The sequence below is a fragment of the Abramis brama genome, assembly GCF_963993115.1.
Source record: "Abramis brama genome assembly, chromosome: 6".
Classification (NCBI taxonomy): Eukaryota; Metazoa; Chordata; class Actinopteri; order Cypriniformes; family Leuciscidae; genus Abramis; species Abramis brama.
This window is the reverse complement of record NC_139968.1, coordinates 41,302,703-41,446,881: the sequence shown is the minus strand read 5'-3', so window position 1 is coordinate 41,446,881 and position 144,179 is coordinate 41,302,703. Positions and strand designations below refer to the sequence as shown.

Genomic DNA, 144,179 nt, shown 5'->3' with positions numbered 1-144,179 from the left:
TTATACGCCAACTGCTGATCACACACTGAACATGTAACAACAACGTTTATCTGAGTGAGGATCTATGCAATTACATCTAGGCAAGGCAAGTTTATTTATATCACATTTCATACACAGAAATTCACAGAAATCAGAAATCTTAAGAGAAAAAGCCCTTAAAATCACAAATCATAAAAATGAAATGAAATTTAAAAATGTTTAAAATGTGTTTAAAAACATTCACACAGAAACTGCCTTAAGTTAAAATTGTTAAAATTGCAGTCAGTGTGAAGCAGTACAGTGCTCATTCAGTAAATGCAGAGTTAAACAGATGTGTGCAGATGTTAGCACATGTGACGTAAAAGCAATCCATTGTACTGTAGTGCTCCATATCATTCACTACATATGTAAAAATATTTGAATGCAGAAATGTCAAAGAACTAACCTTGTTCGGGGAAATAAGTTTAAAGTGTTCCCAAACTTGGGAACGACTTCTCTTTCTCAAACTGCTAATTTCTCTAAATGAACAATAACATTTACAGGTTACAGTGCTTTTTCTCATTAACATTCACTCATGAGTTTGGTTGTAACAATGCAGGCAAACATTATAAATGTTATTCACTGGTTTTAGAGTGTAGATCCTTCAATTTTTTTGATGTTTGTTTTATCGGTACAAAACTTGGGTTTGATCTGTGGAGTGAGTAAACCGCTTCTGCTGGATGTTTGTGGTTGCTGTGTGTGTTAATAGTTTGTGGCTGAATTTTTTTTTTCCTCCATAATAAACATTGAGAGTACACACTTTCACTGCATGATATACTGTAGCCTATTATAATATAGTTAGAATGACCACTAAAGTCAAGATATGAGGATAAAATATTTTTGACACTTATGTCACAAGCCCAAGTTAAGCAATATCACATGAGCGAGAGTGTTGTTTTCCTGAACATTAGCACGATTGCAAATGTGATATTGAATTTATCAATAAAGTTTTCTCACTCTGAGGTTCAAGAGTCTCTCCATGTTTTATTACATTTATGTCCAGCGCTCCCTGAAGGAAAACAGATTTGATGTATATTTGATCAATTTCAGCAGAGCGCCACCTAGTGGCTCACCCTGAACTGACATGTTATCAGGAGTTGTTTGCTCAGTATCTTCTTTCACTGACTCGACTAGTTCTGTCTGATTGGTTTTGCTGTTCAGCTGGAGGGTCGTTTGCTTTCTCACTAAATAATTTCTTCACAAACATGGTATTACTTTTATGTTGTGAACATAATTTCTTTTTGGACACAATAGTTTGTGGATCTTGGTCTTTTCTTGTCCTATCAGATCTTGGTCCTCCACCTCAAGCTGTGAATCTCTAGCCCTGTGATGGTGAAGCCAACTTCTGTGTTTCTCTGGCCTCAACCACAGCATGAACCCTTTCAGCGGTCGGTCAATCCCCTTTTCAGAAACCAGCATTCCCATTAACACTAGCTTGTTCACATTGTATTATGTTGAGTGTCAATCCACAGTCTACGAGCCTCCGCTAGACTGCATGTCGTCTCTGATCATGTGTCTGTTGGTTTGGAGCAAGTATAATAATATCATCAGAGATATTCTCCACTCCCTCAATGCCTGCGAGTGCTGATGTGACTTCATGTTGATTTTGCTCACCGGCCGACGACACGCTCTCTTGTATCGATATGTCCCGTTATGAACAGCAGATGTTGTGATTCCTCTGGACTGTGCTGTAAGATCCAGTTGATCGAAACCCCATTTAGGATAACGCTTTCTGAACACAGTGGAGCCGTTCATACCTTGAAGAAGCTCGTCTAGAGGTGAATTGGGCACCGGCCCCGAATTATTGCTTTATTTGCTCACCTCAGATCCAAACATTTGCTCAAAACAGCATCTCGTAACTGATTATCTTTGTCAGCTCTGACGTCACAGTCTTTAGCAGCTTGTCTGAGCCGTGTGAGAAATTGTTGAAACAGTATCAGTGTTTTTGTGTGAGCGTCTCACTAATGCGTGTTCACTCTGAACAAAGTGAGCATTTAGAGCGTCTCAGCGGCATCATAGCTGTTGAATATTAATCATATGAAGATATCAGAGAACACTTTCATACACTCAGTTATAGCAGGCGATCTGTTCCTGCTCCATAAAACCATTAGAGAAACTCTGAAATCAGTCTGAGAGGAGAAACAATCGAGACATTTGATCAGAAATGAACAACAAACGTCCTGAAGAGAGTTACAGGAGAGAGCAGAGCCAAACACTCACAGGATCTCATGACAAGATCAAACTGTTGCTTTAAGATGTTTTTAACATGTTATTGGTCAGTTTATTTCCGCTGAAAGTCACACCATTGACTTCCAGGAATTTGAGGCGTACTGGAGCTCAAAGTGACATTTCAGAGTGTGAAATAATCAGCTAGAGTTAGACAGTCACACCCATTAACACTTAAAGATGTGCAGTTATTTTAGCTGACGTTGGAGTTTCACTTCACTTTACTACAGAGCAGCTTCACATCAGTGTGTCTGTTTATTACTGAACCAGTTTTGAAGAGTCTTTTCATATTTGTGGACTGAATCCGTTGAAGATGTTTCTCCCTGTTTTGCTCTGCTTGTGTTTCTGGCGTCTGGATGGTGAGTTTAAATGTGTTTTTATGGCTTCAGTTGTTTCTGTTCTGATATCATGTGGTTAAAAAATATTCACTGTTATTCTCATATAGAAGTAATTAATCTGTTGACTTTTTTGTTTTATTATTAAAAGTTTAAATTCAGGTTTATACTCAGTTATTAGGGATTGATTTAATGAAATAAAATATTTCTGTCAGGAGGGACCACTATCGTCAAATACAATAGCATATAGCATATAGTTAGGATTGGCATTAAAATGAAGCGCATGGATTCGACAGGCATGTATTCATGATACTAAGCAGGGCAAGCCGGACTCAGATCCTCCTCAGCTCAACAGCGCCACACAGTCTTCCAATGTAAATCTGTGGTGGAAAATGAAACGCTCTAATTGAAAGCCATTTGTGCAGATTTCAGACTGACCCGCTTATTTACCTTACGTAAATCTTGCTCTAGAACAAGACGATATCAGTCCGCTTCAGCTATGTGTATATTAATCTCTATTAGGTCAGTAACTATTTGTCGTGTCTGTTCTTCCTATATGGAGTAGCGTATGAAATTAAAGAAAGCATAAACCCTTTTTATTTTAAACAAGCTTATGTGAATAGCCTTTATTTACAGCAGTTCTTTTGTGTTTGTTCTGAGAATAAACATGACTTTATTTTCCTCACTGGAATTAGGCTACAAAACTTGCAATTTTCTAAAACAACATTCGGACGCAATAAATACTACATAATGGCATTTATATGCGTTTGTCATGTGTGAAGTCTGTCAATCATCATTAGAGCGCCACCCTCAGGCTGAATAACACAAGGACATTAGAATTCTGCCAAAAGTGTTTCTCATGTGTTCAGCGATTAGGATATAAAGCTTACAAAGTGTTTATCATAAACTAAGACCCGGAATCTGCCCTACCTAAATTTACAGCCAGGAGCCGCTACTGGTTTGTGCTGTTGCAAATTATTATTAATTTCACAGTTAAATTATTAAATGTATTTTTGTGAAGCTTCATTAAAACAACATCAAGTGATTTTTAAGGTTTAATCTGTGAAAAACTCTGTTCTTCAGGAGTGTTTGGGGTTAATGGTGTTTGGCTAGTGTCAGTGAAAGAGGGAGATTCAATCACTCTAAACTCTGACACTGAAATGATGGATGATGATCTGATCCAGTGGAAGTTTGGATATAGCATCACTGTAATAGCTGAAATCAATAAACGGGTCGACAGAATCACTGTATATAATAATGTTCTTGATGGGAGATTCAGAGACAGACTGAAGCTGGACAAACAAACTGGATCTCTGACCATCACAAACACCACAATGAAACATGCTGGATATTATAAAATACTGACCAACAGTGAGAGAAAGAGTTTCGATCTCACAGTCTCTGGTGAGTTAAACATTTATTTCACCGGTTTTATGTTTTAATCAGCACAGAAATACAATTATTAATCCAAACTCCATTTTACTTTTGTTGTTTGATGATATTAATTTCCAATTTAAACTTAAAACTATTTATTTTAGTAAAAATGACTTAAAAAAATGTTTCTGTTTGTTTTGTGTGTGTTTTGAGACAGTAGTGAAGGAAATATCAGTAAATAAGGGAGATTTTGTCACTCTACACAATGATCTTACTGAAATGAAGGATGACGATCGGATTCAGTGGAGTTTTGAATATGGACCTGTAATAGCAGAAATCAATAAACGGGCCGACAGAATCACTGTATATGATGATGTTCTTGATGGGAGATTCAGAGACAGACTGAAACTGGACAAAGAAACTGGATCTCTGACCATCACAAACACCACAACCACAGACTCTGGAGTTTATGAACTTGACATCACCTATATGAAGATGATTTTCATTCTCACTTTCTACGGTGAGTTAAATTTCATTTCTCTTTCAATTCGGTTCACCTCGGCATTGTGTTTGCTAGCGCTTATGGAAAACCCCTTCCTAAAGTACTGAAGTACTAAAACCCGATAGTTCAGAATACTCAAATTTTGAATGTGGGGACGGCTTTAGCATATCAATACTATGCTTTGAAGCAGGGGAGTCTCAAGACGTTAACATTATTGCCCTGCTTTGACGTTAAAATTACACTCTAAGCAGTGACTCTAAAATAGTATTCAAAATGTGCAATCAAAAGCACTGGGGAAGCACAGCTTTACTGTTCTGCGTAACAACAGCGTTTGCCAATGATTGAAACATGTCTTCTTCATGATATTCAAACAATCAAAAAGCATATAAGAAATGCTCAAACATGTTTGATTTACTTACAAGTTGTTCCATTAAGTTTGCTCCGGTCGCTTGCGAGTGTCCGCCAATGTTGAATGGATTCTTCTGATAACGTTGGTTAGAGCAACTGTGACGTAGTGCTGTTCGGGTTTACAGTGTATTTAATCACGGCGGTAACACCCGAAATATGGGCGGGCTTCCCACACTATATAAGGTGGAGCTTGAACGTCATTCAACCTTCTGCAAGAAGCCTATCATCAAGCAAGACTTATAATGATCCACACGCTGCAGTGGACAATGTCTTCTTGTCCCTTGCTGTGTTCTGGGGAGCCTTAAGGATGAGGATAAGGATGGCCTTTCGCAATTGCTGGGCATGAGACGTGACAAGTCAAGTCACCTTTATTTATAAAGCACTTTTTACAATACAGATTGTTTCAAAGCAGCTTTACAGCGATAACAGGAAAATAATGCAACAAAGTTTGTTTCTAAAAGAAAATATCATCACAGTCCAGCTTAAAGGGATACTTCACGAATTTGGAAAGACGAATTTGTATTTAAAATAGGTCATTTATGTAGAAGAAATGTGAAGACATTTTTTAATTTAGAGCTTTCTAGACTGAGAAAAGCCAGAAAATGTATTTTTGGCTTATGTGAATGAAAGACAACAACTCCCAGAATGCACTTGCTTCGCTGCCCTAGGAGGCCACGCCTACCGGTAAGAGTGCGCAGTTGAAAACCAGTGAGTGCAAGGCTACCAGTGAGTCTCCGTGACGAGTCTGCCTGGGATTTCGGGATCGCCTAAAATGTCCGGGATTCGGCTTTTGTGTTCTACAGTCGCCATTCATTGTTTACTGTGGCGAGCAGGACGAGGCTGAGCCGAGGCTGAACAAGAGCCTGCTAGCTTGGCTTCCAAAGAAAGACGGCTGACTGTGTGTACATTCTGTGAGTGAGATCCCACCCTCTATGGGTGGGTTAAAACATGCGGAACAACGCCATCTACTGGCTGTAGTCTTTAGCCTCTGGCCAGAAAATCCTCCGATGACGCAAAATGGCGATTTTTTCCAGACAAAAAATACATAAATCTCTTGTCTCAGCCAGGGTATATGAGGGTGGAAAGCACGGTAATTCGAAAATACTACAGGTTTTCTACTAATACAAAGCTTAATGCTAAATCCTGAAGTATTCCTTTAAGTAAGTTTAGTGATGGCTTATTTTTGTTGTAAAAAAGTTATTAATTTAGTTAATTTATATATATATATAGCCGCTCTGGAGAAAACCGTGATGTCATCGTCCAGCTCAGTTCAGTTCTCATTTAATGGTCTCAATGCAGGCAGATCAATAATATTGTTGAATATTAAATTAAATGTACCCAACTAAGCAAGCCAAAAGCGAAAAAAGGCAACAAAGCTGAAATAGGCGACAGTGGCAAGGAACCAAAACTCCATCAGGTGACGGAATGGAGAAAAAAAACTTGGGAGAAACCAGGCTCAGTCGGGGGTCCACAGAAAGTACTGCCACTGCCAGAAAGTAGAGGACACCGCACCATAATGAGCACGAGCGTCTCAAACTTGTGCAGAGCTGTCTGCGATCGACAATACTTTACATGCAAACAAATAATCCATTAGTAAACGGATTGACGGCTCGATCGGACAGAAAAGCCTTCATCTAAACACCTTAATCGATCGGGGTGGTTTATTCCTTTTCTAATCCGATCAAGAGCACATGTAAACACTTGATCGTATTGAAAACCGAAACTGAAAGCACTGTGCATGTGCAATGGCATATGGCATGTAGAACGAGATGTTCTTCCTGTTAATAAAGTGTCATATGGGTTTCTCGTCGTTCTAAAATTCTCCTTTCACTCAGCGTCTGTGAGGCGGAGCTGGACAACGTCCCACCAGTCCTTGTTCTTTTAGATTCTCATCCACAGATGACTGGTTTTGGGCCCGGGGAGGGATATTTTACTGCGTGATAATAAAATATAAAGTAGCACAACGGTTCAAATTATGACCAGAGATGGATATTAAGTCTGCTGTTTAGTCATCCCGTGGGTATGGAGACGGGTTTGTTGAGGATCAGTGTCGATGGTTGTCGTGTCGATGAGGCCTTTACAGGGGAGAGTCTAGTTGACACAATTTCTGCTTACACTACAGGGATGATTTGTGGTCGTGTCTAGGCACAGCTCCACCATCTGATCTGGATACAGTCCGGATCCAGCTGACTACATCATGTGTCTTCTGTCTGGGGGATTGGATTGCCCCCACTGAGGAGATATGAGTCGCTGGACTCTCGGGCCTCTTGTGGGCATCATACAAGGCGATGAACTCGCTCTTTCGAGCTGAGGAGGAAGGAATCGAGAGCCCCTGATGTTGACCTGCAGGGTTAGGTGATAAGCTCACGCCAGCTCACTGCCCAGGCGCAATGGCCGCTGAACTCGGCCCATACCCCGAAGGACACTACATCTTGTTCCTCGGGGGACGGGCGGAGATCGGCGGCCATGAAGCTCATGGCAAGGGAATCAGTTAGTGGCACTGAAATGGCCCAAGCAGTCGTGGTTCCCAGAACTGGTGGAGATGCTGGCTCCACCAGAATGTTTCAAGTCAATAGAAAACTGTACGCATGCTGATTGCGATATGTTAAGATATGCGCTGTAAGTAATAAATGGATTAGTGATTAGTGATTAGTGAAAGATGGCGCCGGTGTATGTGGCATGCCGTCTACCTATGGTGTTGTCTGTCTATGTTTTAGCGTTTATGTTATTGCAAATAACGGGTATTTTTCAACATACCTCCGCTTTGCTGGTCTACGACCGTTCTCAGCTGTTATCCATCCAAGCTTCGGTTGAGACCTTCTTTAAAAATGACTGTGGTGAAGTGAGTGACTCGTTGCCACGTCACCCTTATTACATATATGGCCAATAGGGTTCTGCCCCTTGGTGTATATAGACTCTTTGGATGCTCCCTGGGATACGTCATTGAAAGCCCGCCCCTTTGTCATTCATTCCAAGAGACCGCGGAGGTATGTGTGTCAGCCGTGCAGCCGGTTGTTTTGATGTTAGTATTAAGTGATGTTTCATTGTGCCTTCATCTGTATTTGTTTAGTGTGACACTCGGCCATCGAGGCTGTGCGCGTTCTCGTGGCGACACCTACATCGTGGTAAGTTCTAATATTAGTTTTTAACTTTTTGTGTAGTTCGTTTGTTTGAGCGACCTGCAATGCGTTTTAGTGTGGCGTGCCTTCGGTCTCCCATTGGTGTGGCGTCTCCTCATAGCTGCGTCGGGAGTATCAGCTGTTTATTGACTCGCTAACATCAGATGACTGTCATATGATTTCCGTGTGCCTGTGATTGTGTGTGTGCGCGCGCCGAAATTGAATCAGGGTGAGTACATTTACGATCGTTTCTTTTAATCTGCAACTGTTTTTAATTAGATAGTTAATGAATATTTGTGTTTAGGAGTTCTCTTTTGCCCGTGTTAAAGCCAGGCTGAGCAGCTACTTTAACAACTTGCTGTCAGCAATCCATGCTTCATTGAGCCACGTTTGCTGCTTTGTGGAAGCCGAATATTACTGCTGGACTCCACTTTATCTATTGCTCAGGCAATTTATTTGTTCTTTCGGGCTCAAGTGGGCCAGAAGGATTACTTTATTCGGTCTCATAATTTTGTGTTTTTTTTGTTTGTTGTATGAATGTGGCTGGTTTTGTTACCAGTCCTTAGCCGCATGATCCTCACTGTTATAACTGTGATTTATTACATGGAGTGATAATTAGCCTACCAAACTGGTCCCATCATCTGTGTAGGTTGGACTGATTGTGTGATTTTTGTGTTGTGACCGTTTGAATGGTTTATATTTATTTTCTTTGTCTTTATTATAGATGACCATTTATCTCATAACTTGATTTTTGTTTTCATTATTTGTCTCATTGTGATTTGGCTTATCTCTAATCATTTCTATATTTATTTCTTTTCTGTATTCTGCAGGAGCTGGGTTTTCCTGGAGGCAGGCTGGTGGTTTTAGCTGCAGGCCTTCACCCTAAGTAGGGGTTATAAGTGTGGTGTGATTTTTAATCACTATTTTGTAGTGGAGTGATTCTTCAAAGTGTGTTTGATTGCCATATGCAGCTATAGTTAGCCTGCTTCTCTGTGGTCTCAGCCCCTGCAGTGATCATATTCTTTTTTTTGTTTTGGTTGTCTTTTTGATTACGAAATGACACAATTGATTGTGTTATTTGTTTAATTGCTTTCTTTAATAAAAATTGCCTGTTTCAATGTGAACTCACATCTCTTGCCTCTCCTGAGTAAACGGACTTGTGTCCTATTTATTAGATTATTTCCCCGGTAATTCGGGGTGGCGTAGTCACTACTAGACGGCCACGTATTGCTACATGACTATAAAGATTCGCGTCTTCCTCCACCACCACTGCTGGAGGATATTCCGTGCTGCCTGCGGCGACTTCCCTTCGTTGTTAAACGATGCAGACGCGGCAGAAAGCGTGGGAAGCGTGGCGAAATTATTATCAGATTAAAGCGGATTTTTGGAGCTCGGAACTGTATTGGGTCCTCCAGACAAACTACGGTTGAAACAAAGGGGCAGAAAATCACTTGGCGGTCGTGGGAAGCTGTGGGTAGTTGGCTTGTGCCGGCTATCCCCGAAAAAGTGGCTGCTCCTGGCCGCACCGCGGTGGTTCGGGTCTACGAGAGAAGGGTTAACCAGCAAAATCTTCGGCCCCTATGCCGTGAGCAGCAGACGACCAGCAGCGAAGCGCGATTGAACATGGCGTTACTGAATGTACAGGCGGTTGGAAACAAAACCTTTATCCTGAACGACTTTATGGCGGAAAACAAGCTGGACTTCTTGTTTTTGGCTGAGACGTGGATGAAGGTAGGAGATGTTTCACCGATGTCAGAACTTTTGCCGCAAGACTGCTTATACTTTAACACACCGCGAGAAACCGGGCGTGGAGGTGGCATTATGACTATTTTTAAGGATGATTTTAAATGTCAACAAATAGTGCTGGCCCGTTACAATAGCTTTGAACTCCAAGTGTTTCAGATTATGTCAACAAATCCTATTACTATTGCACTGGTGTATCGCCCTCCCAAGGCAAACAAATATTTTATTTCAGAAATTTCAGATCTTTTAGGCAGACTGACAACGCAGTTTGATCGTTTTTTAATCCTTGGGGACTTGAATGTACATCTCTGCTGTGCTAAGGATGCAGTCTCAAAGGAGTTTGTGAATGTGATGGACTCGTATGACTTAATACAATGGGTAAATGGGCCTACTCATAGATTGGGTCATATGTTGGATCTGGTTTTATCTCATAACCTGGCCATTCAGGACTTAAATGTTGAGGAAGTGCCTTTTTCAGATCATAAATCAGTGTTTTTTAATCTGTCTATTGCAAAGACTTTAATGAGGCCTCGGACAAAAAAGTGGGTTAGAAAAATAACTTCAGCGACGAGTGGTGAGTTTACAGAACTCTATGACAGAAAGTATGCAACCACATGCTCTGAAACTGCACTCTGCTCTTTAAGTGTTGATGAACATCTCTTGCAATTCAAATCTGTCTGCTCTGAAATTCTTGATGTTATTGCCCCGCTCACAGTTAAACAGACTAATCATACTTCCCCGCCATGGGTAAATGATGACATTCGCACCCTGAGACGACTGTCTAGGCAGGCGGAGAGGAGATGGAGAAAATCTAAAATGCATGTGCATTACGACTTGTTCAGAGAATCTTTGGTTGCATTTCAGAAGGGGTCAAGGATGCTAAGCACAAATTTTTTTCTGAGACTATTTTAAAGAATGCTAATAATCCCAAAGTGTTATTTGACACAATCAATGCGGCTATAAATCCTTTACAAAATTTGCATCCGGACTCCTTAACTATTACCTGTGAAGAGTTTCAAAAAATTTTCAATGGGAAGGTTGAGAACATCCGGGCTCATATACCACAGGTAGGGACTGATGCTCCCTCTCCGTCACCTTTGACTTCTCCTAGGGAGTGGAGCGATTTTTATCCTCTGACTCGATCCGCTTTATGCAGATATTATTGCACACTTAAAACCATCCTCTTCAAAAGAAGACATTATACCACCTTGGCTTTTTAAGCAGATCGTAGATACCGTAAATCTTAATATATTGCACTTAATCAAGAAATGCCTAAGTCAGGGCATCTGTCCAACTGATTTTAAACATGCTGTTGTGTCTCCTTTGTTAAAACGGCCAAAACCTCCCTATGGACGACCCAAATAATTTTAGGCCGATTTCAAATCTGCCATTTTTAGCTAAGGTGCTAGAAAAAGTTGTTTTTAAGCAACTTCAAGACCACCTGTGGTTGAACTCCATAACTGAGGTGTTTCAATCTGGATTTAAGTCAAGGCACAGCACTGAGACAGCACTGGTGAAGGTGCTTAATGATATTTTCTTGACTTTGGACAAAGGGGAAAACTCTGTATTGATGATTCTTGATCTCAGTGCTGCGTTTGATATGGTGGACCACAATATTTTACTGCAGCGTCTAGAGGCTTGGGTTGGCCTAAAGGGGAATGTCCTTAAGTGGTTTAATTCATATCTTGCTGATAGATCTGTCTCTGTGTGTGTAAAAGATTGCATGTCCCGGAGGTCTCTGTTATCGTGTGGGGTTCCCCAGGGTTCGATTTTGGCGCCTATTCTGTTCTCTTTATATATGCTACCCCTTGGGTCTATTTTTCGGAAACACAATATGTCTTTTCACTGCTACGCGGATGACGTTCAGATTTATTTTTCGGTAAAACAGTCAAACAGTTATACTTTCGGTAACCTGTTAGCCTGTATTGAGGAGGTAAAAGACTGGCTGGCAGCTAATTTTTTTTAAACTGAATGAAGAGAAAACTGAGGTTATAGTTTTCGGCCCAAAGTCCCACTTAGTGTCTGAGCGACTAAAAGATACCCCCCTGGCAGTTGAAATCTCTAAAAAAGGTTAAAAGCTTTGGTTTTATCTTGGACTCTGAGCTAAAGATGGATAAACAAATAAATTCGGTGGTTAAATCTAGTTTTTTTCACTTAAATATTTTAGCAAAAACCGAACCATTTTTATCTCCAACAGATTTTGAGAGAGCTATTTCTGCGGTCGTTTTCTCGAGAATGGATTATTGTAATTCACTGTATGCTGGGATTGACAAAAAAATATCTGGCACGCTTGCAAAACATACAAAATGCTGCAGCCAGATTGATTAAGTCAGCGAAGAAAACGGATCATGTTACACCTCTATTGAGATCCTTAAATTGGCTGCCAGTCGAGTATAGAGTGCATTACAAGATCATTGTCTTGGTTTTTAAAGCACTACATAATTTGGCACCACCATACCTTTCTGAGTTGTTGTCTGTATACATTCCGTCTAGGTCATTGAGATCGGAAAATTTAAATCTCCTTGTGACTGTTAGAACAAATTCTAAACGTAAAGGTGACAGAGCGTTTTCTCGAGTCGGTCCTACACTGTGGAATAACCTCCCGCTCTCTGTCAGATCAGCAAAGTCGTTGGCTGTCTTTAAGTCATTGTTGAAAACCCATTTATTAGATGTTGCATGGGGTGCAGTCTGAAGTGGCTTGGCCCTTTGTGTGTAAGTGATATAGTATAGCTGTATCTTGTCTTATGTTTACTTTCTATTGCTTGTTTCTATGCATAGTTTTAATTAAGTGTTTTATTATATTGTCTGTAAAGCACCTTGGGCAACTTATGTTGTATTATGTGTGCTATATAAAAAAAAAGAAAAAAAAAAAAAAAGAAAAAAAGATTATCATCCTTCTATCTCCTCTCTCTCTCATAGACAGACATTAAGAGAGAGAAAAGCTGCATATAATTCAAAAAGATCGTAGGGCATAGTGCTATATTTTATTTGTTAATGTTTTAACAGGCAGCTGCATCACAGGGATGCGATGTCTCATAAAATCGTTCCGGTGTCTTTAATTGTTTTCTCACATTCTTTGCATCTAGCCGATTTGACATGTCAATAAACCCAAATGAAAGAACATATGGCACGGTTTCTCCCGTCATGTTTCATAGGACTTTCATTATGATATTTCAGAGTTTACGCACAATACACGGACATCCATAATCAAATTCTGTGATAAGTGTCCGAAGTCCGAACTACCTAGACGTAGGGGAATATATATAAATAGATATTATATTATAAAGCAGATATTATAAAACAATTCAAATAAAAAAATCATTTTTTTATTATACTAGTAATTAATGATTAAAGACTTGAGTCATTTTTAAAATATTCACAAGTCTTTTGGTCGAGTCTGAGTCAAGTCTGAAGTCTATTAAGATGCGACTTGACTGCGACTCAAGTCCGAGTCTTTAACTCGAGTATCTCTGCGTTGAACACTATCTCCGATGCCAGGGCTTCTCCCACAAGGTGTCTTTAGGCGATGACCCATTTAACTGCCCAATACCAATAATTCTTTCCGTTTTGAAAGCGGCCGTATGCCATTCACATTGAAAGTGTACGTGGCCGTTTCTACGCTCACGTCGATAATCGGCGAGTCAGTAGAAATGACCTAGTGGTGCGATTCTTAAAGAGAGCCAGAAGGCTGAACACCTCTCGCCCACTTGGGACTTTGCATTTGTGCTAGACGATCTCACAGGACCCTCCATTAAAGCCCTTGCCATCGACGAGCTTGCACATCAGGTTGTGTACATCTCTGTACTGACGTACCACCAACTCAATGCTGGCCCTATCAGCTCATCAAATTATTATGATATAGGTCATCAAGTTTATCATGATTGCGATCATATGTCATACACTAAGCCATTGCCTCATTATTCATAATTTTGCTTGAAATTAGCAAAATTTCAAACTGATATGTGATGTTGCCAGGGCTGCCAGCACTTCATGTCCTCTAATGTTACACCGGTTTCAAATCCGCTCCGCTCCCGGTGTGATGCGCCATTTTTTTAGTTACCGCTCCCTGATCTCCTACATGGTTTCGTCCAGGACCTGTAGACTGGGCTTTATGCTTACCAAGAGCGCCAATATCATTGCCACCCTCATTAAGACTCTATGAAACTTGACATACTTTAAGCCAGGACCCCTCTCTCTGTAACACGGTCGTGCTTTTATACGCTCCCCATGAGCATTAGCAAACGCAATGTCAAAAGTGAACTGAATCAAAATGGAACGTTTCCAGTTACTCGCATAACTTCCCTAAGACTAAGGAACGATACATTGCATATACTGCTGTGTCACCTAGCTTGGGATCTTGCAATATCAAGATGCTTCAGTCAAAATTTTGAATGAATGACGTTCAAGTGCCACCTTGTATATTGGTGGAAGCCCCCTCCTATTTTGCGCTCTTGAACACCATTGGCCAGTGTTACTGCCGTGATTAATTAAGGCTTCTGTAGTATTTGGAGGAAGGGGTTTCCCCATTAGCATTAGCAAACGCAATATCTCGTTCCCTCGTCTCAGGTACCATAGATGTTTCACTTCTTTTAGTTAATTATGCAAGCTTTAAAGTTGATCTAAAGAAGTATCTTATCATGATTAATTAGTTAAAATTACTAATTAGCATTTTATTTTACATCAAGAGCATCTAGGTTTATGTTTAACTTTCTATATCAGGTTGTTTAAATGCTTTACTTTTGATATTAAAGTCTATTGACTGATCTGAACTCAGTTTGATGTTTTCATTTCTCAGACTCTGAGAACAACTGTTGTGGTCCTACTGAAGCTGTGATCCGATTGGTCCTCTCTGCTCTGGTGGGCGTGGCTACTGTCATTATTGTGGTTTATGAGATCAGATCCAGAAGAGCTGAAAAAAATCAAGTACAAATTCAAACATCAGGTACTGTACCTAATTAATGTAATTTCACAAACCGATTTTTCGTGTATATTTGTGAGTTTTAATGCTGTTATATGTTTATCTTTTTCAGAAAGTATTGAAATCTAAAGCAGAACACTGAACTTCAAGTGTGTTCTTGTTCCTCTAGTGTTTTTGTCATAAATACGGATGATTATTTGTGCTTGTGATCTCTCTTTCAGTGTCAGATTTAAAAAAAAATCCAATTTGAAAGGCATTTTTTGTTTATATTTCTCTACAAGACACAGATATCAATTTACTATGACTGCTGTATATTTACTCTGTGTTTGCTTGCCTTTAGCAATAAAGCTTTCTCACTCTAAGGTTTAAGAGTCTCTCCATGTTTTCTTACATTTATTATGTCAAGCGCCCCCTGGAGGAATAGTAATTTTATGTAAGCAATTAGTGTGCTGTATTGTGAATAAGTCCCTCACGAATGAAGAATGTGGTTAGACACGACTATAGCCTTTGACTATATTCACAATACAGCACACCTCAAGTACCTTATTGCTTTTATAAAACGGTTACCAGAAAACGGTAGTAAACGGCCTCATCTGATGGAGCTCAAATGAAAACATCAAGACTACAGCAAGTTTAATTTTTTTGAGTTTTCATTTGATCCAATAGCGTTTCCACGACTTTCCAAAATGGGAAATATAGAGAGATTAATTACAGCAGTCAGAAGAGAAAAAGATGTCAAATTAACTGTCTCTCCCTCAGAAACAACCTCGCAGCAGTTTTCACTACTTTTTCTTTTGTAATGTAATGCCAAGGTAATATAACATAACTGTTTTGATTGTTTCTCCTCTCAACAGTCTCTCACGTGACACCTCTTAACAATGATCTTAATCTTTCACATCACCTGTTGTTTACTGGAAAATCCCTGACTAAGCAAAAACTGCTCAGTGGCTGCACACTTCAATTGTTGACCTTTGTAGTCAGTCACATAGACCTTAACACACATATGGCTTGTATAGTATTTAAACTTCTTCTACAATTGTTTTCTATAGAATAGATAAAATATTTTAACACTACCCCTCTATATAATGCGAGCATTCTGTCATAGGAACTCAGGTCAATTCGACTGAAGTGTGCAGCATGATAGAAAGGCAAGTTATGCAGTACTCGTTCCTCATTATCTTGGAACTGAAGTTACATTAGTAGCTGACTGAACGTACTATCTATACGGTTCACTCGTAATGGGTCACTAGACCTAGTCCAATCGGTCAAAGCCCAGCTACACAGATAGGACCCTTGCTTGTAGAGCAGACACTCCGCTGGACCATGCCCAGGATGAGCCTCTGGTGGAGTGTGCTTTTATTCTGATGGGGCACTATAGGCCCATCAAAGCATAAGCTAGTGCAATTGCATCCACTGTCGAGGGGGTAAGTCTTTGCTTTGTGACCAGATGTCATTTGGTGTGTCCTCGGAAGCACACGAAGAGATGCTCCGACTGCCTGAACTGGCCCGAACAGGGCAGAGTAAATGCTTGCCCTCAGAGGGGGAAAGAGCAGAGAGAGTAATGACCTGTGCTCTGAATGGAGTAGAGAGCACCTTAGGTACTTAGCCATGTCTTGGTTTGAGGATGACTTTGCCATCGTTAGGCCCAAACTCAAGGCAAGAAGCACTCACAGAGAGTGCTTGCAAGTCGCCCACTCACATTTGAGCAATGATAGGGCTGGCAGGAGGGTGTTTTTTAGAGAAAGGGGGAACAGTTTGGCTGAGTGGAGTGGAAGGGGTGCGACTCTTGTCAAGGAGCCGGAGAAAACAGACCACAAAAGGGTGTAGAGGCATCTATTGGACAGGGCTCTAGTCACAGAAATAGTGTTTAGGACCCTCGCGGAGATGACCATAAGCTCCCATCCAGAGGCCAGAGGTGAAGGGCCCACAACTCTGGTTGGGGATGCCAGATCATTCCTTTTGCTCCAGTCTGCCCGGCACGTGAGCCACACGGGAACTGTGCCGACGTGAGCTCACTCATGCCTGATCTCTTAGTCCTCTGGCTTTGCTGTTTCTTCTTCTGAGGTTCCTGGGTGGAAGAGAACAGGAGGGCGTGAGGGGCGGGACCATTGTCTAAAAATTAAGTGGTCCGCGAGCGGAGAGAGTTGAGACTCATACTCTTGCAGTGAGAACAGCTCGTCTCAGTGAGCGCAGCTTCTGTGTGGGATTTCCTCAGACAGGTGACGCACTCACTGTGCTCATCAAATGGGTGCAGGGGTGCCCTGAACGTGCCACATTCATGGTGCAGCATTTGTAACAACGCCCCATGAAATTTGCTCTTTTAGAAACGCCAAATGGCCACAGGGGAGATGAATCAGCTCAAGTGCAGAGTGCTGTCAATCCGCTTGCTTGCAGAGCGCCGATCAGTCAGCTTGATAGCAGGATAGGAATCTGAGTTCCTATGGCAGAATGTATGACGCAGTACGAGTGAACTGTATCAATAGGCAACATGTGTTTCAACTTAAGTTTCAAAAGAGTTATTTTACTCAGATTTGCTAAAATACCAAAGTGTGGTAAAGTTTGCAATAAAAAAAAGAGATCTTGTTATAAACTCAAGTATTTCTAGATAACATTTTCCAAACACCAAATCTCTCTGGTAACCAAATGCAAATTTTTCTAAATGAAAAATTATATAGGTTATTGTGTTTTCTCATTATTATTTGCTGATTAATTTTGTTGTAACAATACAGGCAAACATTATAAATGTTATTCACTGGTTTCAGGATCAAAATGGTATTTTTTTTCAAAATTTTGTCTTAGTTTTATCTGTACAGAAATGTGGTTAGATCTGTTGGGTGGATAAACAGCTTGCTGGATGTTTGTGGAACGTTTTTTTCGTAAGTACGATAAACTCCTGCTTGTGCACTTTAAGAGTGCACGCTTTCACTGTATGATGTAGCCTCTTATAATTCCCCCAAACATCAAGATATGAGGATAAAAGACCATGTTAAGCAATACCACACGAGAAAGAGTGCTGTTTTTCCTGAACATCAGCATGATTGTAAATGTGATACTGATTTAATGTAAAAGTTCAACAAACAAAAAGTTAACAGTCTTAGACACAATATTACATCTTAGAGACAATATTGTCTGTTTTTGCTCTGTTTCACAAAGAATATAGTTATATCATATAGGCTACAAACAAATCCACAGAAGAGCAGTCACACGTCTCTGAGAAATTCACACACAGCAGTGTTTTGTTTGAATCTGTATTTTTGGAGTCAAAGATGATTCAAAGACCCATTATTAAATGCAGTCACTTGCTTTGTTCCTGAATCATTCGGTTGTTTTGAACGAATCGGCTGAATTAATTATTCAGTGACTAATTCATTAAGACAGTGACTTGCCACCACATACTGGTAGTTTTAGTGTCATATTTAAAGTATCATTTCATTGTTTTAATATTTTTCAATTTGTATTCAAAACAATATCAACATTATTGTCACAGTATGTTCAGTGTGTTTAGTTCTCTTACGAGAGGTTCTCTCGTATTGCGTAAGTTAGCTTACGATACGGGTAAAGTAATCTTTTCTCGAGATATGAAGCCAAAAAATTATCCTTAATTTTTTATTCATTGTCAACGCAGTGCAGCAGCTAGCAGACCTAGAGCAGGCTATCTAGCGCGCTCATTGGCTGCTCCGCGGCAACTGCAGCAGCCTACCAGTGAGCCTGGCATGACGTCACGCCACGCGTCACAGCCCGCCAGAATGGGAGTGGCTTAGCGCATTAAAGGAAGGCTCACAGGCTGCTACCCTGATTTTCGTCTCTTCAGCGAAGCTCTCCGCATCGCTGGACTCTGAGAGAAGCCTCCGTCGAAACAAGCGACCAGCCAGCTGAGGATAGAGCCTGAGAAAGCCGGTCGTCTTCGCCGCCTTCAGCCATTCGTGCCTGCTACGCTATCCGGCGTCATATCCTTTTTACATGCAACACACATTCTGTCTAAAAGAGAAATTTCCTACGAGGCGTTGTTTCCAATCAACCTCCAATTCTCACACATTTCTCAGTCCCTTCTAAGTTCAGGCGGCTGGAAATACTAATATTGCAGTAAACAAGCCTGTTATAATACATCCACGCCTGCAAACAAACGCCATCTCAAGACATGATGACTCTCTCGTCTATTCGCCTATTACAGCCCATCTTCCGCAAACTGCACCGTTCTCAAGGGATGTCAGAGCGGACAGTCGCGAGCAATGTTCAGCACCCCGCGTGCCTCACTCACCAGCGAAAGGAGGAAGAGAGAGTGTTTTAGTCCTGCCGAGGCTGGACCAACCTCTAATTCAGGCGGCTGGAAGTACTAATATTGCAGTAAACGAGCCTGTTATAATACACGCACGCCTGCAAACAAACATGTACATCAACGTCTCTCATCATTGGGGTGGGGGAACGGATTTCGACAGCTGAACTATTTGCCATCGGATTCTGTTCCTCCTATGTTTCCTACACAATGAGGTTATAATATTTATCACATTGCTTCAATTTGCTAAACCCAATAGCCTAGTGGTCAGTACATTCATCACTGGCGTTCATTGTTTTTCAGTTCAAGACCCGGTTCGTCAAACTTTCTTGATACTATACTGTCCTATCATAATAAAAGGCAAAAAATATATTCTTTAAACTGATGCAAGTTAAGCTCCATCCACACACAAAAATAAAATCAGCATTTTTAAAGCCATTACATCAACACCTCTCATAATGGGAGTGGGGGAACGGATTCCGAAAGCTGTTTTTTTTGCTGTCTGATTTCCCCCCCCCCATATTTCGGACATACTGAGGTTGTAATATTTATCAAATTGATGCTGAATAAGCTCCATCCACACACAGAATAGAATAAGCATATTTGAAGCCGATACATCAACATCTCTCATCATTGGGGTGGGGGAACGGATTTCGACAGCTGAAATATTTGCCGTCGGATTCTGTTCCCCCTATGTTTCTTACACAATGAGGTTATAATATTTATCACATTGTTTCAATTTGATAACCCAAGAGCCTAGTGGGCAGTACACTCATCTCTGGCATTCATTGTTTTTCAGCTGACCACAGCTGTCGAAATCCGTTCCCCCACCCCAATGATGAAAGACGTTGATGTAGCGGCTTAAAATATGCTTATTCTATTCTGTGTTTGGATGGAGCTTATTTAGCATCAATTTGATAAATATTACAACCTCAGTGTGTCAGAAATATGGGGGGAACAGAATCCGACGGGAAAAAAAACAGCTGTCGGAATCCGTTCCCCCACTCCCATTATGAGAGGTGTTGATGTAATGGCTTAAAAAATGCTGATTTTATTTTTGTGTGTGGATGGAGCTTAACTTGAATCAGTTTAAAGAATATATTTTTTTGCCTTTTATTATGATAGGACAGTATAGTATCAAGAAAGTTTGATGAACCGGGACTTGAACTAGGGTCGCCCAAAGCTAAAAAAATTGTCATGGCACTGACCACTAGGCTATTGAGGACAGTAATTTGTTGCAATTTGATACAGTACATCTTAGAACCATATTGTGTAATAAACATAGGGGGAACAGAATCCGACGGCAAATAGTTCAGCTGTCGAAATCCGTTCCCCCACCCCAATGATGAGTGACGTTGATGTAGCGGCTTAAATATGCTTATTCTATTCTGTGTGTGGATGGAGCTTATTTAGCATCACTTTGATGAATATTACAACCTCAGTGTGTCAGAAATATGGGGGGAACAGAATCCGACGGCAAAAATAAAACAGCTGTCGGAATCCGTTCCCCCACTCCCATTATGAGAGGTGTTGATGTAATGCAGGGGTGTCAAACTCAGTTCCTGGAGGGCCACAGCCCTGCAGAGTTTAGCTTCAACCCTAATTAAACACACCTGATCAGCTAATCAAGTCCTTCAGGCTTATTTGAAAACTGCAGGTGTGTGTGTGTTGAAGCAGGGTTGGAACAAAACTCTGTAGGGCTGTGGCCCTCCAGGAACTGAGTTTGACACCTGTGATGTAATGGCTTAAAAAATGCTGTGAGAGAGGAGTCCAGGAGACGATCCACAAGTTTTACGCCGGACCAACACATCATTTCCTCAGATCTGGGAGATGAAGACCTTCCCTGCAGTCATGATCTAGATGACTATTTAAAACCGCAGCTCAACCCGTGACAGTGGTGTCTGTCGAGGTAGTCTTGCGACGGCAACACAAGTGTGGGACTCGAACAGCAGAAGAAATAAATTCATACAGGTTTGAAACAACATGGGGGTGAGTAAATGATGACAGAATTTTAATTTTAAAGTGGAGTATCCCTTTAACTCCAGCTCACCATCGGTGTCGCCAAACTGCTCCATCTCCAAAACATTCATACGCATAGGTCAGAGTTTGCGTGCAGGTGCGCAAATTTTCCCGTCAAGTTTGTTTTTATAAATCACATTTATGAGTCGGAAGTGCCTCTTTCAGGGCCTGTTTTGTGCATACGCAAAGGTTATAAATGAGGCCCCAGACATGCTGAAACTGCATTGAGAAATATTTTATTCAAATCACTGACCAAAACATTATACCAGGAGTGAACTCAAACTAAAAACAGCTCACTGGATATTTTTTTCTTTTTCTGACCATTCTCTGTGAACCCTAGAGATGATTGTGTGTGAAAATCCCAGTAAATCAGCAGTTATTTAAATACTCAGACCAGTCCGTCTGGCACCAACAATCATGACACGTACAAAGTCTCTTAAAGGGCACCTATTATGCCCCTTTTTACAAGATGTAATATTGATCTTGGGTTTCCCCAGAATGCATTTGTGAAGTTTCAGCACAAAATACCCCACAGTTAATTTATTATAACCATTTGAAAATGTCATTTTTGGGCCTGTTTTAAAAAGAGCTGTTTTGGTCTATACCACCTTAAATGTAAATGAGCTGCATATCCCCGCCCTGCTGCTGGACCCAGATGATGAAGAGAGTCCGGCACAGAATAAACACGAATGAGAATGGACTAAACGTCTCGGAATGGTTATTTGATACATTTACGTTCTTACAAAGTTTTAATCGCGTCTCCTTTGCAATTATGGATGTGCAACACACACACACACACACACACACACACACACACACACACACGAACTGTGATAACGTTCGCGCAATTTTTTGAAACCACACACACACACAAATACTGTGATAACGTTTGCTAAGTACAAACGATTTATTTATTTTTTTCTTAAGGGGAGGGAGATAGACGTTTATATACTGTCTGGAGATAGAGCAGACCTTAAAGTCCCTGTAAAGTCAAAATTAAGTATGTGTTCTGAGTTTGTCACACCACAGAAAAATGTGTTATTAGCCACCCAGCCAAATTTGAATGATAAAAAAAGCCGGCAAGTACATAAAATAAGCTATCAAAATCTTGAAAAAATGAGCAGTAGTCTCTGCTCTCAAACGCTGGGGGCGTGTCCGCTGGCTGCGCTGAAACCACGCCCACTCGCGGGAAAGCTACCGTCGCCACACTCAACTGTCTGTCACCGCTACAGCCGGAATGGATGCTCCTAGCAGCTTAATTTGTTTTACAAAGCCATACATGTTCGAGCCTGGACTACCTACTATAATTATAACATAAGCACACAAGGCAACTTACACTCATTGGTGGGCACGCACTGCCGACGATGGCACCAGCTGTCGGCGCGACGGGAGGATGATCGCCGAGGCAGGAGATAGTCAGTTCGGCCCCATTCACCAGTAACAGTGGATTATCAGTGAATCCCAGTTGTCTCTGACGAAAGTTTATAAAACTATCCCGTGTAAAATGATCACTACAGAGGCGGGTTTTGGCGGTGATCCTCGACTCTCCATCAAGGTGGCTCTTCACAAAATTAATCCACCTCTTGTTGATATGATAGTTTTTCGGAAATTTAAATAAGGACACCGATCTGTTTTGTACGTGATCGCATCCAGGTAATACGCATTTCCGTGACGAAGGCATAGCTAGCTAGCAAACTGTAGGATGTAGTAACTAATAGTACTGACAGTAACTCGCGATCGGCAAACTGATGTGAATGTGCTATATTGTTAGGGGAGGGGCAGCGTCAGGGGCTCCAGTGCGTCATCAAGTAGGGGCGTGTCCAGGAGCTCAGGGGCTTCAGTGCGTCATCGAGCCCCCGTTTTAGCCCCGCCCAAAAAATCCGGAACACAGCAATGGTGAAAAACTGTTTAACGGTCTAACTCCACAATTCAGTACTTCACAGTTCAGTCTTTGTAATATGATTTAGCAATACATTTCTAACATTTATAATGTGTTTAGAATTTTTTTTTTGAATTGCCTTTATAGGGACTTTATTTACATTTGTAACGTTAATTGCTGCAAAAAATTATAGCCTGACGTTGTTTGTTGAGACATCCTATGACGACGACAATAAATAGCTTTAGATGCATTTGTTGTTGAACTGGCTGACATCGATTGAAATGACTATTTGCTCAAAAATCATAAAATACACTTACTACTTCTGGAGGTGACGTTGGATCGCGAACTGTATGCAACGATCCACACTTGAGGATTAACTTTGACCCTCGTTCACTAAACAGTCAGTCAGAACATGATTCTCGTATTTAGGAAGTTTAAGTGGTGCCTTTTCTTCATAAATAAAATCCATCCGCTGCGTTTTCAGTGGCTCTGATGTCAGTGAAGACTAGTATGTCCATTCTTACATCCCACAACAGAACACCTACACTTCTTATGAGACATTACACACCGACTGTCGTTGAAACAATGGAGGATGGTGAACACAGATCACCGAGGGCGGGGTCTATGCCAAAACCAGATGTCAATCAAATCACGTCGGTGGGGCTTAGCGCATTTCTACGTCACAGTGAGGGAAATCTAGAACAGGGTGTTCTGAGACAGTGCTTATGATTTATTGAGATAGTAAAAAAACTACTGGGTGGATTTTTATCATTCTAGGGTGGTTTTGCTCACACACTGCCAACACACATTTATGTTCAAACACCATGTAAAAGTGAATTTTGCATAATAGGTGCCCTTTAAATCACCATTCTTCCCCGTTCTGACACTCAGTTTGAACTTCAGCAGATCGTCTTGATCATGTGTCCAAAACCCGAAACCCTTTTCCCTTAAATATGGCACTATTTGACAGTACATTTTAGGACATCCTCAGATCTCAGTCATATGACAAAAAGGCATTGGGTGAAATGGCCTCTGATGAAAGCGTAGAAGTTTTGAAGTTAGCTAATTAACACATTGCAACTATAGCTAGCTTGTATGTTAGTAAACTACAGTGAAGTTAAAGAAATCTTCTGAGCTGGACTGTGTTTTTATAAGCACGCTTTGTTTTATAAGCTTTATTTCTGCTGTTTCATAAGCGCCATCTACTGTCAATGTGACCAATGTGAAAAATGTCATGTTCTCTTCTGTATAGAACTGAACCAGTGTAACATTTAGTTAAAAATTAACCTTGAGGCACTCCAGTGACTAGATGATACCCCTCCTCTCCATGAAACCTGGAAAGATCTTTCTGTGAAGTAAGACTGAAGTCACTGAAATACCGTACCAGTGATGCCCGAGTCAGAAAGGGCGTACAGGAAGATCTAGTGCTTTACAGTGTCAAAGGCAGCTGACAGGTCTAGTAGAATAAGGACAGATGATCTGGCGTTCGCTCTTCCCAGCCGTAGAGTTTCAGCAACGGTCAGCAGGGCGGCTGTGTCCACTTTTGAAGCCAGACTGGATGTCATCAAATAGGTTGTTCTGTGACAAAAATGCAGAGGGTTGATTGAACACAACTCTTCCGAGAGTCTTTGACACAAAGGGAAGAAAAGAGACTGGTCTGTAGATGAGGGTCGGCTTAGGGAAGAGACACACTAAACCCTTGCCAAATAACTAGTGCTGATAAAGGCCGACTGTGTTGTTACAATATCTTATTCTTACAGTGCTCGCTCCTCTTCTTTTCTCCATTTACACAGCTTCACTGGGAATGATCATAAATGCACATGGCTTCTCCTACCACTGCTATGCAGAAGACATGAAGCTCTATCTGTAATTTCCACCTGATGATCCCGTCAGCTTGTATTCAGACATTTCTGCCTGGATGAAGGAGCATCATCTACAGGTCAGCCGTGCAAAGATGGAGATCCTTGTATCTCCTACAGACCCATCAGTTGACCACAACCTCACTGTGTAACTGAGGTCCACAACACTAACACCAACCAGGACAGCAAGGATCCTGGGGCTTGTGTTTGACGAACAACTCTGTTTCCCTTTCAAGGGAACTCGAGCTGCGTCGAGACGCGGTGGGAACGACCTGCGTGATTGCGTCGTGAAGCACATGTATAATCAGTCCAATGGAAAGACGAGACGTCATAGGCGGGTGACGTCATCGACCAGGAAGCTATAAAGCACCCCTGAAAACAGACCGCGACAGCTTCTGTGCCTTCAGTAAGCGATCTGTGTATTCTGTCCTTGTCATATTTATTGTTGTCTGTCAAGTTGCAATATATATATATATATATTATGGCAAAAGAGAGCAAGCAAGCGTTGTGTTGTTCCCTGCCCACGTTATTTTACGGGTGGGGACACACACTTCAGCTTTGTGTTGCTTGTTTGGGAGTGGAGCATGCCAACAGTCAGTTCTCGAGGGGGCTGACTGTGAGCATTGCGAGAAGCTGTCCGTGAGGACGCTCCGCTCTCGCCGTCCGTTCTTCGAGGAGGACGGTTCGGTGCGCGCGCTCCGAGGCGCGGGTCCCGCTGCTGCCGAGGCACGGCGTCGACGCGCATCTTGGGGATCGCAAATGGTTCTAACAAACACCTGTTAGATTCAGTGCTTTATCTCGGGGAGAAGCACGCTCTGCGGTTTCTCCTCCCCCGGATGAGGCATTCATGCTGCGATTTCCAGTTCCGAGGAATTGGTATCGTTAGTGTTTTTGTATAAAAAAAAATAATAAAAAAAACGAAATAAGGCAGATGTTTATGAGTTTTCAATAAATAAATAAATAAATAAATAAATAAGTGAGCTCATAACTCATAAGAGGAGCTTATAAAAGGAGGTTTTATCTAGTGCTGTTGCTAAGTTAAATATTACTGGCCAGCCGAACATATATGAGAGTGAAAATATAAGGAAAACTCTATATCTCAGCCTCCTCGTCGGGGAGTGTAGTTTTTTCCCTATCTCCACACTGAGGTATCGAGATCGTGGAATAAACTGGTTTCTATTTATGTGTTTTATCCCTAAACTTCTACTATAGTAATGTTATGGGTATTAAGAATCATGGTATGACTGTGCCTCGGGTTAAAGAGACGCTTGCGAGCTATCTCTCTCCCGTGTTGGTGTCATCATAACCCCGACGTTACCCACCAGCCATCATAAATAATAGATAAATATTATTAGGCAGCACTCACTGGTAGGTAAAGTATATAAGGACATAGATGAATGTGAGGATGTAACAGCACTGACGCTATTCGAGAATTGTGTCGCGCAACAGATAAACTATACCAGGGAGGGACGGTTTCGAGAAATCGTTTCTCCTCGGCGTCCTCTGCGTGGCGACTCTCTGAGGAGGGTCGCAGCGCTGCCAGTTCGGTTGTTTCCTGCTGGTGGCCACGGAGTGATATATTTATTTATATATATACAGACATATTTTATCTTAATTTTTCTTTACATCAGAAAAACTATATATATATATATATATATATATATATATATATATATATATATATATATATATATATATAGTTTTTCTGATGTAAAGAAAAATTAAGATAAAATATGTCTGTTCTTCTGGACGCTTTCAAAAAACGAAGAAATAATCTCTTCAGCGGTGTTCCAGAGGTTTCTTCCTCACCGATCTAATGTTCCTGAGACTGCTGGGCGGGAGCAGTCTCAGCATACTTAAGCTCCTCGCAGCATAGAGTGCGGCAAAACAAAAAGAGATTCGCCATTCAGGCTCATCCACAATCGAGGGGGACCTGGGTGGCGGTCGCAGTCTAGCCAGTTAGAGATATGCAAGATCTGAGGACTGTTTTATCTCTCAAATAGCTTGGAAGAAGAAGCCCTGACGCAGAGGCTGCAGGCTTCTGAGGGTGGTCCCCTCCGGGGTAGGGACGGTTTTTGAGAAATCGTTTCTCCTCGGTGCCCTCTGGGGTGCGACTCTCTGAGGAGGGTCGCAACGCTGCCAGTTCGGTTTTCCTGCCGGTTCGCCGTTTCAGGACACCGAGGTGTCAGAGTCCCCAAACGATCCTCTGAGGAGGGACGTAGAGCAGTCAGTTCGGTTTCCCTGCCGGTTCGCCGTTTCAGGGCGCTGAGGTGCCTGCTTTTTCCAACGATCCTCCTCCGAGGGTCGTAGGAACAAAGCTAGTTAGAGGTAGGCAGGATCTGAGGACTGTCGTTATCTCTAATAAAACTTAGACAAGAAGTCCTGACGCTGAGGCTATCAGGCTTCTGAAGGTTCCTCCGGGGTAGGGACGGTTTTGAGAAATCGTTTCTCCTCGGCACCCTCTGGGGTGCGACTCTCTGAGGAGGGTCGCAGCGCTGCCAGTTCGGTTGTTCCCTGCCGGTTCTCCGTTCAGGGCACCGAGGTGTCAGCGTCCCCATATGATCCTCCGAGGAGGGGCGTAGAATGGTCAGTTCGGTTGTTCCCTGCCGGTTCGCCGTTTCAGGGCACCAAAGTGACTGTTCAACCAAATCCAGAGGCCATTCTCGAGAGACTGGTTCCCCTAGTAGAATTTCTGGCAGCGTGGAAACTACTGCCACATATTTCTCAGTGGGTCCTGCACACTATAGAAAAGGGTTTCAGAATTCAGTTCGGTTCTCATCCGCCCAGATTTCTAGGGGTCCTCCCCACAGTGGTGGACCCCGAGCAGGCTCTGGTTATGGAGCAAGAAGTACTGACACTTCTGCAAAAGGAGCTATAGAAGGGGTTCCTCCTCCCAGCAGACATTCAGGGTTTTACAGCCATTACTTCATTGTTCCGAAAGAGGATGAGGGGTTGCGTCCTATTCTAGACCTGCGTCAATTAATCAGCAGGTTTCAGAATCTCAAGTTCAAAGTATGCTTACGCTAAACATGATTGTGTCACAGACTCAGTCCGAGGACTGGTTTGTCACAATAGACTTGAAGGACGTGTACTTCCATGTATCTATCCATCCTCCTCACAGGAGGTTCCTGAGGTTTGCTTTCGGGGGCGAAGCATACCAGTATCAGGTTCTTCCCTTCGGCCTAGGTTTATCACCCCGCACCTTTACAAATGCGTGGATGCAGCTCTGGCTCCTCTGAGACTCCAGGGCATTCGCGTATTGAATTCTCTCGACGATTGGTTGATTTAGCTCAGTCCGAGCAGATGGCAGTTCGGCATCGAGGTGTCGTTCTGTTTCACATAAGGAGGTTGGGGTTGCGGCTCAACGCCAAAAAGAGTGTGCTCCTCCCGGCTCAGAGGACCACTTTTCTGTGTGTTTTATGGGATTCGACAATATGCAAGCACGTCTGTCTCCTGCACGTATTTCTGCGATTCTCACAGCCGTAAATGGGGTTAAGCTAGGCCAGTCACTCACTGTGAAACAGTTTCAGAGACTGTTGGGGCTCATGGCAGCTGCGTCCAACGTAATCACTTTTGGCCTTCTGTACATGAGACCTCTGCAGTGGTGGCTCAGGACCAAGGGGTTTTCTCCGAGGGGAAATCCGTTTCGCATGATCAAGGTCACGCGGCGATGCCTTCGTGCCTTGGACATGTGGAAGAAACCTTGGTTCCTCACCCAGGGCCCAGTGCTGGGGGCTTCTTGTCGACGCATAATGCTTTCGACGGATACTTCCCTCACGGGTTGGGGGGCGGTCATGAGTGGCCGCTCGGCGAAAGGTCTTTGGGACCATCAATGTTCTTGGCACATAAATCGGCTAGAAATGATGGCGGTATTTCAAGCTCTCAAGTACTTCCTACCAGACCTGAGAGGTCACCATGTGCTTGTCCTTCTGGACAACACACTGATGGTCTCGTATATCAGAGCAGATATCCTGTTGAGGCAGGGGCTGAGGCCCGGGGAATGGAGACTTCACCCCGAGGTGGTGGTGCTCCTTTGGGAGAACTTCGGTCAAAACTCAAGTCTACCTTTCGCATCGTTTTATACATCGCACTGCTCTATGTGGTTCTCCCTGACGCATCCAGCTCTGCTTGAACTGGATGCAACGTATTAGGTGTGGTTTAGGCTACACCTGTACGCATTTCCCGATATCTTTGCTCCCGGGAGTTACTCTCATCCGGAGTTATGGATACTGTGGGCTCGGCCTCTGAGGGGGCCCAGCTCATAGATTCAGGTCTCTCGACTGAGGTCGTGGAGACCATACTCCAGTCTAGAGCTCCCTCCACGAGAAGACTGAATATGCATTGAAGTGGAAACTGTTCTCTGCTTGGTGCGGAGAACTCCTTTTGAATCTTGCTATCTGCCCTATGGTACAGTACTTGATTTCTGCAATGAATGTTTCTTTGCTGGGTTATCTCTGAGGAGAGATCCTTATTTCATCTTCTCCGTGGTACATGAGGCTGAGGCCTGCACGTACTTGGATTTGCACCTGGTATGGTGATAGTCTTTCTTCACCCCTTGCCGGGTTGTATTCCTAGGTCCCTGCTAAATTTGCGGGTCATTTGTGCTGCAGGCCTTCGGTCCTCCACCTTAATACCCCAGATCAGGAAAAACTTAATCTGTTATGCCCTGTCCGGGCTTTGGATGCTTATGTCCACAGAGCTCCCTGTGGCGTATATATAAGAGCAATTATTTGTCTGCTTCGGGTTACCTAAGTTAGGTTGCCCTGCATCTAAACAGATGAGCAAGTGAGTAGTTGAGGCTATCTCACTTGCTTATGAAGCGGCCGGACAGCCTTCACCTTTGGCTGTCCTGGCCCATTCTACCAGGAGTATGGCTGCCTCTAAGGCTTTATTATCAGGAGTTTCACTCTATGACATCTGTAATGCGGCAGGCTGGTCCTCACCGCATACATTTGTTAGATTTATAACTTGGACATAGGCTCCACTACAGGGTCTAGGGTGCTTGTTTCCTAGTGTGCGCATGGTCTTCATACAGAACAGGCATTTGTCATATGGCATCGTGGGTATAGGGTTCCCACCGCGTCTCGACGCAGCTCGAGTTCCCTTGAAAGGGAACGTCTCAGGTTACGTATGTAACCCTGGTTCCCTGAGAGGGAACGAGACGCTGCGTCGCCTTGCCATACTCCCTGCATGCCTGTGATCGACTTGCTTCGGCTTTCAGAAGCTGTCGCGGTCTGTTTTCAGGGGTGCTTTATAGCTTCCTGGTCGATGACGTCACCCGCCTATGACGTCTCGTCTTTCCATTGGACTGATTATACATGTGCTTCACGACGCAATCACGCAGGGCGTTCCCACCGCGTCTCGACGCAGCGTCTCGTTCCCTCTCAGGGAACCAGGGTTACATACGTAACCTGAGACGGTTTCCACTCATATATCGACAGAAGCTCGATCGTGCAGATTTGCTCTCCGAAAATTGAATATCAGAAAAGTCTGAAGCAGTGTCTACTGGCAGATGATCCAGTAATTTTGGTGAAAGACATTTATAGTAACCTTTTTTAACCCTCTTACACATGTGAAGTCTCCTGCTTATGTATCTGAGCTTATTGCTCTTCATCAAGCACCTAGGTCTTTATGATCAAATAAGTCATTGCTTTCTGTCCCTCTAGCGAGCTGATTGAGACGCACGCAGGGAGATTAGTGAAAGACAAATCGTTTACATAAAAGGTTTATTAAAAAGGCAGATTTGTTCACTAACGTAACATCACTATCTAACATTAAATAAAAATGAATCTTTTTTTCAAATGTGCACTCTCTCACAATCGTAGCATGTCAATCACTTTTAATGTACGATCTAACGGAGTCACTTCTCTGGATAGCACCAGCCAGCGAGAGGCTGAGCTGTTTCAGTTAAGCAAAAGCACACCGACTCAGGTAACGTTAAGCTGATAAAATAGCATTGGCAAAAAAGTTGTGATTACCTTTGCGTGAATTTCAGGATGATTCCCTTGCAGATGTCGCTTTAGATTTGTTTTTTGTTTTTTCTGATCAAATTTTTTTTTTTTTTTTTTTTTTTTTTTAGAAGGAACAGTACATACAGGTATATACAAGCCACAAAAATAGAGTATAAATATATATATTCACATACATACCTATACATAAGCATATATAATGAAGCATATGATTAACGTAATATATATAAAAAAAAAAAAAAATAAAAAAAATGAAGAAAAATTTAAATTAAAATAAAACCCCAGGTATAACCCACCCACCCCCTGGATCCAGATCTCCAAATCTCAGTTACAACTTAAATCTGAAGCCTACGAAGAGTGGTTAGCAGTGAATGCCAAGCCTCTATTGCTGACTCTTTTGCACCGTGGACTCTAGCTGTCGACAACTCCAAGTAAACAATATCCATATTATGTTAAAACCCAAGCTCGAAAAGAGAGTGAATGTGGAGGTTTCCAACGTGTGGCAATTAGTTTTTTTGCAGCCGTAAGTCCAGCCAGCAATGCTCTTCTCTTATCCAATGTCAAACCCAACCTTGAAAGATCATTCAAAATGAGTGTAGCAGGTGTACAGGGCAATCTAATCTTAAACAACCTAGAGAGGTTAAAGGCAATCATCTTCCAAAAGTTGGCCACTGGGGTACATTCCCAGAACATGTGAAAGTAACTGCCAATCACTTTGGAAGAACATAAAGCACACGTAGGATCGTCGATAACCTTCATCATATGAAGCTTCCTAGGAGTTAAATAAACCCTATGTACATAATTATAATGTATTTGCTGATGATCGGGGTTCCTGGACTCTAAACCCATATTGATCCAGACTTTATCCCAATCAAATGTGGGTGCCAAATCTGAAACTTCTCTCCTCCACACCGTGTCCAACGCCAGAGGTCTATAAGCATACCACAGCACGAACCAGTAGAGTCTCAACACAAAACCCCTTGTACTCCCAACAGAGTGAAACAACTTTCGAAGTGGGTGGGGTGTGAGAGGGGCCTGTAAAGGGGCACCATTGCTTTTTAAAGTCGATCTCAACTGCAAATAAAAGAAAAAGGAGGTACGTGGTATACCATGCTTAATACAAATGTTCTGAAAAGTGAGTAACCCCCCCTCCCCATAAATATCACCAAGTGTACAAACTTTTTTTTTTTTTTTTTTAATCAGGAAATCGAATAGGACAACCGCCAATCAACAACCTCTCATTGTTAAATATAGGAAAGTGTGGGTCCCAAACAGAAGAGCAACCAGACAATTTCTCCACCCTCCTCCATACCAATAACAAGTATGAAATCATCGGACCAAATCTCAAACGGCACTGATGGGGTGAGATTTTAGCATGCAGAATGTTAGTAAAAGAGTATGGAGCTATCATCCGTTCCTCCAAAGTTCGCCAAGACACTTAAGCATCAAATTGAAACCAGGATAGGAGAGGTCTAAGTCTAAGTGTCTAAGTGCCACCGGCCTGCCTTTCTCGCTGCATAGTGGTGAGCTTAATGTGAGGTCGTTTGCCACGCCACAGAAATTTAGTTATTGCTGACTGTAATTTGCTCCAATAATTAGGGGGCGGGGGAGCATCGAGCTGACGAAATAGACTCTGGGCAGAATATTCATTTTAATTATGGCTACCCTGCCACAAAGCGAATTTGGCAGGATTGACCACCTCTCCAGATCCACCACAACTTTGTTAAGTGTTATACAAAAATAGTTTTTAATAATTGTCTGTATGGAGGAAGAGATATCTATCCCCAGATAAGTGAAGTTTTTAGTGACTGGAATAGATGCAGGAATGGGAACATTACACATTGCCTGATTTAAAGGTAGCAGAGCTGATTTCTGCCAGTTTATTTTGAAACCAGAAAGCTTGCCATAAAGATCAAAGGTAGACAAAACATACATTGCACTGGGTTGTTCATATACAATAAAACATTGTCAGCATACAGTGAAACATGATGATGTGTTCCTCTAATGTAAAATTGGAGAGATTGTGGGTGAGCCGCGAACAGCTTGTGCCAGTGGTTCAAGAGAAAGGGCGAATAACAGAGGGCTAAGAGGGCAGACTTGTCTTGATCATCTCGAGACAGCAAAGGGAGAAATAAAAGCGGACCGATCAGGGGCCAAAAGGTAAGATAAAATTCGGGTGGATCCCATCTGGCCCTGGTGGTCTACCTTTACGCATGTCCCTAGCAGCTGCCTCACACTCCTGCAATGTAATAGGGCGATCTAGCTTTATGGAGTCATCAGTACTAAGGCGGGATAGTTTAACGTCATTCAGGAAATTAATCGCAGACATGTTTATCAAAATTACTTTCCGAATTATATAACTCCTGATAAAAGGAGGTAAAAGAAGCATTTACTTTCTTTGGGTCACATTGTATAGTGCCGTCTTTGTCTTTAATGCAAAAAATATCAGCAAAGTGCTCATCCGTCCGGAGTTTCATTGCTAGTAAACGACTGGGTTTTGAGGAGTTAAACTAGTAAGTTTATGGGTTTGTGATCAGACCAGGTAACCGGAATGTAATGCGCATTTTGAATATTTTGAAATAAATCTTTTGAGGCAAAGATAAAATCTAGCCTCGAGAAGGATTTATGTTTCGCTGAGTAAAATGTCTTTAAAATGAGAAGTCTTTTAAAGAAGGGTTTAACAAACGCCAAATGTCGACCATGCCTGTATCGGATGCCCAGTGGCGCAACGCCTCAGATGCAAGATGTTGGTCCCTAGTCTCGCTGCCACCTGATCTGTCCATGCCGCTGTCCCACACCGCATTGAAATCCGCCCCAAGAACTAAATGAAATTTAGTGATCATTAACTAAATGATTTAGTTAATAGTTGAAAAAAAGTGCAATCAAACGCATTAGGGGCATAAGCAGAAATAAGTGCAATGTTTTTCCCATCCATGCAAATCTTTGCAATGGCTATCCGACCTGCATCATCCGCCCAAGAATCAATCACATCAAATTTTTGTTTGCGTTTACACAAAACCATTACCCCTTTACATTTTGTAGCTGCAGATGAAGTTGCAATAGGGTGATACAACTTATTGGCTAATCGACCCACATCTTTGCACAATAAATGTGACTCCTGAATCATAGCAAAATCTATATTTTTCTTCCGGAGAAATTCTAGTACAGTGGTCCTTTTGTGTGGAACATTAAGCCCCCTGGCATTGACTGAAATCAGATTAAGAGTTGTCATATGCTAGAAAAATTTGTGAAAAAGGAAGAAAGAAAAATGGAGTTGTCCCCACAATAGTAGAAGAGAAGTCTGGATCCATAAAAGAAAAACACCCCAAAAACAGGAAAAAACAAAAAACATCAAAAACACCCAAAAAGAAAAAAGGAAGGTGAGGAAGCAAGGTACTGTCGAACCTTCCTGATAATTCCACAGCTGGATAACTAACTCAAGGAACTAAGAGTTTCTGGCCACTCAAGTTTGGCAGCGGCAAACCAAATATCAAAAAACGAAACAGCAGCAGTGTGAACATTTTCTTCAACATTAAAATATCTGCCATATAACAATGTGGTATTAACAGACCATGGCACCCACGGGTACGCCCCCACCCAACATACATACATGACCTACAGCCCAGGCCGAAATGAAAAGGCCTACCTGTTAATAATATACCCACAGTCTACAAAATGTAAAAAATAAATAAAATAAAAATAAAATAAAAATAGACCCCTATATAGACACCTATAGAAACAACACTAAAGCAGGGCCGTTTGAAGGAATTTGGGGGCCCCAAGCAAAATGGACATGGAGGCCCCCCCCAAAAAAAACACATCATAATATGTAACCATATTCCGTCCGTTCGAAAAAAAAGTTGCACTAACTGTTTGTTACAAGCAGCATTTGCCGTCAGGCAGGTAGCTAACATAAACATATTTTTTCTAGCCTACTTGCTGCAAAATTACACTATTTGTACAAGACAAGTGGAGCTAATTTGTCCAGTGTAATTTATCACTTACCACTATCTTTAGGGGTGGAACAAAATTCACAGTTCGGTTCAATACGATACTCATGTGTTACGTTTTGGTATGTTTTCGATACAGCAAAAAAAAAAAGAAATGCCAATTTCCTTGATTTATTTATTTTTCTTCTTTTTTTTAATTAAAACTAGCATCATAAAATATGATTTCTTTTTACTTTGAGCAATTCTGGAGCTATAATTGACTCTTCTTAGGAGCATATAAAACAAAACAGCTCCTTGGAAAAAATTTAATGTAATTGTATTTATGTATTGTAGTAGTTATAAACAAATGTTTATTTTAGTTAAGATTAACATTTGCATTGTATTCATAATGTCAAAATAAAACCGACGTAATGTTACTTGAAGGCATTATAGTCTACTATTCCTGCCAAACTATGTGAATGTTTCTCACTAGATCTCGCAGCGATGTTATTACTTATGTGGCGAATTCAAATGCTTTCTTTACTGGATCTCTTAGCGCTGTGTAGTAACAGTGTCGCATGATCATGATTGGCTCGCGCTGCACTGGTCCAAACTGATAAACAACGGTCCTTCAACCACACAATAACGAGCAGTTTCGTTCCGCTTACATTACGTTTGCCATTTGATGTTGGGCAATGTTGTGGTCGCGCCGGCGTCTCTACATTATGAGCGCGCTTGCCACGCGCCTACATTTGAAATAACGAAATTTTGGTCGGCAGGAAAAATGATCCAAGTCCAACGAACCGTTCGGTTTGAAAACGCGTACCGAACACCGAACCGAAAGCCTCGTACCGAACGGTTCAATACGAATACGTGTATCGTTACACCCCTACTTACCACTATCTTGTTTTTTCTTATCCTCCTATTCCTTTCTCTTCATTATTTTCTGGCTTCCTGAAGCATAATTCTGCTTCATGATGACTGACGAGGAGTTTTTGTATTTTGCCGGCAGCAGAGATCGCGTGATTGGCTGGCTGCTGTCAGCGACTACTGAGGGGGGCCCCCTTGAGGGGGATCCCGATAACAGTGTCATTGCACTTTACTGCATTGACTATCAAAGGGGCGCTCACACAGTTTGTCGTTGCATTTTATTCTTAACCAGTCGTTGTCTTGGGGCCCCAGGCCAGCTCGGGGCCCCAAGCAATTGCTTGGTTTGCCTGTCTTGTCGCGACGGGCCTGCACTAAAGACAATAAAATGAACATAGAGTGGTAGACCTATGCTATGAAGTAGATTACAGGTAGCGATGCAAGACAATGGAAAAAAATAATAATAATAATAATAATAAAAAACTTAAAAAAAGTAAAAAATAAACATCTCCAACCTCCAGTAATATAAGTCCGAAACGTTAACTTAAATGTATATCAGAGGGAGAGATGGAGAACGGAACATAGATTAGATTATCTTACTCAAGAAAAAAAAACATAGGGGAGAGGTACACCACCGTGGTTGGACGGAGACAATCAAAGGTTTTTAATGCATATCAGGGCCTTCTTAGGATCTTCAAAGCAATGCTTTATCCCCCCTGGCGTTGTGAATGAAAGCACTGCAGGATAGCCGATGCCAAGCGGAATCTTGGCTGAGTGAAGCAGACATTTACACTCCAGAAAAGTGTGTCGACGCTGTTACGGCTGGCTCATATACCACAACATAAAAGAGGCAAACAACCAAATGTTAAAAAAAAAATAAAAAAATAATTAAAAAACCAAACAAAACATGTATTAAACAATCAAAAGAAACCGACGTCTAGGGGGAAAAAAAACACACGCGTGTGGTTATTAAATAAACAATGTCTGGCACTAAAAATAAATATGGGAAAACAAAAATACAAAAGAAATAATATGAGAGAGAAGTGAGAAAAATGAGAGACCTCTCACTCCAAGTCACAGGTCTTTATTCCCATGATGAGTTAATTAGGGATTGAATACACCTGTTTCCCAACTAACGTCTGCACTGTATAGCAGAGCCAGTAGGTGTAAACAGGCAGGCGTAACACCTCCCCCACAAAATGTATTCCTCTAAGGAATGCAAAAAACACAAAGAGAAAAAAAAACAACAACAAATTCTCCACGATTGATCCCACTCCACTTGGTTCCTAGTTCCTGCTTCCTGGGCCCTAGGAAACAGGATAGAAAGAGAAGAGAGAAAGGGAAAAAAAGGAGAAACAACAAAATATATCCTCATGCCCGAGATAGGGCATCAGCGATGACATTTTCACTGCCCCGGATGTGTTTAATGTCAAGGGAAAATGGTTGTAAGAAGAGACTCCAACGCATTAACCTCTGATTACGATCCTTCATTCGGTGTAAAAACACCAGAGGATTATGGTCGGTATAAACCACGATTGGACTTGCAGATGATCCTAGATAGATTTCAAAATGTTGGATGGCCAAAACAAGAGCAAGTGTCTCCTTCTCCACGACAGAGTAAACTCGCTGATGGACATTGAATTTTTTTGAAAAATAACAGACTGGATGTTCTACTCCATCCTGACTTCTCTGTAGGAGAACAGCTCCGGTTCCAGTATCGCTGGCATCGACAGCTAAACAAAAAGGCTGAGAAAAATCTGGTGCAACAAGCACAGGAGCACTAGCCAACAGTGCTTTGGCTCCATCAAATGCCTGTTGGGTAACAGTGGTCCAATTAAAGGATACTTTTGTACTTATAAGATCGGTCAAGGGTGCTACAATAGAGGCAAAGTTTGGGCAAAACCCACGATAATATCCGGCCATTCCTAGAAACCTACGCAATTCTTTGCGATTTGTAGGCACTGGAAAAGCACAGATGGACTCAATCTTAGCTTCAATGGGGCGAACATATCCATTTCCTACTATTTTACCTAAATAGGTAACAGTAGCTTTTCCAAATTCGCATTTTGCCAAATTTAAAGTTAAAGAAGCCTCAGTCAAACGAACAAATAACTCCCTTATTTGGACTAGGTGATCTGACCAAGATGAACTATACAAAACCACGTCGTCCAAATAAGCATCACAGTCAGATAAACCAGACAACACCTTATTTATAAGGCGCTGGAAGGTGGCTGGAGCATTTCGAACCCCAAATGGCATAACACGGAACTGGAGAAAGTCGTCAGGTGTAACAAATGCAGACAGTTCCTTTGCTCTAACAGTCAGTGGAACCTGCCAGTACCCTTTTAAAAGGTCAAATTTGCTCACAAACGTCGCAGACCCCACTCTATCCACACAATCATCTATGCGGGGTAAAGGATAGCAGTCAGGCTTAGTAATGGAATTAAGCTTGCGATAGTCTGTACAAAATCTGTAGGATCCATCGGGCTTATTTACAAGGAGACAAGGTGAACTCCAAGCACTAAAGCTGGACTCAGCCAAATTGTGATCCAATAAGTAAGTCACCTCCTTTTTCAACAGGTCCCGTTTCACAGGATTGACCCTATACGCATGCTGCTTAATTGGTGAAGCAGAACCCACATCAATGTCATGTTCAATCACGGTAGTGCAAGTAGGCACATCAGAAAATAAGTGAGGAAAAGACTCCACTAACTGAAGAATGTCACCTTTCTCTGAGGGAAATAGATGGGGTAAATGGTGGGCCAACTTTGGATACATCTCAGAGTTATTCAATCGTCCTTCGACAACTCCTCGAGAAGGAAAGTGAACGCAATCATCCCCCATATAATTCAAGGAGGAATTCTCTGAAAAGGAAGTCCCCTCCCCACTCAAATGTGAAGAATCTTCTGACACAGTGGTTACTAAACCCACATAAGATGCAGGGGGAAAATATGGCTTCAAAAGATTTATGTGGCAAACCTGTACTCCCTTGCGTCGTTCTGGGGTTTTCAAAAGATAATTCTGTCCAGAAAGGCATTTGAGGACCGGATAAGGACCTGACAGGATATGCTGGATACCGGGTAGATAAACACATAACTGTGAGTAGATACAAATGACCAGTCTTTGATCTAGGTAAAGGACCTACGCAATCAACCAGCAAATACTCAAATGGTCTCGATATAGCTGGAATAGGTTGGAGAGGAGCCACAAGGATTTTCTGGTTTGGCTTACCAGTGAGTTGGCACACTTGACAAGTTCTAATAAACTTTGCCACGTCTCTTTTTAAACCAGGCCAGAAGAACTTGCGTTGCAATCGATCATATGTTTTCCTCACTCCCATATGTCCAGCCACTCCATCATGTGCGAACCCGAACACAGACTGCCTAAATTTAAGAGGAGCTACCACTTGAACATAAACCTTAGTAATGAGTTCAGGTTCACTGACCCACCGTCTAAGCAACATTCCATCTTTCAGGAAGTAGCAAGAGGGTAGCTGAGTCTCAATATCCCCCTCGATACAAACCATTGAGAACAAAGGTTTAAGAGTTACATCAGCTAACTGTTCTTGAATCAAGTCCTCTCTAGAGACATGAAAAATGGAGGATAAAAGATCCTCTGATACTGCTTTCTCCCAAGAGACAGACTCCTCAGAAAAGAAATCAGATGAATCTGAAATGTTATCTACCAAGGTCATACTAAGTGGTTCCCCTTCATCTATCTCACCAACAACCTGTTTTGAGGGAACAAAACTAAACCCAACCACATCATCCCCCAAATGAACGGGTAGCCCTTTCTCCATAGTTACCTCAGGATGTAAAGAAACTTCACCTTCACACAGTCGGTCAGCTTTAAGTTTTTTTTTTTTTTAAGTTGTCTCTGGCTCGGGTGACAGCACAGGAAGGAAACACGTGCGGAAATTTCTGACCACATTCATCAGGAACATCTGCAGACATAGGTGAGGAGACTACAACAGTAGATGGTACAGGTTTCGATGTTCCCCAGACATTTCCCTGAGCAAGATCGTTCCCCAGGATAAAATAAACCCCTGGCACAGGAAGGGAAGACCGTACTCCCACAATCACATCACCAGTTACAAGATCGGAGATAAGATGTACCTTATGTAAGGGAACTTTTAAGAAGGTCATTTCTATCCCCCTAATCAATACATCCTTCCCAGTCGCAGTCTGACCTGAGAGTGGAAGAACTCCCTCTAGCAAAAACGATTGAGAAGCTCCAGTTTCTCTCAGGATCCTCAAAGAAACTTTTCCTTCTTGTCCTGGCAAGGACACAAAGCCGTTGGTAATAAACGGAGCATACTCAGTATAATTATCCCTGACATCTACCTGTTTTGAGATCCCCTTCCTAATCTCAGAATCCTGTTGGTGAGCATGAATCTCCAGCGGTTCAAGTCCAACCAATCCAACTGGCTTAGCAGACTTCTTTAAAGCGTTACATTCAGATATTTTATGCCCTACTTTGTGACAGTAAAAGCAAATCACCTTACCCTTCTTATCTGATGAAAAACTCTGACCCACAGGGGGCACACTTGACACTGTATTCGATGTATTCACTGGAGGCGTCCAACGATTCCGAAATAACTTTCTATTCTGATCACTTGAACCTCTATCAGGAAAATAAACTCTGTGAGTCAGAACAAATTCATCAGCCAACACAGCTGCATTAGCTAATGTAAGAGCCTTCTGCTCATTCAAATAAGTAGACACAGACCCTGATACACAGTTTTTAAATTCTTCCACAAAAATTAACTCCCTTAACTGGTTCAAGGTTTCTACTTTTTGAGACTGACACCACCTTGTAAATGCAATCTCTTTTTCCCGAGCGAATTCAACATATGTTTGTCTTTCAGGTTTTTTATAACCACGAAATCGTTGGCGATAAGCCTCTGGTACTAACTCATATGCTCTCAAAATGGCTGTTTTGACTTGTTTGAAATCTACACTCTCCTCTTCAGAAAGAGAAGATAACACTTCCTGAGCCTTCCCCGTCAGAACACACTGCAGAAGTAGAGTCCAGACCTCTTCTGGCCATTTTAGAGAAGAAGCAACTCTTTCAAAATGGGCAAAGTACTTGTCTACATCACTTTCACAAAATGGAGGCACCATCTTAATGTTTCGACCAACATCAAAAGAAGAATGCACAACCTGAACGGATTTTGAAACTTCAGCTTTTTTTACTTCCAGTTCAAGTTCTAACTTCCTCATCTCATACTGCCTATGTTCACGTTCACTCTCACGTGCATACTCTAACTTCCTCAGCTCAAATTGTGTACGCTCACGTTCCTGTTCAAGTTCTAATTTTTTAAACTGAAAACGTTTTTCCCATTCCCTATCTTCTAATGCTTGAGTACCTTCAAACGATAGTCTCTCAGTTTCAAACTGTGTTTGTTTCTCTATGGACATTAAATCTCTCTCAACCAGTGGATATGCTGCCTTACCAAGACCAGCTTCATCTCCTACAACCAGAATTCCCTTGGCTATCAACTGGCTTTTAACAGCTCTTAACAAATCCTCCTTGCGCTTCTTATCAGTTCCAGTCAAAATGATTGCATGACTCTCTGCAAATTCTAAAAGTTGTTCTTTGGTGCACCTATTTAGAAACTTCTCAGAAAGTTCTACATTCAATCCCTGAATGGAAGTCATTTTGGACTAACATAAGATTCACACAATGAAGATTAGTTAATTGACCACAATAAATCCAAAATAATTCTAATAAAACCTCCCAAAAACAAAAGTGCCAGAAAACAGCCTAAGCCCAAATGATTATTCAATAATACTCATTGACATACCATTCCGCACAGCCTAGCTCAATCCACTATAACACTAGAAATTCATAAAGATCAAGTGACTTAACAATGTCCAAGACAAAAATCCTGCTTTTATTATTCAAATTAATCAAACAGACCTTAGTCACATTAACAATTTCAGTGTTATAGCGAGGACGATAAATCAGTGCTCAATTACAATAGGAAAAACCCTGTATAACCACTCAATGCAGTGTTAATTTACTCACAGTAAATAACAATCGGTCATACTCAATAGGCTACAACAGCTGTGACAAATTTATTTACTATTCATCTATCAGCTCTATTGTCCCCAACACAAGAGCTTTGTGTAAACAAATCAAATTTGATATTTTAGCCAGTCTACACAAACATCCACTTCCTATATAAATTGGCAAAACCTAGCACATAACCACACGCGAAAAACATACTCTTTATAATCAGATTAAACAAAACCCAGGGAGAAATATAAAGTACTCACCAGGATTTCCATTGGCTTTTCATCTCCGATATGCCTGCCTGTTGAAACTAAGTATCCTAACTAGTCTTCAAAGGACTGCCGGGCTCGAGGCGACTTGAAACGCTGAACCTCGTAACAACCGTTCTCCAAATGAGTTCAGCTGCGCGAGAAGCGTACCCCCACCCAGGATTTCCTTCCAAAACTCCAAATAAAATACAAAACAAAATCAACAAAACAACAAACATCGTTCCGATGGAAGGACTGCTCACGAGCAGCCCAGCTGAAACACTCTAACTAACCGGAGTGAAAGCCGATCCTTACAAGAAATCCTGAAGAGACAATAAAATACTCCCTCAAAAACAAACGCTCAGAAATCTCGGACGAGGCCCCATTTTTTATGTTACGGCTGGCTCATATACCGCAACATAAAAGAGGCATACAACCAAATGTTTTAACAAAAAAACAATTTATTAAAAAACCAAACAAAACAAGTATTAAACAATCAAAAGAAACCGACGTCTAGGGGGGAAAAAACACATGCGTGTGGTTATTAAATAAACAATGTCTGGCACTAAAAATAAATATGGGAAAACAAAAATACAAAAGAAATAATATGAGAGAGAAGTGAGAAAAATGAGAGACCTCTCACTCCAAGTCACAGGTCTTTATTCCCATGATGAGTTAATTAGGGATTGAATACACCTGTTTCCCAACTAACGTCTGCACTGTATAGCAGAGTCAGTAGGTGTAAACAGGCAGGCGTAACAACGCTCCTGTGTGGCCTTAGAGAAGTCTTGATAGAAGCTTATCTTATGGTTCTGCCAACGGACGTCCCCGATTTATCTAGCAAGTTGTCTCACCCGCTCCTTCTGTTGAAACCTCAGGAACCGCACGATAAATGACCTTGGGGGGGCTCCAGGCTTATCCGTGTCTTCATGTGCTGGCGATACAGGAGAGGCGTGGGCAGCTTTTGAGCTAGCGGTAACCCTAACACTTTGCTGCTGTCGAGACACATTTTCGTTTTTCCGGAGGTTTGGCATATCCTGTGGTTGAGGCTTATTATAGGCAACTTGTGAAAAAAAAAACAATGCAATAAACTGCGAATGCCTATATATTCACACAAAATGTAAACTCGTAGCACCGCCACCCTCAACCTAAGCAGCCATCTTGCTCGGCGTCATCACGTGACCCCCCATCGCTTTAGATTTGTTGTGTTTTTAGCAGCGATTTCCACTCCACACGGTTTACACAAGGTGTTGTTTGCATCAAACGTGAAGTTGACCCATATATCTTCTCTTCTTTTTCTCCCAGCTGTTGCCATTTCATTACAGGTTAAGTCAGACAGACAACCAATGTATGCAAGATGATGTCATGTACTCGATTCCAAATGGATCAGTTACTTTTCAAATGTGCGTCTTACCGCACCACGCACACACCAAGATTAATTCTGATTGGACCTGGTCCAAATGTCCCTCACACACATTTGTCTCATTTTTTACTAGTTAACGAAAATGTCAATAATTTAATTATAGTTTTCGTCATCATCACTTAATTTTTATTTAGTTATCGTCGAGTTTTCATTAGTGAAATTAAAACTGATTCGGTGGCTCTGAATTGTCAAACCACCTCTCAAAATACTTGCTATGGATGCCAAAAACGCAGAATTTTTTTGTGACGGACGAAAATTTCAGAGTTAGTGTGTAAACATTATTGACACAACGTGAGGTCGAATTTATATTTCGGACAAGAATTTCGGACTCAGTGTGCTAGGACCTTAATTGTCCAATCACACTTAACTCATTGGCAAAGTGAGCGTATGATTTACATTCATCAAAACTACCAGTCTGTCTCATTTCCCTTCATTCACTCTCTGATGCTTCCTCTACAGCCCTTGCAGTAACTTTATACACCGAACAAAATTATAAATGCAACACTTTTTTGTTTTTGCCCTCATTTTTTTATGAGCTGAACTCAAAGATCTAAGACTTTTTCCATGTACACAAAAGGCCTATTTCTCAATTTCTCTAAATCTGTCTTAGTGTGCACTTCTCTTTTACCGAGATAATCCATCCACCTCACAGGTGCGGCATATGAAGATGCTGATTAGATAGCATGATTATTGCACAGGTGTGCCTTAGGCTGGCCACAATAAAAGGCCACTCTAAAATGTGCAATTTTACTGTATTGGGGGGCTCCGGGGGTCCGAAAACCAGACAGTATCTGGTGCGACCACCATTTGCCTCACGCAGTGCAGCACATCTCCTTCACATAGAGTAGGGCTGGTCCGAATACCATTTTTTGAGCTTCGAAGCTTCGGTAGTAATGAACATCAAATATTCGAAGCTTCGGAGAGAGGGGGCTGAATATATTCTTCTCTAATAAAGGCAGGAATCCATGTGTCTGTATGTCCGTTTGGATTTAGATTATTTCGAGAACCGTTCATCCAATCGACTTCACAAGGGAGTGCAGTGTTGCATTTGGTGCAATATAGATGGACACGCGAGACGCACACATTCAGAATTAATAAACTTTTAGTAAATTACAGAACAGCGCGAGCGGGAAGCGGCGCACCTCACGCGAGCAGGGCTTATATGCTCCGATAACGGACACTGCACTAGTGATATAAAACGCGCGCACACACAGGTCTGTTAAATTAAGCAATACTTTTAAGGTAGTCTAATATTTTTCTGACTAACAAATTACTGACACAGTAAAGGGTAGATTTAAATAAGGAAAAACGAAATTTAAATAAAGAAAAACGAAATTTAAATAAAGAAAAACGAAATTTAAATAAAGAAAAAACAAAATTTAAAAAAAGAAAAACTAAATTTAAATAAAGAAAAACTAAATTTAAATAAAGAAAAAAAGAAATTTAAATAAAGAAAAACGAAATTAAGTTAAATTAAAAACGAGATTAATTTAGATTGATAATAACAGGTAAAAAGGCTAATATATTTTGTTTCTATTATTCTATTTTCCACAATGTCAAAGCAACGCAACTTAATTCAATTCAATTCAATTCAAATATATTTGTATAGCGCTTTTCACAATACATATTGTTTCAAAGCAGCTTTACAGAAAGTGCATTTCAGAAATGTACATAGAAAAATACAGTTAGTTAATCATGTATTGATTTAGGGCATAAACATATCGCCAGCGTCGCGTTGTTTCTTCACAGGCGCCGAGTCGTCTCTGCACGGGTGTTGGGGAATCTGTAGTTTCCATGGGAGGCTGGATACAAACTGGAGCTGACGATCTGTATTTACCTCGGGACTAGCGTCCCGAGATAACAACAGAAAAGCATATGGGAAATAATTAGCGTAGCTGCTGTTCGTAATATTAATGCATTCAATCTGATTCAACTGTAGTATAAAAGGTAAGTATTATGTGAATGCTTGGCTAAAGAGATGCGTCTTTAATCTAGTTTTAAACTGGTACAGCGAGTCTGAGCCTCGAACAATATCAGGAAGACTATTCCAGAGTTTAGGAGCTAAATGCGAAAACTCCCTCCCTCCTTTAGTGGACTTAGATATCCTAGGAATGACCAGAAGCCTAGAATTTAGTGATCTTAAAGAGCGTGATGGATTGTAGGGCGATAGAAGATCCGTTACATATACAGGAGCTAAACCATTTAGGGCTTTATAGGTCATTAGTAATACTTTGTAATTGATACGGAACTTTATAGGTAACCAATGTAGAGACGATAGAATCGGTGTTATATGATCATATTTTCTTGATCTAGTAAGAACTCTAGCGGCTGCATTTTGGACTAACTGTAGCTTGTTTATTGAGGATTGCAGGAAAACCTGCTAATAAAGCATTACGGTAATCTAGTCTCGAGGTCATGAATGCATGAACTAACTTTTCTGCATCAGAAAGAGATAGCATGTTACGTAGCTTAGCAATGTTTCTAAGCTGGAAAAAGGCTGTTCTTGTAACATATGAAATATGATTTTCAAAAGACAAGTTGCGGTCTAATATAACACCCATGTCTTTTACTGTAGAGGATAAAGTAATAGGACACCCTTCTAAATTAAAGTTATATTGTAAGAGGTTTTGTGGGCAGTTTTTTGGACTAATAAGTAATACCTCCGTTTTATCTTAATTTAATAGCAGAAAATTACACGTCATCCAGTATTTTATATCTTTAACACACTCTGTTAATTTAGATAATTTATTGTTTTCATCTGGTCGTGATGAAATATATAATTGAGTGTCATCAGCATAACAGTGGAAATTAATTCCATGTTTTCTTATAATATTACCAAGTGGCAGCATATATATTGAGAATAACAGAGGGCCTAACACAGATCCTTGCGGTACACCATAGTTTACTGACGTTATCTTAGATTTTTCCCCATTTAAACAGACAAAATGGTAACGGTCTGATAAGTAAGATCTAAACCAGTTTAATGCCTGTCCCTGAACACCAGTGTAGTTTTTTAGTCGATCTAAGAGTATTTTATGATCTATAGTGTCGAATGCAGCACTAAGATCAAGTAAAACTAGTATTGAGATACAGCCTTGGTCAGAGGCTAAAAGTAAATCATTTGTAATTTTAACGAGCGCAGTTTCTGTGCTATGATGCGGTCTGAATCCTGACTGAAATTTTTCATAGATATAATTTTCTTGCAAGAAAGAGCACAGTTGAGCGGACACAACTTTTTCTAGAATTTTAGACATAAATGGAAGATTTGAAATGGGTCTATAATTTGCTAGGTTATTATGATCTAATTGTGGTTTCTTAATGAGAGGTTTTATAACTGCCAACTTGAATATTCTTGGAACATGACCTAAAGATAAAGACGAGTTAATAATATTGAGGAGAGGCTCTTCCACTACAGGTAACACTTCTTTCAGTAGTTTAGTTGGTATTGGATCTAATAAACACGTTGTTGTTTTAGATGCAATTATTAGTTTATTTAGCTCTTCCTGTCCTATAGTTGTAGTTTTTCTTGAGGGGCGATAATTGAGGCTGAATCATAAGACACCATTAAAGATTGTACATTTACAATTGTGTTTCTGATGCTTTCTATTTTCTCAGTGAAGAAGTTCATGAAATCATTACTACTAAACTGTAACGGAATATTATGCTCAGGTGACGTCTGTTTATTTGTTAGTCTAGCCACGGTGTTAAATAAAAACCTAGGATTATTTTGGTTATTTTCTATTAGATTGCGGAGGTGCTCGGCCCTGGCTGCTTTTAGGGCCTTTTTATAACGTGACATGCTGTCTTTCCACGCGATTCTAAAGACCTCTAAATTAGTTTGTTTCCATTTACGCTCTAAATTACGGGTTTCTCTCTTTAGAACATGTGTAGCACTGTTGTACCATGGTGCTTTAGTTTTCTCTCTAACCTTTTTTTAATCTAATTGGTGCAACAATGTCTAATGTACTAGAGAAAATGGTGCTCATTGTGCTAGTCATTTCCTCTAGTTCATCTGTTTGTTTGGGTTCACTGAGCAGCTGAGATAGATCAGGTAAGCTATTTGAGAATCTATCTATAGTGGTTGGGAGGATTGTTCTGCCTGCTCGATAACGTGGCGCAACATGACAAATTTCAGCAGTACGTAATATGCAAGTTACCATGTAATGGTCAGTGACATCATCACTTTGCGGCATAATATCTATATCGGTTGGATTGGTTCCATGTGATATAATTAAATCTAGCGTATGATTAAGACGATGAGTGGGACCAGTTAGGTTTTGCTTGACCCCAAAGGAGTTTAATAAATCTGTAAACGCAGCCCCTAATGCATCATTTGGATTATCTACGTGTATGTTAAAATCTCCAACAATTAATGCTTTATCGACATTGACCAAAAGATCTGAGAGAAAGTCTCCAAACTCTTTTAGGAAATCAGCAGGAAACCTGGCGGTCTATATACAGTAGCCAAGGCTAAAGATAATAGGGATTTCTTTCTTACATCTAAGAGAGTAACATTTAACACAAGTACTTCAAACGAATTAAACATGTGACCTGTTTTCTGAGTAACATTAAGAATATTTTTAAAGATCGTAGCAACACCACCGCCACGACCAATCAGACGGGGCTCATGCTTATAACAGTATCCAGGAGGAGTAGACTCATTAAGACCGAAATAATCATTTGGTTTAAGCCAGGTTTCAGTAAGGCAAAGTACATCGAAGCTATTATCTGTGACCATTTCATTTACAATAACCGCCTTAGGTGTGAGCGATCTAATGTTTAGAAGACCTAGCTTTATAAATTGTTTTTGTTCACAATTAGATTTAATCACAATTAGATTTTTCCTAGATCCTACAGTAGATTTAATGTTTGACCTCACTAAACGAGGAATAGACGCAGTTTCAATATAATGTTCTACATTGGTACTTATATCAATTAAGTTTGGACAGCAAAGAGTGTGATTTGGACTTTGACTTACTAGTCATATGGTGTGTAGCGTCTTGGAGATGTTGTCCGACAGAAGAGCCGCTCCGATTCTGCTGGGGTGAAGGCCATCAGCACGAAAGAGCCTAGGACGCTCCCAGAACAGATTCCAATTATTTACAAAGAGCAGTCTCTGTTCATTACACCATGACATTAACCATTCATTTAGAGCAAATAATCTACTGAACCTTTCATGTCCTAGTCGGTACGTGGGAAGCGGTCCAGACACGATGATCGTTGTTTCAGGCGATGTGCTGCGTACCGTCTCGATCAGGCTCCTGTAGTCCTTCTTCAGAACCTCCGACTGCCGCAGCCTGATGTCGTTCGTTCCTGCGTGCAGCACGACAGCTCCGACGGGCTCGTCACCATTCAGGATCCCGGGAACCTGCGCAGCGACATCAAGAACACGAGCACCAGGAAAGCAGTGAGTGCGCACCTTACCTTTACCTATGGTAGCGTGGACATGCCGGACGATGGAATCGCGTTCCGTCTCGCGTAGAGGGGAGAAACGGTTCCGCGTGGAGATCTCGAAGGCCGGGAGGGGCGGAGAGGTCCTTGCTCTGGTCCTGGCCCGCGTCTTCCGCTGTGGGATCACCCAGGGTCCGTGGTGTTGAGTCGGTGCCGGAGTGAATGAGACCAGGGATGATCGCGTCCTGGGCAGAGAAACACACGGAGTAGACGAGGTCGGAGTCAAAAGGTTACTAATCACTGACTTGTGAGCATCGGCGCGTGATGTTTCAAGCGCTGATCGCCGATCTCGCAGCACGGCCTGTCTCTCTAGTAGGTCACGGATCTGCTTCTCCACGGATTCCAGCTCTAACTGCACAGAATGTAGCTCGAAGGTGTCCTCACCTGCACTCAAAGGTAACGTTAGACACACATCCGTTATATTCGCCATTATAGCAGATGTGCTATAATGGCGAATTATAGCTTTCAGTGATACGGGTGTAAAGATCGATAGGTGCGACCACGCGTGCAATGCTAGCGGGCTAAGGCTAGTAGCGGAAGTTCGAAAGGTTGGATATAAGTAGCGATATCAAAGCAATCCGATTGTTTTTTAAAGAGAATAGTATTCCAGATATGTTCACACGCTATAAAAAAGAAAAAGTTTGTTTGTACAAGAGTGTAAAGAAGAAAATCAAGGTTTCTGAATGAATTTCGACGGAGTCCAAACACAACAACGCACTCAGTCGCGACGCATGCGCATTAGTTTTTAACCCAAACACAAGCTCAGGCATGCACTTCGGTCCATACAAACTCCGCTGTTCTCGCTCTAGCCAGCCGTTGCTGGAACACTTCGTTGCTGGAAGGCATCGGTTCTATTTCTAGCTTGCACGCGTTTTCCGCGTGGCTCGAGCCGTGCCTAAGATGCGTGTCTCATGCAGGCAGTGTGCAAACTCCAATCTGTTAACATGGGAGCCGAAATAAAAATGGACACGCCATGCAGCCAGTGTGTCGCTGGCCTTATTAAAGCGTGAATAAGAACTGTTTCGCAGGGGATCCCAAGTGTGCAAAAAACAAACAAAAAAAAAAAAAAAAACGAATATTCGAATGTCAAATTTTCAAATCGAATACCAACCCACCGAACGAATATTCGACTATTCGGGTCCAGCCCTAACATAGAGTTGATCAGGTTGTTGATTGTGGTCTGTGGATTGTTGGTCCACTCCTTTTCAATGGCTGTGCGAAGTTGCTTGATATTGGCAGGACCTGGAACATGCTGTCGTATACGCCAGTCCAGAGCATCCCAAACATGCTCAATGGGGGACATGTCCGGTGAGTATACTGGCCATGCAAGAACTGTGATGTTTTCAGCTTCCAGGAATTGTGTACAGATCCTTGAAACATGGGGCCGTGCATTATCATGCTGCAACATGAGGTGATAGTCGTGGATGAATGGCACAACAATGGGCCTCAGGATCTCGTCATGGTATCTCTGTGCATTCAAAATGCCATCAACAAAATGCTCCTGTGTTCGATGTCCATAACATACGCCTGCCCATACCATAACTCCACCGCCACCATGGGCCACTCAATCCACAACATTGACATCATCAAACCGCTCACCCACACAACACCATACACAATGTCTGTCATCTGCCCTGTACAGTGAAAACCGGGGTTCATCCGTGAAGAGAACACCTCTCCAAAGAGCCAAACGCCATTGAATGTGAGCATTTGCCCACTCAAGTCGGTTACAACGATGAACTGCAGTCAGGTCGAGACCCCGATGAGGACGATGAGCTTCCCTGAGACAATTCACGGGCAACAGCTCTGGTGGACATTCTTGCCGTCAGCATGTCAATTGTAAGCTCCCTCAAAACTTGCGACATCTGTGGCATTGTGCTGTGTGATAAAACTGCACATTTTAGAATGGCCTTTTATTGTGGCCAGCCTAAGGCACACCTGTGCAATAATCATGCTGTCTAATCAGCATCCTGATATGCCACACCTAGGATAAGAAAAGTGCTCACTAACAGATTTGTGAACAATATTTGAGAGAAATAGGCCTTTTGTGTACATAGAAAAAGTCTTAGATCTTTGAGTTTAGCTAATGAAAAATGGAGGCAAAAACAAAAGTGTTGCGTTTATAATTTTGTTCAGTGTATATGGGAACGATTTATCCATTATGTTCTTGAATCACAACAGCCTATATGCCTACCAGGCTCGCATGTGCAGTCACTTTAGTCGATGCTTTGTTGTTAAAGTGATCTTCTGTTTTCCTCTGGTTCTCTTGCCTCAACCACAGCCTGAACCCTTTCAGCAGTTGAGCCAAAACGGCATCTTGCAACTGCAATCTACAATCAAAAGCCAGAGATTGAGTTATAAACTCAAGCATTTCTTATCATATTTTTTCAAGACCAAATCTTACATGCAAATCTTAAGTCTTATTTGGTTTCAACTGAATAAATCAGATTTGCAGGCTTCTGTTCTTATTAACTTGCACTGTTTGACTATTTTAGCAACATGGCAAAAATGATGAAAGTCATTCTCTAAATGTATAGCATAAGCAGCTCGTTTTGTGAGTAAAAGTGAAACCTGCTGTGGTCTGATTTACCTACATCTAAGTTGGTTTGACCTGTTAGTAGACAAACAGCTTCAACATCAGTGTCTATTATCAAATGAATGAGGTCAGTGAGTCTGTCAGTTTGTGGGTGAAGTGTTTCTTCTTTAACTCTCCTGCTTAAGTTAACCAAATAATCTGACTTTCACTCCATTCAAAATATTGTTACAGTTAAATAAAATGAATCCAATTACGAAATCAAACATTATCATTATCATTGACGAATTTTGAAGATTGATATATGATCATCAACACCATTAGATACAAACATCTAAACTCTTAATATTTCACTCTTTCATGACTTCCTGTTTTGCAGGAAATGGTTTCGAGAATAAACTGTGACGAAGGTTCAGACTTTATAGGGAGGATCACAAACACACACAGCATCAGTTCAGTCGTGTTTCAGATCAATCTGAGTGTTTCAGACATTAAGAGTTACTTTTCAGAGAACCGATGATGAAGAAAATGTTTCTCAAATTAATTTTGCTCGGTTTGTGGCATCTGGATGGTGAGTTTTAAATGTGTTTTTATGACTTCAGTTGTTTCTGTTCTGGTACCATGTTTATAAATTACTGGTTAAATTAGTTTGAGAGGATCAACATTCACTGTTATTCTCGTATAAATAATTGAACTGATTTTACTGTCAGATCAAGTTTGACTTCAGCTCTAAACTCAGTTATTATGGACTGATTAAATAAAAGAATATACATATGAAGCTCAGATAATCAACAGCATTTTTGGTAACACTTTATATTTCGACCCGCAAATAACTGCGTAAGTAAACCGAAATTACGGTGTACGTTTCTGTAATTATAGTGTACCTCCGTGTAGGTATAAGGGAACAATATGTTAAGTTTCGGGTAATAAAGGGGTACAACCAGATTTACAAGAAAATTATTTATAATGTAATTATTTTAAAAATAACAGGTACCTATTATGTTAATATATTCCAGGCAAAATTGTACGTCTGTTGTATATAAAAGTTTTTTATCACATTTCTGGCAAAATATGTTCTTGTGCAATGTAGTTACAGGGTAATTCTGACATCTGTGGGTTGTAAATTAAACTTTGTTGTTTGAGTATACTGTAGAAAAGACAATGCTTTATTAAGATGAAAAAGTGTTTTGAAATTTTTTTGTAAAATAAAAGTCAGAAATTAAATGGGATCCTTTATTGTATATTTACTGCACTTACCCTGTAACTACACAGAACAAGGGGGTGACAAGCTCCACTTTAATTTACAGCCCGCAGGAGTTACATGTACCCTGTAAATACACAGTTGAAACGGGTAACAAACACTACTTACTATGTAACAATACGAAACAACACTATTTGCACAGTAATTACAGAGAAATGTACTCTTATTAAAAAAACAAAACAAAAAATAACTTTTAATTACACAGTATATTTGCCCTGACATTTAAGTGTCATTGCAATACAATGTGATAAGGTCAGTACTACATGGTACGTTCTAAATTAAAATCATAGCAGAAACTAATTTTTTTTGGCTTAACGTTAAGTAGTTTAGTAAGAAAAGCCAATAAATAGCATTGCCAATGTTTTTCGAAATCAGCTGTTTATAAAATTGTTTCATATTAAATTTTTATCATACTGTGCTTACATATACTTATATATATATATATAATTTCGTAATTTCGGTTTACTTACGCAGTTGTTTGCGGGTCGTAATATAATTAGGCCGCTGTCGGTAGCCTAAAAGAGGCCTAGAAATAGGGTTTCGTTCCGACAAACGGGGCACTACTTTTTCTTTTGCTCAATATGTTCAACGTTAATAAAAGGTATCCAAGCAAAAAGTTCTCCACGCATTATCCTGCAGTTAATGAGAAAAGTGTATTTATTGGCGCACTATATTGACTGCGTATTGAGACATATAAAACTGTTGAGCTAGATTTTCAATCAATCAGCATCGAAAATGTAAGTAGGTCAGAGCCGAAATCAAGCCAATATCACTACGCACATGTAAACAGAGGAGGACGTAAGCAGCGCATCTTCATCTGATAGCGGCGATCAAGCTCGATTAACACCCGTAAAGTGTATTCTTCATGTCGGAAAAGATGGTGGGAAAGGTCCGCAGCCCTTTACTGAAGTACGATGGGAAAAAATCAAGCAATGTGCGTAGGAATGGCACAAAACGTCGGACACTACGGAGCTAACGTTAGCTATTGCTAATAAACATGTTGCCCTCCTGGACAAACTGGTCTCTGATGTCCCAACAACTACGGGTTTCACCCGGCCTATCAGCGTTTTATAGACGCTTGACTTGTGTGTATGTGAGTGATGGGTAGGTTTAGGGGTCGGGTTAGTGTGTGTGTGTGTGTGTGTGTGTGTGTGAGAGAGAGAGAGAGAGAGAGAGAGAGAGAGAGGGGGTAGGTTTAGGGGTTGGGTTAGTGTGTGTGTGTGTGTGAGAGAGAGAGATGGGTAGGTTTAGGGGTCGGGTTAGTGTGTGTGTGTGTGTGTGTAAGAGAGAGATGGGTAGGTAAATAAATAAATCAAAATTAAATCTTGTTTACAATAATCATTCATGTGAATATGTACATGTAGTGCAGTTACTGCTCGTGTATGCAAATTAACAATTCACCATTAAATTCACCATTTATTTTTAAAAGTGTTTTTTTTTTTTTTTTTTTTCGTATACTTTTGAGTGTAACTTGGAGTGAGATTTGGGGAAATTAGGGGGGGTTTGTAAAAAAAAAAAACTTGCATCACAATAAGTGTATTGTGATTGTCAAAACATTTTAGTAACTAAACTGAATTTTATTAGGTTTAGTGACAACATGTTACAATGTTTACATGGTTCAATTTCTGGTAAGCTAGGTTTTTCTTTTTTTTTACAAATTTCTTGAAACAAATTTCACGATTTCAATTCTTGTGATTTGATTTAATATTGACTCATTTGAATAGATATTACACAAGATAGGCGTTAATTTTTCTCAAGAAAAAAATAAATAAAATACAGAGGCTACATACAGAGAGCCCTATCAGCTGGTAGTATTATTTAAGGTTAAAAATAACTCAAATTAAATATAATGCGTTTTTTATTATAATAACAACTTTATTTAATGATAGAAGTACAAATATAATAAATATGTAAAATAGTACACATATTTAGCAAAATACTCTCTATAGCTCTTTTTCTAGCCAACTAACGTGCCTATGTTATGGTCATTAAATGGCTTTCCTGAGGTAAATGTTATGTGACATAATTGTTCTCCAGCTGTTTTATTGACCCCTTTGTAAATGATATTTGTATTTGCAGTGATTCGTCAATTTAGCTCAAAGGAATTATTAATTAATTTATAGGGAATTCGAAAGAGTCACTTATTACAACCAAGCAAATGACTCGTTCGCGGTTCATTTGAACTGGCTGTAACTATCAACTCTGCAACGGATATAAATATCCGAACTATATTGAAACACTATAGTTAGCAAGGTAACTTAGATCAGAAGTTTGAGACATTAAATTTGTAAGCAGATAACACAAGTAATCTCTTTTCAAATACAAACAATACTTTATTGATTATATAGGCTACTAACACATAAAACTAATACCTAACACAAACACACGCACACACACATTCATATACGCAGAAAAGAAAGAGAGTGAGGAAAGAGTGAGATGATGAGTTTAAGAGTGAGATGATGAAATCTCACGATTCTATATGCACTTATAAGACATGACCTGAACGAACCATCAATCATTAATTTAACCCTTCTTAGGCGGGTTATTAAAATCGATACAATACACCAGTTCAGCTTTTAGTCTGGAGGTACTTGCTTGTCCTTTGCTTTGGGGATTCCCTTCGAAGTTCATTACGTGGAAGGTGTTTCCCAGGTCCGTTGTTGGTCTCCTCGTGCTTGGCTAGTCTGTGGCGGCCACTCACGTGGTGTGGATGGCGGATTGTTGAAAAGTCTTTGAAGTTGAAAGCGTGCGTTGCAGCTGTGAATCGTGGACTGAAACTTTGTAGCAAAACTTAACTTAAAACCGAGACTTTCAATCGGAAAAGAAGAATAACACAAAGAAAGAAAGAAAATGAGATAGGAAAGGAGCTAGATGACTGGAAATGAATCTAACCCATCTGATCTTAATTTGGGTTGGTCTCCTCTTCTGTTACATGGTTACTAGTCTGGTTCAGATCTTCATCTCCTGCCGTCTCCGTCTTTGTTCTGCCCCACCCTTCAAACTTCTAGAACGCTTAGAACTCTCAGAACTATGAACACATTTTGAACGAACGAACTCACTCACTAACTAACGCTCTGCGCTGGTTTTTAAAGGTTTATTAAAACAAAAAGAAGATTGTTTGTTCCTCCTACAAAGGGGGAGTTCTGACTGCTGCTTTGTTTGCAAAGTCATAAATCATGTCTTCCCTGGGGGGGTTCGGTTTTCTAGCTGTAAGTGGAGACCAGATGCAACGGTTTAGGCATGATTTCTAATTATCAGAATACAAACATTTTATACAGATTTAATTCCAGCCATCTTGCTAGTTGTGTTCGTAAGATAGCATTGATATGAAACAGTACACACTTTCATTCACACACCTAATAGTTATAACACTTTCATGAATTATATGGGATCAAAGCATATTAAACACACACAGGTGAAACAACACACGTAAAACACCATAGAATTCTGTAATTGCGTGATGTCTGATCATAAGTCCATTGAAATTGTTCTTGAATGATTTTATGTATTGTTATGTGTAAAAATCTCAGTTCTTGTGGTTTTAAGAGAAGAGAACTCTGGTTTGTCATTCAGAGGTCTTAACGGGGGAGGGGTTCAGCAACATCTCTGAACCAATCTGCCTTTTAAAAAACCCCTCACATTGACAAGTTATTCCGGTAGTTTTGGCCATTAGAAGGGTCTTTTGCAGACTCTATGGTGCCGGGATGGTGAGTTTTATGGATTTTGATAGGTAATGTCTCTTGGTGTGTAAAGTGTATGGCAGGGGTCGGCAAGTAACTTTGGCCGCGGGCCAATATTTTTTTTTAGCCAGTAGATGGCGGGCCAGCTACACGGGAGCAGGCCTATGGACAGTGGCGTAACTTTGTTTTAAAAAGTGGGTGGGGTGGGGGTTGCTACAATGCTAAATCAGATATATGTACAATAACATTACGATGTCCAGCAATCGATTTAAATAGTAGGCTACATTTGTTGTTTAATAAGATGTAGCTTAATAAAGGCTGTTTTGTCAGTGCCGAGAATTTTCGTGTGAATAAATATATAGATCCGCCCGTTTGTCCAACAAGTGTTTTATTGGACCAGTGGTAGAATTTTCGCCCAGCGTGTCAGAGGTTCTGAGTTCGAATCCGCACTCGTATAGTTTTTTTTTTCTCGTATAGGTTTTTTTTTCCTCATCAAAACCGATTATGTTCATCAGTGGTTGTATATCAAGCAGGGACATGTTTGTGTGCATTTTTGTTTTGTGATTTCACCAGAACGAATAGAGCCCCAGACAGCAAGCCAACATTGAATAAACATTGTTTTTCCATCTGAATCATCATTATGGTTGATATTGAAATTTCAATGTAAAATAAATGTTGAATCACCATTTCCATATCGATGAAAACCTGATGTTATTAATGTTGATGGCAACAATATTGGAACAACATTGATAGTTATCTTTATGATTGATTAAGCATTGATATTTGGTTTACCGGGCGATCGCTGAATGTGTTGAAAAGTCATTGATTTATAGTTGACCGGGAAACGACGCATTGTTGAAAAGTCATCGACATATTTTGACCGGGAAATGTGATTGAAAATCTATCGATTTTTGGTTGACCGAGAGATCAACACCAACGTACTGCACCGGACACAGCTCATTTCTGGACTCTTGGCACAAGCGTACAGGTAAGCTTGCTTATAATGTTCGATATGAATGAATTGTACCTAATCAAATACTGTTAGGCTGATCGTTAACATGATGGTTAGTGTAGTAGGCTAACCGACACAGTGCTGGTCACTGAAATAGATTTTTGTTTTACCATGTGTCAAAATCTGCCAAACGTACTTTGTGGTTCTCTTCTAGGTTAAGTTCGCAAAACCTCCGAGTCCAGTCTATTTTTGTGATAGCTCAAAATACATATCTGTACATTGCTAGTGTCGTGAAATCTATTAACACAGCACCGCCACGAAATGCCGATTAGACCATCTCGTCGTAATACATACAAAATATTAATAATCCTCGAGCAGGGCTGCGATATGCTTGCGATACAGTTTTGTAACTCAATTGTGTTTGTTTTCAGAAATGATAACAGTCGTTTTATACTAGTGCTTATGCGATATTACGATTTTTGATGATCTTCTCCAAGGTCTGCTTTTGAGGAAAACATTTCATTGGCGTTCTGTTCTGACATGCACCTTTTCTGAGCGCGGGGAAGCGCGCGCGCACTGTCAGCGCCTGACAACCAGGCCTGGCATCAAGGGGGGGCTTAGCCCCACATACTTCATATAGAAACAATTAAAATGCCTCGTTAATTTTAAAGACATAGCCTATTTATTATTATTAGCCTGTTTTTGCCTGAGATTTGCGGTGAGATTTATACGCATGTGCTCGGGCGTATGCTATATTCCTGCATGCACCCAGTATTTAATCAGATATTAATATAATTGTGCAATTAGTCGACCGGAAAAATCTTTTGTCTGGTAACTCTAATTTATTTACTTACATTATTTATTTACATTTACTATTTACTTAGTTATAAGTATCCAGTTATTTAGCCTATTGAATTTGTTCCCAGTGTTTAAATATGTGTTCTGTTTAACTTAAATGCTAATTTTTTTGCATTGTGATTTTATTTTCTGTTTTAGATGCTCTAATGGGGACAGCCGCCGTCACCCACAGGCTGTGCAAAAGTGGCTGCGCTATGCGCCAGACCGGGAGGACTTTGAAGTGTAAATAAAGAGTACAAATAATTAAATAAAAAGGCTAATATAAAATGAATTTGTTTTAGTGTGGTGTACGTGTTCAGTGTTTTATACGAGATTTCAAATGTTCTATTACAACTGGCTGTAGATAAAGCAGGCTATTTAAATTATGGCATTACATTTAAAATTAACATTTAAAAACGATTGAAATTCCATTGAAATCACGTTGATCCTTAGTTTAGTTGAAATTTCAACATTGTTTCAATATTCCTGATAATTGAAATGCCATTGAAATTCCGTTGATCTATGGACAGGATTTCAACGTTGTTTCAATATTAAAACAGGGTGCAAAATGATGTAGAATCAACATCAGAGTTCGATGTTGATTCAATGACTTATTGTTGAAAAAGGAATGTTGATTTAACATAGTTTCAATGACTGTTTGCTATCCGCAACGGGTTGAAGCGCGCGTCCGAATGAAGACAGTGCAGCGTGTGCTCAAGCCACACGAGAAAACACTGTATCCGCACCACTGATCGCAGCGGCAACGAGCACTTTGATCACTTGATTTAAAAAACACATTTCACCAGTGATTCCTGCCGCTCAATGGGTTTGTTGTGAATAATATATATTGGCCGTGGCCAAAATATGTGCTACTGTTAAGCTACTGTTAAGCTGCTGTTGCCACACTTACGTGTTTTATTCGTCCAATAATTACCCCTCTTTTGAATTAGCCTAGTATAGGCTATCCAATCTTTTGTCAAGCAACTTTGTGTTTATTTCCGATTTAAAAGACGAAAGACGACATTAAAAATTGCTACAAAAATGGTTGTTCTGGTGTTTCTTTGTCTGTTTTGCGCCCGCAGTAGGTATATAATCGTGGAATATGATGGGTCAGTGTTGCATTCGTTCAATCGTTTTTTCAAATTAAAACCAGAAATAAAAAAAATTAAAAACGACTTGTTTTTCCATTATTTATTTCCTGACCTAAAATGAAAAAACGAATAACGACGGGTTTTCTGATTGTGTGCTCAGAACAAAAATAGAAAAAATGAATTACTAGATTAGACAATTTTTAATTTAGATTTTTAATTTAACATCTTAGGCATATATCAATGAAATCATTTTAAACAGATCAAGTACTATTGTGGTAACAGATTACAGCCATTTTAATAAAGGTGTGAATAGCAATCATGCCTCATTCGCTTACAGTCCGACAATAAACTTGACTGACTAATATACTGTTATATTATCTGTGCGTATACATAATATCGATTTTAAATGCTTGATGCTCTTTAAATATTCTGTTGCATTGTAAAAAGTTTCGGTGCATAGGACGGACCTATCCGCGATCGCTCTCCATGGTTCTGACCAAAGAAGAGCGCTTTGGAATCTCCGTTACGCGTCATAGGCATCATACCTGGGCTGCGTTTCCCAATAACGTTTTCTCTTAGCGCGCTACGATGACTCTTAAGCTTAAGGTATAACTTAACTAAAGGTTAGCTACCACTAAAGGTATACCATTGCTAGGCGTCTTCAGGGCTATCATCCACTCGCGAGGCAGAGGCGCTGAGAGGCCGAGGCGCTGGCGCCCTCTAAGCAACGGCGCTGGTCGTGCTATAGCATCCTGGGGTGGCAGAGACAAAGATGTGCTAGGTGATGTGGATATCAGCTCTCTTCATCTCCTGGTTGCAGCGATGACTCTGAGACTGTACGTGCGCGTTTAAGGTAGCCTACCTAAACAACGACTGTTGCAACAGGGCCGAGGGCTGAGTTGGAAAATATGTGACGTCTTTATGTTTTTTTAATTTAATCAATGTGGATTATGAAAGTGAGCATGCAGTATGAGAAAGATATGATACATCATGAGATACGCAATATGTCTGGAGACATGGATTGGGTAAAACATGAGTTTTGTTTTGTAGAAAGTCTCTTTTTAAAAGATTTTCGTTTTGCATAAATTGTATCTTAATTTTGATCAATGTTTTATCAACCAATTGTCTGTATTTAATAAATAAGAAGCAAATATATAGCAGACAATGTAATAAGGCGCCAGCACTATCACTTGCATTGCACGTGAACTGGAGGGCGCCGAAACTCAGCTTGTGCCTCACAGATTTGAGAAATATAGGCTATCTATTATAGAAAGCTTGAAATGTCTACTTTTAAACGAAAATATTCAAAACCAAAAGAAATAGGCAACTCTCTGAATATGTAATCCATATTAAATGTGCATTTCTCTCTGGCGTTCATGAGTCCGCTTCGTCAACTTCATCTTTGCAGCGACACATAAAACACCAATTTATTAATAAATAATTAAATGTCTCCTGTGTTATACCCGAATAAATAATAATGAAAAAAGTTCAAAAGTCGGACTGTAAGCGTATGAGACTTACAGGAGAGCATGATTGCTATTCACATTATTAAAATGGCTGTAATCTGTTACCACAATAGTACTTGATCTGTTTAAAATGATTTCATTGGTATATGTCTGCTAATGTGTTAAATTAAAAATCAAAATTAAAATTTGTCTAAACCCGTCATTAATTTTTTTCTATTTTTGATCTGAGCACACAATCAGAAAATCGGAAAACAAGTCGTTATTCGTTTTTTTCATTTTAGTTCAGGAAATAAATCCTAATGGAAAAAGTCGGGGTTTTTTGGGTTTTAATTTAAAAAAAAAAAAACGATTGAACGAATGATACACGGGGCCCTATTTGTAAGCCGTTATTGTAAAATAAAAATAGGCTGATTAAAAAAACAAACAAAAAAAACGGACTTTCAAAATAATCCGGCGGGCCAGAAAATATTGCTGGCGGGCCAGTTTTGGCCCGCGGGCCGCCTGTTGCCGACCCTTGGTGTATGGGCTTGAGACAGCCCTGAGGTCATGAGTATTTCCTGCCGAAATCTGTTTGTATCTCACGTGACCTCTTAATTGTGGGATTCTCTTAAAGGAGAACTCCGGTCAATTTTAACATTGAGCTCATTTTTTTTTAAATTTGGAGTGCTGTCAATACAGAGAACAACGGCAAAAATCGGTGTTGCCTACACCGAGTTATTCTATTTTTAAAATTTGCACCCTGTTGACTTCAATGGGGCAAGTATTAAACCTGCTTTTAGCCTCTTAACATCCTTGATGTGTCATTACAAGTGCACAGAAAATGTGAGTGATTCCTTTAGAGTGAACACGAGTGAATCTGACTGCAGTAGATGTGAAAGATATGTATAAAAATGATGTTATTTAAGCCAGCGCAAATACCTGTGTTTGCATCCTGTTTTCGGTTGAAGCCCAAAGTAGTCGATTGCCGAGTTCACGCGCATAGGTTTAGTTACCTATGATCACGCGCGTGAACTCGGCAATCGACTACTTGGCAATCTACTACTAAATTTTAAAAATAGAATAACTCGGTGTAGGCAACACCGATTTTTGTCGTTGTTCTCTGTATTGACAGCACTCCAAATGTACAAAAAAATGAGCTCAATGTTAAAATTGACCAGAGTTCTCCTTTAACCAGTCAGTGTTTTCGGCCACAAATCTAGCATTGTCCATTCATTATTTCGTTGGTGTTGGGGGAGGCTCTTTTAAATAGCCAGAATGATGACGATCATGAGACAAATCTTCTCTTTGGTTCGGCAGGAAGTGGAAAGTTTGAATGAATTTTCTGGAAGAAGATTAGTTTGTGGTTGGTTCCTTCTCATTGTCGCTACACCTTTGTTTGATTGATTGATCGATATTATGTATGAAGAATATACATTTCGGTAAGCTGTACTGTTTCACAACATTGTTCATTCGTGTTTATTTACTATTAGCTAGTAGAGATGATCGGTTCACGTGCCGCTAGGGATCTGTCGCGTCACAATTACAAACACCAAAACGGTATTTATTGTTTGAATTTCGTAATAAAATTGACAGAATCTGAGAGCTGAGATTTTTTCATATCATAACTAACCTGCTCTGTCTAGTCTGTCGGTCTCCGTGTCCTCTTTGCTTCGCGATTTTTCTGTGCGTGAGAAAATGGATATGTGGCGTGAGAGCGTGTGAAAAGTGTCAATTGCGTGAGTCTCACGGTGAATGCGTGAGAGTTGGCAGCTGTTATTATATTTTGGCTTAATTCTATTTGTTATTCAGATTTTACCTCAAATATTACCTTTGAATTGGAACAACATAATGAGAAGTAATTGGGATGTTAATGCTACAGTAGAAGTTTTCTTGATAATCTTATCATGTTTACTGTCCCTAGATAGCAACTTCAGGTATATCACACATTTCAAACTGGTTTATTTTGTACTTCAAGTGGTAATTCGGCATTTTTGGGTTTATATGATAAACAGGTTTGAAAGTGCAAAATTCCCTATGTTTTCCCTTTTTTTTTTCAAAATGGGCACCTTTAGCATCATTTTTCTCAAAAACGGCAAGGTTATGTGTGGAGAACTTTTTCCTAAGGAATCTCTATATATTTCTGATGTTAAATAAGTAGGTAGTGCCCCACTTGGTGGAACGAAACCCTATTTCTAGGCCTCTTTTAGGCTACCGACAGCGGCATATCTCTCTCTCTCTCTCTCTCTCTCTCTCTCTCTCTCTCTCTCTCTCTCTCTCTCTCACACACACACACACACACACACACACACACACACACACACACACACACACACACACACACACACAAACCCGTAGTGTCCGACGTTTTGAGCCAGTCCTACGCACATTGCTTGATTTTTTCCCATCGGACTTCAGTAAAGGAGAGAGTAGGCCTACATTAAATCTTATTGAATCATATAAGCTATTATATTTTATTGTCACACTTTAATGGGAAAAATAATTTATTTAATGAACAAATCAAACACAAACATGTAAGGCTTTTATTTGTACACATAACATTGAAACTATGGAGTGTGTTGTGGTTGCTTCATCTGCCAGAGCTTCTTACACAGGCTTCTGGCTGCTTTATTTTAAATAAGCACCAGATGGTGCTGTTCTCGACACTCTCGAAGCTTTGAATCTTTTCCCGGAACAGTCAGGGGAAAGCCTCAGTGATTCATGAGGCTTCATTTCCCCATCCCTACCTCCTCCATGTTTACATGTGCGTAGTGATATTGGCTTGATTTCGGCTCTGACCTACTTACATTTTCGATGCTGATTGGTTGAAAATGTAGCTCAACGGTTTTATATGTCTCAATACATAGTCAATATAGTGCGCCAATACACTTTTCTCATTAACTGCAGGATAATGCGTGGAGAACTTTTTGCTTGGATACCTTTTATTAACGTTGAACATATTAAGCAAAAGAAAAAGTAGTGCCCCGTTTGTCGGAACGAAACTGAATGATACAGCTCACGTACAGTGGCCTAAAAGTGTTACTGCATTTTTTTTGTGTGACGTTAAACATTACAGTAAAAGTGTATTTTTTAGTTATTGTTCCATATATGAACCTTTTTCAAATGATAAAAAGTATTTTAGTGAATCTTCATCAAACCAACATCAAGTGATTTAAAAGCTTTAATCTGTGAAAAACTCTGTTCTTCAGGAGTGATTGGTGAGTCAGTGATGGAGGGAGATTCAGTCTCTCTAAACTCTGGTCTTACTGAAATGAAGGATGATGATGTCATTCGGTGGAAGTTTAAAAACACTTTAATAGCTGAAATCAATAAACGGGCCGACAGAATCACTGTATATGATGATGTTCTTGATGGGAGATTCAGAGACAGACTGAAGCTGGACAATCAAACTGGATCTCTGACCATCACAAACACCACAACTAAACATACTGGAGTTTATGAACTACAGATCAACATTGAGATCAAGAGAATCATTCTAATTGTCTTTGGTGAGTTACATATTTGTTTCACTTGTTTTTTTTTGTTTTTTTGTTTTGTTTTGTGTTTGTTTTGTTTTTTTAATCAGCACAAAGATATCATTAATAATTCAAACTCCCTTTTGCTTTTGGTGTTTAATGATGATATTAATTTAAAATTTAAATATCAAACTTACTTTTATATATTATTAAATTATTGTCTTGATCTGTGATGAACCTTGTTTCTGTTTGTTATGTATGTGTGTGTGTGTGTGTGTGTGTGTTTGGTGACTCAGTCCCGGAGTCAGTGATTGAGGGATATTCAGTCTCTCTAAACTCTGATCTTACTGAAATGAAGGATGATGATGTGATTCAGTGGAGGTTTGGATATGGAAACACTTTAATAGCAGAAATCAATAAACAGGCCGACAGAATCACTGTATATGATGATGTTCTTGATGGGAGATTCAGAGACGGACTGAAGCTGGACAAACAAACTGGATCTCTGACCATCACAAACACCAGAGCTGAACATAAAGGAGTTTATAATCTACTGATCAACAGTGTTTTCAAGTTTTTTATTCTCATTGTCTGGGGTGAGTTAAATACTTTTGTACCCCTGTTTTATGTTTTAATCAGGACAAATATACAATTAATAATTCAAACCTCATTTTGCTTTTGGTGTTTAATGATGATATTCATTTCAAATTTAAATTTCAAACTATTTACTTTTATAAATCATTAAATTATCGTCTTAATCTGTGACAAACCCTGTTTCTGTTTGCGTTGTGTGTTGTGTGTTGTGTGGTGTGTTTGATGATTCAGGACTGGAGTCAGTGTCAGTGATGGAGGGAGATTCAGTCTCTCTAAACTCTGGTCTTACTGAAATGAAGGATGATGATGAGATTCAGTGGAGGTTTGGAATTGAAGACACTTTAATAGCTGAAATCAATAAACGGGCCGACAGAATCACTGTATATGATGATGTTCTTGATGGGAGATTCAGAGACAGACTGAAGCTGGACAATCAAACTGGATCTCTGACCATCACAAACACCACAACTGAACATGATGGAGAATATTTTCTACAGATCAACAGTGAGATCAAGGGTTTCATTGTTGTTGTCATTGGTGAGTTCAAAAACATTTACACCTGTTTTGTTAATGAACAAATTTACATGAATTCATACATTTTTTTATATATTGATTATTTTTAATGTGTTGCCAGTAAAAAAAAAAAAATCAATTGACACTGAACCACAGTTTAGATTTGCTTTATTTTTCTCTATTAATTAAATCAATTATTTACATTTTCTTTGTGAAGAATGCTTTCTTCAATGCTTTGAACTGAATGGTTCAACAAATAACAGTTGATAATTTAGTATTACTCAACTCAATCACACTACTCAAATTTCCCATATGGAGTCACTATAATTATTAGTGCAAATAAAAAGTGTATAAATTCAAAATGAATATAGTTCACAACAAATATCTTCACAGAAAATTCAGTAAAGCCTTATAAAGTGTCAATTTCTCAGAATTTACAATCATTACGAATGTTAGGGCACACTTCCGGAATCCGGGGTGAAACAATAGCCTACACTTTAGAAGCAAACACAAACATGGTAACGGTAGTGGCACCCTACACAAACACAAAACCACTGTCAGCATTTTCATCATGTGCAATCAAACACCATTTCACGAAAATCAAATATAACATACACATAATATTATGTACGTCATTCCAACACTATCTCACGACCAATTTGTACGAATTCGTACGAATGATAAAAAGATGGCTAATTCGTACGAATTCGTACGACCTCACACATACGACCTCACTCATACGAATTTGTACGATTTGTCTAAACCCACGTGATGGGTAGGTTTAGGGGCGGGGTCAGGGGTAGGTCATTCGTATGAATTCATATGAATTTGGCAATTCGTAAAATATGTACGATTTTGCAAAAATCGTACGAGTGAGGTCGTATGAATTCGTACGAATTAGCCACCTTGTAGAATTTGTACGTTTTCCCGTGAGATCGGGTTGGTCATTCACATTTGTTATACACATACACATTAACGACTTACCAAACTCTTTTATTGAGACTTATATTGCCGTCGCGTGCATCGATCAAACATCTTCGATCATCTGGAACTCTAACGACAAACTACACATTATACAAACTCAGGATGAAACGAATACAGCCTATTACACCAGATTAAATGATGATCATCACAGTTACTCACATAGAACATCGATTTAATCAAGGATGATACTCCACTCTACACGTCTCCATACCTGTCAACATTTGGGTACAAACATACGGGTGACCCGGGGGGGGGGGTTTAGTTCAACCACATGCAGTTTCATGTCATCTATACATTACACACCCCATCGCCAAATCATAGAAAAATTCAGTTAAGACAGTTGTATTCATCTTAACAATACACAACAAATCAATATAGCCTACAGAAAAACAGATTTCTAAAATAAGGTATAGGCCACAAATCTGTGAGCAGGCTACAGTTTTCAAAACTGAACAGGTGATGTTTTGTAATATTCAGTTACTGTAAGAAACTGTTTCAGTTTACTGGTACTGAATATTACACATCACCTGTGTAGCCTATAGCCTACTCCATTAACTGGAACAGATTTTCACTGGAACTGAATATTAAATCCAAATATTGTTATGTAATCAATCAGCATATTGTTGTGTAACTTCACCTATTGGAACAGTATTTCACAATTTTTCACAGGAACTGAATATTACAAACAACTATTGGGAAAGAACGATTTACAAAACAACGATTGCAAAAGCGTGCACGGATTATGAATTTTTTCACTGTTACCGTACTGTACGTAGGTTTTTTTTTTTTTCTGTATAGTTCTATTTTGGTAAATGGTAAATGGACTGCATTTATATAGCGCTTTCACAGACCTATGGCCACCAAAGCGCTTTACATAGCCTCACATTCACCCATTCACTCACTCATTCACACACCGACGGCGGTGTCAGCCATGCAAGGCGCCATCCAGCTCGTCGGGAGCAGCTGGGGTTAGGTGTCTTGCTCATGGACACCTCGACACTTGGTCAGGTGGAACCGGGGATTGAACCACCAACCTTTCGGTTTGTAGACAACCTACATGAACCACTGCCGCCCCACATTTTGTTAATAAATTAATAAATTTAGCATTCTATTTTGGCTAATTTTGCATTCTATTTTTGTTGTGTCCCTTTTGAGCCACGGGGCAAAATGGGTATGGATTGAAAAACCAAAGCAACTGTACGGTTTACAAATCTGTGCACAGCTGAGACTTTTTCTCTAGCCTACTTTTGGCGTAGGATATTTATTTCCGTCAAGGTCAGGCTGCGATGTCAAATGTATTCCCAGGAATGAGTAGTGCTTTCCGCTTTTAAAGTTTTATAAAATAAGTAGCCTATATGGCTTGAATGGTTTAAAAGCATTAGCAAGAATAAAAGCACATCATATAGCCTAATGTAACGTCATGCAGCCAAAGGATGACAAAAAAAAACAGATGCTGCATTAATTGCATTAAATATTTACTTAACACGGAGTCTTTTCCCATTTCTACCAGTAACGCTTATTCAACTTCCCGCATCTACTACCTGCACAGATATCGACACAACTGGGTAGTAGGTTGCCAGGTTGAGCTCACAAATGGGTTGAAATTTGTATGATGTGTTGATTGCGCGAGTAGGATGGGTTTCATACAAGATCTGGCAACTGGACAACCTTGGAATAATATATTGATGTGATTATTCATATAACGACGTTTGGGCCATACAAATAACGGGAGTTTCACGGGAGAAATAACAAACTGGGAGGGGGCAGGAGATGGGTGTGAAATACGGGAGACTCCCGGGGAAAACGGGAGTGTTGACAGGTATGCGTCTCTCATGCACTGCTTTTGCGCAGAGCCCGTCTACGGAGAGCCTGCCCACTCCCTATTAAGTCCTATTGTACCGAGTTTTGGTTGTAGTTCCACCAGAGTTCCACTGGGGGCGATCGCCCATGAGTGCAAAATGAATGGGAGTCTATGGGGCTAGACGGCTAAATTTGTCTCTTTCACCCGATTGCCGTTGATAAATCTCAGATTTGATTGTAGGTTTTGCAAGTTCAACATGGTTTATAGGTTGAAAGTTGAATGAACGAGTACTTATGTCCTTTCGATTTCTTACAGGTTGAGTTGTTGATGCCCATAACACGCTAGCATTCTGTTAATGAACGCTGATTGGTCAGTGAAGGACTGATTACGACCAGAGATAACGCTTGATGGCATCGTGGCATCCGAAGCAGGACCAGAAACAAACAAAACAAAAACTCTTCTAGCACGTGTGTTAACCTGTGTCAGCTGTGTTGTCGATGCCTCGAGAGGAAAGAAAGTGCAGAGCGAGAAAGCACCAAAGTGACTGAAGGATTGCCGTAAGCAGTATCTCTGGTCGTACGATGTGTATGATGTCATTGACACTTTAAAAGACTTTTTAAAGCAAATACGTGACTCTAACACCCAGCAATGTGTAATTTCTTTGCATCTCCTTTCGAATACAACATTCAAATTACTAGACAAAAAATATATCCTGAGAAAAGTGGATTTTGAGGAGTATAGCGCCATAGACCTCCATTAATTCTGCACTCGTCCTGTGAGCGCCCTCATATGGAACCAGAGTGGAACTGCAACCAGTTCAGAAGCCGGAAGTGTATTGAGAGTGAAACTTCTCGCCTTACTAGACATTCAGTTTTGCGTCTTCCTCTGCATCGCGCTATTAACACGTCATCATCAGGCCTCACTTTTCTTAAAGGGGAGGTACTCTCTTTCTTATAAGTTCAAATGCCACCTGGCTACAAATGTAAATTTTAAACCATTCAATTTAGTAAACCATTATAAAGTTATTTAACGGTATGCTATTAATCTTTGCAAACCCTGTTTCTGTTTGCTCTCTGTGTGTTTGACAGATGAAGTGAAGTTAGTGTCAGTGAAGGACGGAGACTCAGTCTCTCTAAACTCTGATCTTACTGAAATGAAGGATGATGATGTGATTCAGTGGAGGTTTGGAAAAACTGTAATAGCTGAAATCAATAAACGGTTCGACAGAATCACTGTATATGATGATGTTCTTGATGGGAGATTCAGAGACAGACTGAAGCTGGACAATCAAACTGGATCTCTGACCATCACAAACACCACAACTGAACATGCTGGATATTATTTTCTAAAGATCAACCATGTGAGAAAGAATTTATTTCTCATTGTCCTTGGTGAGTTAAATATTTGTTTCACTTGTTTGTTTGTTTTTTTAATAATTTTTTTTATAAATCATTAACTAATCGTCTTAATCTGTGATGAACCCTGTTTCTGTTTGTTCTCTCTCTCTCTCTGTGTGTGTGTGTGTGTGTGTGTGTGTGTGGTGATTCAGTCCTGAAGTCAGTGATGGAGGGAGATTCAGTCTCTCTAAACTCTGATCTTACTGAAATGAAGGATGATGACGTGATTCAGTGGAGGTTTAAAAACACTTTAATAGCTGAAATCAATGTAACGGCCGACAGAATCACTGTATATGATGATGTTCTTGATGGGAGATTCAGAGACAGACTGAAGCTGGACAAACAAACTGGATCTCTGATCATCACAAACACCACAACTGAACATGAAGGAGGTTATCAACTACAGATCAACAGTGAGATCAGTCAGAGATTTAGGCTCATTATCTTTGGTGAGTTAAATATTTGTTTCACTTGTTTTTTGTTTTTTTTTGTTTAATCAGCACAAATATACCATTAATAATTCAAACTCCATTTTGCTTTTGGTGTTTAATGATGAAATTCATTTCAAATTTAAATTTCAAACTATTTACTTTTATAAACCATCAAGTGACCGTATTAATCTGTGATGAACCGTGTGTGTGTGTGTGTGTGTGTGTGTGTGGTGATTCAGTCCTGGAGGAAGTGATGGAGGGAGATTCAGTCTCTCTAAACTCTGATCTTACTGAAATGAATTATTATGATGCGATTCTGTGGTGGTTTGGAGATGAAAACACTTTAATAGCAGACATCGATAAATGGTTCGACATAATCACTGTATATGATGAAGTTCTTGAAGGGAGATTCAGAGACAGACTGAAGCTGGACAATCAAACTGGATCTCTGACCATCAAAAACACCAGAACTGAACATGAAGGATATTATTATCTACAGATCAACAGTGACATCAAGAGATTTAGGCTCGCTGTCATTGGTGAGTTCAAAAACATTTGCACCTTTTTTTTTAATGAAAAATTTAAATTAATTCATACACGATTTTGTTTTTGTTATTTATATTGTTTATTTTTAATGTAAATTTTAAACTATTCAATTTAGTAAACCATTATAAAGTGATTCAACAGTATTAATCGTTGCAAACCCTGTTTCTGTTTGTTCTCTGTGTGTTTGACAGATGAAGTGAAGTCAGTGTCAGTGAAGGAGGGAGATTCAGTCTCTCTAAACTCTCCTCTTACTGAAATGAAGGATGATGATGTGGTTCAGTGGAGGTTTGGGAATAAAAACACTTTAATAGCAGAAATCAATAAACAGGCCGACAGAATCACTGTATATGATGATGTTCTTGATGGGAGATTCAGAGACAGACTGAAGCTGGATCATCAAACTGGATCTCTGACCATCACACACACCACAACTGAACATGCTGGATATTATAAACTACTGAAGTTTTCAGGAAGATTCTCATCAAAATCATTCAAAGTTTCTGTCTATGGTGAGTAGAGATAATTTTTCTTCTCCTTTAAATATTCTTATATTTACTATTTACATGTTGAATTGTTTGAATCATTTTACAGTTTGAGATGACAGACCGTATAAAAACTCACTTAATTGGAACATATAAGATTATAAATATAAGATTATTGATTAGATTAGATTAGATTAGATTAGATTCATATTTCTGTGTATTCAGAAATAATAGTTGATGTCAACGCTGATTAGGGCTTCACTAATTCGGCGCTGTCGAAAACAATTGACCGTTCGCAAAGACCCGCCCCCCTTAGTTACTGTCGCTATGTCCGACAAGCTACGCCGTTCTCATGCCACACCATGTTCTCATGCAGTGAAAAATACATCGCGGAGTAGAGAGGAGACTGACAACACGCTGACAGACAGGACAGACCAGGGTACTTTTCGGTTACGTTTGATATTAAACATATTAAACAAAGTCTCACCTTTCAAATTTGGTCATTTTTAAAAAGAAATTTTAACAATAAATACCGTTTTGTTGCTCTTTAATGTGCCGTGACAGATCGCTGTAGAGCATCAGTTAAAGCTGCTCGTGAACCGATCATCTCTTCCTTCTAGTTAATTTATAGCCTCAAATAAACATGAACAAACACAAAAAGGAATGTTGTTTTAACCACAGAAAGGCGTCAGTACACTCCGTTTTTCAAGTTCAAATCCTCCTATGTTAATCTACTAACTCTCCTGACTGCTTTGTCGGACAAAATGGCGGATGGCGAAGTATGATTGGTCAGATCACCTGTCAATCAAGCTCCCTGCGAAGGGTCAATTGACTACTCGAGCGCCCATTAACCATAAATTTATTCAAAATTGTGAATGTCACCAACAGACACCACACATCAGGTGTGTGGAAGTGTTTCATCAAGGATGACAAAAATATTGTATTTTGCCAACTCTGTAAGGGGCCGTTCACATATCGCGTCTAAAAACACTCTCCTTCTTTCCACATGTGCTTGCGCTCCCATGGCGTCTGTCGTTGCTATGCAACCATGAACTGCGCTCTCCATGATGACGAGGAAGTATCAGCAAAGGATTAATGATTTCTAGCCCTTGCATTAGCTTTACTAGGCTACTAGATACATTTATGGAGATTAGAAATAAAAACCCGCCCTGTAGGCCTACAGCTATGATCAGCTGTTCGGCCGAGCTTTCGATGTTGTTACGGAAATGCAAGCTTATCGGTTGGTTTTTGTGTCATGACCTGCGGTGCGCTTGTGGCATTCTGAAAAGTTGAGAAGATGTTTTCATTTCGCCATGGCATAGGCGCGCCTGGAAAAACAAGGATATGAACTGGGCTAATAAACATTTATTGACAAGAACTATTTCATGTCTTTTCATTTACAGTTGCATGAACCACGAGTAGTCGAGTAACTCGAATATTGTTTTGATAAGAAATCGGCTTGCAGAAATCAGTAGAGTGTTTATTGACTGATCTGAGGCCTGTTGCACAAAAGTAGAATTAAGACATCCGGGATAAATGACTCAGCTGAGCTCAATGAAGCCAAAACATGTGCGTCCAGGCTTAATTGGTTGCACAAAGACCAAGCCAGGATGAGCAGACACGGATTCATTAAGCCAGGTGAAACCAATCCTGGATAGGTGCGCGCTCACGGCTCACTCAAATAGACCCCGCCACAGATCACAGATTAACTGATTTACCATGGCAACTAGAGCCGCGTACTTTTCCCCGTCGGAAGCACAAATCCTCATGGAGGCATACGAGGAGGTAAAATATATAATTAAGAAGAAAGGCAACACCGCCACAGTGATAAAGCAAAGAGAAAAAGCGTGGCAAAGTATTGCAGACCGCCTGAATGCGTAAGTAGTGCACAATTACACACTCACCGCTCCGCTGAAACATCACAATTACAATTCAAACATTTAATTCACATCTCCAAAAACGCAGTTGTACTGTAATTATGAAACGGTTAAATTTTTAATTGAAATGCACTGCAGATATGAGTGAAATTGTGTAAAGTAACTCCATCACACTGTATAAAGCTATGATAAATTATTATTAAAGCCTTACATTATTATTTAACGTTACTACGCTCAGTACGGTTTAATCTTAGCCGTTGTACTCTGCTTCTTATGTTGTCCACCGTTTTTTTGTGTGTTTCTTCTGCTTTTATTAATGTAAAGCTGCTTTGACAGAATGAAACAATTGTGAAAAGTGCTATATAAATAAAATTTAATTGAATAAATAGATGAGCTATAATAATAATCACTTTAATTTATATAGCGCCTTTCAAAGGACCCAAGGTCGGTTGCTCACTGCACTGCAAAAATGTCTTTCTTACTTAGTATTTTTGTCTTGTTTTCAGTAAAAAAAAAATATCTAAAAAAAATCTTAAATATTTTCTTGAGCAAAATTATCTAGGAAAATAAGCAAAAAAATCTGCCAGTGAAACAAGAGAACTTTTCTAAAATTAAGTGTTTATGGAAAAAGTAAACTTATTTCAAGAGAATTTTTCTTATTATATTGACAGATTTTTTATTTTTTTTGCTTGTTTTAAGCACACATTTACTTAGTTTATATTTTTTGTCTAAACTATACTTATTTTGCTAGGTCATTTAGCAAATCAATAAAATACATCTTTATTTAAGATTTTTTGTTGTTGATATTTTTACTGAAAACAAGACAAAAATACCAAGTCATTTTTTGCAGTGTGACTCCATTAAATGTTCTTGTGATAAAGAGTGTGTGTGTGTGTGTGTGTGTGTGTGTGACTCCATTAAATGTTCTTGTGATAAAGAGAGTGTGTGTGTGTGTGTGTGTGTGTGTGTGTGACTCCATTAAATGTTCTTGTGATAAAGAGTGTGTGTGTGTGTGTGTGTGACTCCATTAAATGTTCTTGTGATAAAGAGTGTGTGTGTGTGTGTGTGACTCCATTAAATGTTCTTGTGATAAAGAGTGTGTGTGTGACTCCATTAAATGTTCTTGTGATAAAGAGTGTGTGTGTGTGTGTGTGTGACTCCATTAAATGTTCTTGTGATAAAGAGTGTGTGTGTGTGTGTGACTCCATTAAATGTTCTTGTGATAAAGAGTGTGTGTGTGTGCTGTAGATTAAACATGAACGGGCCAAAACGGACATGGCAGCAGGTCAAAATCAAATACAAGAACATTCTGCAGAATGGTATGGTCCCTGACTAATATTTAACAAAGCACAAGCATATATTGTACCCAGAAGGTGCCTGCTCACACATTGTCTGTACTGTTCTAGCAGTGAAAAAGAATACCCACAGACAAGGCACGGGTGGTGGGTCACCAAAGGCTGACCTTACCCCAGCAGAGGACATGGCCTTGGAGCTAAATAAAGGCAGGCCCGTCTTAGAGGGGATCCCTGGGGGGAAAGAGACAAGCATGGGTTCCTCCCAAGATGCCACCCGCTTCATTCAAGGTATGTCCTTCCATCTCTACATGGGATACAACCACATTCATATTGAATCAATTTGGACTGTCTGACTTTGGTTTACCTATTGCCTTGCAGTGTCTGGCAGCACTGTGTTCCTGTTAGAGCCACCAGCACAAGCACCAGACGATGCTGATCCAGTGAGTACTCCATCAAAGGCATACTGTAGGCCTGGCATGTCTTGTCTACTAGCTTCAATATGAATCCGATTAAATGTGATAGGGTGAAAGCCCCAGTGCAGCAGCAACAGCACATGATGGAGACGATGATGAGGAGGAGACCATCTCTCTGGATTCCAGAAGGCATGAGGTATCATGTTAAGACTGTGAAAGTACTATTTACTCTACAATGGTGAGGAGTCCTCATCAAAATCAAAAAATCTAATTTCTTTTACAGGACCCAGATGCTATACAGTGGGAAAACCAGCCTGGCAACATAGTGCGTATTAATAAAAGGACACCACATCCTGCCAAATTCCAGCTGCGCTAATTGTATTGTGTTCACAGAGCTCACAAGCTATCAGAAAGTTGTATGGCAACCACCTCCGGCGCCAAATAGAACTGGCAGACATAGACATTCAGTACAAGAAGAAAAAGATGGAAAATCTTGCACTGGAGTCCGAAATAAAAAGAGGACAATTAGGAAACTGGACCTTGAAATAAAAAAACTTGAGAGGGAGGTGAGATATGCCTTCAATGTACACTGTATGCTAACTGTAACACAAATGTATTAATCATTATTTTTCTTTCCTCCCCCAGCTCCAAGAAGATGACACAGCTCAAAATAAAAATTAGGTATATTCTCGTAAAGTCAAGTGAGCCATGACATATGAGCTCTTATTGTGAGCACACAGGACGGTGGCATCTTTCTAAGGTTTTTTTTATTTTCCCAGCAATCAGTACAACCAAGTCATCGTTATAAGGCACCGGCCTCTTTTGCCCACCCCCCCAGCACCAGGTGTGGCCACTAGCCTATATGAAGGCCCAAAATTGTGTGTTCCTTTCTGCTCTGACAATGGCATGCCCATTCTTGCGAGATGTGGTGGATGAAGAAGCACTTGTGCTGAGGAGAGCCTTCAGGCGAGAAAGGGTCTTCAGGGACCGGTTGGACCCACTGGCCTTCCCTGATGACCATCTATATGAAAGATACAGGTTTTCTGCAGATGGCATCAGGTATCTATGCAGACTACTGGGTCCCAGGATTAAGCACCGCACTGCACGGAGCCATGCACTGAGTGTGGAGCAAATGGTTTGTGTGGCCTTGCGCTTTTTTGCTAGTGGAGCCTTCCTGTACTCAGTGGGGGATGCAGAACAGCTGAACAAGGCCACAATTTTCCGCACAATAAGGAGTGTGTGTCTGGCTATCAAAGCATTAGCAGATGTCTTCATCTCCTTCCCTGGCCACAGAAGACTCTGTGACATCAAAGAGGAGTTCTATAGGATTGCAGATAAGAGGATCTACAAATTACAGGACAACTGTTAACACATAGTAGGATACTCATTACTTTGTGTGACAGGTTTCCCCAATGTCATTGGTGCAGTGGACTGCACACACATAAGGATAAAAGCCCCCTCAGGTGCCCATGAGGCCGATTTTGTGAATAGGAAATCCTTTCACAGCATTAATGTTCAGGTGAACATAACTTTTTGATATTGTCCATTGACGAACACTCTGCATTGCCAGTGATGTGCATTGATTGGTGTAATATTCCTCATCTTATGATTTCAGATGGTCTGCAATGCTGACTGTGTGATCAGCAATGTTGTGGCAAAATGGCCTGGCTCAGTCCATGACTCCAGAATCTTTCGGGCCTCTGAAATCTATCAGTGCCTATCACAAGGTAAGCCACACAACCCCTATTTATAACCATCATGGCTGTGTCAAGAATATCACTGTGTTTATGAGGTAGTAATGATGAGATTTTGTGTTGACAGGTGAATTCTCTGGTGTGTTGCTGGGAGACAGGGGGTATGGCTGCCAGCCTTTTCTCCTGACACCTTTCACAGACCCCCAGGAAGCACAGCAGGCCTACAACCATGCCCATGCCAGGACCAGGGCCAGAGTTGAAATGACCTTTGAAATGACCCCACGCTTTCACTGCCTTCACAAATTAAGGGTCAGCCCTGTTAGGGCATGTGATATTACTGTGGCTTGTGCTGTCCTCCACAATGTGGCCTGCCTGAGGAAGGAGAGGGCCCCCAGAGTGCCACCAGCCATGGACTGGGACAATCCGGCAATCTTCCCTGATGACGACAGTGGTCGGCTGCTGAGGGACCAATATGTGTTGAATTATTTTAGTTAGTATGTGTGCTTTCAATTTTGGTTAAATATGTCCTGCGGTGGCAGAGGAATTTGGGTTTTTTTGGGTTAGTTTTTTTACGAATTTGGCCTCTTATGATGTTTGTGCGGTATACTGTGTGTAATACAAGGCTGCAGGGAGGCTACTGCATCCATTCATTTGTCTGTTCAGTTGATGTGTATGGATTTGTCCTGCATTTATTTTAGTGTGCAGACATGCAGTGCGTGTTATATACAGACCTTTGAATGTGTATGTATCATTTTGTATAATATGCTTTGATTCTGTGCTTTCCATCTTGTAGAGTCACTGTGACTTCAGTTTCGAAAGGAGCTGATGGTTTACCTGCTTTGTTTTGTCCTTATTCAATAAAGGAACATAATGTTACACATTGTGTTTTTATATTCATATGGAATGTGTATTTGTTTATATGACAGAGTACTAGGGCCACACTGAGGAAAAAGGATAGTCATAAATTTATGAGGCTGGTTCTTTCTGCAGAAAAGCTACATATTCTTTTTACAGTTTTGATACTTATGACAATGTGATACTTAATATTCTGGCACATCAGCATGTCTTTGTTTATGAAACCATACTGAAGTACAATTTCACGAAATGCCCCACATCTGTCATTTTAACAACTGTCCTCCTTTAAAACAACTGGTTACAATATTATGACTTGTCTTTTTTTCCCTCTGTGGCCCTAATATTCTATCATTTTATATATAGCCTTATAGTCTATGGGAAACGGTAAATTATCTAATGATAGCAACATCATCTAAAAATCATTATTTATCCAAAATTATTGAAATTAATGATCACAAATGTTTAAATAATGACAGTGGGTCTAGTTATATGTGATAACAATGTATAGTGAGCAGTGAAATAACTATTGGTTTCCATTTGTGGTGACTGCTGACTGACATTAGGGATGAGATTAAATAGATCCTGGAATTTAGCCTGGTCTGGAGCAGGCTAGCTCCACAGAATAAATCTCCATGGTAATTTATACCATAACATATCCTCCTGCCCCCATCCAGCTTTAGTGCAACCGGATTACGGATCAATTGAGCCAGGATCACCAAGATATCCTGGCTTAATCCCTTATCCTAGTTTTGTGCAACAGGCCCCTGGTCTAGGTCAGGGATGCAACAAACAACAAAACAATACTTTTTAGTTAGTTTTTTTTTTTTAATTGTCTTTTCTCGCTCCTTTGTTTGCCTTCAGAGCGATGTACTTCAATTTCTCATAAAACAATCTCTTGAAAAGAAAGCAAGAAACAAACAAACAAACAAAGAAAAGATTCGAAGCAAAAATCTTCAGGGGTGAGCTAATGCCAAAACAATAAACAAACAGAAACTAACTCTCCGACAAAAAACGAACTTCCCTATGAACCATAAAATAAAAGAAACAAAACATACAATAACATACCCTATCACCTTAACAAAACAAAACAGGAGAAAAAGTAACGGCCTTTTGGCCTACAAAGAAAAAAACAAGGCACTCACCCCCTACTGCTTCTCACAACAGGTACACTTTTACAGGTGGAATCATTAAGGCCTTGATGTTTTTAGGAACAAATCACAAGTGGCTAACAGCACTCTGTTAACATACAAAGGAGCACAGCAATCACAATCTATTGTGCTACATGTTCACCAGCTAACACACAGTACAACAACAAGTGCAGTCAAAGAGGCAGAGAGCTCCATCCTTCTTCTTCTTCTTCTTTTAGTTGTCTGGCCGTTCACTCCATAGGAGCATTACCTCCACCTACTGAATATTTTATCCACCTGGGTGATGAATCTGTATTGTTTTCTTTTCTTTTCTTTTCTTTCTTTCCCCTTTCCTCTTTCCTTTTTCTTTCAAAAAAAAAATAAAAAATTGAAGGGGGGGTGGATTCAGCTGACGCTGCGTGTTCAGTTCCTCCAACATCCACACTGGACTCCTCAACCTTTAAGGCAGGCAGAGGCACCATACATCTCACCCTCAGACCCTATATTTCTATATCCTTTAACATATGAGAGCTCCATCCAGAGGAATTCTGGGGAATTTATAGTCCAGGCCTCTTCTCTGGTCCAACCAGCAATAGCTTCTCATTATGTCCAGGACCAATCCTAAAAGGAGGAGAAGACAACAGCAGAAACCACAACAGACAAAACTTACAACCGTAACACTCCCTACAGTAGAACAATAATTCCTCCACGCATATAGTTTACTCTTCAAATGCACATTCCTCAATATCACCCTCCATTGTAGTTGAATCTGCTGATTCACAACATATTTCTTGACATTTTCTCCAGTCAGCTTTTGCAAAATCCCACTTCTTATGCCTAGGCCTTTCTTGGAAATCTATTTCAACATTTATAGAGCATATTATTGGAAAGTGGTCGCTTCCAATACTTGTGCCGTCTATAATATTCCACTCTGAAGAATTTGCCAGATTATTAGAAACTAGAGTGAGGTCAATACAAGACATTGTGTTGGATCGTATGTCAATTATTGTACCGCTTCCGTTACTTAGACAAACTAGCTGCCTAGCATCCATCAAATCTTCGATTACTTCTCCATTATTATCAGTGCGCTTACTTCCCCAGAGACTATTATGTGCATTGAAGTCTCCTCACCAAATTTCTTTTCTTTTTCTTTGTCTCCCAATTATTTCCCCTAAGATTTCTAGGCTTAATGTTTTACACAGATTATAAAGGTTGATTATTACCAAGTTCCCATCTAATTTATATACTTCAATAATCACACATTCTATTTCTATTGAATTCATTATTCTTCTGAATGATGATATCCCATCCCTTACAAATGTTCCACATCCTCCTCCCTGGTTTCCACCTCTATCAAGCCTGACAGACTCATACCCAGGTAAAATAAAAATCAAGGTGAGGCTGAAGCCAAGTTTCCTGAACACAAACAATATCAGGTTTGATCTCATTAGCCGCTTTCTGACCAAGTAGTTACAGGAACTTAGTTCTAGGAACTGTCCACTTCTAAACAGTTCTAAGAACTACTCTCCCCCAAACTCGGTTTTGCTGTTTGCGTTCGCACTGGCCAAGTGGCCATAGGAACTGGTAGGAGGGGTAAGGGAGTGACGCAAGCACGGTGACTTTTATTTTGACGGCACGACGGACCTTTATTTTGGTGGCGCTGAGAACGCCAGAGCAAACAATTATGAAGGACTAAAAATGACAGAACGAAAAATAAATAAATAAATAAATAAAAGTAGAAATAAATAAATAAATGCAGAAATAATAGTGAAAATACATACATTTTGGTAATATAAATGGCTATTTCTGTATTTTTACATGAATTTATTTATTTATTTATGCATTTCTATATGTATTTATTTATGTATTTATACATTTATGTATATATTTATGTATTTATATATTTATTTATTTATAAATTTATATATGTATTTATTTATACATTTATTTATTCCTACATTTATTTATTTCTGTATTTCCACATTTCTACATTTATTTATTTCTGTATTGCCACATTTCTACATTTATTTATTTCTGTATTTCCACATTTCTACATTTCTTTTTCCCTGCGCATGTATGCTAATTGACCAATGGCTAACCACGCCCCCTCCACTCACTCGGACAAACAGTCAACATTCGGTAACAGGCGCTGTGGCAGCTGTCACAGTAGGAGACATTTCACAGGAGGCAATTGATGATTTTTTGGAGACAGAAAGATTATATATCATCTCGATGTCACCAAAAGGGCCTTAAATATGCATTGGAGGGTTATATTAATAATTTTATTGTTGAGAAGGTCGATAAGCTTCAGCTCCAGAACAAAGATTTAACGTTACAGTTCACAGTGTAAACGTTATAGTTTGGTGCTATTTCGCTTCAAACGCTCGCTTTATACGCGCGTCCTATTCGCTTTGGATTCAAAATGTTCAAGCGTCGAACTAGACGCGGATACGCGCGAATTTGACGCTCTATTCGCGTTTGGTGTGCAGAATAATGAACAGGCTGCGATGTCAAGATTGCATTGCTGGAATGTGTGTTTGTGTGTCTCTGTGTGTGTGTGTCAGAGAGCGCGCGCGATCGAACAGTGGAAACATAAAAACATACTCCATTTTGTTCATACAGGACATAATTAAAACTGCAAAGTGTTTAGCCTACTTATATTTGTGTAAAACACAACATGCTTTTGTCAAACTGTAAACTCTTGTCAAACTGTAACCTACAACTGTCACCCAACCAAAATCACACACACACGCTGTTTAAAAGCCAAAATGACAAGAAAAAACATAAAAACGAATGAAAACTGAAAACCGCAATGCATTGCAATGGACGAGGAAGCAGAGAATGTCCGAGTGTATTGGGTTAGCTATGCGTACTGTGATTGGCTCATCGCGTTTGGGGGCGTGGCTTAGGCATTGGTCAATTAGCATACATGCGCAGGGAAAAATAAATGTAGAAATGTGGAAATACAGAAATAAATAAATGTAGAAATGTGGAAATACAGAAATAAATAAATGTAGGAATAAATAAATGTATAAATAAATACATATATAAATATATAAATAAAGAAATATATAAATACATAAATATATAAATAAATGTATAAATACATAAATACATATAGAAATGCATACATAAATAAATAAATACATGTAAAAATACAGAAATAGCCATTTATATTACCAAAATGTATTTATTTTCACTATTATTTCTGCATTTATTTATTTATTTCTACTTTTATTTATTTATTTATTTATTTTTCGTTCTGTCATTTTTAGTCCTTCATAAACAATGCTCGCATTCTCTGTGTTTATTAGTTAGCAATCTGTCTAACAGTACTGTTTAATATGTTATTAGATAGAACTGTTATAGAAAGTAGACAGTATATGAAAAAAAGGTTATTAGCCTATGCCGTGTGGTTGATGTCCAGTGTTGCTAGCTGGGCAGATAAACATAATCATGTTTGGCTTGGTCCCCTCAAAGTTGCGTTGGATTTTCTCTTCAGCATAAAGGTTTAGAGACCCATCTATCACTGTTTTCCATGTTTGTATAGTTAGTTTATGGAGTAAATATATATAATCTGTGTGTTTACATTCTAGCTGTTTTAAAAATGGCGGATGCTGGTGTTCCGCGTGCGTTCGGTCAATCAGCGTACACTAACGTCACGGATAGTTCCTATAGTGCTGGTTTAGACCCTACTCTGAAGTAGGACCTAAATTAGTTCCAACAAATGGAGTTCCTAGAACTAAAATCGTTCCTAGTTCCTGCGGTGCGAACACGCCGACATCCGGGTACTTTAGCCAATAGTTCTAGGAACTGTGAAAAGGTTCCTCCGGTCGGAAAGCGGCTATTGTCTGCAACAAACTTTTTAAATTCTTGCCCATTCGAAATCAAGCTTCTAGCATTCCATTGTAAGAGATGGAATACCATAATATTAAATAACACTAGGAGACCCCCCATCATTGTTAGCATTTATACCTCTGTACTTCTTTAGCTTGTTTCTGAACTACACATCCAGCATATGCAGCAATATGCTCACCTCCACAATTGCAGCATTTTAGCTTAGCATCATTTTGACATTTTCCATAGTAATGTTCTCCTCCGTATTTTGCACACCTTTGTTTCCATTTACATTTTTGTGCTGTATGTCCCATTCTCTGACATTTGAAGCATCTTAACGGTTGTGGAATATATTCCCTAACTTTATATTTGATCCAGCCCATTTGGACTTCAGAAGGCATTATCTTTTTAAAAACAAGTAGTACATACAAGCTATCCGTTTTAACACAACTTTGGATAGTTTGGAGTCTTTTGGCTTCTAGTACTTTTCTACCTTTTATCTCATTCTTCACATCCTCTATGGATATTTCCAGAGTTTGAAACTTTTTTCACTTTTTTCTTTCCACCTCCAAGGCTACTCATTTTCAGTATCATCTCCTATACTATTGCTTATTGTTTACTGTTGTCTATTCAGCAATTTAGCATATTTTATTTTCCATATTTCCTTATTTCCCTATTTCCTTCTCAATTGCTTTTGTTATCTGTACTAGATGAAAGTGGCCTTTACAATTACTTAGCATAATAATAACTTTCCACTCTTCCTGCTTGTCATCATCAGACATACTTCCTCTAATCTCTAAGCTCTAATCTTTTTGGCTGTTTCTCCTCCACTACTGGCTTCAGACCATGCTTTTTTTCCTTGCCTTTTTAGTTTGAATTAACCTCCATATCTGAAGGCCATTTGTCACTATATCACCATCTGAACTGTTATCCATTACTACACTCACGTTACAGTTTCTTTGCAATCCACCGCCTCTCCGTTCAATCAATTCTCCCCTTTCTTTGCCTCTTCTTTTCTTTCTCTCTCTCTCTCTCTCTCTCTGCGCGTGTGCCGGGTGAGTGGGCGGAGCGAGTGTGAGCGTGAGTGAGCGTTTGGCTGCTGTGTGAGGTACGAGTGGTCTTTACTTCTCTATCTTTTTTTCCTTTTTTGTTTTGTTTTGTTTAGTTGTTTATTGGGTTTTATTTTGTAGATTTAAGTTGTAAAATAGGGAAGTGAGTGTTGTGTTGGGGTGTCGGCTCCCACGTGTTGGGAGCATGGCCACCCCAGGCAGCAGCGGGAGTTTCAATTCTCTCACAAGGCGTCATGGTGTCAAAATAGATTCAGTTGCTGGTGTGGAGGGGTGCAGTTTAGCGGTGGGGGAAGCGGTTGGACATGAGAATATTGTATCAGCGTCCCGTATGAACAGCGCTGTTGTTGTATTTGTGAAAACAGTGGATTTAGCGAATCAGTTAGTACAAAGCGGCATAGTGATTAACGGTATTTTTACACCAGTACTTCCCCTGTCTACACCTTCTAAAAAGGTGACGTTATCAAATGTGCCACCATTTATTCCAAATGAAGTGTTGACTGGATTGCTTGCCCGTTATGGTAAAACAGTTTCACCTATAAAGATGATTCCGATTGGCACCAAGTCTCCTCTCTTAAAACATGTAGTATCTTTTAGGCGTTATGTTTATATGATCCTGCAAGATAACATTGATGAACTGGATTTGTCCTTAAATTTTCGACACGAGGAATTTAATTACGTAATTTTTGCCACTACAAACAACATGAAGTGTTTTAATTGTGGTGAATTGGGGCATATGATCCGTGCGTGTCCAGGTCGACAGGATAAGTCAAACGAGAGACCTTTACAGGTTTTAGAGGAAAGAAACAATGTAGAGGTAAATGTAAATCAGAATGTCGCTGCGATAGTCGCAGATGATGAGGTGCCTGGACCGAGTTCAGTGCAGATAGCGGCGCCGGCGGCAGCTGCCACAGTGACAGCGGATGTAGAGCGGGCAGATCGTCCTGAGGAAGATGAAGGTATGAGGGTCACTGTGGATGAGGATAATGCTGTGGAGAATAGAGACTGTGTTGTGGACATGGTAGACAAACCTTCTGTTAATCTTGAAAGTGTGATGGAGACTGAGTTAGACGATTGTGCTTTTAAAACGCCACTGAAGCGAAGGCTAGAACAGCGTCCTTCAGATCAGAAAGCAAAAAAAGGGTTGGGTCGCGATTTAAGCCAAACGGACACAGAAAGTGAAAGTGATTTTTCGGAATGCAGTGTGGAGTGCAGTTTGCCGCAAAGTGGTTTTTCGAATAAGAGTTATAGTTCAGATGACATTAAATCTTTTTTGAAGGCAACTAAGAATTTAAAGCTGCCGTCGGCAACATTTTTTTGATCAAATTCAGTGAAATTGACACTATAATCCGACAGAACAACATAACTAAGTTGGTTTTAGAAAAAAACCCGAGCTTCTAACTCCACCTGGAGCGTGTTATTTGTTTTGCAAAAATCCACCGCTCCCGTCTCATCGGGTCCAATCAGCGCAGGGGGGTGTGAGATCTGACTGTCAATCACAGTTCGTGCACACGCCACAGATCCCCCCTCCCTCGCGCAGGCGCGCACATTACAATATCACATGCACACGACACGCCTGAAGTTCGCCTGAAGATTGTACGAAGCGTGATGGCGGAGAGAAAATCTACTAACAAGCTTCCAATTCCTCGGTTATTGCTATCTATGGATAGATTAGCCAGGGCAGCCTACCTCCGAGTCCATGGTGTTGATCGATGCTGAAGAGACGGACGCGTTCACAGAAAATCAGGTACACACGCACTGACGATGGGCGGGTGCTCGTTGGTAGTGGGGGAGGGGCATGAGAGTTGTAAACATTCAAAATTTTGGCTAAGTCCACTCAATCTGCCAGACTTGCCGACTGCAGCTTTAAGAAAAGTTCGTATTGAAGAGCATTTTCCTGATGTGCTGCAGTTCATTGATAAAGCAAGAATATATAGGAGTGAAGGGTGTTTTAGTAATCAAGAAATATATCGTCTAAAGAAAATACTTGCCAAGCTTAATGCCCAACCAGAGTCCAATAGTTGCAATGAAAAATGAAAAGCACTTTTATGTGGGGTTGTGTTTGTTGAGTCTAATTTGTTTTTTCCTTTCCTCATTTATGGGATAAATATGTATTGCTTCTCTGAATATGAATGGGGCAAGAGAAGGGGAAAAGCGGTTTCATCTTTTTGAAACAATTAGACAGAAAAAAGTGCATGTTTTGTTTGCTCAAGAGACTCACAGTGATGAGATAAATGCGAGTGATTGGGCAAGAGAGTTTGATGGATTGTCTATTTTAAGTCATTTGAGTTCCACCAGTTTTCCAAGAGTTTTGTTCCATGTTCATATCAAGTGGAAGAGATTTTAAAGGGTAGACTGCTAAAAGTCAGAGCCCAGTTCGAGAATTGTTTTTTTGTATTTATTTCTGTGTATGTTCCTACCAGAGCAATTGAAAGAATGTGTTTTTTAGATACATTGAGTCATGTATTAGCAAATTGTAACACAGAGGATGTTTTAATTTTAGGGGGGGATTTTAATTGTACGGAAAACTTAACAGACAGAAATCATGTCGAGCCTCATATGCCGTCACGAAAGAGACTTATTGAATTGATTAAGTCTAATGAGATTGCTGATGTGTGGAAAAATTTTCATTTTACGCAAAGGCAGTATACTTGGACGCATGTTCGAGATAATCTGGTATCTCTAGCGAGGCTGGATAGATTCTATGGATATAAACATCAACTTAATCTTTTTAGGGGATGTTCTATTATCCCAGTTGGTTTTTCTGACCATAGTCTAGTAAAATGTGATGTGACAGTGGGTTCTATTAAGCCAAAAAGTGCTTATTGGCACTTGAATAACAATCTGTTATGTGATTTTGTTTTCAAAGGTATCTTTAAAGATTTTTGGATTGATTTTAGATCAAAAAAATCTTCCTTTAAATCTGTACAGCAGTGGTGGGATTTTGCAAAAACACAAGTTAGGCAGTTATGCCAACATTATACCTTTAATGCCACACAAGAAAGAAAAGGTGCAATTGAAATGCTAGAAAAAAAATTAAAAGAATTGCAAGAACTTGCTGATGTCACTGGAGAGCTGACTGTTATTAAGAGTTTTAAAGAGAAAAATAATTTTTTAAATAATCTGTTAGATGTTACTGCGCAAGGAGCTCTTGTCAGGTCAAGATTTCAGAATATAGAGTTGATGGATGCACCTTCTAAATTCTTCTTTAATTTAGAAAAGAAAAATGGGCAAAAAAGGCTTATACACACTTTACGTTCTGAGACTGGAGATGTGTTGTCGGATCCTTTTGAAATTAGAAACAGGGCAGTTGGTTTTTATGGTAAACTATATGAGAGTGAATTAACACTGGATGAAATGCAGGATGAGAGTTTTTTTGAAAATCTGCCTCAAGTATCTGAAGAAGTAAATGTTGAACTTAGTAAAGCTGTCACTTTAGAGGAATTAGAAAAGGCACTTCAAAGTATGGAAGGTGGTAAAGTACCTGGAATAGACGGGCTACCAGTTGAATTTTATAAGACGTTTTGGACAGAGGTGAGCCCAGATTTATTGCAAGTAATAAATGAAAGTTTGATCAATGGACAACTACCTTTAAGTTGTAGAAGAAGTATCCTCACATTATTGCCAAAGAAAGGTGATCTAAATGAAATAAAAAATTGGAGACCTGTGAGCTTGCTGTGTACAGATTATAAATTACTTTCCAAAGTTCTGGCGAGTAGATTAAGTGATGTTATAAGTCAAATTATTCATCCTGACCAGATGTATTGTGTTCCAGGGAGGCAAATTTTTCATAACATTTCCTTTATTAGAGATATTTTAGATATAGGTAAAAACTTAAAATTGGACTTTGGCCTTGTGTCAATTGACCAAGAAAAAGCTTTTGACAGAGTGGAACACTTGTATTTATGGAATGTGTTAACAGCTTTTGGTTTTAGCAATGATTTAATTTCCTTGATTAAAGTGTTGTACAATGATGTTGAAAGTATTTTAAAAATTAATGGGAATTTGTGTGCCCCTTTCAAAGTGTGTAGAGGTATCAGACAAGGCTGTGCTTTGTCTGGAATGCTGTATACTTTGGCTATAGAGCCTCTTTTAAATAAATTAAGAGCACAAGTGTCTGGAGTACGTGTCCCATGTTGTACAAATGTATTTAAGTTATCCGCATATGCTGACGACATTGTCATTTTAATTAATGGACAGAGAGATATAAATGTGCTGTTGGAGATCCTGGAAAAGTTTCAAAAAATTTCTGCCACAAAAGTAAATTGGTCCAAGAGCGAAGCTTTATTGGTTGGAAGCTGGATCAATAGGAAACCAAAACTTCCAGAAGGTTTATCTTGGACCAAGGAAGGCTTACAATATTTGGGAGTGTTTTTAGGGGATGAAATGTTTATGAAAAAGAATTTTGAGGGGATTGAGGAGAAGTTTAAAGGTCGCCTTAACAAATGGAAATTTTTGCTCCCTAAAATGTCATATAAAGGCCGAGTATTGATCATAAACAATTTAATTGCATCTGCTCTATGGCATCGATTAAATTGTGTGGATCCTCCACGAGATTTACTGCCAAAATTACAATCTATTTTAGTTGATTTTTTTTGGGATAAGATGCATTGGGTGCTGAAAGCCGTTCTGTATTTACCCAAAGAAGAAGGAGGACATGGTTTAATGCATATACAGAGCAGAATAGCAGCCTTTAGACTTCAATTTGCTCAACGGCTGTTGACTGGACCAGTGGACTCAAGCTGGAAACATGCTGCTTGTGTCATTTTGCGAGATTTCAGAGGTCTAGACTTTGAAAGATCTTTGTTTTGGTTGAATCCGCAAAAGATGGACTTGTCCGAATTGCCCATTTTTTATCGGAACTTATTTAAAGTTTGGTCATTGTTCAAGGTGCAGAGACCCAGTTCTATGACCTCTCTGCACTGGTTGCTACAGGAACCTCTGGTCTATGGATCGCGCTTGGACTTGTCAAATGAAAAAGCACTCCCTGCAATCTGTGACACTCTTCTTAATGCTGGAGTTCTAACGCTTGGACAATTATTTAAACTGGCTGGACTGGACTTTGAGAATGTCGATACGGTCGGCAGACAGTTGGGGTTGAAGTCGAAACGTATAACGGCAAAATTACTTGGAAAATGGAAGTCGGCACTTATGTCAGAAGAAATCAGACTGCTGGAAGACTATACTGAAGGGTTAATTACTCCAGATTGCAATGACCCTTTTCCTGATTTGTGTCTGTTGACTGATTTTGAAGAGTGTGAAGGTGTTTTTTTAAAACCCAATTCGTTGATGTTAATGGGTCCTAATCCAGTGTCTGGAAAAATTTTGTACAAAAGCTGTGTCAAAAATCTGAATAAGAAGAGTTTGCATAACAGAGTTGATACGCCTTGGCGTTCTGCCCTCCATCTAGGGGAGGATGTCAAGCCGGAATGGCGAGCGTTATACAAGTCACCTTTGCCAAAAAAAGTGGGAGACTTACAGTGGAGGATCCTTCATGGAGCGATTGCCGTGAACGCACTTGTTTCAGTCATAAATCATGACACTAGTGATGAATGCCCTTTTTGTTTTCAGAAGGAGAACATATTTCATGCTTTTGGGTATTGTAACAGGCTTTTACCATTGTTTCAGGTTTTAAAGAGTTTATTTGGTCGTTTTGATGAGATTTTTTCTTTGGAAATGTTTATCTGTGGGTTTAAATACATCCGGAGACGTCGATTTTGTTGTCAATTATTGAACTTTTTACTGGGTCAAGCGAAGAAGGCGATTTATGACACTAGACAAATAAGAATTGAACGCAATTCAAGTGTTAATTTGCGGATTGTGTTTCTTAACCTGGTAAAATCCAGAATTCTAATTGACTTTCGGTATTATAAGGCTATGGGGGATCTTATGTCTTTTGAATTGATTTGGTGTTATAAGGGGGCTCTGTGTGAAATAATTAATGAGAGTTTACAGTTTGCACATGTTTTGGAGTGAGTTTTTTATGGAGTGTGTGGTTTTTGTACTCCTGTAGGTAGGAACTGAATGTATTAGTTTAGGTTATTTGTAATAAAGGTGTGTTAAAATTCAAAATTCTCTCTCTCTCTCTCTCTCTCTCTCGTTTCCATTTGCGCATGCGTGGATGAGTGACTGCGAGAGGTGTGTGAGCGTCTGAGTGAGTGCTGACGGTGCTTCTTTCTGTAAGTTTTTCCTTACATCTCCTTTTTTTCTTGCGGATCTGTTATTGTTTTTAGGGTGTAATTTAAACTTTTTGTGTCAAGTGCTGCTGAAATGGGGACGCATTCTGATGGTCTTTCGTTTTTAACCGCACGGCATGGATGTAAATGCATGCCGGTGTTACGGATCAACTGGGGATCATGTTAACTGGGGACGCGCGCGTGCACGCAGATAGTTTTACCTGGATTTCCAGCAGATGTTGAACGGTGACAGATTCGTCACAGCGAATCTTTCACTGAGCAGATTTAAAAGCTTTCCACGTTATTGGTAAATGTTTGTATCATATTAGGACATTGTTGTTTACTCTGTCGCTGCTCGGCTGAATGTTTCAGACGCATTTAAGGGAAGTTTTAATGTGTTTTAATTTCACGACACAGACCACGCCCACATTATTTTGTTACTCGTTTCAATGAAATTGAATATCTGATGACAACTTTAAGTAGATTAAATAAATTATGCTATTGACATTGTGTCTTTGCAGTGCATGTGTATTCGCAGATTATTGTTATGATGCCAATTTGTGGCTTAATTTAAATTGAGCAGCAATACTGCTGTGGTAAAAGGGATGTCAAGCATTTATTTATTATTTATTTTAATGTTACTGAGGAATGAGTTAAAGCATAAAGCATACAGTAGGCTAGACTCCATAAATGTTCCTAAAGAGTGTTGAAAATTGAGAAGCTATAGTTTATGTATCCAGTGAATTACCCACAGCATTTATTCAGGGGAATGTTCAACAAACATATTCATTAGCTAACAGGTATGAAAGTAACAATAAAAAAAGTAAGAAAAAAAAAATAGGCAAATGTGCATGCATGCAGGACAGCTGTATTTGCCAACAGTGGAAGATCTGACCACACAGTCCCACCTTCCACATTCTGAACATTCAATCTAAAGAAGGGAGAACAAACTATAGACTAAGTTACATGTTAATGAAGAACAGTTACTTGTTTTGCAATGTATATGTATACATTTTTCTTACCCATTGGCCAGTTTGGCCTTCATACCTATGCTGCTCTCCATCTAATGTAATCATGTTATATTAGTAAATAAATGTCACAGTTGTATTATCTTTTTAAGAACAATTTAACACACCATCACCCTTCATTGTGAAATTTTCACATCTCCTCTTTATATAATCACGCTCCTTTCTTGAGCAGCGATCGGGATATTGGTTATCCTGCAAAGTTTTTGATTTGTCTAACTTAAATTGCATCCATTTGCTGTGGCAGTATATGGCCTAACAACGACACTTAATTTATAGACCTTTTAATCTGTTCCTAACGGTTAGCAGACGACAATAATGAAAGCACATGATGTGATGGATAACAAGTAAAGAGAATATGTTAATGAGATTCATGGTACCAGTCAAATGAAGAGAACTGGCATAATTTAAATTTATATTACATAAAAAGATTGTGTCATATTTCTTTTGTTAAAGAGGTCAGCAAAAAGTAAACAAAGCATTTCCTCTTGTTTTAGAGACGGTCGTGCTATGCATGTGAGGTGACAAATGATTAAGAGGTTAGTGACAGTAGGTCTATGATAATATTAGCCATAGAGAATATCAGTATATATTTGTAATAATTCATTATCACTATATCATATATTTTGCTTATTTCAGTAATACAATTTGTGGTTGCCTCTCAGTGTTTTTCACAGGACTTTAATCACTAAAGACAAAGTGTTTTCTACATGTCCAATACAAGACATTAGATACACAACATTCAAGTTCATGCTCTTACTGAGCATAATGTACATGTACACATTTAGCAGACACTTCTATCCAAAGCGACTTACATTGCGTTTCAAAGTACACATTTACATTTATCAGTTCTTGCTTTCCCTGGGAATCGAACCCATGAACTTGGCGTTGTAAGCACCAATGCTCTACTGTTTGAGCTACAGGAAAACTTGACACAATGTACAATTCAGTATTACTATATATTTATATATATACTATTTATTATTTATTTTATATTTTATAAATCTGTTGAAAATGTTACAAGTTCATGAGATAATTAACTTAATGACCCTACGTGTATAAGCATAGCTGCTTTATGTCCAGGGAAAAGGATACAGAGGCGTCAGAGATGGTTGTACAGAAAATAGATCTTAATTAGGGGTGTAACGGTACGTGTATTCGTACCGGACCGTTTCGGTACAGGGCTTTCGGTTCGGTGCACGTGTGTACCGAATGACTGAATGCAATATTTTGTGTGCGGAACATAGGTACATTTTCGTGTTTCCACACGAACATATTAAGTGGCGGAAGCCTTCGCGTTCAGCGCAAATCCCGCCCTGCAGCTGATTCTAAAGTTTTACCAGAGCCCGTCTGGTTTTAGTTTTACCCGTCGTCACTGTAACCTAAACCAATGAAATCGACTGCAGGGCGAAAAAAAGCTTTTCCGCTCCGTGTGCGCCGCCGCACTCTCCGTTCCGTGTGTGTGTGTGTGTGTGTGTGTGTGCGTGTGCGTATGTGTCTGCGCGCTGCGCTCTCTGCTCAATGTTCGACTCCGTGTTTGCGCTGCGCGTTCTGCTCTGTCGTTAACGGCCCAAACACTCCAATCATGTACCGATCATGCACTGGAAAAGCAAAGTCCGCTCAAATAAGGTGACATTTCTCAGTAGTAGACTTCTGTTTGCTGAGCTGGTATAGTCACGCTAGCAACAATGGTAAAATGACCTGCTCTGATCACATGCTCTGGTAATAATAGCTTTGTAGGAATATATTTTATTTTGATAATTAGTAAAAAAAAATGGGGGAAAAAAATCTTAAATTGATTGTTGATTGATTATTGAAAAATAATAATACATTGATATATATGTTTAATATTATTTTAATATAGGGCTATTTTCTGTTCCTTTTTTTCCCCGGTGTTTCATTTAATTAGGTGATTCTAAGTTTAATTATTGATGATTACAAGCTTGGAGGAATTGCAATTAATTACAGCAAATTGTGCAATTAAAGTTCATTTTTTTCCCAGTCTTAATTTTTAAATATGAGCAGGCCTACAAGCTGGGATTGGTAATGCTGCACTGTAATCATAGTTATTTATTTATATTTTTCATTAAATTTATTATGTGATATTGGTTTGAGACTGAGAGTATTTTATTTAGTGGAGAACTTTGCAGCAGTATTTTATTTCTTTTTTTTTTTTTTTTTTTGATATATATTTTATTATATTTTATTAAAAAGTGTTTAAAAAAGTGTAAACAAATTGTTAAAAAAAAGTTTATAGTAATAAACAACCTGCAGTTTAATGTTTGCATTTCTTTCCCTTACTGTACCGAAAATAAACCGAACCGTGACTTTAAAACCGAGGTACGTACCGAACCGTGATTTTTGCGTACCGTTACACCCCTAATCTTAACCCTCTGAGGTCTGAGCTGTTTTCTGGGCCCTGGAGGTGTTCTGACATGCTCTGACATTTCTGGTTATTTCTGTTACTTGTGACATTTTCATGGCTAAAGTCTAATTACACTGTATTCAGCACAAACTCTGCTACAATAATATATCAGCAGCATGTATGTAAAAGTTTGTAGTTTTGAGATAATGACATTTATGCGTGGTTTTTGAAAATACAAAAAAAAATTCTCACTGAAATAAGGCCATGAAACCCATACTGATTATTTCTTCACAAGACTTTTGAAAATTGTATGACGTAGCCTAGAATATTTGCTGCAAAACTATGTGAAAATCACCCTGACTGCTCATTCAGATAAGACAATATATTGATTTAAAAATTTTACGACGTGTTTTGTGTGAAAAAGCCTTATGCGAGAGCTCATTAATATGTAAGCTTTTCTCACCTGAGAAAGACAAAGAACCTCCCCTAACGGCCCTATTAGGAGCTATCAGGCCCCTATCATTCTGAGCAACCTTGCACAATACTGTAAATGAGGAGATTTAAAAAATAATGGCTTTTAAATTGTTTGGATTTATTTACAACACAACATAATCCAAAGATACACAACAAATGCCAAAAAAGCACTTCAAAGACAGAGACCTTTGTGCCATTCCTAAAAACATTGTACATACCTTTCATTTCCAAGATTTTCACTTTACCATGTTCACGTACTGAGACTCATGTGAATGTTGAAGTCCTCAGTGGCATCTGGGACCTGAAAAAAAAAAAGTGAACATACTGATATCAAGAGAAAGGCCTGCACGATTTTGGAAATAAATATTAGATTTTTCTGGTTAAAATTGCTTTTTAAAATTCCTTTTTAAAATTCACAGAATACACACACACACACACGTTTCCAACGATATATAATATAATGAACACCAGGTTTGTTGTGCCTTGTAGGCATAAGGTATATGCGCAGTGCGGATAAAATAATAATAACAATAAATAACCTATAGCAGCCTATAAATCTTCCAAAAGAAGCTAGAGAAAAATATATTGATTATCATGTTACTTCAAATGTTTCCATCCGTTATGATGATATGAAATGAGATAATAATAAAAACATGAAGCCGTTTGGTGCGTTTTGCTTTCATCCAAAATATGATACATTCAAACGCGATCGCTTGCAAAATATGATACATTCAAACGCGATCACTCTCAAATATAAAACATTATGGTTACCATAAACATATCTATGTTTGAGCAGATATCCACAAACACAGTAAACACATATGATACATTCAAACGCGATCGCTTGCAAAATATGATACATTCAAACGCGATCGCTTGCAAAATATGATACATTCAAACGCGATCACTCTCAAATATAAAACATTATGGTTACCATAAACATATCTATGTTTGAGCAGATATCCACAAACACAGTAAACACGGGTCTAAATATTATAATATTCCCCATATATCTAGCAACAGTTCAGCTGCAACGTGACATTTATGCAACAATAACAAACTAGGCTATGTAAGAATTTCTTACCTTATCTTTCTTGTCTTCAAATCGCGTTCTTCTTCTTCTGAGGTAGCCTAAATCCAATGTAAGCTCAGGCACGTCTTTCAAACTCGACGAAAAGTGAAGTGAAGTGTTTTGTTGTTGAGGTAACGAGCGCGTTCGCGTTCCATGTGGAGATTTGCATGTGAATATCTTTTGCGCGAGTAGGCGTGGCCAAATTAACTGTAATGAGCAAGCGTTTGAGAAGCTGGACATCTTGTTGGTTTTATACAAATTACTTAAACAGAGAATATTTGTTTTCGTTTTGAATCCGATCATTTAAAAGTACACACTTAAATGTTTATAAAGGTATATGGCTCATAAATGTGTGACAAGTATTCGCTGAGTTTTGTTTCAGTTTATAGACGTGCTCAAGAAAAAAAAGTTCACCGCGACGGAGAGGCAGAAAGCACACCCTGTTTATTTTCTTTATTTTACAAAAGCACAATGTTTTGATTTGATTGTAAGTGGACACATACAAAAGGAGAAATATCACAGATTCTTTTTTTATATTTCTTTTTTCTGTATGACCATAAATGATGGAGTAATTTAAGTTTATAGTGCTACAATGTGGAGAAAATCCGGCAAAACGCGTCGGCGCGTTTGTCGACCTCAGTAATACAATCAGCAGAGTAAAATAAGCTGATAATATTTTATATAAAAAATAATAGATCCGTTATAAAATTAGGCTATATGCAGATCAATAAATGCAACTTGAAAAAAATGTAAATGACTTTGCAATTTATGTTTCTTTTAGGTAGTCTAGCTACATTAATTTAATCTACATCTGTTGTTATTTGTGATTAGAACTCATGACAACACACTACAGAATATATGATACACTAATGTTGAGAAGAAGATTCTTACACGTCTTCTGAAGTGCACTGACAAGTCTGTTCATCCAATGAAACTGAATGCCCCATGTTAACATAGGCGTGGTTTCTGAGCTTGACACTTAAGTATGTTAAACTTATTTGAAATTGCGTCAAATACGTAGGAATATACACTTCAAAAACAAATCGCTTTATTATGCATACCAGTGTGTATACAACTGGTGAAACATACGTTTTTAATCATGGATCCGTGAAAAATGGCTGCGACGAATCTGTAGCCGTCTAACATCTGCTGGAAATCCAGGTAAAACTATCTGCGTGCACGCGCGTTCCCCAGTTAACATGATCCCCAGTTGATCCGTAACACCGGACGAATCAATCAAAGTCGAAGATGTTTTAAATGCTATTGGAGATGAGTTAGGTGCTCGTAATATCTTATCGGCATCTAGAATGAATAAAGCCATTGTTGTCTTTCTTAAAGAGGAGTCTATGGTAGACGTTTTGGTTGAGCGTGGTTTGTCTGTAAGAGATGTTTTTTTGTCAGTTTTACCGCTATCTAATCTGGCAAAAAAAGTGATGTTATCTAACGTACCCCCGTTCATTCCTAATGACTCATTAGAGCGCTTACTTGTTCGCTACGGCAAATTAGTGGGGCCTTTAAAGATGATTCCTCTTGGCCTAAAAAACCCTGAGTTGAAGCATATAATGTCTTTTAGGCGCCAAACACACATGGTGTTGAATGCAGATTGTCAATCTTTAAATGTCTCTGCAAAGATGACTTTACAAGGCAAGGATTGCACAATATTTATTAGCACAGAGTCGATGAAATGTTTTAATTGTTCCCGATATGGACATATAAAGCAGACGTGCCCATTAAATGTTGAGGCTGTGAGTGTAGTGGAAAATGAGGATGAACCTGCTAATGTACAGCAAGTAATTCCAGCTACAGAAAACCATAGTGCGGGTGAGAAAAATGAAGAACAAGTTGAGACGATGACTCTGTCTGGTGATAGAGTACATCAAATTGTACTTGAATCACCAAGCAATGTGAGTGCAAATGAACATTCTGTTGATTCAGATGCACTTTTGAATGATGGAGGTGGAAATGACTCTGTAGTAGTTGCTGCGGAAAAAAATGAAGTGGATGATTCTGATGCACAGATTAAGTTTGCGGGGGAGACTCAAATGCTGGTTGAAAATTTGTCACAGAATATAACAGACTCACCACTAGAGCTAGAACAAGTTGAATCTCAGTTGATTGACTATGATAGTGCTGACAGTGATACATCAGATGAAACGGGTGTGACTGAATTAAATTCTCAAGGAAATTCTGAAGGGAAAGCCTCCAGTTTTAAACTGAAGTCTCTTTATTCTGTTCAGCAGATTAATAATTTCCTTGATGCTACATTTAATCAGCGAAAACCTAAGCTTGAGATTCATTTTCCTGATTTACAACTTTTTGTTGAATCTGTTTCTATGGCTATGAGAAAAGCTACACTTGATGAAATTGACCAGCCCAAACGTTACAGACTTAAGAAACACATCAGTGCTGTTAAGCAGAAATTGAAAGTCTGTCATAAGAAATAATATAGCCATGATTCTCCATGCATTTATTTTTCTGGGTTTTTTTTGTGCCCCTTTTTTATTTACCACATGACATTCTTAAACATCGGGACCTTTAATGTTAATGGTTGCCGGGGCACAACTAAGAGAGCTGCTTTATTTGATTATTTAATCTTTAAAAAAGCAGATATAATCTTGCTTCAAGAAACCCATACAGATTTACAAAATCAGGCACACTGGGTTAGAGATTGGAAGGGAAACACTTTATTGAGTCATGGAACAAATTTAAGTGCAGGTGTTGCCATGCTCTTTTCGTCTCGTATTGGTAATCAACCAGTAATGCTTGAAATTATGCCTGGTAGAATTTTGCGAGTAGATATTACTCTTGGTGAAATTGATTATACCTTCTTTAATGTTTATGCACCAAGTGTTGGTCAGGAGCGTGTACTTTTCTTTGGAAAACTTTCTGATGCTTTGTTACAGTGTTCTCAAGATAATGTGGTTGTAATGGGGGGGGATTTTAATTGTACAATAAATCCATATTTAGATCGGAATCATGATGAACCCCATCCATTATCTGCTGGAATTTTGAAAAATCTGATTGATTTCCATGACTTTGTAGATTTATGGAGAGAGGCTTTTCCTGGGATGAGACAATATACTTGGTTAAAGAGAAATTCAAATAGATTGTCTGGAGCCAGATTGGATCGGTTCTATGTTAGAAAAAGACACAGATATTTTTTTTAATAGTTGTATTTCTCCCTCCTTTCTCTCTGATCACCATTATTTTTCAATGTCTGTCTCGGTTATATCTTCTAAAATCTATAAATCACAGTGGCGTTTCAATAATAGACTTTTACAAGATCACAATTTTCTTCAATCTTTCAATATTTTCTGGGAATCTTGGAGAGAAGAGAGAAATAGATTTCAGTCACTAATACCCCTTTTCCACCAAGGCAGAGCTGGTGCTGGTTCGGAGCCAGAGCCTAGTTTCAAATCAGTTCTTTGTTTTTCCACCGCCAAAGCACCAGCTCCGAACCACTAAAACTGGTTCTTAAGTAGCACCAAATCATTGCAGGGTCTAGAACGGAGCCAAGAAAGAACCGCTTGCGTCAGGGGCTGGGGGCGGGGTTACCGTGACCAACAAGACGAATAGAAACTTGTGACCGCCATTTTTAAATAGCAGCTAGTCGAGCTAATAGCAGCTCGATTATAATATCCGTCTATAAGTTACGGCGAGCTGCACGAACGCGTTGGATTCCGATGTATTTTTGCAAACCCATGAGCATCCATAGTATTGCAACGTCCGTTATTGTTGATGGCTTGTTCGAGATGCATCGGAGCGGCGAGGACCGATCGGAGCTGCGGGAGTGTTGTGCTTTTAGATCGCTATCGCAGTGCTTTGATGTCATGCGGCGATCGATCTGCGAGAAGCCGATGCATCTCGAACAAGCCTGGCGTGTTTGTGTTTGGCGCTACCGCACTAGCGGTTGCTGGGCAACATGAGACGTATACAGTGACGTAAGATCTGGCTCTGTTGTGGCTCTCTAGCCGGTGGAAAGGCAAACCAGTTCTTAGTAAGCTCGTCAGTCGAACCAACTCTGAACCAGCTCTGGCTCTGGCTCTGAACCAGCACCCGGTTCTTGTTGGTGGAAAAGGGGTATAAGTCAATGGTGGGATATTGGTAAAGTCCATATAAAGATATTTTGCCAACAATATACTGCACAAAGTATCGGAAGCCTAAAAGAAGAAATTAAGATTTTAGAACAAAGCATCCTTGAACAAAGCGTCAGGAATGTTCGTGATGACCTAACTTCTGTTGATTACATCACAGAGAATAAGCTTCTGTTGAAAAATATGTTGGAGGAAAGAGGAAAATTTGCTTTTTTAAGAACTAGATTTTCCCAACTTAATGAAATGGACAGTCCCACCACTTTTTTTTTTTTGGACTTGAAAAAAAGCCAAGGGAGCGAAAACAATTTCATCAATTGAAACTTCCAAATGGACGAGTGACAACTAATCAACAAAAGATTCAGTCTCATGCAATTTCTTTTTATGAGGACTTGTATTGTTCTGACCAGTGTGATGACTCAACAACAGACCAATTTTTACAGGATTTGCCAAATATTTCAGAGGATGAAAGGTTACAGCTTGACAATCCTTTGACCTTTTCTGAGGTTTCACAGGCTGTTCATGAGTTGAGCCTCGGGAAGTCACCTGGGATAGATGGCCTTACAGTGGAATTTTACAAATCCTTTTGGAAACTAATGGGCCAAGATTTGTATGATGTCCAAACTTTTTGCATTCCTAAGCGGACAATTTTTGACAATTTATTCTTGGTGAGAGACATCATTTCTGTTGCAAAAAGATACAAGTTGGACATTGGCTTACTTTCTTTGGACCAGGAGAAGGCCTTTGACCGAGTAGACCACCACTACATGTTTAAGCTCTGGAAGCTTTTGGATTTGGTCCATACTTTGTATCTTGTATTAAGCTGCTGTATAGTGATATTTATAGTATGCTTAAGATTAATGGATCTTTGACTAGATCTTTTTCAGTGACCAGAGGCATAAGGCAAGGCTGTCCTCTATCAGGCCTTCTGTATGCAATGTCTATAGAACCACTTTTAGTTATGCTGAGGAAACAGTTATGTGGTGTTTCTCTTCCTGATTCCCCTGAAATTGCTCCCATTAAACTTACTGCTTATGCGGATGATGTAACGATAGTTATAAAACATTCTGAGGATATTACCAGGTTACTTTCTTGTTTAAATAATTTTCAAAAAGCATCATCTGCTTGCATTAACTGGGAAAAATGTACATCTTTTTTGCTGGGTGATTGGCAAATTTTTGTACCTCCAAAATTGCCAAAACAGTGTAAATGGGGCAGGGATGGATTCAAAATGCTTGGAGTTTATTTTGGGAATGAACAATATGTAAAGAAGAATTGGGAGGGATTAATTGATCGTGTTAATGGTAGGCTTCAGAGATGGAGATGGCTGCTTTCGCAACTTTCTTTTAGAGGAAGATGCTTGGTCATTAATAACATTATAGCCTCAATGTTGTGGCATAAGTTTACTGTTCTAGACCCTCCAAAAGATTTGCTTAAATGTGTTCAAAAAGCATTGGTTCATTTTTTCTGGGATGGATGTCATTGGCTTCCTCCAGGAGTCCTTTACCTTCCAGTGGCAGAGGGAGGTCAAGGGCTTATACATCTGGAGTCAAAGATCTTGGCAATGAGGATGCAAACATTGCAGAAACTATTGTATAGTTCAAATGATGTGCCTTGGGTGTGTTTCGGGAGATCTATACTTAAAGAGATAGGTGGAATAGGTATTGACAAACAATTATTCCTAATGAAGAAAACTTTTGTCAAAAAGTTTTCTGATCTGTCTTTTAGGTTTTATGTCTCAGTGCTCAAATCATGGGACTTGTTTGAAATATCAAGAACTGCTGAGGAGCATTATGGTGTGGAGGAACCTATTTTTTTTAATCCTCTTATTGAGCTTCCATCAAATATATCTCAATCTTTAATCGATAGATTTTTTAATACTGGTGTCACTAAAGTTATTGATTTGATTGATTTAAGTAGAGGCCAATGGAGAACTTCGCAGTCACTTGCTGATCAAGTTGGCTTGAATTCTCTTAGAATTATAGAAGGATTTGTTAGGGGTTTTAAATCCTCCATTCCTTTATCACTTGATCATTTTGTTAATCATGTTTTGGAAGATGGTGTAGTATGGCTGAACTTTCCTCAGTTAAAGGTGTTTCCTAAAGAATGTGGCATTGATGACTCTGGTTCGATTTCCTTATTGAAAGGCTATGGAAAAATGTTTTTTGTTGGTATAGGGAAAAAAATATTGTATCACATATGTGTTAAAACTTTACATTTGGGTCAATTGAAAGGAAAAGTTGATACTAAATGGAGAGCTCAACTCTCTATATCTGAAGATACTTTTCCATCTTGGAGACTTTTGTATAAACCTCCACTTTCTAAGAGATGTGGTGATCTTAATTGGAGACTGATCCATTGTATCTTGGCTACAAATCAATTTGTTGCCAGGATGAATGAAAATGTTTCATTGAATTGCCCATTTTGTGATGCGCTTGATACTATTTTTCATATGTTTTGTGACTGCCCTAGACTTGTTCCTATTTTTGAACTGTTGAGAAAAATAATAACAAAATTAGGGTTTCTGTATACCAATAGCTTATTTATATTGGGCTGTTATTATAAGAAATCTTTACGAGAACAATGTGTACTTGCTAATTTTGTCATTGGTCAGGCTAAATTAGCAATTTTGAAATCTCATCAGGAAAAGAATGCAGGAAGAGACATTTGTATGGTGGCCTTGTTCAGATCCTTAGTGGAAGCACGAGTGGTTATAGAATATACATATTACAAGCATGTTAATAATGCTATTTTCTTTAAATGGAGATGGTGTGTTAAGGAAGCACTGGTTTCAGTGAATGAGTATGGGGGGTTGGGTTTTAATTGGTAATGAATTTTTTTAATGGGTGATTTATAAATGAATGTGTTAAGAACATGGTTTATATATGTTTATTTATTTATTATAAAATGTGTGTTTAATGTGAATGTCAAATCTACATTTTTTATGTAGAATAAAGAGGTTGTAAAAGTCAAAGTCTCTCTCTCTCTCTCTCTCTCTCTCTCTCTCTCTCTCTCTAACTCACTTTCTCTCTCTCTCTCTTACTCTCTGTCTGGTAACATTTTACATATAAGCTGGGTATAATTAATGGTACAAGTTTTTATCATCTCATACATCTATTTTAAGTGTTACCATAACCATATTGTCATTAAATCATTTAAATTACAAATCATGTGCTAACTAGTTTTGATTTGGTATTGACTTTGAAGTGCTACCTATTGCAATACAATATTGTCACTCTCTATAGCAACACTCTCTTGTAACTGCACTTATTTCCGTCGTTGGTTTAAGTAGCAGTGGGTGGAATAGACAAGAAATGTGCAGTTTTCTACCATCTTGCTAATAACGTTTCTTTAGTCATTTGGCAGTCTTGCAGCTTGAACCACTGCAGGAAATCCACCCTTACACCACAGCTGGCCTCTATTAACTCTTACTAGTTGGTGGCTTTTACACTGTGAGAATAAAATACATTGAATAGTTCTGTTCATTTAGTAGTCCTAACCCAGAAAAATAAAATAAAAATTGAGCCTTGCGTTGTCCCACAGAAAAGTTTTTTGGGTAAAATGGTGCTTGTGGTGAACATTACTTTTTACATTTTTAAATTTTTACATTTTGTTTTTCATAATAAATGACACGCAGCTATGGCTCAAAGACATGGCCGTAGCCGCTATGAGGTCACCGAGGTCCGGACTTCGCTATTTTTTTTAGGTGTATTTTGTGAAATAATTGCCTAATTGGTACTCTCTGGTACTGCAGAGATATTGCACAGCACCAATATTAAACAGACCTTCTCATCTGAGCTGAGTTCAGCCGTCATCTGACCACTCGTCATTGTCAAAAAATATTTGAGATGATAAATCTAATCAAAGAAGGCGGGCTTTATGTTGACAGAAGCTGTTAGGCGAGAATTTCAATGCTGGTGGCGCTATGTCTATAACTACATTTAGGCATGTAGGCCTATGTGTCTTCAGGCCAGGGCATTTATCAGACATGTGAAGTTTGGGGGAGATTGGACATTGCATGCTTGAGTTACAACAACTTCCTGTTTTATGCATATAATCAGTGTTGGGGAAAGATACTCTGAAAAGTAATGCATTACAATATTGCTTTACTCCCTTAAAAAGTTACTAATTGCGTTACTTAGTTACTTTTTTATAAAAGTAATGCATTATATTACTTTTGCAATACTTTTTTTCACCTGGGCTGGGCTTGTTTTTTTATTTTTGTTTTTTGGGCAAATGTAAAGACATTTCACCTTTCACACCAAAAGTGAAATAATAAGCCTCAGGTTGAAGGAAATGTAAATTCACACATGTACAGTAAAGTGATCAGCTCAAGCAAACCTTTCAGAGCTGCTGCTGTTCTTGATAACAGAAGAATAGGATGCAGGAGAAAAGTTTAACACTCACTTTACCAATAAAAAACTAAAAAATCTTTAGTCATTTTTGCTTATGGTTAAACTGAATCATCGAAGGTCAGAAGCAAGTACATTGGCCAATAAGATTCATTTCACTGATTTTATTCATTTTGAGGACATTTAGTCTAGAACTACAATAACCATCATGTTTACACACAACGCCTCTGCACTTCGTCTGCATTTGTCTCAATATGAGGGCAAGAGAGCTCTGTCAATAAATGGGAAAACAAGGTAACTTGCGTTACTTATTTGAAAAGTAACAGATATTTTGTTGTAAATTTGAAAAGTAATGCATTACTTTATTAATTACTTGAAAAAGTAATCTGATTACGTAACTCAAGTTACTTGTAATAAGTTACCTCCAACACTGCAGATAATAGCATGCTTTAGCACTTAGCTAAGCACATGTGTTTCAACTAGTTTTAAATTTTGCTCATTTTGCTCAGATTCGCCAAAATACCAAAGTCTGCAATGAAAAGCAAAACATCTGATTATCAACTCAAGCATTTCTTAGCAAATTTTCCCAAGACCAAAACCTTCCGGTAACAAAAAAAATTTTTTCTCTAAATTGGGGTGCCCAATCCTGCCCCTGCAGATCGACTGTCCTGCACAGTTCATCTCCAACCCTAATCAAAAACACCTGCCTTTCATTTTCAAGTGATCCTAACACCGTGTCCTAACTACACGCGACGAAGCACAACAAAAGGCATCTTTTCCATGTTAATCAGAGTGTTTGTCCTAACTAGCCGCAACGGCGACACGACGACGATTATATTTTAGAAACGGTTTAAATTTTTCTGCGACGCCGCGTTGGAACAACAAACACAAAGTGTGGCAATGATAATCTCAGGTACTGTTTATGTGCTTTATATGATGTTAAAAGCGTGTAATGTGACTTTGAATATCATTTAGTGCTCCAGCTTAGTAGCTGTAAAAGCAACAATGGATAATTCACCTCCTTGAAATTAAACAAATGGAAACAAGAACGTTCAAACCATGAACAAACAAGTGTATTATTTGACAAAGATTGTTTTAGTAACTCAGTAGCCTTTGTATTTGAATAATGTTTAAGTGGTGTAATATTTGTGAATTTGATTAGTAGCTACATATCCATTTCCTTGTGAGTGCCGTCAAGATTATTCTCTGGTGCTGCGAGACTCCGTCCACACTGTTCTGATTGAATGTGGGTTTTGATTGATTTGTATGCATCTCGCAGTCACGTCACGTCTAGTGTGGACCTAGCATGCCACACAAGCCCTGAAAAGTGAAGCCAAAGCGTTTTGATCGCCCCCCAGTGACTGGTCCTAGTATAGGTCATAAGCCCCGCCTCCCTGTGTTATTCAACGGGACTTGAGACCAACTAAACAATTTAATTACACTTCAAATATCTTTTTTCCGAAGGTGGTTTCTGTCATTTAGGCTACTGTAGTTTTTATCACGCTGATGTAAATTCAAGTGTTTGTTTTTAAAATAAGTTTGTTTTTAGTTATTTGATACTATAAAAACAGTAGTGTGACGTCATGATTGACAGCTGTGATTGACAGGTTCTCTGAGCAAAGTAGTCACTGAAGCACCAACAGACTTTTTTTCGGGATCTTCTGAGGACTTGAAGAGATTGGAGCTTTAAATTTAATATCTAAATTTCTATAATTAATTATTTCACACCGAGAGTGAGGGCGGGGCCTTGATTTCGCGGCTTTACTTCCTGCTCACTACTGAACTAGATTTACCAATTTACTTGATTTATTGTTCTGATTATCTCACAACTGGTCAAATTAGTTTTGCTCTGTTTATGGTATCTGGTTGGTGAGATTTAAATGTATTGTTATGGCTTCAGTCGTTTCCATTTTTCTACAGAATTATACCAGTCTGGATCAACACATATTAACCCTTCAAATTTGTTTCCAAACTAGAAATACAGCCCTCATCTCCAGGTGATGCTAAAGTTTTATGCTAAACCAACACATGATTTCCTCAGATCTGGGAGATGAAGACCTTCCCTGCAGTCATGATCTATAAGTCTATTTAAAGCCGCAGCTCAACCCGTGACAGTGGTGTCTGTCGAGGTAGTCTTGCAATGACAACACAAGTGTGGGACTCGAGCATCTGTGCGTAACCCTTATGTCTCACAGATAGTTGCTCAGAGGGTTTGCTCCTGAGTAAACAGAAATGGCTGCAATATGTCCTGGCCTAACCTGGGTCAAGCTAAGGGCGACTCCATACCAGAAATTTTTGCCCCCAAAGAAAACTTGAAAGTGTGTCTACAGACTCATCCCTCATATTACTGTAGACTTCTAGGAGGGGAACTTACGCAAAGGCCCCTGCTCCCAAAAAAAGGCTCTTACCTGATGAACACACCATAAATGAGGTGGACTGATGCCGAACTAAGTCCTGTAACCTCAATCAATTCTGTTGTACAGCAGCTCTAAAAAGACAATAGTGCTGTTGTTCAGCTGAAGTCAGTTCAGTGTTGATTCAGTTCAGTTAATTTAATCAATTGTGAAATGAGTTCATTTCAGCTATGAAGCAAAACAGTGATTACACTCTTCTATAAGATCAGCAAAAGCTTGTTGATTTTCGTGATGTTAAAGGAGACGGATGTGTGAGCGGAAACTTACTGAGGTTGGGGGAGGATTCACACCACAACCAGATAAATATCTCAGTTCAGTCTTTCAGATCAATCTGAGTGTTTCAGACATTAAGAGTTACTATCGTGGGCTTTTCAGTGAACCGATGAAGAAACTGTTTCTCAAATTAGTTTTGCTCTGTTTGTGTTTGTGGCGTCTGGATGGTGAGTTTTAAATGTGTTTTTCTGGTTTCAGTTGTTTCTGTTCTGATGTGATAAATTACTGGTTTAATTAGTCAGAAAGGATTAACATTCACTGTTATTCTCGTATAGAAACAAATAATGTGTGATTTTACTGAGAGAAAACACTCTTATTTGAGATTAAAGTCACTTGATTATATAAAACTGTTTAACTATTTATCATTTTCATTCCTCATCATTTGTCTTTGAACTTCTGCAGAATATTAATCACTTCACATTTACATGATTAAAGTATTTTAGTGAAGCTTCATCAAACCATCATCAAGTGATTTTAAAGCTTTAATCTGTGAAAAACTCTGTTCTTCAGGAGTGATTGCTGATGATGAAGTAAAGTCAGTGTCAGTGTGGAGGAGAGATTCAGTCTCTCTAAACTCTGATCTTACTGAAATGAAGGATGATGATGTGATTCAGTGGAGGTTTGGAGATGAAAACACTTTAATAGCTGAAATCAATGTAACGGCCGACAGAATCACTGTATATGATGATGTTCTTGATGGGAGATTCAGAGACCGACTGAAGCTGGACAATCAAACTGGATCTCTGACCATCACAAACATCAGATTTGAACATGAAGGAGATTATAAACTACAGATCAACAGTGAGATCAAGAGGTTCAGGCTCCGTGTCTACAGTGAGTAAACCTTTTGAGTGATACGGTCCCACATTTGGGATTTGCAATGTTCAATGATGATGTCACATAACTGTCAGATTCAAACTCTTCAGACAATTTGAACTGCGGCGCAAACAAACATGTCGGCGCCATCTCACATTTTAAATCAAGATCATGACGGTTCGCCATGGAAACAACAAGCGGGAAACGCTCTGAAATAAATGTCGCCTTGAAAAAATCACCCAGTCAGAATCACGTGTGAAAGGGTTAAATAGCCTATTGGTTTCACCTGTTTTTAATGACAATTAAATTAAACTCTTTTTCTTTTTGTTGTTTTATGATATTGTTTATTTCAGTCACTCTAAACTCTGATCTTAGTAATAGTAGTTTATAGTAATCATCATGATTTGTAAATGTATGCAATGTTTGATAGAGAGCAAACGCAGTGTTGACAGAGCCGGGCTAATATGATCACACTTCCTGGTTCTAGTAAGAGCTCGAGCTGCTGGAGTTTGCTTGGTAACGCTTTAGATTACAGCCCGCAAAGAACTGCGTATTTAAAACTAATTTACAGTGTAACTTTCGGTAATTATAGTGTACCTACAACATGTAAAGTTTTAGGAATAAAGAAGAATTAAATTATTTATATTATAGGTATTTTGAAACTAAGGGGATCTTATGTTACAATTATGATACAACAATCTTACATGTAGGATTTGAGGGCGAAACACAAATGAATCTTCCAGGTGATTCGTTCAAACATACTTCCACACAGAACTCAACACTCCAGACCCCAAATCACCAATCCAGAACCACAAAATCCAGGCTCCAGCCAGTCTACGCTAACTAACCAAAACCCCCAGCTAAGAACTTTACAGCCCTGCAAGCTTCAAAGAGATGAGTTCAACTAAAGGAAGAACGTTGTCAACGTTAGATAGTTTGGAAAAGACTGACAGGCACAGCTCGTGCCCGACCAAGATAACGGCAGAGGTTGTTTGATCCCACGACAGATATACAAAACAGATCTTCTTCTTTAGGACCTTTGAACGACACCAGGGTTGAAATCTCTTAAAACCTCAGAGACTGAGACTTTACATTAAATCAGAGTGTTGTGAGTTTTAAATGTGTTTTTATGACTTCAGTTGTTTCTGTTCTGATGTGATAAATTACTGGTTAAATTAGTCAGAGAGGATCAACATTCACTGTTAGTCTCATATAGAAAAAATTCAACTATGATTTTACTGTCAGATCAAGTTTGAATTCAGCTCTAAACTCAGTTATTATGGATTGATTAAATAAAATAATATAAATATGAAGCTCAGATACAGCATTAGTTTTAGTGTGACATTAAACATTACAGTAAAAGTGACTTTTTTAGTTATTGTTCCATGTATAAATCTATTTCTCTTTTCATTCATCATCTTTTGTCTTTGTGCTGCTGCAGAATATTATTAATTTCACATTTAAATGATTAAAAGTATTTTAGTGAAGCTTCATCAAACCAACATCAAGTGATTTTAAAGCTTTAATCTGTGAAAAACTCTGTTCTTCAGGTTTGTTTGGTGATGCAGTCAAGGAGTCAGTGTCAGCGATTGAGGGAGATTCAGTCACTATACACTCTGGTCTTACTGAAATGAAGGATGATGATGTGATTCAGTGGAGGTTTGGAGATGAAAACACTTTAATAGCAGAAATCAATGTAATGGCCGACAGCTTCACTGTATATGATGATGTTCTTGATGGGAGATTCAGAGACAGACTGAGGCGGTTCCAAACTGGATCTCTGACCATCACAAACACCAGAACTGAACATGAAGGAGATTATAAACTACAGATCAACAGTGAGATCAAGAGATTTAGGCTCATTGTCTATGGTGAGTTAAATTTCAGTTTCACTTGTTTTATATTTTAATCAGCACAAAGATACAATTATTAATCCAAACTCCATTTTGCTTCTGTTGTTTAATGATGATATTCATTTCGAATTTAAATGTCAAACTATTTACTTTTACTTTTATAAACCATCAAGTGACCGTCTTAATCTGTGATGAACCCTGTTTCTTGTTCTGTGTGTGTGTGTGTGTGTGTGTGCGTGCATACGTGTGTGTGTGTGTGTGTGTGTTTGGTGATTCAGGACTGGAGTCAGTGATTGAGAGAGATTCAGTCTCTCTAAACTCTCCTTTTACTGAAATGAAGGATGAAGATTGGATTCAGTGGAGGTTTGGAGATAAAAACACTTTAATAGCTGAAATCAATAAACGGGCCGACAGAATCACTGTATATGATGATGTTCTTGATGGGAGATTCAGAGACAGACTGAAGCTGGACAATCAAACTGGATCTCTGACCATCACAAACACCACAACTGAACATTCTGTAGATTTTAGACTACAGACCAACCGTGAGATCAAGAATTTCTTTCTCTTAGTCTTTGGTGAGTTAAATACTTGTTTCCCCTGTTTTATGTTTTAATCTGGACAAATATTTAATTAATAATTCAAACCTCATTTTGCTTTTGGTGTTTAATGATGATATTCATTTAAAATTAAAATTTAAAATGTACTTTTATAAACTGTAAAGTAGGCAAGGCAAGTTTATTTATATAGCACATTTCATACACAATGGCAATTCAAAGTGCTTTACATAGAAGAAGTTAAAATAAGAAAAAGAAATAAGAATAATTAAAACAGTTTAGAAAAATAAAAAATAATATACAGTACAGTACAAACAGTCGGACGAACAGTGGCACAGTGCTCATTCATTAAATGCATAGCTAAACAGAAGTGTTTTGAGTCTGGATTTGAATGTGACTATTGTAGGAGCACATCTGATCTCCTCTGGAAGCTGGTTCCAGCTGTGGCTGGCATAATAGCTAAAAGCGGACTCGCCATGCTTAGAGTGAACCCTTGGTATCTCTAGCTGATATGATCCTAATGATCTGAGTGATCTGTTGGGTTTATATTCAGTGAGCATATCTGCAATGTATTGAGGTCCTAGGCCATTTAATGATTTAAATACCAGTAGTAATACTTTAAAATCAATCCTAAATCTAACTGGGAGCCAGTGTAAAGACCTGAGGACTGGTGTGATATGTTCATATTTTCTGGTTCTGCTCAGAATCCTGGCAAGAGCGTTCTGTATGAGCTGCAACTGTCTTATGGTCTTTTTGGGAAGGCCAGTGAGGAGTCCATTACAATAATCCACCCTGCTGGTGATGAAAGCATGAACAAGTTTCTCTAAGTCTTGTCTGGAAACAAAGCATCTAATTCTTGCAATATTTTTCAGATGATAGTATTCTGATTTAGTTATTGATTAAAGTAATTAGTACAGACTGACTTGCTATCATCTCACTGATCTTTTAGAAGGCGTTTGGCCCTGCAGCTCCAGCTGTGCTGGCATGAGCATTGTGTACACAGCAACAAACCAAACTGGAAACCAGTTATAGACTTTGATGCTGTGAACATTTTATGAACGGCAAATACTGAGAGCATGTGTCAAATCATTGCTCAATTTAAAGATTTTTTGTGACTACAATATAGAATTGGACACACTATTCTTGATTTTGGGCTGAAATGTTATAATTTGCATTCTTTTGAGAATGTATTTGAATATGCAAAGGAAGGTTGGACAAACAGGTCTGATGGAGGGGCCAAGATTGTTTTTTGGTTTGTTAATTTTGTCTCTTTTGAGACCTCGAAAAACATACAAGAGTTTAGCAAAGTCTGAAATAAGACCAAAGAAAAAGCTATGTTTTATAAGACTGGGCCTTAAATGGTGTTGTTTAAACCATATGTTATGACATCAGTCATGAACTTTTTAGTGCTCGAAAGATTTTCAAAGCACAGTGATTAATTTGATGTAATTATTATTAGTAAATAATCATAAATATTGATTATGATTTAATTTAGATCTTTGATTATTCTGAGTATCCCATACTTTTAATTATTCGTTCAGTAGGGACCCGGTGTCGCTTTGAGACGTCACGTCACGAATGTGCGCTCACGATCACAAACTAGCCAGTTCTCAAATAGTCAGAGGATGCAGTGCAACTATTTTACCCTTAAGCGGTCGCTCACTGATGACTCATAACAAAAACTTTTTTTTTAATAGCCGCGAGATGCAACATGTTAAGTTAGCGATAGACAGAATCAGAAGGTCTCCTTTACGATGTGCCCCATGCTCCATTCATAGTGCCTTCAGTTTGATCTATCCTGGACAGAGATTTGCGGAAACACCAGACTACACAGACACTACCAGTAATCTACTAGATATAATGATTTCAGAATAATTCAGAATAAATCAAATAAAACATTTTATTTGTCAGGTAAAATGTATCATGCCAATTGCACAATTAAACAAATAAAATCCAATTCAGTAATAAATAAATACATAACATCGATAGCTCAAAGATGACTCTAAGAGTAAGAAATGCTCCTGACAGAGACACACAGTGTGTGTGAGTGTGTTCTGAGTGCAAGACTCAGGAAGCCACTGACACCGCACTGCATGGGGGTTTTCCTGGTTGCAGGTTCCCAAAGACTGCTCTGCCACTTACTCTTATACACAGACCAGAAAAAAATGCTTGTACAAATAATGTTTAGAGTTGTTTTGGGTCAATTCATGTACCCCAGGGGGTAACACCTGGTTTCAGGGGAGAGGGGAGAATTATCAGATATCTTGAGAGACACCACCCATAGAGGAGAACAGAATTCTTGTTCAATCTTTCTCATAATACCAATGACTGCAGTGAAACTAATACAATTTTACCACTTGCACTGAGACGTTTAACATGATACCAAACATGAAAAGAAAAAAACAATAGATTCACAAGATACATCATATGCGGTATATATACATTCCTCAGTGAACTTTTAGTGACTTGACTCAGGGGGAGAGGAAGGGAGAAGGGAGAGGGGGATGCAGAGATAAGGAAGGAGAAATGTTTGGACAACACAATGTCCTGTGCTCTTTCTTTGAGATCTTCTGTCTAGGGTGCGTTTTATTGCTTTATTGCAGGGTGCGTTTTATCTCAGCTTTTGTCTTAGTAGGAAAATCAAGCCTTACATAACCATCAAGTGACCTTCTTAATCTGTGATGAACCCTGTTTCTGTTTGCTCTGTGTGTGTGTGTGTGTGTGTGTGTGTGTGTGTGTGTTTTTGGTGATACAGGAGTGGAGTCAGTGATTGAGGGAGATTCAGTCTCTCTAAACTCTGATCTTACTGAAATGAAGGATTATGATAAGATTCGGTGGTTTTTTGGATATGAAAACACTGTAATAGCTGAAATCAATAAACGGGCCGACGGAATCACTGTATATGATAATGTTCTTGATGGGAGATTCAGAGACAGACTGAAGCTGGACAAACAAACTGGATCTCTGACCATCACAAACACCAGAACTGAACATGCTGGAGATTATCACAAAATTAACTATAGTGAGATTAAGAGGTTTATTCTCTTTGTCATTGGTGAGTTCAAAAACATTTGCACCGTTTTTTTTTTTTTAAAGGGGTGGTATAATGCCCTTTTCACAAGATGTAAAATATGTCTTTGATGTCCCCAGAGTGTGTATGTGAAGTTTTAGCTCAAAATACCCCACAGATATTTTTATATAGCATGTTAAAATTGTCACTTTTTGAGGGTGAGCAAAAATGAACCGTTTTGTGTTTGTTCCTTTAAATGCAAACGAGTTGCTGCTCCCGGCACAGAGGGCGGAGCTACAACAGCTTGTGTCCTTTTACCTCACACAGACATGCACTGAACATTTCAAAAACCTTTAGGCTTTTATGTTCAAACTGGAGTCAGACAATAATGGAGAGACTCGAGAAGAAGTGACAACGTAGAATGCAACAGGACATTTCTGAACGGTTAGTTGAGGAATTTATGTAGCTTATGTGTAGTTATCTTCTAGTCATTGATTAGCATATTCTGTCTGGATAATCTATAAATCGTGTTCAGGGGACGGAGTTTATGTAAATTTTAGGATTAGTGATGTCACTTAGCCAGGGGGAATGTGGTGTAGTCTCTACCATCCGTTGGTTGTAGTCCCTAAAAAGCGATTTCTTTAAAAGCAAATATCTCCCTTTGCTTTGAACTTTGAGCGTTGTAACTTTGCAGATGTTGTTTATGCTCAAACAGCAACATTACACACTAACTAAAGTTAGAAAAGTCAAATCATAATCAACCACCCCTTTAATTAAAAAATTTCAATTAATTCATACAGGATTTTGTTATTTTATATTGTTTATTTTTAAAAGTCAATTTTAAACTATTCAATTTAGTAAACCATTATAAAGTAATTTAACAGTATTAATCTTTGCAAACACTATTTCGGTTTGTTTTCTCTGTGTGTTTGACAGATGAAGTGAAGTCAGTGTTGGAGGGAGATTCAGTCTCTCTAAACTCTGATCTTACTGAAATAGAGGATTATTATCGGGTTCAGTGGAGGTTTGGAGATGAAAACATTTTAATAGCAGAAATCAATAAACGGGCCGACAGAATCACTGTATATGATGATGTTCTTGATGGGAGATTCAGAGACAGACTGAAGCTGGACGATCAAACTGGATCTCTGACCATCACAAACACCACAACTGAACATGAGGGAGATTATAAACTACTGATGTATTCAGCAGGAAAATTGTTCACATCAAAAGCATTCAGAGTTTCTGTCTATGGTGAGTAGAGATCATTTTTCTTCTCCTTCAAATATTCTTATTTACTATTTACATGTTGAATTGTTGAATCATTTTACAGTTTGAGATGACAGACCGTATAAAAACTCACTTGGAACTGAATATAAGATTGTTGATTAGATTTGATTTGATCATATTTCTGTGTATTCAGAAATATTAGTTGATGTCAGCGCTGATATTAGTGTTTATTGACTGATCTGATCTCAGTTTGATGTGTTTATTCCTCAGACTCTGTCCACTGGTGTGGTCCTACTGAAGCTGTGATCCGATTGGTCCTCTCTGCTCTGGTGGGCGTGGCTACTCTCATTATTGTGGTTTATGACATCAGATCCAGAAGAGCTGAAGGAGATCAAGCACATATTCACACATCAGGTACATGATTGATGATGTCATTTCTCACAAACTGATACTGCATATTTTAATGTATGTCAGATATTTATGCCTTGATATGTTCATCTTTTTCAGGAAGTATCAAAATGAAAACAGGACGCTGAGCTTTAAAGGTTCTTCAAGTGTGTTTTCTGTTTTTGTCATAAGTAATACTGAATATTTGAGCTTGATTATTTAGGGATTTAAAAAAAAATCTTATTTGTCAGTCTTTATTGTTTATATTTCTCTCAGATAGAAAAAAAACGTGAATAAAGAGACACAGATCTCACTTTACTACTGCTGCATATTTGCTGTATGTTTTTTCTTGCCTTTATCAATAAAGTTTCTCACTCTGAGGTTCAAGAGTTTCTCCATATTTAATTACATTTATCATGTTAAGCGCCCTCTGGAGGAATACAGACTCTATATGTAGTTTAGAGATTCTGACCTGTGGAACATTTAAAGCTTTACATTATTAAAATATTATTTAAAAAACATTACTTGTAAATGTTTACATTATTAGCTCATTATTTTTATTTTTTTCTATCCACACTAATAAACAAACAGCTTCTCCTTTATCCTGAGAAAATACTGATTTGGGACACATTATAATATACTTTGAGATCACAGTGAAATACATAAACACAACATATCGATGCTCCATTTCCTCCAACAGGGAACGATAAAGTCTTTAAATCTCTAGTGTGATTTGTCTCTGTGGTTTCGTCTGAGGAGCAACACCTCCATCTAGTGGCTCACCCTGAACTCACATGTTATCAGGAGTTATTTACTCAGTCTCTGTAATGAGTTTCAGTGATTGTGTCTGTTACTCAAGAAAGCCACTAGATGGCGCTGTGTTCAGTATTATGTGACGAATACTGTGAAACGAATAATGAAGAATAAAACCACATGTTGAAGTGTTCAGAGAAAATAAACAGACATGTTGAAACTGCACTGAGAAATATTTTATTCAAATCACTGAACAAAACATGATACCAGGAGTGAACTCAAACTAAAACCAGCTCACTGGATATTTTCTCTTTTTCAGACCATTCTCTGTGAACCCTAGAGATGGTTGTGTGTTTAAATCCCAGTAAATCAGCAGTTTCTGAAATACTCAGACCAGTCCGTCTGGCACCAACAATCATGACACGTTCAAAGTCACTTAAATCACCATTCTTCCCCGTTCTGACGCTCAGTTTGAACTTCAGCAGATCGTCTTGATCATGGCTGTGTCCGAAATCCAAAACCCTTTCCCCTTAAATATGGCACTATTTGACAGTACGGTGTACATTTTAGGACATCCTCAGATCGCAGTCATATGTTTGACAAAAAGGCATCGGGTGAAACAGCCTCAGATGAAAGCGTAGAAGTTTCGAAGTTAGCTAAATAACACATTGCAACTATAGCTAGCTTGTATGTTGGCAAACTACAGTGCAGTTAAAGAAATCTTTTGAGCTGGACTGTGTTTTTATAAGCACAACGCTGCATTGTGTTCAGAGGTTACCAGTGAAACAGCTTTATTTCTGCTGATCCATAAGCGCCATCTACTGTCAGAGAGTCCATTACATTTCCATTCGGCCCGTCGCTGTTTTTCTGCAGACCAATGTGAAAAACGTCATGTTCTCTTCTGTATAGAACTGAACCAGTGTAACATTTAGTTAAAACTGTAAGAATAAAATATTGTAACAACACAGTCGGCCTTTATTAGCTCTAGTTCTTTGGCAAGGGTTTAGTGTGTCCCTTCCCTAAGCCAACCCACAACTACAGACCAGTCTCTTTTCTTCCCTTTGTGTCAAAAACTCTTGGAAGAGTTGTGTTCAATCAGCCCTCTGCATTTTTGTCACAGAAAAACCTATTCGATGACGACCAGTCTGGCTTCAAAAGTGGACACAGCCGCCCTGCTGACCGTTGCTGAAACTCTACGGCTGGGAAGAGCGAACGCCAGATCATCTGTCCTTATTCTACTAGACCTGTCAGCTGCCTTTGACACTGTAAAGCACCAGATCCTCCTGTCCGCCCTTTCTGACTCGGGCATCACTGGTACGGTATTTCAGTGGCTTCAGTCTTACTTCACAGAAAGATTTTTCCAGGTTTCATGGAGAGGAGGGGTATCATCTAGTCACTGGAGTGCCTCAAGGTTCAGTGCTCGCTCCTCTTTTCTCCATTTGCACAGCTTCACTGGGAAAGATCATACATGTGCATGGCTTCTCCTACCACTGCTATGCAGAAGACATGAAGCTCTATCTGTAATTTCCACCTGATGATCCCGTCAGCTTGTATTCAGACATTTCTGCCTGGATGAAGGAGCATCATCTACAGGTCAGCCGTGCAAAGATGGAGATCCTTGTATCTCCTACAGACCCATCAGTTGACCACAACCTCACTGTGTAACTGAGGTCCACAACACTAACACCAACCAGGACAGCAAGGATCCTGGGGCTTGTGTTTGACGACCAACTCTGTGTTTCCACTCATATATCGACAGAAGCTCGATCGTGCAGGTTTGCTCTCAGAAAACTGAATATCAGAAAAGTCTGAAGCAGTGTCTACTGGCAGATGATCCAGTCATTTTGGTGAAAGACATTTATAGTAACATTTGTTTTTAACCCTCTTACACATGTGATGTCTCCTGCTTATGTATCTGAGCTTATTGCTCTTCATCAAGCACCTAGGTCTTTATGATCAAATAATAAGTCATTGCTTTCTGTCCCTCTATCTCAAAAAAGCGATCAGGCCTTTGCTGTTGCAGAACTTAGAGAGATCACATCTTTAAATGTTTTTAAAGCTCTTGTTAAAAAGTACTTCTTGTCTTTAGCCTTTGAGAGGTTGGGCTAGTATCTGTATAGTAAGTTGTATTGTGTTTTTATGTGTTTTTTAATGCTGCTGATTGTACAGCACTTTGGTCTGCAGGTGCAGTTTAAAAGTGCTTTATAAGTAAATAAAGTGAAGTGAAGTGAAGAAGAGGGACTGATGGCCTCAGGAAAATAATCAAATCATAATTTAAAGTCCAACTGAAATCAAAATTGACCTTATTTACTTTGTTAGCGCATGTTACTAGTCTTGTGGTGAAAAATTAATCCGTGCAAGTTAATACACAGAAAAAAATTGTTTGCCGTGGTAATCTTTAATCAAAGTCAAAGGAGCGCTAGAGTAAAATCCTGCCCTCTGTTCAATATTCCTTTTCACTGGGAAATACGTTACAACACTGGAGAAAAGTCGTTTGCAACTTCCGGTGCTTTATTATTAATAAATGAAGTGAAGTGAAGTGAAGAAGAGAGGTGGCAGGACTGATGGCCTGGTGTCAGGAAAATAATCTCTTCTTAAATGTACATAAGACTAAGGAGATGATTATCAATTATGGGAGGAGGAGGAAGGAGCAGCAGAAATCAATTTGCATTGGCGAGACAGAGATGGAGAGCGTGAAAACCTTTAAATTCCTCAATACCTACATCAGCGAGGATCTCACCTGTTCTCACAACACCCAGCAGATCCTGAGGAAATCCCAACAGCGACTGAACTTCTTGAGAAGGCAGAAGACACTGAGGCAGGCAACCGAAATCCTCAGTGATTTTACAGATGTTCAGTTGAAAGTGTGATTGACAGTTCGATCACGGTGTGGTTTGGAAGCTGCAGTGATCAGGATAGGAAAGCTCTCCAGCGTGTAATAAGAGCAACTAGTTCATTTCACTAGGTTCATTTGTGGAGTAGCCTTCCCATCACTTCAGGATATTTACAGCTCCAGGGTCATCAGGATGGCCCACAACATCATCAGAGACAATAAACATCCACAACACAACCTCTTCACACTCCTGCTGTCTGGGAGATGATACAGAAGTGTGAAATCAAGGACAAAAAGACTCAGTTTTTATCCACAAGCCATTCAACTCCTTAACAATACATGAGACACTAACCACTTCACTCCACATTGCCCTCATTGACTGTTACACTGATTGTTGCACAATGCATAGTTGCATATTTTTGTATATATTTGCATATTTTCTTGTATATTTGTATATGTATTTGCTTGTCGTTATCAATAAAGTTTTCCGACTCTGAGGTTCAGGAGTATCTCCATGTTTTATTACATTTATTATGTCCAGCGCCCCCTGGAGGAAAATACAACTTTATGTAGCATTAAAGATTTCAGCATTGAACCACACACTGTACACAGCTTTACATTATTAAAACATTATTTAAACACGGTAAATGTTGACATTGAGTTAAATAGTTTATTTAAATAATATCAATTATATGAAATAATATATTAATAAATAGTTTTTATTTAATAATAATAATAATACTTCTACCACTACAAACATTATTTTTTAATTATTACTAAATTGTTATATTGCCTCTGCCAGATTTTCTGGAGTAAAACACATATACACATAAACACACCAACAATACATTGTTTCCACGACTTAAAATATAGTGAGATTGATAAGATTGAGTCAGAGGAGAGAAAGATGTTTAATTCACCATCACTCCCTCTGCATCTGTATTATAAACACTCTGACAGCAGTGTTTACTTGTGCTTTGTATTTGCCTAATATAATGTAGCGTAGATCATGCTTATTTAAATGATGTATACAGCTCTACATAATAATACATAATGTTCCATTTGAACTAAGATTACAATTTTAACACATAATGAAAATGTGCATGAGTTTCAGATCAATTTACAGGTATTAATATTCATACTATGTTTACATATGACTCAGTAAAGCCCTGACATTCGGTTCTATTTATTTAATGAATCATAATGTGATTGTATTATTCAATACACTATTATTATGTTTGAGACATCAACCACTGGTCGATGACTATAATGTTTGTATAAACTGTAGGTAACAATAAAGGTGACCTAGGTAAAATGCTAGGTCATAAAAAAGGTAATATTTTCTTCTCAGCCATGTCAACAATTATCCGTGAGCGATTCTCCTCCCATCCGTTGTCTGATTGGCTTTTCGCAAGGATTCCTGGGCAGTTAAAGTGTGTGGAGCCTGCATTTATGCGGACTTGAAGACCGCTTCAAGGCTACAAAGGGGGCGCTGCTGAGCACACTTCAGAGCGTTAAAATGCTGAATGGGACGGCCTACGGACTCGTAGACTCGACGAGCATGCGCAATTTAAGTCCACGAGACCGAAAGTCCACATGAAGTGCACCATTTGGGACAGGGCCAAAATAAACAGACATGTTGAAACTGATATTTTCTGCAGTGGAGAGAACACACCCCTGGGGGGCGCCAGTGCTGGATGAGGATTTTGCCTGTCGGTGAGGAAGCTGGTGATCCACTGACAGATGGAGGCGGGAACAGGGAGCTGGGTTCATTTGGACAGGAGGATGTTTGGTGTGATGGTGTTGAAGGCCGAGCTGAAGTCCACATACAGGATCCTCACATAAGTCCCTGGTTTGTCCAGATGTTGTAGGATATAATGCAGTCCCAAGTTGACTGCATCATCCACAGACCTGTTTGCTCGATAAGCAAACTGTCCAGCAAGAGTCCAGTGAGGTCCTCCAGGTGGGCCAGCACCAGTCTTTCAAATGACTTCATGACCACAGATGTTAAGGCAACAGGTCAGTAATCATTCAGTCCAGTGATTTTGGGTTTCTTTGGGACGGGGATGATGGTGGAGCGTTTGAAGCAGGAAGAAACTTCATACAGCTCTAGTGATCTGTTGAAGATCTGTGTGAAGATAGGGGCCAGCTGCAGGCAATGACTCTGTAGGCACGAAGATACGTCTCAAAACTGATTTCAGACACTCTTCTGAGGCAGCGTAACAGTTTAATGATCCACAACAGAATAGAGCTTTAGTGAAAACTGAGAGAATATTTAATGACTACAACAGTAATTTCTCGCAAGAAATGACATCATAAGTGGAAATCGTTGATCAAAAATGTACATTTACACACAACCACCAGCCGCAACTTTCAGACGCCATCTTTATTTTTCTAGCTCAACTGTCACAGAATGGAAAGCACAGGATTGTGGGATATTAAAGGCAGAGAAGGATACATCTACGCTGCCTTCAAAAATCAGATGAAGATCAGATGAAGGTTTGTCAGGAGACAAGTGAGCTAACATTGCATTCGGACGTGATGTCTTCCGACCTTGGATTGAGTCCGGCAGCATTTATCAGCTTTCGGACGCAGCCATACACCCGTTATTGCGGTGCATTGTGGGATTGAATGAGTGCACTCAGTAACGTCCACTATGGTGTCGGACACCACTACAAATGGCTGTTCCCTCAAATTATGGCCTATTTAAGGGTCTACAGACACAGCCCATGCATGTTTTATTACATTTATTATGTCGAGCGCCTCCTGGAGGAATACTAACTTTATATATTAATTTTCAGCAGAGAGCAACATATACAGCTTTACATTATTTAAACCATCATTTGTAAATGTACATTATTGTTAAGATCATTATTCTTTTTCAGAAATATATATTTTTAATTTACTATTAAATTGTAATTTGTTTACTTTGTACACTATTTTCGGTAACGCTTTAGATTACAGCCCGGAAAGTACTGAGTAATTAAATCGATTTTAAAGTGTAACTTTCGTTGATTATAGTGTACCTATAAAGTATTACATGTAAGTATAAGGGAACAATATGTAATAGTTTGGAGAATAAAGGGGTAACAACCAGGAGAATTAACAAATTATTTATACTGTAAGTGTTATAGAACTAAGGGGTACTTATTCCACTATTATGATACAACAATCTTACATTTGGGAGCAATTTAACAAGAACATACACTGCGTACCTTTTTGTAATAATTTGTATTTTTTTAAATTACAGGGTACATCTAAAGAATGCATCTATAAAATCTATGAATTTATTCAGTAATCTTTCTAACAAAAGTGCACTCTTGGTATTCTGTATTATGTATTAAAAGAAAATGCCATACACCCAGAAATACTTCCTCACCATTTTCTCATCTTTTACCCTCATGCCATCCAAGTTGTATGACTGTCCTTCCTCAGATTAACACAAATGAAGGTTTTTAGAAAAATAAAAAATATATTTCTGGGAATACATATAATGCAAGCTCATGTGTTCCTAAAAGTTGGAGCATCAAACAGCACATACTGCAATAACTGTAGTAATCCATACGACCCCAATGGATGGATCAATGTCTTCTGAAGTGAAACGATAGGTGTTTGTAAGAAAAATTACAATATTTTAAACTTTAGACTGTCGCTTTAGACTAACTATAATAAGTTGTTTTTCAAATAAAGGTTTCTGAGTCAGTGATATTAGATTGTGTGTATTTTCATTGTACTTACCCTGCAACTACATGGAACAAGAGGGTAACAAAGACCACTTTAATTTACGGCCCGCAATGTCACACTTACCCTGTAACTACACGAAACAAGAGGGTAACAAGCACCACTTACCCTGCAACTACATGGAACAAGAGTATATTTCCCAGTATTTAAAATAAATTGCAATAGTTATAGCTTTACTTGCCTTGAAGCATGTAAGCCCAAACTTAAACATCTGCACCTTTGCTATAAAAATAAAGTATGTATTGGTACACCATTATTTCAAAAAGGTACCTAAATTGCTCCCAAATGTAAGATTGTTGTATCATAAGTACCCCTTAGTTCTATAATAGCCTACTACAGTATACATATCTTTTAATTATCCTGGTTTTTACCCCTTTATTCCTCAAACTTTACATATTGTTCCCTTATACTTACATGAAAATACTATATAGGTACACTATAATTACCAAAAGTTACACTGTAAATTCGTCTTAATTACGCAGTACTTTCCGGGCTGTAATCTAAAGCGTTACCCTATTTTCTTTTTATTATGAATGTACTGTCTATTTTTTCAATAGAATTACACCATTGCATTTTTGTAAAAAGAAATCACTGGCTCTGCAGAGCACAGAGCTCAACAGAATAAAAACAGCTGTTGTACAGTAGTTTGCTCTGAGTGTGACCACCGCTGCAAGCGCCGTGTCTTCAGATAAACTCTTCAGAAGCAGGCACAACAAATGCTCGTCTCCTCGGTGAAAAGCTGAAGATGCATTGCACTTGTTGCTCATTATATACCTGCACAAATCATAGCATGCCAATGTCCATTGGCTCGTTTAGTTACACTCGAAGTAGATTGACTCTCTAAGCGAGATTCCTATTCGTCGGTCCGACGTAATGTCGAGAGACCGACTGAAAGAGAAGTGAAACTCACCGTCACTCCCTCAGCAGCTGTATTAGAAACACTCACACAGCAGTAGTTTTTATAATTTAATGTGAAGGTAAAATCACACAAATAGTGTTACAAGTGCACATAATTGTTTTGATAGATCAGAGCCGGATTAATGCACGGGCTTACCTGCGCTTCAGCCCAAGGTGATCCCGTGGTGATGGCGGAAAAAATGATAACCGCATTTTATAAAGAGTTGACTGTTCCTTTAAAATTACGCTTTATCGATTTGCTTTGAATGCCTGTGCGGGTGTTTCAAATCCTGCGTGAGAAAAACGCGCCAAGTCTATCAACTCACAGTATCGCACACCAGACGCGTGTCACTTTCAGTTCTAGACTGTCCAAAACCGTTAAATCGAAACCAAACAGGCAAAAGTTCACTTCAAGAATGAACAAAGTGGCGTTGATGAGCTTGAAGATCGGTGTATGAAAGAACAAATGGAAAGAGAAAGCGTAATAGCTCTCTGTGAAGCATATCCTAACTTCATTCAAGCCGCTTATAACTGCTGTTTCTGTCTCTATTTTTCTTGACAATAATAGCGTTTATTTTACAGCGGAACTGTTTTTTTAAGATCACAAAAAAACTAATTTTCCAGTGTCGGCCATTATAGAGAATGAGAATGTTACGTCACGCATTTCACTCCGCGTTGCTCTTCGGGAAGGAGCCACCATCTTGGCAGGATACGTTATCCGTTGCCATGGTTACTTCGACAGTGACGTCGCCTTCACACTGGCAGTTGAAATCAGCTCCGTAATACACAATACGCCCCCAGCGGACGTCGTACTACACCGTTGGATAGCGTCGGAAGCTTCGGAAGTGAGTAGAACAAAAATGCCGGAGAGATTAGAACGGTTGATTTTGTCAGAATCAAAATGTACAATTCTGTATGATCTCTCTGATGAGGGTTATAGAGACATTAAACGGAAGGCTGCTGCATGGAGGAAAGTTGCCCAGGACATTGACATGTCAGGTCGGCTTAATGTGATATAGTGGTATATAGGGCTTTTAATAGTATTAACTGCCCTAATAACATTAGAAAATCATGAAAATAAAAAAAAAATGTCATGACAACTTATCGTTATAAAATCATTATTTATTTTATTAAAAGTTAAGAATTCAGGTTTGTCAGTACCATAGCAACGCTAACTTCCGCTGGAATTGTCGGATAGGAACCGTCCGTAGCCTTTCACAAGAGTTACATTTTTTGAACGCATCCGGATGACCAGCGGACACGATTTTTTTTCGCACCGCGCTCGTTCGGACCCGGTTCAGACCCGGTTCAGACCCATTTGCACGCGGTTTGCGAATCTCCATAGGAAATTAATGACTTCCGGTCGTTTCGAAGCCACATCGGAGCTGATTTCAACTGCCAGTGTGAAGGCGGCGTGAGACCAGAGAAATAGCGGCAGAGAGAGAGAGAGCAGCTTGATATTTGTTGGCTTTTTTGCAATATGGCGCAGTTTCTTTGGAATAAATGGAGAAAGAGGAAGCGAAAGGAAAGGGGCTCTATCAGGAGAGACTATATAACAACGCCTGGCAGCTTTATTTATCCAGTGCAGGTCAAAACAAGAGATTGCACCGCGCTCATTCATCTCTACAGAAAGTGCCTGCGGAATAACCAAATGTTGATAATAACTGCGAAACGACAGCGAAGAGTCCACAGACGCACATCAGCAACATGGACCAGTCAGTGTTGAGGACACAGAGTAAAACACAAGGAGTGACCGTGACCAGTTTCGGCTGAGTAATAAAACCAACTGTTGAACTGAATTTATAGTTAAAGCGAATTGAAAATCTATGCATATTGAATGTATAGCGTAGTAGAGTAATGCATATCTTAAATAAAGGTGATGTTAAACGTTTGATTAAGACATAAAAGAGAAATTGTCAAGTGTTTAAAGGGATACTCCACCGTTTTTTTCATATTAAACTATGTTATTCCCTTAACTGAGATGAGTTGATACATACCCATCGCGTCTCAGTGCGTGGACTTAATCACTCTGGCGCGCGGCAACTCTTTGATAGCACTTAGCTTAGCCCAGTTCATTCAATGGTACCAAACAGAGATGAAGTTAGAAGCGACCAAACACCTCCACGTTTTCCCTATTTAAAAACAGTTACACGAGTAGTTACACGACCAAGTATGGTGACACAAAATAAAACATGGCGCTTTTCTAAGCGGGTTAAAATGGATAACTATAATGTATGGCGGAATAGCACTTTTGGGAGTAGTTCGACTCAGCGCAGTAAAAAGTCACGTTGGTTCTACTTCTAATGACAGAAGTAAGAGGGAGAGGATTTTTCAGGCGTGACTTTTTACTGACCATCAAAATCACCAGAACTGAACATACTGGAGTTTATAAAGTAAAGATCAACAGTGAGAGAAAGCGGTTCGGTCTCATTGTCTATGGTGAGTTTATTATTGGTTTCCTTTATTTGTTAACCACTTTGAAGTAGACATATCCTAAATTAAAAAAAGACCCTCAGCCAGGACCACTTAAGTAAAAAAAAAATACCATAGACAAAACTTTGAGTACATTTTTTATAGGCATATTTTGCTACATTTAGCGGTATGGCTCTGTTCTAATATTCCCCGTCTTCTTCATGAGCTCCATGAAAAGCCAAGACAGGGAACAGCAGCTTCTGGGGACAACTTCCCAAACTTTTACTGGGAGAGCAGCACAGATTCCCCCTGAGAACAGAGCATCCATCAATGACAACAAAAGGACATTGATTAAGTTAAACACAAGTAGGCAGAGTGAAGCTGCGTTTAAGTAAGGCGCCCTGTTTGAAAGTTGGCAATTGATTGTATGGATCAGATCAGCTGATGTGGGAGGGTTTGGATTTTTTTTCCAATCAGCAGATTGACTACATGGCCTGCCTGAACTATGCTTTATTTTTTAATTGTAAAATGGTAAATCTAAATACACAATAATAAAGATACACAATCATTTTTGATGTTCACTTTCCAACCTTATGAACACTTTTCTTTGGATTAATTATTCTGATACTGGCATCTCTGTGCAATTTGTTTTTTATAAATCTGAAAATCACAAACACTTCCTCAGCAGAGATTATGATTCACTCTGATGTTTCTAATCTTTCTCAGCTCGTCTGCCTGTTCCTGTCATCAGCAGTAACTCTTCATACTGTTCTTCTTCATCATCATCATCATCATCATGTTCATTGGTGTGTTCATCAGTGGTGAATGTGAGTCATGTGACTCTCTCCTGGTACAGAGGAATCAGTGTATTGTCCAGCATCAGTGCGTCTGATCTCAGCATCAGTCTCTCTCTACCTCTGGAGGTGGAATATCAGGATAAAAACACCTACAGCTGTGTGCTGAACAATCCCATCAGCAACCAGACCACACATCTGGACATCAACACACTCTGTCACACATGTGCAGGTACGACAGCGCTGATATTAGGGTTTATTTATGGAGTTGATTATAAAGACTTTCAGTGCAGTGATTGCTGATAAATCAAATGTTTAGCATTTTATTGCTTAAAAATGACATTGATTCCTAATTGTTGAACTATGTTCCTTCTTTTGCTTTTATTCAATATAAACATCTGTTAAATGGATTATTTATATGCATAGTGCATGTTGTTGTGTCCTGTCAACTCGGATTTGAGTCTAACTTGATAGACTAAAGAATTAAAAAGGGTTTGGTTTTGTTCTAGTCTGATGAGATCCTCCAGCATCCGTCCTGTCCTCGTTGTAATCGTATCTCAGTGGAGGTTTTCCTCTGCAGCTTTTACCCTCAATCTTCACAATCATGATCAAGTTTTCCAGTGATATTTCCCTTCAAACCGCATGACCAAAGTACAAGAAATGCAGTTTCATCATTTGTGCTTTGAGTTTCTGGTTTGATTTCCTCTATGATTGACTTGTTGGTCCGTCTTGTTGTTCTTTGGCACACGCAGAATTCTTCTCTAGCTCTGTGTTTCAAACGAGTCAAACTTCCTTCGGTCTTGTTTCTGGATTGTCCAGCTTTCGCAAAAGGGGTTAACAACCAAGAATATGAGGGTATAAACTAGTCTCATCTTCATCAGCGTGTCTTTGCTTTTGAATATTTTGTCAATAGACTTCATAGCTGTCTTGCCCACCACCAAATGACGTAATATTTCTTGAGTTCTAGTTGAATCAGTGGTCACAAGGGCACCTAAACAGTACATACTCAAAACTATCTCAATTTCTTCTCCATTGAGCTCAAATTGATTAATGTCATTTCCTCATGTTAAGTTTTAGTCCCATCATTCGACTTTCTTCTCTTGAGTTTCCACAGCAGATGTCCCATATCTTCCTTCTTACAGTGTTGTGTCGTCAGTGTTGCGAAACTGCTCTGAAACACGGGTAGAGGCTCATGTTCAGCCTCGCTCGGTGCGAGGACATGCACGGTGAAATGATAGTGTCTGACAGTTATAACTTATTATTATAACATATGACAAAAATAATTGTCTAAATTATGTTGCATATTCCTCAACAGTTCTTGTGATGATATCACTAGTTGACAACATAGTACTATTTTCGGGAAATCATAAGCTATCTATGATATTGCGCAGGTGCACGTGATGCAGCGCTGTCAGAGCTGACAAACTCGAGTGTCAGACTCATTTCAGTGCAAAATAATTAGGTCAAAAACGATTTAATATACTGCAAATAGCCTACTAGTTGTTTATGTTTATTTATAATTCATTTAGGCGAACAACAAGGCTACCAAGTCCTGCGCACAGTGCGCATCTAATTAATTTAACGGTTTTTTTTTTCTAACGTCATTTTTAGTCGATTTTTAGTCGAAAGTTTCAGGACTTCAGTCGACCAAGATTTTCTTTGGTTGAGTACAGCCCTAGTCATTTTGGATAGAAGCGTCTGCCAAATGTGTAAATGTAATGTAATACAAGCTGAGATATAAAGGGTATGCACTGACATCACTTTCCTGCCGGAACACGCCCCCCTAGTCAGACTGAGTGGCTAAAGAGCTGCAGCATGACTGGAGTTAACAGGGAAACTGAGAAAACTCGAGTAAAACAAAGGATTATCAGTTTAAATTAAAGGTTGGACTGGATATAGTGTTCCTAACAACTTATCAAAGATCCAGTTATCCATGGATATTGACATGTAGTCAGGAATCCTGTTTTCTGACATTTTATATGTGCCTGGTTTCGACGATTATTTCAGTTATTCAATTCAATTTACAATTATTCAGAATATACAATGGTAAATATTTAACTGATGAGTTGTCAATACAATATATAACAATACAATATATATGGTATGATTTTACCCCTAAATTCAGCATAGTCTGACAGTCTGTAAAAATAAAACCTTGGCTTTCTTGTCAAATCTAGTTGTACTGTCAATCTCAAAGCTCTTTTCCATTTTAGATGTGCTTTGTGTGTTTTTATAGTGAAAACAAATGCTGCCGCTCAGTCTTTTTGCCACTTAGCCGACGGTGACGTCACGCATAACCTCTATTCTAGCATTTATGCTGTGAGTAAACCAGTTTTGTCAGTGGAAGATTAATGTTTTTTTTGTTTGTTTGTTTATTCACAGTTCGCCAGACAGAAGTCGTGCAGTTTTGTATTTTGGACAGTGAGGAGACTGACTGACCATCTTTCACAACATTCATCACTGAGAACCTTTTGTAAAATAAATTATTTTTCAATAAATACTATTAATAACTGCATCCTTTTCTTTGACCATTTCTTTATACCAGGGTTCCTCAAACTCGGTCCTGGAGGGCCGCTGTCCTGCAGAGTTTAGCTCCAACACTGATCAAACACACCTGAGCAAGCTAATCAATGTCTTCAGGATCTCTAGAAACTCACAGCTAGGTGTGTTTGATCAGGGTTGGAGCTAAACTGTGCAGGACAGTGGCCCTCCAGGACTGAGTTTGAGGAACACTGCTTTATACCAATGTTTTTCCTTTGTCTTATAAAACTTTATTAATTTGAGTTTACTCAACTTAAATCATTTACGGCAATCGGTTTCCTAAAACCATTTGAGTAGCTATATAGTTGTTATGACTTGATTAGATTTATTAAATGAACTCAAACCAGTTAGTTTAAATGGTTTAAATTACTTTAAAAGTTTAATGGAATGAACTTAAAATATTCAAGTTACATATACTCAAAATGAATGACTAAACGAACACTAAATTATAAGTGAATATGACTCAATATATATAAGTTCACAATACTCATATGTATTTATTTTTAAACTTAAATGGTTTGCCGCAATTAGTTTCCTCAATCGGTTTGAGTTGAGTTAACTTGTTGGGTTTTACAGTGTATGTATGCTACGATTCTATTATGTATTCTATGATATCTATGATACAATATTTTGCACACCGCTGCTGTTCAGTCATCATGGTTCACGATTATAGATTGGCGAGTACAGAAAATCCAAAAAAACATAAACATAGATCACCTTAGGCAAGCAGGCTTTGGGAAAAACGCAGAATTTAATCAAGATCAATATCAGCGTGGCGTTTTTGCATTTGCTATGGCAGTGAAATTAAGTATGTGTTGCACAAAAATATTTAGCCATTACTTGCAAATACTGTGGGTTTTTTTCAAATGTAGTTTTAGTACGATTGTTTTAAACGTGTAAAACTGCGCAGCATTAACCCACCAAATCATTTGACAAATAGTCACATATTAGTAACAGGCTAATAATATAGCATTACATTTCACGTTCCTGCAGCTAATTCATTACGATGACATAACATATAGTGTGATCAAATGTACAGGTAAAAACTAATTTATTAGTTGATACACAATAGGATTCGTCTTTGTTATTCAAGGCTCGAAATTGCGACCATTCTGGTCGCATATGCTCCTGAAATTTAATCTGTGCGACCTACAAATATATTAGGGAGCGTTTGTGCGAGTGCAAATAATGGTTGTGGTGCGACCTGTTTTCATTTCTTAACAAAATGTTCGCAAATTACTGCACAGTGTGTACCTTATGTGCGCTGAATACGCGGTGGCCGGACCATCATTCTATCCAACGTTACATAACCCTTACGTTCTGCAGAGCTGCCAACTCTCACGAATTCACTGTAAGACTCATGCAATTGACACTTTCACACTCTCACGCCACACATCCATTTCTCAAGCACAGAAAAATCACGATGCAAAGAGGACACGGAGACCGACAGACTAGACAGAGCAGGTTACTTATGATTTAAAAAAAAACAAAAAAAAAAACAAACTCAGCTCACAGATTCTGTCAATTTTATTACGAAATTCAAACAATAAATACCGTTTTGCCGCTTGTAAATGTGATGTGACAGATCCCTAGCGGCACATGAACCAATCATCTCTAGCTAATAGTAAATAAACATGAATAAACAATGTTGAAAGAAATAGTATAACTGTTACGTCAACGGGTGGATGAAGACGAAGGTAGGCGAAGATACAAAAATAGCAAAGGTTTTATTCCAACAAGTAAATGTCCAAACATACGGAACAGTGTGCTAGTGCACAAACAGAAACAATAACCGACCAGGACTAACTGAACAGAGGGAAATTAAATACAGACACAAATCAACAATGATGAGGTGAGCACAGGTGACACGGATGAAGATGAACAGGTGGGTAATTGAGGGAATGAGTTCAGGTGTGAAGACACAAGGGATTCTGGGAAGTGTAGTGCAGACGAAGACAGAGTGGTGCAGATGATGACTGTGACAGTACGCCCCCCTTCAAAAAGGCGTGACCTCGCGCCGTAAAATATCAACAGGGGTGGGGGGGTGGGCGCCCTGAAGGCTGACCAGTGTGTTGCCTATCTGGTGTAGGAAGCCTCCAGGGCGGAGCATGCGGCCAGGGCGCAGCCGGCAGTTCGGGGAACCAGGGCGGAGCAGGCTGTGCAGATGGCCAGGGTTGAGAGGACCCCTCGGGCGGCCATGGTGGAGAAGACCCTTCAGGCAGCCATGGCGGAGCCGGCAGTTCAGGAGACCATGGCGGTGCGGCCTCCATGGTCCCATCGCGGGACCTACTACCCCCCCACCCCCCCAAAAAAAAATTTCTTGGGGGCAGCTACGGGGTCATACACTTGCCCAGGAACAAACACCGGCTCAGGAGGAACAGACACCGGCTCAGGAACAAACGGAACAGACACCGGCTCGGGAACAAACGGAACAGACACCGGCGCGGGAACAAACGGAACAGACACCGGCTCGGGAACAAACGGAACAGACACCAGCGCGGGAACAAACGGAACAGACACCGGCGCGGGAACAAACGGAACAGACACCGGCTCGGGAACAGGCATGGACACCGGCTCAAGGACAGGAACAGACAGCGTGGCAGTGGCCATCTCTGCTGAGGGCTCAGGTTCAGACGTGGCGGCGGCGATCTCTAATATGGGCTGATGTTCTGGGATGGAGACAGGATCAGGGCTGGGCAGAACCTGCGGCGAAGGAAGCTCTGGGCTGGACGGGACCAGCGGCGAAGAGGGCTTTGAGCTGAACGGAACAAGCGGTGAAGAGGGCTTTGAGCTGGACGGAACAAGCGGTGAAGAGGGCTTTGAGCTGGACGGAACCAGCAACGAGGGCTTTGAAAACTCTGGCTCTGGGAGAACGACGCTCATAGACTCTGGCTCTGGCGGGCAGGCGACTGGCTCTGGCTCTGGCGAGCAGGCGACTGGCTCTGGCTCTGGCTCTGGATCATCAGGGCCGATGAGAGGAGGAAGATCGCTGAAGTCATCAACCTCCGACATAGGCTTGGCTGGGCAGACGGCGGACTCTGGTTCGGCTTGGATGTGGAGATCTGGCTGGGCAATTCCCACAGAGAGGGAGGAACCGCACACCCATAGTGTGCGATCAACGAATTCCATGAATGTCCGGTGGTTATAGTCAAGCAGTAGTATCTGGGCGAGAGGATCCTCTAGTCCACTCCAAAAGTGCAATTTAAGATCCTCCTCCTCCCAGCTCACATCCTGATAGAGATCCAAATAAAACTCTGCATATTCCTCAAGAGATCGACCATTCTGGAAAAGGTTAGGGGTTTCCGTGGGGCTCTGCATTATGGTCTTTTCTTCTGTCAGGTTTCGTACAGGAAGCAGACAAGAAGGTAAGTTTTAAGTGCTTTATTTGCAGAACGGAACAGATCCAGTGGAGAATGGTGAGTATGCTTATAACAGATATACAATGGTAACTTAACTCAATGATAATAATGTCTCTATTGCAGGTGATGATGGCAGACGGCAGATGACAGATGACCCAGGCTGAAGAAGATCAGGAAAGCAGGCAAGTATCCAGATGACGAGAGGTGAGTCTGTGTGTCAATGTTAGAGACGTGTATAGACCAGACAAAGAGTGAGTAACTGAGTGCTGAATATAAAGGTGAGCTGGTGATGGGATCCAGGTGGCGGTGATTACTACTTAGAGGAGAGTGAGTGCAGGTGTGCGCCAAGGAGGATTCTGGGGAGTGTAGTACAGAGACAGATGAGGAAGACAGACGGTGGATGTGACAATAACTTACCGAAATGTATATTCCTCATACATAATATCGATCAATCAGTGTTTTTCAACCACGGAAAGGGTCAATAAAACAGCTGGAGAACAATTATGTCACATAACATTTACCTCAGGAAAGCCATTTAATGACCACAATATAGGCTATAGCACATTAGTTGGCTAGAAAAAAAGAGCTATAGAGAGTATTTTGCTAAATATGTGTACTATATTACATATTTATTATATTTTTACTTATATCATTAAATAAAGTTGTTATTATAATAAAAAACGCATTATATTTAATTTGAGTTATTTTTAACCTTAAATAATACTACCAGCTGATAGGGCTGTCTGTATGTTTACAGCATTAGGTGAGATTTTTTCTTGAGAAAAATGAACGCCTATCTTGAGTACCTAATATTTATCCAAATGAGTCAATATTAAACCAAATCACAAGAATTGAATTGAATTGAAATCGTGAAATTTGTGTCAAGCAATAATAATAATAACAAGTAATAAAAACTCAGTGAGTGTTTTAGCGCAATTTTCTGACGTCATGGGATCACAACACTAAGAGATAGTAAATCTTTTTATGTTTTTTTTTTTTTTTTTTTTTTTTTTTTTTTTTGTGCGTTCCCGAGATTAGACCTTCCTTAACATAATGCCGAAAACCCGAAGTCTCTAGGTGGTCTGGTTGAGGAGGAGATAGAAGTGCAGGATTGGTGCGCACAGACAGAACAGAAATCATGAGTTAACAATCGCAATTTTGTCCGTTGGAAAATTGCGCTAAAAAACATATAGTTTACCAGAAATTGTACCATATAAACATTGTAACGTCACTAAACCTAATAAAATTCAGTTTAGTTACTAAAATGTTTTGACAATCACACTACACTTATTGTGATGCAAGATTATTATTTTTTTTACCTTAAATTTCATCAAATAAAACATCCCACTATTAACTAGCGCCATCTAGTATCCAAAATAGACTATAAATTCACACTATAAATTCACTCACTGGATACTTTATTATGTAAATCTTGTTAGTAGCAGGTTTGACCCTCTTTTGCCTTCATAAATGCCTTAATTCCATACTGGGACGTTATCTACAGGGCTCTCAAGTTTTGAAGGCAAGAGTGACATTTCTTTAATCTGGGAAACATTCTCTAACAGCAGTCAAGTTGTCACTGTTTGTGTCAAACAAGTTGTTAATTTGTTGTAACATTAAAACAGAAGATCATGACTTACTCTGTGTTCAAAGTGATGCTCGGAGCTCAGAGTGGTTTCCAGTCTGTGGGTGCAAAACTTTCGGAAGACGTTGTAGCAAAATCACGTGAGCAATTCCAGGACATGCTTTTTTTTCATTGGTTGTTGCGTTAAATCTTACCCAGATACAATAGTGCCGATTTTGATTGGCTATTGTGTAGCCCCTTTCTTTTTTTGATTGGCTGATAGTGGCAGGCTCGACAGGGAGACGCGCTTGATTCCTGCCGTTGCCATGGTGAGAGCGGCGCGGCCAGAGACATTTTGGGCGCTGCGGCATATTAAAAATATTATAAATAGTTTTTCCGCGTGAGAAATACAATGTGTGGCGGGAGTGCGTGACAAAAGACCAAAATGAGTGACACTTGAGAGCCCTGTATCTATAAGCTCCTGCTGTTGATGAGAGGGACCAGGGGCTTGTTATCCATCAGTTTAAACTCATCCAAGACACACAGTATTTTTCAAACTTCTCACATGCCCACACGCTGGCCACACACTCCTTGATCTGCGCATATCGAGTTTCTGCATCAGTGAGCTGTATGCTATGGTGTGACTTTTAAAAAACATTAAATATATATATATATATATATATATATATCCCCTATAGCCTTTCCCCCAGGGCTATCCAATGTGACATTAGCTGTCTCTAGTGTATTTACTGGGACCAGTGTGTTAACCCTTTAAAACCGCACGTATCATATTTGATACACGAGTTTCTAAGACATATATTGAATCAGTGAGAGCAATACTTTCTTTGAAAACCTGTTGTATCTATTTTGATACGTGTATTCTGCCATCTTGTGGAATTTCACTGTACTGCAGGCAGTAGAGGGGTGATTTTTTAGCTTTTCAAAATGGCGGCTGCGATTGGATCAAGCCAGACGCTTTCGGCAGTAAAATAAAGGCTAATTTCAAGTTGTTAAGATAAAAAATAATATTGGATTGCGCCTGATATAATTAATTTAACACTTTCTGAATTGAAATAATGCATAATTACTTAATAATTTAATCGTTAAATTACAAGTAAATCGTGTTGGAAATTGTGTATCAAATTTGATACTGCAGGTATTAATGGTAATGTCAAACTGTAGTAATGTTATCTACTTTATGACTACCACAATGCAAACACACACAATATTGGGATGATTCAATTAATGGCAATTAATGACTGAAATGTCATATTAACCCTCTGGGCTATAGACGTATTGCAGATGAGCAAACACTCTTAAAAATACGTCTTCCAGATGTAAAATGCACATCAAATAGTCGGTGCTATCTGGGATATGTCGCCCATTTTCGGGCGGGTGACTTAAGTGTGACTTTTTTTTTACGACCCTTTAACCTATCAGAAAAGGTAGGTATCGTTTGAAAGAACTCTTTTTAAATTTTTTGAAAATATAAATTACATTACATTTGGACATTGTCCTGCCAAGAAACGGCGGATAAAAGACAATATATATATATATATAATTTTTATTATGATTTTGCATATCTTTCTTATTTGTCATGGAATAACTCAGGAAGGAAATAAGGTAGGAGGAAACTTCTTTTTTAGTGAAGTCCCCCTACAATAAAATAATAATTTTTGGATAAAGGAATCAAAACAGCATTTTGAAAAGAGACAGCCTTTTTGTACAGTCTTTGACACCCCCTCATGGGCAATTTTTTCTCCATGAAGAATATCTTGTCATAAAAGCAATAGATTATGTTAATTTTGGGCTCATTTTAATTGTAATAATATGCTGTAAAAAATGAAGTGCCATTTTCAATTATCTGAGAATGTTTCATGAGCTGTATGATGTTTTTGACACATTGCAGTACATTATTTTATAGATTATGAAAAAAAAGAAATTCTATTTATCAGCAAATAACTCAGCAATACTTAAGAGTTTTTCAAAGTGGATACATTCACTGTAAAGTTCAGACTCTAAGCTTTCAAATGACATCAACTTTGTGTTAATCAAGGCAAGATTTTTGAAAAATATGGTAATGAATATTTTCGCAGCTAGGTGGCGCCTGCTGGCGGTACACTTGGTTTTAGAGGGATTACTCAGCACTCGTTAGGAGTTAATAAATGTAATTAGATGCATTAAAAAGCTGAGATCCTAAGCTTTAAAATGATATATAATTTGTGTTGTTCCATTCAGTGGTTGCTTAGTAATAAAAAAATATATTTCCGAATGGGAATAAATCAAATAAATAAATAAAAAAGCTATAGGGCCGCCTAAAGCTATAGGCCGCCAAAGTGCATCTTTGCACTTTGTTGGTGCAAAGATGCAAGCATTGCACCAACAATCACTTCTCACATGTGTACTGTGAGAAGTGTAAGGTGCATCTTTGCCTGAACAAAGACAGAAACTGCTATGTTTTCAAACAGTTAAAGGCATAATAGATTTTTTGTATCTAAACTCTACACGGTTGTAAGCAAAACGTTCCCAAAAAGCCTGATGTATCAAATGTGATACAAAAAATATATCATAAACAAAATGAGTTGGCAAAAAATTTTTTTTTTATTTTGATTCAAGGCTTAATAAACATCTAATTTCCCAAAATATATAATTTTCTGCCATTTTTTTAATGTGTCAGGCTTTAAAGGGTTAAAAATGTCTCTTCTGCCACAATGTTTACGTCAGTCCCAGTCAGAGCCGCCTTAACCTAATGTTAGACCCCGGGGCTGAGAGGTTTTGTAGGCCCCCTATCCATAGATATCATATATAAACGCTAGATGTCTTGTGCGCGCTGCTGGCCAATGGAGGTCGACGTCCGCACGTGGCGGCCATCTTGCCACAGTGTGCTCGCTCACTCGTTTAATGGTGCATGTACTTTTAAATAACCATAACTTGCTCAATTTTCTACCGATTTTCAAACAGTTTGGTTTGTTATAAACGTCAGAGATGTAGTTATGACACTGCATACATACACTGCATACATATGAATAATTATAACATACATGTTCAAGCATTCTGAATTATAGCCACGTTAATAACGTTTGTAAGAAACCAAACCGTTGAAAATAAATAAATAAGAGGATTCGTGTGCATGCTGATCACTCACCTTAATTCACAGCTTCACTGTGACAAGATGGCCGAACGGTGATGCCGGAAGTGACTGCGCCATAAGACATCTAGCGTTTATGATATCTATGCTCCTATCCCCTCGATTTATAGAGTCTCATTTTAAAAAAAGTGTAATATCTACTGTAGGTAATCTCTTAGTTTCTTTTGAGACCTACAACAGTGAGTTTTCCCTCTTTGAGCCAGAAAACACCATACTATTCTTATTAACATATCACTGAGCCCACTTGAGCATAAACACAAGACACTTTATTTAACAACCACACACAGCAACTAAATTTCAACTTTATGCAAATGAGAAACGATTTTCGCGAGCGACAACCAATAGGAAAGAAGCCTTTCAGTGGAGCTCAGCTCCCGTCACCGTCTCAAGTGCAGTGCAGCAGGACAGAAGAGTTTGAGGGCGATTTCACTGTTTTATATGATTTGACTGTAACTAACCACAAACATGGAAATAATAAAATGATGCATGGAAAAGAAACTGTTGACAGTCTCAGTGAGTTTAATTCATACATTTATAGTTCGAGTGTTGTAGTTTTATGATGCAAGTTTAGCACTGTTGCTGTTCATTTTAGTTTCCCCTGCATTATGTTGACTATTAGGGACAAGAAAATTGATTATTTGTCAAATTCAGATGACGTTTTAGTCATTTATGACAGTATGAGTGAGTTTAATTTGTAGATTGATCGATCATTAATTAGTAAATTATTTAATCCACTGAACACTGCTGTGTGGTAATATAAAAACACTCTCCCAACAGCATACTGTTTCTTTTGAGCTTAATTCCTAGTCAAATTAAAATAATTAATAACATTAACATAACGACAGCACTACCAACACCCACAAGCGACTTCACAGTATAGAGACTAGCGACATACAGCGACAAAATCGCTGGCTGTGTGAATGGGGCTTATGGGGCCACGTGGGTCACTCAATCAGCAGACATGTAACGTGCGATTAGAGTGATTGACAGAAAACCTGACAAGTTACAAAACAATATGACCTTTTCAGCTCATCATGAACCTGAACATGGGAGGCCCCCAAACGTGCATTAATGCGGCCTTGGTCCCAGTCTCTATTATGAATCTTACAGGGGTCGCCCCAATCAGGAGCGGCACCATCCACTGCTCTTCTAGTTCATTTACATTATAAACTGGGCCCAAAAAGTACGAAGGTTGGTCAAAACATTCTGTGACTTCTCTTACTGACCTGTTTTAGCGACATACTCTGGTCCAGTGTCCAGTTGTGTGGCATTTGTGACACCAATAAGGCATATTGTTAAAGCATTGCAATAATCTAGCCTTGAGGTCATGATTGCATGAGTTAACTTTTCTGCATTTGACAGTGATAGCATATGTTGCAATTGAGTATTTAAGGTTTAAAAAGCAGTTTTACAAATGCCAGAAATGTGGCTTTTTGGCTATCAGAGATCACTTCTACACTTTGGTAGAAAATATACACATTTCAGTTTCTTCAGAAGAAAAGACCAAGAAAAACTGTATGTTTGCATTAATGTTCACTCATGAATTTTGTTGTAACACAGGCAGACATTATACATGTGATTAAGTGGATTACTGCAGTGGTTTTTCTCCTTTATTTTATCAGTACAAACATCTGTGTGTCTGGTTTGATCTGTCGGTGGATAAACAGCTTCTGCTGGATGTTTGTCGTCTCTGTGTGTGTCAGTAGTTTGTGGCTGAAGCGTTTCTTCATTTTCTCTCCTGCTAATAAGAAGCTCACAATCTTCCACTCCACACAAAACATCTTTACACTGAAATAAAGTGAATCCATCAACAGTCAAATAAGAGTCACAGGTCAGAGGTCAAATATGATTCACAGCTCACAGCACTAAATAACACACCAGTAGATACAGATATCTAATCCAATATTTCACTCTTCTGCTATTAGTTTTCATTCAGGGCCAGAATTCATTTGAAAATGTAAGATCAGCAAAAGCTTGTTGATTTTCGTGATGTTAAAAGAGATGGACGTGTGAGCGGAAACTGACTGAGGTTGGGGGAGGATTCACACCTGATAAATATCACAGTTTCAGATCAATCTGAGTGTTTTCAAATATTAAGAGTTACTATCATAGGCTTTTTAATGAACCAATGAAGAAAATGTTTCTCAAATTTGTTTTGTTATATTTGTGTTTGTTGCGTCTGGTTGATGAGTTTTTAATGTGTTTTTATGGTTTCAGTTGTTTCTGTTCTGATGTGATAAATTACTGGTTAAATTAGTTAGAGAAGATTATCATTCACTGTTAGTGTCAGCAACGCTGGCTGTAGTGAAGCGCACGACTCAGGAAATAACTCAAAGAACAGTCTTTAATCTAATAATCCACACAATACACAGGAGAATCATGACGAGAAACACAACCACGTAACGTAGACGATACCGGACGATGAACTGAACAGAACTCAGGGTTTAAATAACAGGGAGATAATCAGAAGAACAGAAAAAGGTCTGGGATTAATGAACTAATGATAGAGAACACAGGCAAATGGAAACAGAGAAAACTAAACCTAAACAGAACAAACATGTTAAATTTAGTCTCATATAGAAATAATTGAGCTGTGATTCCCTTTGGAGGGAACTCAACGCCACATCAGCTGACGCTATGGGGACGTGTCCCGTGGGACCCAGTACAGTGATGACATCTTAAAGCAGCACAATGCAGCTTTGCCGATTTCTTCGCTGTTTTCTCCCTTTTTGCTCGCGGGTTTCTCTATAGAGCTCCCCCTACAGCTTTGGAATAGATATTTGACAACACTGTCATCAAAACTCGTTGGCGACTCTCCCCTTCTCCCGCTCGTCATGTGCATTTGTTTTCAAAGAACCCGGCGAACGCACGGAGCCATGTCCACTGAGGTATGTATGATACACAGAAGGCTAGCATATAAATGTTTAGATAGTGTATGTGTGCAGTGCCGTAAAGCAATTTGTAAATTCGTAAAGCGAGACCTGATATCACGCGATACTTCCTGACGCTGAGGCCGGCGGCTCGCCGGCCCAAAGTTGCAAGTGTGGTTTTTCCGCTCACAGGTGCTCGGGGGGTGCGAGACGACCACCATTCAACCCGAAAAAATGTCATATAACCATTCCAATGACTCGGAGGCTGTTCGGTTAAGGTAAAAAAGTTACTTAGTTCACCTTTAAGGTGCGCCCCAATGTATGTGCATGAGCTGTGTGTTATTTGAGGAGTATGAGGAAGTTCCCTTAACTTCTCCTGATAGCTCTGCTGTTTGTATGCCTGAAGCAAAAGCCCGCTTGGTGGCTTCTTCCGTGGTAAATGAGGACTCGTGGCTCCCTTATGATTTTTACGTTATAGAGAGAGTGGTGTCAGTAGAGACAGGTGTTTATAAAAGATCGGTTTCCTTCTCCATGCAGCAAAACGTTGAATACAATACAACTCGAGCTACAGCCAGACTGAGTTTGGAAAGGTCTGGCTTGAAAGGCAAGATCGCTTAGACTAGCGTTATCTGCAAAGTCATAAGTGTACAGCTCCGTTGAGTCTTTCATGTCATGTCATTTCATGTCAATTTAAGTATAGAAGCTTCAGGGCCTTTCCTGACATCATCTAGATTAGTGAGAGCAAAGTTGTGCAAGGTTTTTCACCACTCGCCGACTGACATACACTTGGCTCTGGACCTTTTAAATTTCAGTGCCTAGGTTTTAGATTACTTGCTCTTCCAGCAGGCACTGGTCAGCATGGCGTAGTTGAAATTGAAATTCCCATAGTATCGACTGACATGGTGTTGAGTTCCCTCAAAAGGGATCTACAAAAATGCGATCAAGAGTTTTACTCCCATTGTCTATGGTGAGTTAAATATCCTATCGGTTTCACCTGTTTTTAATGACAAAACTGAAATGAATCCAAACTCTTTTTTGTTGTTGTTGTTGTTTTGTAATATTTTTTATTTTAAATTTAAACTTCAAACTATTTACTTTCGTAAACCATCCATAAAGTTGTTTCTGTTTTTTTTATCCATGTGTGTTTGATACAGTTAAAATATCAGTGATGGAGGGAGATTCAGTCACTCTAAACTCTGATCTTAGTAATAGTAGTTTATAGTAATCAGCATAATTTTGAATTGTATGCCATGTTTGATAGAGAGCCAATGCAGTGTTGACAGAACCAGGCTAATATGATCACACTTACTGGTTCTAGTAAGAACTCGAGCTGCTGGAGTTTGTTTTATTAGGCCTGCGGGGCAACCGGCCAGTAGCATTACATTAATCTAGCCTTGAGGTCATTAACACATGAACTAACTTTACTGATTCTGACATTCAGAGCATATGTTGTAATTTAGAGACATTTTTAAAATGGAAAAAAGCGGTTTTACAAATGCCAGAAATGTGGCTTTCAAAAGAAAGATTGCCATCAAAGATCATGTTCAAGTTCAACACTTTGGTGTCTGGTTTGATCTGTCGAGGGGATAAACAGCTTCTGCTAGATGTTTGTGGTTGATCTGTGTGTGTCAGCAGTTTGTGGGTTCTTCATTTTCTTCATTTCTAATAGCAGAAGAGAGAATTATTGGATTAGATATCTGTATGGTGTGTTATTTAGTGCTGTGAGCTGTCAATCATATTTGACCTCTGACTCTTATTTGACTGTTGATGGATTCACTTTATTTTTCATAAATTCAGGGCAGAATTAATTTGAAAATTTAAAATCAGCAAGAGCTTGTTTATTTTTTCTTGATGTTAAAGGAGACGGATGTGTGAGTGGAAACTAACTGAGGTTGGGGGAGGATTCACACACAACCAGATAAATATCACATCTTTCAGATCAAAATCATTTAATGTTAGTGTCAGCAACGTTGGCTGTAGTGAAGCGCACGACTCAGGAAATAACTCAAAGAACAGTCTTTAATCTAATAATCCACACAATACACAGGAGAATCATGAGAAACACAACCACGTGATGTAGACAATACCGGACGATGAACAGGGAGATAATAGGAAGAACAGAAACAGGTCTGGGATTAATGAACTGTGTGTGTGAATCCTCCTCCAACCTCAGTTAGTTTCCGCTCACACATCCGTCTCCTTTAACATCACCAAATCAACAAGCTCTTGCTGATCTTACCTTTTCAAATTAATTCTGGCCCTGAATTTATGAAAAAATAAACGCAATTATAAACGCAATTATAAACGCAACACTTTTTATTTTCCCCCATTTTTCATGAGCTGAACTCAAAGGTCTAAGACTTTTTCTATGTACACAAAAGGTCTATTTCTCTCAAATATTGTTCACAAATCTGTCTAAATCTGTGTTAGTGAGCACTTCTCCTTTGCAGAGATAATCCATCCACCTCACAGGTGTGGCATATCAAGATGCTGAAATCAATGTAACGGCCGACAGAATCACTGTATATGATGATGTTCTTGATGGGAGATTCAGAGACAGACTGAAGCTGGACAATCAAACTGGATCTCTGATCATCACAAACACCACATCTTGGTCCTCCACCTCAAGTTGTGAATCTCTAATCCTTTGGAGGTGATCGACATAAAGTTTCTGACTTTTGATCAGCATCATAAATCCTTGGCTCCTGGTCATTGCGCAGCGTAGTAAAGTATATGCATATGTCTTTTAATATAGACGCATCTCCTCACTGTTTTCCTGCACCCATTTTGGTGTTGTCTTCACATGTAGACTATAATTTTCCATACAGAACTGTTGAGCAGACATGAACTATGGGCCACAGTCTGACCTGATGGTAAAGGCCCCCGATATACGCATGGCGAAGACCACTAAAGCGATATATAAATAAAGGTGACTTGACTTGACTCATAATAGTGGCTGTAATAATCAACTACAACTAATATAGACTCTCCTGTTAGTAGAGGGCCTAGTATATCCGAGGCAAAGGCCCCTACTCCCAAAAAAGACTCCATACCTGGTGAGCACACCATAAAATGAGGTGGACTAGTGTCGAACTGAGTCCTATACCCTCATTCCATGGCCAACCGATTCCACAGATGCAAATGGCAGAAGTTACCATTATTCTGAAAGCATTAATCTAGGCTTCTCCACTTCAAGTCAATTTACCTTCATTTATATTGCACTTTATACAATGGAAATTGTTTCATAGCACTGAAAAAATCTCAGGCCGGTTCTCTTTAGGTCAGAAAAATAAGCATGATGTGATATTGATATTTCATCCAGTTCCTTCTGCTTGAAAATTGGGATACATCATGCCGATAATACATCATTCCTCAAGTACTGAGGAACTAAACCATTCAGGGCTTTTATTAGCCTGGGTGCCAGCCCGAACCCCGCCCACAACATTTTTTGGTTGGGAAGTTCGGTCTGGACTCGATCCGTTGAGGAGTAATTATGCTCGGCTCTCAGAAGGCCGAGCCAATCAAATTGCCAGGGTGGGCTTTAATCGATGATGGACAGATGATCTGCGGTTACGTAATCACCACGTCATCAAATAGCGCTTGGGTTGAATTGGTTTTCAACAAAGATGACTGCAGCTGGAGAATTAAGATGTTTAGATTCCGCTATCGCGTCTGTTATAAAAGAAAACGACAGCGCATTAATTTTAAAAGACGAACAGAAAACTGTCTGGTGGTGGGCAGATCAAGGCTTCGTGAAACAATGAAACAGTTGAAGCAAATGTGCCATATTGTGTCGTCGAGGCTTCGAAACAATCCGACACCCGTCTCAACGGGCGACACTTGCAGGTGCTGATCTGAAACAACCTTGACGAGCCATTAAAAATGTGTTTTTTTATTATTGTATTTTTCTAATATGTGAAGCTTGCAACCTGTAGGCTCCTCACTGTGCATAATGTTATTTTGGTCATGAAAAATGAATATTAATAAAAGAAATCAAGCCACAATGTCTCACTTTTTTTATAGATTTTAATTTAAAAATATTCATTTCTCTGCTGTGGAAGGACTTAGCCTAATTCTTTTTTTAAAGATAATTTCTACAGCCTTTGACAAACTCCTCTCACAAAAACCCACGAGGTCAAGATGCATTGACTTCACTTTTATACAGATGTGCGAGTGTATGGTCTGTTCCCGACCCTGTTATATAAACTTTGACATATCCTTTTATTGAAACGTGTGCTTTTCTGTGCTTTTACTTTCACTTTTGCCACAGAGACCCTTTTATGTCCTATAAATGTGTCATATTTTTGATAATCCGCGCAGATTTCAGCTGATGATTCTGTTTAAAGTTATTAATAACAAATCATGAATGAAAGAGAACTTACTGCGTTGCTCTGATTGGTTGTAGGTTTATCCAATTGAGTGTAGAGTTTTTTTTTTCCTGGTTCGGTTAAGACACGCCTCATAATCAAAGCTCTATGGAGCAGTATCAGACTCACATTCTGCCTAGAATATGAGTATGATGAAGTCAGGCTAGGCTTTTATAGTAATCATCAGGATTTTTAAATGTATGCAATGTTTGATAGAGAGCCATTGCAGTGTTGACAGAACCGGGCTAATATGATCACACTTCCTGGTTCTAGTAAGAACTCGAGCTGCTAGAGTTTGTTTATTAGGCCTGCGGGGCAACCGGCCAGTAGCATTACATTAATCTAGCCTTGAGGTTATGAACGCATGAACTAACTTTACTGCCTCTGACATTCAGAGCAAATGTTGTAATTTAGAGACATTTTTAAAATGGAACATTTTTTCCAGGTTTTACAAACGCCAGAAATGTGGCTTTCAAAAGAAAGATTGCCATCAAAGATCACTTCTACACTTTGGTGTCTGGTTTGATCTGTCGAGGGGATAAACAGCTTCTGCTAGACGTTTGTGGTTGATCTGTGTGTGTCAGCAGTTTGTGGGTGAAGTGTTTCTTCATTTTCTCTCCTGCTAATAAGAAGCTCACAAACTTCCACTCCACACAAAACATCTTTACACTGAAATAAAGTGAATCCATCAACAGTCAAATATGATTGACAGCTCACAGCACTAAATAACACACCAGTAGATACAGATATCTAATCCAATATTTCACTCTTCTGCTATTAGTTTTCATTCAGGGCCAGAATTCATTTGAAAATGTAAGATCAGCAAAAGCTTGTTGATTTTCGTGATGTTAAAGGAGACGGATGTGTGAGCGGAAACTGACTGAGGTTGGGGGAGGATTCACACACAACCAGATAAATATCTCAGTTCAGTCTTTCAGATCAATCTGAGTGTTTTCAGACATTAAGAGTTACTATTGTGGGCTTTTCAGTGAACCGATGAAGAAAATGTTTCTCAAATTAGTTTTGCTCTGTTTGTGTTTGTGGCGTCTGGATGGTGAGTTTTAAATAAGTTTTTCTGGTTTCAGTTGTTTCTGTCCTGATGTGATAAATTACTGGTTAAATTAGTCAGAAAGGATTAACATTCACTGTTATTCTCGTATAGAAACAATTAATGTGTGATTTTCCTGAGATATAACACTCTTATTTGAGATTAAAGTCACTGTTTTTAATGCAGTTATTGATTATATAAAACTGTTTAACTATTTCTCATTTTCATTCATCATCTTTTGTCTTTGAACTGCTGCAGAATATTAATCACTTCACATTTACATGATTAAAAGTATTTTAGTGAAGCTTCATCAAACCAACATCAAGTGATTTTAAAGCTTTAATCTGTGAAAAACTCTGTTCTTCAGGAGTGTTTGGAGTTACAGTGTCAGTGATTGAGGGAGATTCAGTCACTCTAAACTCTGATCTTACTGAAATGAAGGATGATGATGTGATTCAGTGGAGGTTTGGAGATGGAAACACTTCAATAGCTGAAATCAATGTAACGGCCGACAGAATCACTGTATATGATGATGTTCTTGATGGGAGATTCAGAGACAGACTGAAGCTGGACAATCAAACTGGATCTCTGACCATCACAGATATCACAATGAAACATGATGGAGATTATAAACTACAGATGAACAGTGAGATCAAGTGGTTCAGGCTCTCTGTCTACAGTGAGTAAACCTTTTGAGCAATACGTTTTGATCCCACATATGGGATTTGCAATGTTCAGTGATGTCACATAACTGTCAGATTCAAACTCTTCAGACAATTTGTTAATTATCGTGTACCTACAACATGTAAAGTTTTAGGAATAAAGGGGTAATAACCAGAAGATTTAACAAATTATGTATACTGTCTGTATTTTTGAACAAAGCGTTACTTATTCTACTATTATAATACAACAATCTTACATTTGGGAGCAATTTAGCGAGAACATACACTGCAAACCATTTTGTAATAACAGTATACCAATACATATAGGC

At 39.2% G+C, this 144,179-nt stretch overlaps 5 protein-coding genes across 10 annotated transcripts in view; all 5 read left to right on the top strand.

Moving 5' to 3' along the window:
• The first annotated feature begins 2,462 nt into the window (after positions 1-2,462).
• On the top strand, positions 2,463-14,999 carry LOC311084227 (uncharacterized protein). Of its 2 annotated transcripts, XM_084116144.1 has the most exons (5): positions 2,463-2,603; positions 3,663-3,983; positions 4,171-4,473; positions 14,521-14,667; positions 14,756-14,999. In XM_084116144.1, the coding sequence occupies exons 1-5, from the start codon at positions 2,558-2,560 to the stop codon at positions 14,770-14,772; spliced, it is 834 nt and encodes a 277-aa protein (XP_083972270.1). In that variant the 5' UTR covers positions 2,463-2,557; the 3' UTR covers positions 14,773-14,999. The 2 variants fall into 2 exon arrangements, with proteins under 2 accessions (XP_083972270.1, XP_083972271.1); XM_084116145.1 differs by lacking the exons at positions 14,521-14,667; positions 14,756-14,999 and adding an exon at positions 8,813-9,092 and having other exon boundaries at positions 2,474-2,603.
• Positions 15,000-48,583: 33,584 nt separating this feature from the next.
• Positions 48,584-112,780, top strand: LOC311085938 (uncharacterized protein; the record flags this gene model as incomplete). The annotated part of the gene is made up of 6 exons (XM_084118557.1): positions 48,584-48,710; positions 63,587-63,886; positions 64,150-64,234; positions 108,041-108,255; positions 110,990-111,093; positions 112,745-112,780. 6 exons carry the CDS (start codon positions 48,584-48,586, stop codon positions 112,778-112,780), a joined length of 867 nt encoding a protein of 288 aa, XP_083974683.1.
• On the top strand, positions 67,715-70,636 carry LOC311085201 (uncharacterized protein; the record flags this gene model as incomplete). The annotated part of the gene is made up of 5 exons (XM_084117635.1): positions 67,715-67,763; positions 68,834-69,136; positions 69,295-69,591; positions 69,813-70,112; positions 70,311-70,636. The coding sequence occupies 5 exons, from the start codon at positions 67,715-67,717 to the stop codon at positions 70,634-70,636; spliced, it is 1,275 nt and encodes a 424-aa protein (XP_083973761.1).
• Positions 72,094-76,777, top strand: LOC311085495 (uncharacterized protein). Of its 5 annotated transcripts, XR_014606843.1 has the most exons (11): positions 72,094-72,478; positions 73,727-73,797; positions 73,885-74,061; positions 74,152-74,213; positions 74,296-74,382; positions 74,470-74,511; positions 74,580-74,752; positions 74,832-74,867; positions 74,966-75,705; positions 75,802-75,913; positions 76,008-76,777. XR_014606843.1 is itself a non-coding variant. In XM_084118002.1 (7 exons), exons 1-7 carry the CDS (start codon positions 72,321-72,323, stop codon positions 74,733-74,735), a joined length of 753 nt encoding a protein of 250 aa, XP_083974128.1. In that variant the 5' UTR covers positions 72,094-72,320; the 3' UTR covers positions 74,736-76,777. The 5 variants fall into 5 exon arrangements, 1 of the variants encoding a protein (XP_083974128.1); XR_014606844.1 differs by having other exon boundaries at positions 74,832-75,705; XR_014606845.1 differs by having other exon boundaries at positions 74,580-74,867.
• Positions 112,781-143,018: 30,238 nt separating the features above from the next.
• Positions 143,019-144,179, top strand: part of LOC311084202 (uncharacterized protein) — a 19,326-nt gene continuing 18,165 nt past the window's right edge. The window contains exons 1-2 of the mRNA XM_084116112.1: positions 143,019-143,194; positions 143,556-143,867. Of these exons, the coding sequence (XP_083972238.1) occupies positions 143,137-143,194; positions 143,556-143,867 (370 nt within the window). The 5' untranslated portion in view covers positions 143,019-143,136. The remainder of the gene's footprint in view (positions 143,195-143,555; positions 143,868-144,179) is intronic.

What these genes read in the sequence shown, in the direction of transcription:
- LOC311084227 (XM_084116144.1), top strand. Translation starts at nt 2,558, where the DNA reads ATGTTTCTCCCTGTTTTGCTCTGCTTGTGTTTCTGGCGTCTGGATG. An exon ending in GTGTTTCTGGCGTCTGGATG is followed by an intron (nt 2,604 to 3,662) that starts GTGAGTTTAAAT and finishes TCTGTTCTTCAG; the next exon opens with GAGTGTTTGGGGTTAATGGT. An exon ending in TTTCGATCTCACAGTCTCTG is followed by an intron (nt 3,984 to 4,170) that starts GTGAGTTAAACA and finishes GTTTTGAGACAG; the next exon opens with TAGTGAAGGAAATATCAGTA.
- LOC311085495 (XM_084118002.1), top strand. Translation starts at nt 72,321, where the DNA reads ATGGCAACTAGAGCCGCGTACTTTTCCCCGTCGGAAGCACAAATCCTC. An exon ending in ATTGCAGACCGCCTGAATGC is followed by an intron (nt 72,479 to 73,726) that starts GTAAGTAGTGCA and finishes TGTGTGCTGTAG; the next exon opens with ATTAAACATGAACGGGCCAA. An exon ending in TGGATTCCAGAAGGCATGAG is followed by an intron (nt 74,383 to 74,469) that starts GTATCATGTTAA and finishes TTTCTTTTACAG; the next exon opens with GACCCAGATGCTATACAGTG.